Source organism: Tachypleus tridentatus, chromosome 1 (assembly GCF_004210375.1).
Source record: "Tachypleus tridentatus isolate NWPU-2018 chromosome 1, ASM421037v1, whole genome shotgun sequence".
NCBI classification, from domain to species: Eukaryota; Metazoa; Arthropoda; class Merostomata; order Xiphosura; family Limulidae; genus Tachypleus; species Tachypleus tridentatus.
In genome coordinates this window covers 17450522-17553515 of record NC_134825.1, presented here as the reverse complement: position 1 = coordinate 17553515, position 102994 = coordinate 17450522, and the positions used below count along the sequence as shown (strand labels likewise).

The 102994-nt window shown below is 33.3% G+C and overlaps 1 protein-coding gene across 6 annotated transcripts; it reads left to right on the top strand.

Annotated features, from left to right (window-relative positions):
- The first annotated feature begins 30045 nt into the window (after positions 1–30045).
- Positions 30046–102363, top strand: LOC143244016 (uncharacterized). Of its 6 annotated transcripts, none has more exons than XM_076487972.1 (21): positions 30046–30156; positions 32066–33388; positions 58732–58901; positions 59265–59485; positions 59832–59989; positions 60103–60191; positions 61654–61882; positions 64010–64592; positions 65517–65635; positions 66129–66205; positions 69486–69711; positions 70910–71110; positions 71986–72162; positions 73814–73918; positions 77340–77542; positions 82658–82895; positions 85496–88019; positions 88302–88750; positions 89797–90732; positions 93833–93912; positions 99681–102363. In XM_076487972.1, exons 2-21 carry the CDS (start codon positions 32102–32104, stop codon positions 100219–100221), a joined length of 8613 nt encoding a protein of 2870 aa, XP_076344087.1. In that variant the 5' UTR covers positions 30046–30156; positions 32066–32101; the 3' UTR covers positions 100222–102363. The 6 variants fall into 6 exon arrangements, with proteins under 6 accessions (XP_076344087.1, XP_076344077.1, XP_076344092.1 ...); XM_076487962.1 differs by having other exon boundaries at positions 30060–30225; XM_076487977.1 differs by lacking the exon at positions 89797–90732 and having other exon boundaries at positions 30060–30225.
- The last annotated feature ends 631 nt before the right edge of the window (positions 102364–102994 follow it).

The window sequence follows — 102994 nt, the reverse complement described above, 5'->3', positions numbered from 1 at the left end:
AACTAAACAATGCATATTGCAGAATACCAGTGACTATCTATATGGTGTGAGACAAGTTACCATAGTCTTGAAAATTACAACATCCTTACATTATTTCTGTGTATATAAAACTTGCTGGATCCATCCTATGGCTAACTGTCTGTTGAAAGTGTTCTAAATGAAGCTTGCATGCATGTATTGCTGTAGCAACCTTTAGATGAAAAACATCACTTTCAGTTATGATAATTGTATGTGAGTAACCCAAGAATAAACATTTGTTTACTACCATCTGTATCTCACTATCGAACACTTTATTACACATTGAGTAAATTCTGTAAAGTACTAAAGCAGGTTACTGTAGTTGACACATGTATATTGCTCGAGTAACTCTTCTGTGCCCTTAACTTTCTTTTTTTCTGCTTTGGAATATCTTCTGCTGAACTTCTTGTAACCTTGGTCTAGAAATGGTTGATTCTGTCAGACCTCCTCTCAACTTCCTTAGTCTTTTGTTTAGTAGTAGTAATCACTTTCTGTGGAGTCTCAACTTTCTCTTCTTTACCATGACTAGTTATTCTTGAAGTGACTTTCTCTTGTTCATTCAGTTTGAAGACTTTTGCTGCTTTTTTTTATCAGATGATATGTCATATCTGTTACTTGACTGATATCCTGTAGATGGCACTAAAGGATGTTTATAGTCATCTTGACCAGCTGGTTCAAAATGCTTGTTATTTGTGCAACTTGACAGTAAAGTAACAGATACAAGGCATACCATCTGATAAAAAAAGCAGCAAACTGTACATGTGATTGCATTTGATCTTACAGATAGTGTATAGAATTTACAGTCAATACATCACTTAGTGAAACCACATGTGCTCTGTCATATTTTCATCCCACAGATAGTCTTGCATAAAATCATTGGTTGATTAAAAACATTTTATTAACTTTGCTATGTAACAATGTTTTTATGTAGTTCTTTAAATTTACAGAGTGATATTCATGGGGTGGTACTACAAAGATGAGATGATACAAGTCATGTATTTCATAGAGTACATCTACAATTTTGTCTAACACTAATTTGTTTGTAAATTTTCATCATTCTTTAGTAATGTTCAGTTTGGATTCCATACTCATATGGAGATTTTCGTTTTATCTCTGTAGAGGTAGAATGCTAGTTTTTTTTTAGCCTTCTGTGCATTTAAAACAGCATGTGAATAATATTCAAATACTAAATATAAATCTTCCTTTAATATTCTAAGAAAATACATTTGTAATTGGACTATATAAAATTATTATTTCCTCTTGCATGCACAACAAATGTCTGACCATCATTGGAAGTTCTCTACTGGACAAACGGTAGGTGACCAACAGATAGCCATGGAAGAGGAGAAGGCCTGGCATGGCCAAGTGCATTAAGGCATTCGACTCGTAATCTGAAAGTTTGAATCCCTGTTGCACAAACATGTTCACCTTTTCAGCCATGGGAGAATTATAATGTGATGGTCAATCTCACTATTTGTTGGTATAAGAATAGCCCATGAGTTGGCAGTTGGTGGTGATGGCTAGCTGCCTTCCCTCTAGTCTTGCGCTGCTAAATTAGGAACGGCTAGTGCAGATATCCCTTGTGTAGCTTTAAGCAAAATTCAAAAAAGAAACAAAATGAAAGAGAAGCTAAACCATATAAAAGATGCACCATCTCTGATACACCATCTCTGATGCACCATCTCTGATACACCATCTCTGATACACCATCTCTGATACACCATCTCTGATACACCATCTCTGATACACCATCTCTGATGCACCATCTCTGATGCACCATCTCTGATACACCATCTCTGATACACCATCTCTGATACACCATCTCTGATACACCATCTCTGATACACCATCTCTGATACACCATCTCTGATACACCATCTCTGATGCACCATCTCTGATACACCATCTCTGATACACCATCTCTGATGCACCATCTCTGACAACCAAGTTTAATCATTCCTGGAAATAGTGGGATACAGTAGGAAATTCATCCCAAGCTATGCTGCTGAGTGTTCTGACCAAGAAAGGCCAATTCATCATGGTTAGGTGGAATAATTGTAGCAGATTGTATTACGTAAGTGGAAGAGCATGTTAAAAAGCTTGCCAATCCTTGGAATGCAAGATGTCAACAAACCATTCATTGATCAAGCCAAGGCATCAGACTTTTGAATTGGAACAGTACTTCTGTAAACACTTGAAGATAGATTGTTTACTATAAGGTACATCAGTAAAAAAGCTGTTGAGTAGAGAACTACTACTTTCTACTACTGTAAGTGAGTGCCTGACCATCATATTTGTAATCTGGAAATTCTCGAACTACTGATTCAGCATTGAGACTAGTGTTAGTGGAAGTACTTCACAGGTGGAAGATGACATGAAACATTAAGAAGAAAGATAGGGGAAATGTCATCAAAGGTGATGAGGTCCAGGTCTCAAATGTTGCTACCATACGGCATATTGTTAGGGAAAGCTGCTTGGTCGTCATGACAGACGACCATGATGGATGATTAAGTAACAAAGTATAAAATGTGTTTCTGGGTATCCGTGACTCATAAAATGCATGTCTCATCATCTCAATCATTAGTTAAATCGTCCTGAAAAGGACATTATATTTCCTTATCTTTACTTCTGCAAGATATTCAGTACTATATTATTACATTCCCTGTCCTAAAAGAATTAGCTCAGTCTGACGCATACAATACATAACTATACAGGGTGGCCCGTAAGTCCTTACCCATTCATATGTTATATTCAATTACGCATGTATTATAAATTTGTTTCTTTTTTTAGAGAAATATGGCCGATGTAAGCCCATGTTGAGGAAAATATCTCACAGAACATGGCGTCGCATAACATTATGCAGCGAGAATGAGGGACAGCACACAGATACACTGGATATATAAGATATATGGATGGGTAGGGACTTACGGGCCACCCTATAGGTTTAAATCACCCTAAAAAGGCAATACCATACAATAACTAAAACTTTGACTTTATATAATTTACATCGTCAATAAACCGTTTTTGTACAACGACATTTTTACTAATTAATCAACAAAACAGTTACACGTTTTAAAAATCATACTTTCACGCACATTTAATCACTATTATTACCATAGGATTTTAACAAATATACCTTGACAGTACCTATACAAGTCACCAACGTCTAAATTTAATTGTTAAAATTCATTAGTCGTAATACAATAATCAATGATTAACTTATTGTTTCCGTCCATCTTTTGAATGACTACTGATCACTTCGAAAAACAGGCAAACGTTGTGAAATTATGGAATAGAACTTTTTCAGTGTTCTACAGGACACTTACTGCTTCACAGATTATTCATATTATAATCAATAATATCCCAAAACTAATAAACAAAGTTGCTTGCATAACATTTAAATGATTCTTTTATTATTAAACATAGATCATTACGTATTGCACCGGAAAACTATTGATATGTTTCAGTCCACGTAAAATAAATGAAAGTTCTATTCTGTTTAAGCATGTGACCTTTACAATATAGTTAGGGAACATTTTTATTTTTAAAAAACGTTAATTATAACACACTGTCCCTATCTAGGGATTTACAATATATTTAATATTTATGGAAAACTTTTATTGAAATAAAAGTCAATTATAATACGTAGTTGCTACTTATGTATTTAAAATATATTTGATGTTTACAAGGAACTTTTATTAAAATAATTTTTGATGGCATACACACATGTAAATCCCTCTGGTGACATACATTGGGACTATATCCTCTTTATCTTTATCGGCATCATCTAATGAAATTTCTGTCTTTATGTGTCATGTCAACTAACGTGTGTGAAGTGCTTTTCTTACTACTGATGATATCAAAGGTGCAGACTGTATAAATAAACTTTGGGCATGAACTGAAAACAGTATTTGTATATAGTATAAAAATATTGTAAATATTTATTATTAAATATTCATGGCTGTTCTCATTTAGGTGAATGTGAGTGTCAGGATTTAGAAAGTTTGTATAGTGCGAGATTTAAATTTAGTTGTGTTTAGTAGTGACACTTTATCACAGGTTTGTTTACGAATCATACGTTGTATATTTTAACAGTTATGAATTGGTGATCGTTGTACTACTGAATCATGTTGCTAGAGTCTTCAGAGTTTTGTTAGTTATTTTAAATGGGTATTATTGCATCATAACAGCTAGTAGTGTGTGGAACATTCTAGACTTTTGGTTTCAAAAATGTAGTTTGATAGATGTATCTTAACTGCAAAAATATATGTGTAAAAATGGCTGGTTTGGCCTGAGAAAATTTTTATGTAGAGGAGCGAACAACGTTTCGACCTTCTTCGATCTTCGTCAGATTAACAAAGAGAGAAATTACATGCATATTTTTCTCTACAAGTGGGTTTCCTCGTCTTCACAGACTGCATAATTGTTTTTGCGATAAAGAACATATAGTGGCGATTTTTAAAGCGAAGTTATCATAGATTGTATCGTAATAACAGAGTATAGAGAAATAATTTGTCTTGTAAGTTGTGTTCTGTAGTATTTGGACTTTATGGACTTTGACATAAAAGAGACAATTATTTAACACTGAATACAGTTGTAATAACTGACAGTTATAATGGTGATTTTAAAGTGAAATTATCACAGAATGTATATTAATAGAGTACAAAAGAATAATTCGTCTTGTCAAATTGTATTCTAAGGTAACTGAACTAAAATGTGTGGACTTTAATGAAAAAGAGACAATTGATTAAAGCTCTGAATACATTTGCGAACACTAAAGGTGTAACATTCACTTGTGTATAATTTGACTTGTTTCAATATATTATTTTGAAACAAGTGGACTATGTGCTATTATTGTTGAGATTTATCGCTAAAGTATAACACACATACTGTAAAGAATGTGGTCCATACATGAAAACTGAAAATACGTATACGTGAATTCATAACTGACAGTAAAAGCTGTTATGTTATTTAACGCACGTACACAGTCCTATAATTATTTAGTATTCTGTTATGTTGGTGACTTTTTGTGCTTATCAATAAAATATAAATCAAATGAGAAACATTGTAACTCTTATTATGTATAACGAATAACATTGACCTTATTATTGCTTGATGTCATATAGCCTTGTTGTTAATGTGTCAGACAAAATTTGTAGGTCCGTGGTTCATATCCTTGTGCTGTAAAATCTCAGTTTACACCTTTGTGCCATGGGTGTATTATATAATTGTCTTAGTTTTTGCATACTGAGTAGGATTCTTTACCGTAGGTATCTGTGACTTTATGACGATAAATTCGAACAATAATATGACATCACATAATCCACTTGTTTTAGAATAATATATTCAAAATAAGTTACATGCATATACAAAAAATATTTACACTATAAAACATCAAAGTTGTATCTAAAACTTTAAACAATTTTCTTTTCTTATCAATAGTCTACACAGGCTAGTTCATGTACTTTAGAACTCAAGTGGCAAAAAATTGTTTTCTATTCTTTTACTTACCGTACAGTCTGCAAGAGCATCTTTTACATTACCTTATGAGTTACCACCGTTGTTTTCAAAACTTTAAATAACTGTCTTCTTCACATCAAAATCCACACACAGGCGGGTTCATTTACTTTAGAATGCCTTTTCACACGACAATTTATTCTCTTTTATCTGTGTTATTACAATACCACGCTGACACTAACTTTAAATATTGTCCGTTACAGCTAAACTAACAATCACGCAGTCTAGCTTCACCTCACTAAATTAGCCTTTTTTGACTTAACTTGAGCTCACTTGGTTTATTTACATACTGCCCAACTGAAGCCTAGAGCTTTCTATGACCTACTAGGTGCTATGATATAACAATATTTACTTAAAACAGCAAGAAAGTATGGAAGGCTAGAGTAATATGACGTCAAGTTACAACAGTTGAACAATGTACGACTCTTGCCGAGTTACGTAGCGAAATTTGTCATAACTATTGCTTTCTAAAATCATTACTTTTAACACTTGTTATGAAACTAAATAATCATTAAATATTCAATCACTAAATGAATTAAATATATAATATAATACTAAACAATCTTGTATATCCAACAATAATGAATCAGTTAGGGTATTCCAAGAAATATTGAAGAACGTTGTTGAATATTTGTCTTCCTTCCAGTCTACCAGCTCAAAATTAGAAATAAGTAAAGAAGACAACCCTTGTATGGCTTTGCACAAATATCCGAAACAAACTTCAGTATTTTACTTTTAAGATACAACTCTCATTAAGTTGTTGCTACAACGTAAGTATAGGCTCTGAACAAGTTTTTTAAGGCAACCATTATTTTGTTATAATACATTTAAACTCTTATCTAGACATTTCCTACAAAACTATTTAAACAAACCTCTTTTTTTGTGTATGATTTTCAAAGAAAAGTCTTATTCTGGTAGTTGTTAACATATTCCAGTACAAGAAAGTACTCGAAACAACTGTTTCATTATACTACGTAACACAAATTGTGTTCCTGGATAGTGTGTGTTGTTTCTTAATTGCTTATGTTGTAAAAGTACAGAAAATGGCCATTATTCCCTTCAAACTTTTCTTTTGTGACCTTGATAATGAAATTTAGAAATTAATCTATTTTCTATATAAAAACTGTCAAATTTGCACATTTTCATTTACATAAGGTCTGAATAAAACAACGTATGAATCAATATTTACATGTATTTATACTTAAGCTATAAAAAATATTTAGAAGTGAGTAGTTTTTCGAGATTTGCGACTGTAATGTAAATCACTTTCACGTATGAGCCCCCAAATATATCTCCTGTCATGTTTTCGTGAAACGCTCCCAGGTCAAAAAAATAAAGTTTGAAGAGAAATATAGGTCTTTTCCATTTCTTTTAGGCATAAGCAATTGGGAAATAACACTTTCTGCCCAGGAACAAGAAAAAGTAAAAATTATGTTACATAGTGTTATTTATAAAGAGTGTTTTGGAGCAGGTCAATCTTTTCCCCAAAATAAAATATGCCACTATTATCCTACTTAGTGCATACAAAGAATAAAATAAATCTTAAACAATATATCATGTCACTGTTTACTTGTATCATTACTGCTAATGTATTTATACGTTCAAATTTCAGTCTTGCTGCAAGACCCTACTAACATCAGAGCCACCAGTAGTATTGTTTGTTTAGAAGTTTCGCACAAAACTGCAAGAATAGTGGGATTGACCATAACGTATAACGTCCCCACGGCTAAAAGAGCAAGCATGGTTGGTTTAACGGGTATTCTAACCTGCGACTCTAATATTACGAATCGAGCGCCATACAACCTGGTAATGCTGGGCCCACCAGTGCTAGATGTCGTTATAGATCCTTGAAGTGAAGAGCTGGAAGTTTATTTATATACTGAAAACAGATGAAACGAAGGTCCAAAAATAACTTGTCTTTATTTACAAGCAAATAAGAAAGTTGAAAATCTGCACATACAAAACAAACAGAAATGAAGTGATATAACACTAAACATGATGAATTTTATAAAATGCATACACTTGACTTGTATGCTAGGTGAAACTTGCAAAATGAGATCAAATTAGTATCTTTATTGATACAGGAATTCTAGAATAATACAAAAGATTTCTAATTGCAGACACCGGAATCTGGAAATGTTCTTGTCTTAGGCCTAACATTAACTAAGCCTTTATTAAATACGGCTCATGCGAGTTTTGCTTTAATTTAGTTTGGCCTAAGCTTTACTATACTTAACATCATGCTATAATGGAACGGCTTATATGATACTAGAAAAACTTATTTACTACGTAATGTGCAACCTCAAACTTCGGGAAATTTTTATTCTCTGTGCATGTAGATTTGCAATAGCGTCACAATTTTTCCATTTCACATTCCATTTGCCGTCAAGGAGAACTTTATTATTCTCCATTCTGAAATAGCAGATGTGACGTCATGAATACGTCACACGTCATATTATGATGGAACTCTTGCTTATATGTATGATACTGAAAAAAACTTTTTTTATTACGCGATGCTCTCGTTTCGCCTCCGTTTTCCATTACGGAGAGCTTTATTTGTTTCCATTCTTAGAGAGCAGATATGCCGTTATGAATACGTCATATACGAGTAATCGGCAAGTAATAAATAAATAAACTCAAAGTGTTGAATTATCAGCTGACGTTAGACTTTTTAAAACTTTGATAAACACGTATTATGTCTATTAAAGTATATTTTCGTTCGCCTTTTGTTTACGTCATTTGATATAAAGTGCGATAAAGTGAGCCGCATTTTCAGGGCAGACAAAATTTGAATATTATTATAGCAGAGGAAAAATAACTGTTTTGTTCTGTTGAAAGTAGATGCAATTTACTTGAATAAAGTATGATATATTATATTGTGTTTGAACGAATAACGTGTTTCGCCACCTGTTCCAACAACTATTACCACTTCATTAGCTGGGCTCCCGCTAGTACAGCGGTAAGTCTACGAATTTACAACGCTAAAATCAGGGGTTCGATTCCCTTCGGTGAGCTCAACAGATAGCCTGATGTGGCTTTGCTTTAAGAAAAACACACACATTAATCTGGAACTGCTTGGTAACTGCTAGTCTGTAATAATCTTTATGTAGAATGCCATTTAGAGTGATGTTCCCTAGATTATGTTTTTCTTTCCTACTCTGAAATGAAGTTGTGACTAGCACTGTACTCTGGTGGCACTGACTGGATATTCTGATACATATGCTTCGCTCTTTGCTTGTTGTTTCTGAAGTCAATCCATATGTCTTGTTTTAATCCTAATATTCAGTTCAAGTATATCTTTCATATTGATGAGTTTAGGAGCTCGGCATAGCCAGGTAGTTAGGGCGCTCGATTTGCAACTTGAGGGTCGCGGGAGCGAATACCTGTTGTCACACCAGACATACTCGTCCTTTCAACCGTAGGAACATTATTATGTTTCATCAATCCCACTGTTTGTTTGTAAAAGAATAGCCCAAGAGTTGGCGGCTGATTGTGATGACTAGCTGTATTCTCTCTAGTCTTACACTGCTAAAGAAAAAAACGAGTTTAAATTAGCTGTTATGCTCTGTTGGCCACTATCAAACAATCTCTTGGGCTTATATTTTGTATCTCAAACTTTTCACATCGCTAATACGTGTATTTCCATTTCCTTTTTCGGCTCTTTTACTTGAAAACTAGATATATTCAAATAAACATTGTAGAGGTATGGAAAATTGAAATAAAGACTTAAATGTGTGTTATAAGTATTCGTCTTTTCTATGTCTGCTGCTTTGTCAATCTACTTGAATCAATTAGGCCCGACATGGAGTTCATTCACACAAACTGGCATCTTACAAAATCTCTTTCACGTAAATTGCGTTCTGCTATAACCTGTTCGAAGAGTTAAATTGGTCACAAAATCCTTGTTGTTTTGTTTGTTTGTTTGTTTTGGAATTTCGCACAAAGCTACTCGAGGGCTATCTGTGCTAGCCGTCCCTAATTTAGTAGTGTAAGACTAGAGGGAAGGCAGCTAGTCATCACCACCCACCGCCAACTCTTGGGCTACTCTTTTACCAACGAATAGTGGGATTGACCGTCACATTATACGCCCCCACGGCTGGGAGGGCGAGCATGTTTAGCGCGACGCGGGCTCGAACCCGCGACCCTCGGATTACAAGTCACACGCCTTACGCACTTGGCCATGCCAGGCCTCCTTGTTGTTAATCTCTTCTATGACAGAATTCTGCTTGCAGGAGAAATATTGGCGTGTTGAACTGTAAACTAGAAACAGTTAAGTTCTTCAAACCAAGGCCAGCAGCATCTTCTTTTGTTACCAGAAATTAGTCCAAAGGTTTGCTGACCCATGACAATGTTGGTGATTTCCACAGAAGTAAGGATTGTTTTTTGTTTTTTTTTAATTTCGCGCAAAACTACACGAGGGCTATCTACGCTAGCCGTTTCTAATTTAGCAGTGTAAGACTAGAGGGAAGGCAACTAGTCATCATCACCCACCGCCAACTCTTAGGCTACTCTCTTATCAACGAATAGTGGGATTGACCGTTACATTGTAACGCTCTCACGGCTGAAATGGCGAGCATGTTTGGTGTGATGGGGATTCGAACCCGCAACCCTCGGATTGCGAGTCCTGTGCCTGAACCACCTGGCTCGGGTAAGGAAACAATCAGTATTTGTCATCTAGTTTGTGATAGCAAGCAGAAGGACATGTTATTTTGGTGGAGAGTGAAAAAAAACAAAAAAACGTTTGTACAGAAATACGTTCTTAATGTTTTTAATTCAAGGACCAAACACATGATCATATGTGTCATTAGTTACAAAATTACAGGTCTACTCAGGGATATAAGAAAAGAACTGAAATTTGTTTGTGACATTTTGGCTTTACACCATCCGTTTAGGATTACGACGCCATAATTTTTACAAATGTTTGCCTGTATTCTTCAAAATGTCGTGCATTTTCTTTATGTTTGTGTGACGTGCGGTTAAAGTTGTAATAAAATTTCACAACTCTGTCGTTATGAAGACTAAATTGTTGGTAATTAATTTAAGTTTTATCACTGAAAAAGCTGTACTTTTGTAAATAGAATAGTTCTGCATCTCTCCTGTTTCTATCCTCAAATATAAAATAAAACCATATATGGATAAACGTGTTCGATTGAAGTTCCAGGTAAGCATTTTGTTCTGATATTTTTGAAAATATGAAGTCAGTTGTCATCATGTTTGTGAAATAATTAAATAATCTGGTGGTACTATAACCTGGAAAACAAGAACCAGAATTGTAATTCATCTTATAATATTGTATGACAGTATTACATGGTGTCACATCGTAGTATCACATGACCCAAGATCTCACACGACAGTACCACCTATTGTCATATCTCCCACGACAGTACCATTTCATACCACATCTTACACGATGGTGCCAAATGTTGCCACACCTTCCATAACCGTATCATTTTATACCAAATCTTACACGGTAGTTCCATATATTGCCACATCTCTTACAATAATATCATTTGATACCAGATCTTGACAGAGTAGAAAAGGTTATTAATTTTGTATGTTTGTGAAGTGAAAGCTAAGTGCAATCAACAAGAGATATCACTTGTTGAAAGAGAACAAAGTTAAACCTGCAGTTTTAAAACTTCAACGGCTACCATAAATAACCCTGCTGTCAGCGTTTCTCTTGGTTATCTAAAGTTGTTCAAAGCGTGTCTCTTCGTTAAATGTATAGTGTTGTCTTTTGCTCTCCACAGTGAACCTATCTTTACCTCTTGCTGCTTCCTATGTTTATATAAGTCTCAAGAGTACATGGTGCTGCGTACCCGCTGGTGGTGTTAAAAGAAAGGTGTAATTATGAAAAGTATCATATTACTTAGGAGCTTCGCCGTCTGCCTAATTTCTGTACATAAACTGATCCAGTGTATGTACGTTATAAACGTATTTATAAATATAGTTTGGTTATGGTGAGTAAATGACAAAAACATACACCTCACCATTATACGAAGCTCAATGTTGTTCTTTTCGATTTATCTTTAACTGGAGTGACTGAGAAAGGTTGATTTTGATTTTTAACTGGTATAAGTTGATGAATCAAAGGTTGACTATAACTTGAAATTCCTGCATATATGAATATTTAGTAATTCATTATTACCTTAGTTTATTATTATAGACCAGTAGACTTTGCAGTAGACGAATGACCGGTTTAAACAAGCTAAGTGCTTAAGAATACTTTTGACTGGCTATTTATATCTGATGGACAGTGAAATTAAACAGTCAGCTTCCTAGCACTGCTGACACAAATGATAAAAAACACAGAGATAACAATGTTTTTGGAGCCATAAAGATTGGATAAATGAATTAGAAGCAGCAAATAATTAAATAGGTTGCAGGAAAACCAACTGCATCCATAAATCTGGTTAAATACAACTATAGAGGTTCTTGAAGCTACAATTGCAAGGTGAGGGGTGACTGAGTTTTGATGAGAGAACAAGGTCCAATGGTTAGCCTGTAAAGCTGTGTATCAGTGGGATAGAAGTTCAAACCTGTGATATATGGCTGAACATCTTCTGTACTTTAAACATTGGGGTGGATACTGACTGTGCTCCATCTGGTCAACAGTTCTAAGTTATGGAAGGCTATACTTGAAACATGGTGTTTTTCAACTGACTGTATAGCTTGTGTGTCTCATAAGTAGTCATTCAGGTTTTAAAACATAAAATAACTTTATTGGTATTTTATGATGAAATGTTGTAAGTTTATTAGTGTAGTTTGGTTTGTTCAAAATGTGATTCATAAATAAAGAAAAATTCTCAATACTCAATTACGAATCTTCAAATGATCTGTTGCACTTATAGTAATGCCTCAACTTAGGGAAACTTCGATTTTTAAAAGGCTACATTTTAACACGTGGAATATCGGAACTCAATTCATTGTGATCAAACAGTAACACGTGACATATGCGTTGTTTTTGAAGTATTTCCCTAACACGTGGTCATACCTCAGAAGTTTCTGGTAGTAAGTGTATCTGTTGTACGTTTACAAAACACGTGTTAAATTAGGATATATATATCTTTAATTTACTTATGATTTTTTTTTTAGTTTCTTGCTTAATATTCCTGCAAATGTATGTAACTGGCTAGGAGGTTCAACAACAGACTGCTAAGTTTTTGAAATGTCAGTTTATGAAACTGCCTCAGGCAGAAGTAAATATTTAAATTGGAGTTTGAAATTTTCAGTCTCAACTGCACCTTAAGTGCACAATGGTTAAAAGATCAGGTCAAAAACCCCAAGGATTCAAATATAGCCGTTACTTGTTTCAAATTATTGATTGGAAGTAAGATAGCCAGCACAAGTTACTGCTTGGTTTAGCTATTCGAATCGAGTAATGGGGTTGACTGTCACTTTTATAACGTGATTACAGCATAAAATGTGTTCAGTAACAACACATGTTCAAGCGAACTTTGGATCTTGTTCGATGCGTAACCTAAAATACCAACCACTAGATCAGTAAGGAAAGACACAGATTTTCTACAGATACACAAACCTTCAGTAGTATTTAAACAGTTATTCGAAGAGAACAAATCAAAAACTGATGTTGTAATGAGGATGAATTGGCACTGGAGAACCTCATGTGGCACAGAAAATAAACAACATGAGGAAATGTTAGTCCTAACTGCTTGACCAGTGGTCAAATTTAACATCATTGTGAGTGGAAACCAAGACCACAAAAAATGCTAAATCTTCAGTAATATTAGAATAGTATTGTGATTTTGGAAAAACCTTATCACTCGAGCTATAACTATTGACAAAAATGACGCTCAGCCACGTGTTGTTGTTTTTAGGTTTAAAAAAAAAAACAAAATGGATTTCTACTTCCGGTAATTTATGAGGGAATTTATTTTAAAAAAATATTATTTGATTTATATTTAGAACTATGATAAAGACGATATTTGGTTTTCTTTCGCAGTTGGTGAATCACAGTTATTAATATATGCGCATGGAGAACTCTTAGAATATAAAAATAAGCGTAGCTTTATAATTTCTATTTTACGCGGTGGCAAACTTTATTAGTGCAAGAACTTATGCGAAGAAAGTTACGTTGAAGTCCCGTTGTGTCAAGAAATAATATTTCCTAATAATTCTTGGAAATGGGAAATGTTACAAACATCAAATACACAATGTTGTTTCTTTTAGCTGTGGTAGGTATAAGATAAATGTAAGAAGATAAGAACACCTAATCCCATGTATTAGTTTTAGCAAAGGAAAATATGAATATAATTATTGAGACATTTCTTCTGGAGCAGAAACTATAGCTGCAGTAATTATTATAACAGACGTTATACGTAATAACTTGTAACAGTTTCATGTCCTCACTATTAAAAAACTTGAAAACAAACATTTCGCGAGCAGCTAGTCATCACCACCCACCGCCAACTCTTGGGCTACTCTTTTACCAACGAATAGTGGGATTGACCGTCACATTATATCGCCACCACAGCTGAAAGGGAGAGCATAATTGCATGATGTAGCTGTCTAGATTACCTAGAAGCGTCCCCAGTGGCACAGTGGTATGCTGACTTACAACGCTAAAACCGGGTTTCGTGTGACGGGGATTCGAACCCGCGGACCTCAGATTACGAGTCAAGCGCCTTAACCACCTGACCATAGTGGGCCCTCTATAATGGTATGGGAGAGCCAACGTGGGACAAATTCCTTTATTCAGTTATAGGGACTACAAAATCCTGTAAATAGGCGAGATTTAAAACTTTATAAGATTGTCTAAAGAGACTTGTCATAGCCCGGTGTTTAAAAGCTCTCTTTTCAGAATATGTAGATCGAATCCCTTTTCAGTAATGGGTGTTTTAACGTGACGATCATTCATAATATTCGTTGGTAAAGATTAACCCAACAGTTGTCGGTGAATTGTGTTGACTGGCTGCCTTCTCTTTGTCTCTCGCTGCTAAATTAGTGACGGATATCGCAAATATCTCTCGTGTAGCTTTGAGCAAAATTCAACAAAAATAAAGCATAGTCTAAATGACGCCTCCCATGAAGGAACCAGAATTGGACGTATCCTGAGATGGGTCTTTAGCGTATCCTTATTTTGTTGTAGACTTTTAATGTTCTTGCTTAAAGGTTATTCAAAGATAGCATAGAGACAACGTTTCAAATGTTTCTTATTTTGAGTAAAGCTTATTTACAACTCTAGAAACCGGGCTTCGATACGCGTGGAGGGCACAGTACAGATAGTCCATTGTTCAGCTTTGTGCTTAATTACAAACAAACAAAAGTAAAACTTATTTAAGAATAACTATTCCATGTTATTTGCCCGTTTTTACGTAGAAAATAGGTTAATTTTGTTCCTGGATAGTATGTGTTATTTCTTAATTGCTTATGTTGTAAAAGTACAGAAAATGGACACTATTCCCTTCAAACTTTTCTTTTGTGACCTGGATTACGAAATTTAGAAATTAACATATTTTCTATGTTAAAACTGGCAAATTTGCACATTTCCATTTACATAAGGTCTGAATAAAACAACATATGAATCGAGATTTACATGTATTTATATTAAAGTTATACAAAAATGTTTAGAAGTGAGTAGTTTTTCGAGATTTGTGACTGTAATGTAAATCACTTTCACGTATCAGCCCCCAAATGTAGTCTCGCATCATGTTTTCGTTATACGCTCCCAGGTCACAAAAGTAAAGTTTGAAGAGAAAAGTAGGCTTTTTCCATTAACTTTAGGCATTAGCAGTAGGGAAATAATACTTTCTGCCCAGGAACAAGAAAAAGTAAAAATTTTGTTACATAGTGTAATTTTTCATCATACATCTTTTTGATGGGGTTGTAAGTCCGTTTTACTTCACCATATAGTAATCTAAACGTGAAAAAGAAATATTTAACGTATATATATATATATATGCAAGTTATAAAAATTAGTTTTCTTGTTAAATGTTTTTTTTTCTGAGGTGATATCAGAAATATACTAGAAGAATATTTATATAAAATCGTCATGCTGTTTTCAACACAATAATAGGATTTTACGAATCCATTAAAAAATGAAATACACTGTATGGAACTGAATTCATCTCTACTTTTATCAGTTTGTTTCAGTTTAATATATTTTTTAATGTTGCCTAAGGGTATAGAACATTTCGCAAAATAACATTATTTTTCTCGAGGACAAAAAAAAGGCGCGAAATGCTGATAGTTGTTATCTTTTGTAGAGTGAAGGCCTAACTTGGACATTGCCTCGATGTGAAGGTCACAAGTTGTAATAACAGTGCAGGTAATGTGGGTCGTTCACTGAATGCCTGTAAATGCCTCTCTTTTCATGTTATAATTCATCTGCATGAAAATGTCCTCTTTTTCATATTCTTATACGCGAAATGCCTTCTTCTTTTTTCATATTCTTCTGCAGAAAACTGTTAAATACACAAATATAGAAAACGTTGTTGTTATTCATTTGTTTGACGCCTTATCCAAAACGAATTGCCAGAATTATTCAGCATACTTTAAATAATGACGAGTAGTTGTATGAAAATCGTGATTTTTGTTTACGTGTACGATATTTTCTGTTGTTATAGGACATATACAGTTGCAGAGATCTTTCTGTTGTCGTCCATTTTCAGTTGCAAAGTTCACTCTGCTTGCTACCGCCATATTACAAAGAAATACTTTATTGTAAACTGCCTTGGATATTGCAGACTCCACGTGTTTCATGATGCATGCTTATAATATTTGCTTAGGTTCTGTTAAGAAATAAAGTAGACACGCACGAAAGAGATGAGACCCCTGCCACGTCGCCTGAGCGACTGTGCAGGATATATAAAGTTCAAATATTTAAGCTCTGGAGTAGTTGCCATAAAATTGATGGAAGCAAAGATTATCTGTTTGAAAGTCCATACTATTGAGTATTTGGCTACAGCTTCAACTGGAAGGTCAAAAGTTGTTATGACCACCGACAGTCTGCATGATTGACACAGAAAGATGTCACAGTGTTTGGTCTTCTATATTGAATATTTACTATAACTAATTTCAAGCATGAGCGAGCCGTATCAACCACGACAGTTTGTATGTAACTATAAAAAATCATTTCACACTTTATTAATACAGTTTCCATACATTATACAAAATCTCTTAACTTATGTGTAGTAAAGTCATGTGGTTAAATTACGTCTTTTCATTCTGTTCTAAAGTTGCACATGCAGTTTTTTGAGTGTCTGTCCATACATATTTCTTTTTGTAATTAAATATATAGTTACTTGAAGAGATATTTGAACTCCGTCTACTACGAATATCGAGACCGATTTTTAGTGTTATAAGCTTTTCTGATTTGTCGCTGAGGCACCACGTGCTCATCATTTATTAGTGATGTATATATATTCATGTGGGGTTAGTTAAAGTTTGGGTCATCTTAGGATGTTGATGTTTGTTTGTTTTTTTACAATTTATTACCGTTCATTCACTTTCAAAACTATATGACTATTAATAAACTTTGTAACACTTGATGAAATTCACTGTATAAGGAAAACACATGGGAGTTTCTAAATTAACATCTTTAATACATGCACGTTCGTTAGTACGTTTAGTGTGTGCATCTCTCTTGAACTCTTCGAGTCATAACATACTGAAAATTCTCAATCACACACACGTTGCTTGTGAGAATGAAATCGATAAATCGCGCAACGTTGCTCTTTAAATTATTCAACGTTTCGAATTTGTTGTGCTGTCTCACCAAAGAGGAACAAAAGCTGTATTAATGGTAACTTTATTTTGTAGCTCATTCCATATCTGATGTGTGTTTTTTACAACAAATGGAGGTCAGATACTTGTACAAACTGGTATGAGTTATGTGAATTAGTAGGCGTTGTATGTAGCATTTAAGTTCTGATATACGATTCTTTAATGTTTTATCTGGTTTTTTGGCTATAAATCTTAACTATTGGTTTTGAACTGTGCAGGCGTTTTAAGAAGATTCTCTTTATCCACTAGCCAGAACCAGAATAGTCAATCTGTGAATTAGTGACTAGAACCAGGCTGATAAACATTTTGCTTATTTGTATGTTTCTTTAAAACTTATCTGCTATGTAGCGTTGGACCAGAATACCACATAAATAATGTGTATATATATTTATTGCATTTGGTTTGTTTCTAATTTAAGGTTGTATCTAATTATTGAGAGTAGCTGCTTTTACACAGATGACTGCAGATGGTGAAAGGAAGTAGGAATTGAGACGTTGCAAGTTCAAGCACTCAACTCCTAAACCTTAACAGATTTTTTTTTCAGTTGCTGACTAGTTCGTCATCTGCGTCTAGATCTTGTCTGATAGAAGGAGTTTCCCCAACGCGTCTGGGTGATGTGGCCACGGGCATTTTCACTTTTAATGATGACAGAAAGAACTGGTAATTGGAATAATCAATTTTAATTTTCGCGTCGTTTTATAATGTTTTTATTTATATAATTTCATCACTACTTTTTAATATATAATTTCTTACCTATCTAGTAGCACAACGTAATGTCTGCGGACTTACAACGCTAGAAACGGTTTTACGATACCCGTCATGGGCAAAATGTAGATAGACCTTTGTGTTTAATTACATATATACAAACATTAAGTACCGTTATCTATTGATTTTCTGTATTATTGACAATAGTACATTTGAAAAAAATAACGATATAGATAAGACGCTTCGGTAATTACGATGAATTCAACCCATTTACAGCTAGTAATTAGTTATAATAAATGTCATCACATTAAACGTGGTTTTACTTGGTAGGATGTGTATTGTTTCACGTAGAACTTTGCATCTCTGTGTTTAGACCATTTATTCCAAGTATGGATATTCGCTTGGTATTTTAAAACTTATGTAATAATTTATTGAAAACTATTCCATGCTCAGCAGGGCCAGGTGGGTTAATCCAAGGGTCGCGGGTTCGAATCCCCGTTGCACCAAAGATGCTCGCCCTTTCAGCCGTCGGGGGCGTTATAATATGACGGTCAATCCCACTATTCGTCGGTAAAAGAGTAGCCTAAGAGTTGGCGGTTGGTTGTGATGACAAACTACCTTTCCTCTAGTCTTACACTCCTAAATCAGGGACGGCTAGCGCATATAGCCCTGGAGTAGCTTTGCGCGAAATTAAAAAAAAAACAAACAACCAACAAACTATTTTATGGGTCGCTTGTCATTCCTAAAGCTGAAAATATCATCATTCAGGCTCTTTTTTATTTCTAATTTGGCTTAAAATTAACATATATTAATTATAATATTATCAGTCCCTTACATTACTGGAGCTGTCAGTCTCTAATTACAAGTACACGTGTAAATCTATAAAAGCGTGATATCGTTCATACGCTATTTTTGCACACTCCCCTTTTACCTCAGCTAAACTGTGTATTATTAGGGTGAATCACGTGTAAAGCAAGTACCTTTAAGTGTTGTTTTTTATTACCAAAAAAGGTTAGGAAAAGAGAACCTAACGATACTTTCCTAGAAGTTGACAGTGATTTAGATAGAGAGGTTAGACTGGTTCACAGAGCCTGTTTCAATTAATTTTAATCCACGACTATTTTTCGTTTACAGAGTATCCTAAGGGGCGGGTGTATGTGTAGAGGGAGAGGGCAGGTTTAATCCCCTAGAGAAAAGCTAAAAGAACGTGGTTTGACCTTGTGCAAAAAAAACAACAAATGTTTCATGGCAATACAGCTAAGATCCACGTGTTTCTGGTACACGAATTAGGGCAAATATACAAACACATTGTGGTCGTAGATTAAGGGGAAAATTAACCATTTCCGAATTCACTTTTGGTAAAATTTAAGAGATAATGTATGTAAGTCTTAATGTTAAAAATGAAGTAGGAAAACACACACAAAAAAATGAAAAGAAAAATTTTGTGGATTTTCTGTGGGATTCTCGCCCCCCGCTAGTACAGCGGTATGTCTCCGGATTTACAACGCTAAAATCAGGGGTTCGATTCCCCTCGGTGGGCTGAGCAGATAGCCCTTTGTGGCTTTGCTATATGAAAAACACACTGTGGGATTCTCACTTTTTTCATTGTTGGTTTTTTTAACTTTGCGTTGGTGTTTACTTTCTTGATATATAGTTGTCGTGTCACGAGAAACATGTTGCGACACACAGATACATAAACATTTGTTTTGCTGGAGTCACCTGGTTTGTTTGGTCCTCTGCGTTTGAGAATATATGACAACTTCAGTAAATTGTGATGTTTCACTTAAAAGCTATAATTGTGCAAACCAATATTAAGCCCTTTTAAGAAATCATAGTCTGGGTTTCATAATCCGAGTTAAATTGGTAAATATTTAAGGAAAAGGAATTTAAAGATAAAAAAGGAAAGGAAATATTATAAAAAAACAGCTGAAGATTTGTTGCAGGTTTCCTAGAAATATCTTGGAAAACTGAACAAAAGAAAAGAAGGACAAAAACAGAAGAAAGCGACGTAAATGAAAGGTGGAATAAAAAAAAAGAAACAGAAGAATACCATAGTTTATTGACAAACACGACACAAGCAGATTAATATGTTCAAGATGAAATCAGTATAATGCGTATAAAATGATCCACAGAATATCGCAAAGTTCGCCATTGTACAGTATTGTTAGACTAACCACAACTGGATAATTCTATGAATATCATTACTCTCGTTGTTATGATATCTAGTTATTCTTTCACGTTAGCGTATACTCATAACGTTGTTAACCTTGACAAGGACCGTACCAACACTTCAACTTACCCTGACCATCTAAAACGAATAGATTTACGATCCGATATTTCGGAAATCGAACGTCGAAGCAATTACATGTGTAGACCTAGTATTCATTCAGTTTGTTATACAGCATAAATAATCATAAATAATCAAGCTACAGAGTGGGTTATCTGTGCTCTGCTTACCAGGGGTATTAAAACCCGGTTTCTGGTGGTATAAGTCCGCACACATAAACAGTAATATATATATATATATAAGTACAAATGTCTCTTTTTTGTGGGTCTGTTCCTACATAAGACCAGAGTGACCATTGTAGCAATTTTTGGCAAACAGGATGACTAACTGGCATGGAAATTCACGAACATCTTTTCAGGGAGGAGCAAAAGTTTTCTGGCAGATGGCAAAGTAATGTGAAATTGCAAATTGCATAAAAATTCATATGTATTTTATATATATATATATATGCTGGATGAATAAAAAATAATTTTGTATTATCATTTGGCGTTATAATGTTACGGTCAATCCCAGCATTCGTTGGTGAAAGAGTAGCCCAAGAGTTGGCGGTGGGTGGTGATGACTAGCTGCCTTCCCTCTAGTCTTACACTGCTAAATTAGGGACGGCTAGCACAGGTAGCCCTCGAGTAGCTTTGCGCGAAATTCAAAAACAAACTCATTTTTCAGGGGGGTAAGTGCCCCTCCTTCCCTGCAGACGCCCATGTAAATTTGCTCAAATTGAAAAGACTAGTTTTATTTTGTTTGTTTTTTCTGGTAATGTGTGATCAAGAAAGTTATTTATGTTCCTTTTCTGAGTGAGGACTTCTAAATCATTCTATCCAGGGTCAACTATGTGTTAAAACGATTTAAAAACATCATGTAGTCTTCATTTGCTCTCTTTTCCTTCCCTCTCTCTTTCTTCTACTTTTTATTAATTTAAAAGGCTGTTTCTTTCTCTCAAACATGTACGCACATTCCTCAACTTTATAGGCTTGCTTCAGCCATGTATATTTCGCTTTGCTTGCGTGTACTCACAAAAAACAACTATGCGATGACTTTACAAAAATGTTTCCTATCGGCAAATTTTCAGTTACGTTCTGTTGCAGCAATTAGAGAATAAATCAATTCTTCATTAAGTAGAACGACAATAAAGTCGGAATACATTGTAAATGACATTTGACCAGATAGTAGAAACTAGTACACTTAAGATGGAGAATTTTGTATTGGACTCTTGAAATATCATTCAAAACGCATGCAAAAAACAGAATCAGTGTACCAGGTTTTATTTTGATTCAAGGTGGACTCAGCAGATAGCCCAATGTGGCTTTGTTATAAGAAAACACTTCTTTTGATTAAAATAATTTTAGGAAATTATTCTATTTATTTTGCTTATTGTTATTTTTATCAATTTTGATCAAATTATTTAGTTAGTTAAATAAATCATTTAGATTTATTTGGTTAAAAAATCACGATTAATAGTGTTGATTTAGTCAAAACAACTGAGGATATTAAATCTTTTCCAGGGTGACCCTGCCTGAAGCCTCAAAATGCCACCAAAACGAAGTTAATCCTATCTGAAAATACAACAAATCCCAAAGCTATAATTGAAAGTAAAGACAGGGGAATAGAAGAAGAGAGAGGGCTTCAAAAACTCTCTTTTTTGCTTCTGACAAGACAAAAAATATTGTGTACAAAGAAGCTTTACAGAAGGTCAATAAATTAGCACGTAAATAAAGAACTAAATCAATTTTAATCCAGACAACGCCGGATACACTGTCAGTAATTTCACATCAAGGACAAAGGCCGATAACATTCTGAGGTATACGCGTAATCATTCCAGAGGTCTATATTATTGTTACCCGTATTTAAAACTTTCTAATATTTTGAAAAATTGTGTCAAAATTCTCACAACTGTTTGTTTAAATTTCGCGTAAAGCTACTCAAGGGCTATCTGCGCTAGCCGTCCCTAATTTATCAGTGTAAGATTAGAGGGAAGGCAGCTACTCATCACCACCCACCGCCAACTCTTGAGCTACTCTTTTACCAACGAATAATGGGGATTGACCGTAATTTTATAACGCTCCTACGGCTGAAAGGGCGAGCATGTTTGGTGTGATCGCGATTCGAACCCGCGACCCTCGGATTACGAGTTGAGCGCCTTAACCCACCTGGCCATGGGTATATTATGAAGTAACTGTCAACACCCACTGTTCAGTCAGACAGTAGTGGTCAAAGAGTTAACGATGGGTGCCGTTGGACAGCAGTTTTCTCTTTTGTATCCCAGTTGTAAATTACAAAACAAACAAACTTTGTAGCGCCCTGGTGGGTCAGGGGTAACGAGCGTAGCACAGGTAGCCCACTGCGTAGTTTTGTGTCTTATAACAAAGACAAACAAAAAAATTATATTTATACTTTTATTTGCTTTACGAAAACTTTGATTTCTGGTGCTAAATCGAAGATCCTTCTATTTAAATTAAAACTGTAGAATACTGTGTGGATAATATAAAAAGTCATAATGTTAGATGTACGTTTGAAATGGATTTCTTCCAGCTGATAACGTTTGAATGTAATTATTCTTTTATTACAAACTACTGGAGTGCATGTACAATTCATAATGCATTTTCCATTGAAATAATAATGGGTTTTATTTTACTTAGCGATTTCAGAAAAACTATATTCAACGCTTTTAAATCATCGTTTAAGAATTTCCATGATATATATTCTCTGTTTCAGCACGCGAGATACACTGTATTAACTTATAAATTAAATCGATCTTTCTTGGAATAAAATACAGTGCAAACATATCAAAAATTGAATAAATAATAACATAAAAAATTAGGCATCAGAATATATGAATTTAAAAAAGGCCTTAATTCGTACTGGACGACTGGAAAGATAATTAAATATAATCATTTCATAAATCAAAGTTCACTGGCTATAATAACGTATTTTTGGTATAGTAAATGAAAACTGCCCTTGACGTACATGGAGTATTCTGAAATAGGGAAAAATTCCACTTTTTTCATGGACTTTTTACTTCGAAAATAAAGATACGAATGTTTACTCAATTAAATAAGTAAATTATTGTTTTATACAAAGCAGGGCATGCATTTAGTATCAAATGGAATCATCAGAGATTTAATAATGAACGAAAGGGTAGACAAACTAACAACCGTTCTTTTTAAAACTATTATTTCGCTAGTGATTACACCCAGCTAGTATTTATAAACGAGACGTGCAAAGGTCATCAACTTGCACTATAGTTTTACAGGATGTTCGGAAAGTCACTGTGCAGTTTTGTAATCATATGTCTATTCAGTCTATTTGAAGCCAGCAACTGATAGCGGTGTTTAGAAACAAAATAAGAAGGATCCAGGCCTGTATTGATGCCAACGAGGGTCACTTTCAACATTGTTTATAATTATCATTCATATTTACCTCCTGTGTTCTATGTTGAAACATGTCTGTTAATAAATATACAAGTGCACAGTGACTTTCCGAACACCCTGTAGAATACTACACGTGTTGCTAATGAAAACTGTTATATCGTGCCAAGCTCACCTGGATTGGAGTCATAGTTATAATAAACCAATGAATTTAATTGGTACGTCACGTTTAAACATGTTTTAGGAAGAAACGTAAAGTGCACTACCATCGAATGTTAAATTTGCTCTTTCGAAAGTTTTTCGACATAAATATATTTTGTTTTTACTGCTTTTGTAATTTCAAAACAATAAAAAATAAACAGTAGTTCAGCGATATAATAATATCAGTAGGTACTAGCCGATTGAAATACAATAATACCAGTATGTAGTAGACGACTGGAATATGATCATACCAGTAGAAAACAGACGTATGAAAATGTTCATGGACATTTGATATGTTTATTTTTATTCCATCTTCTATTTTCCAATTGTTTAAAACTTTAGCATGTAGAGGAAGCTTTTATATCTTATAAATAAAAACGTAAAGTATATTTAAAATAAATGTAATTAAAGAAAACTACAAGGTGGAGGGAAAAAGAATAAGAAATTTATGTGAAATCTGTTTTTACTGAAGCCGTTGTCTACAAAAAGTTATTTATCAAAAGTTCACGAGTTACAAAGAAACAAAATAATGTTGCATAGCTGGAATGATAAAAAAGGCTCACCAAATCAATAGCTGGTCATGCTCTGTATTCCGGGCTTGTGTAGTTATGGGGTAAACCTCTGTAATTTCAAACATGATCAGAAAATATGAGTAGGAATACATTTTTCAAACAGATATAAGAATGTCTAACGATTTTATTTATCGTATATGTAATAATAAACTACCAAAGTTCTCCGTCTTTTATAATCCCCCAGTGAGACAGCAGTAAGGCTATGAACTTACAGTAGCTCGCTTGTCTGATGTGGCTTTGCTGTAAAAACACATTCATGAATACCTTTTTTGTTTTGTTTTTTTTAGAACAGTCTTGACCAAAATATCTGTATATTTTGTAACAAACCAGAATACAAATATACTTAACTGTCAAAGTGGGAAATGCATGTTACATTAAGTATTTACATATCTAATTTGTATAATGAGGCGGGTTCTATGGACATCATGAGCGACTTATTAGAACATTAAATAATTTTATCAGACGCATATGTAAAGATATGTTATTCAAAATTTTATATATCACAACAAAACTTCACTAAGACATATATAATAGCCAAATTAAATATCAACTTATTATAAATAGTGTTTGTAGCCTTATATCAGCTCATATTAAACATTCAGTACTTGGTTGGTCCTTCTCGCATTCTAATAAGCCCCGCAAGCCAACGTAGCATGCTGCCAATAACGTTAACGATGTACTCTTGTAACGTTTTCCTTGTGAAGATAATACTCATGTACAATACGCGCACTCTGGGCAGTAGGATTACCATCTTGGAACACAACGTTATAATCAAACCTTGGTCTAGCACATGGCAGAAATATTCATGCCTATAGGAGGCGCCATTAACATTTCCCTGGAGGATACGAAGAGCAATGTCTCTACCATGATGAATAGCTTCCCAAACCGTACTGCACCACCATTCTTGTGTTCCTTATTGTAAGGGTACCTAACTGTTCTGGCTATGTCCTTTTGCTTCATACCATTTCTGGACAGTCAAGCACTTTAACGCCCTACAACTTTTTACACGTGACGAGACATGACTCTACATTAAGTACAAAGACATCATCTAAACACAAAGTTGGTATGTTTAGAAAAATATATACAGGAGGTGGACAAAAAGTGGGCTCCCTTGAAAATGTTGTTAATTTATTATATCTTTTATTAGAAAAAATATGTAAATTATATGTTTTTAGAACACACTGTGATCTCAAATCCTAATTTTAACACTGGCTTTCTTAAATATCTAAACTCTTCATGACTTTAGTTATATTTTCTTCAGAAAAAGTCTTGTCCACTCGCTGTAGTTTCTTAGATCTTATTACAATTAGCCTACAAAATAATCAAACAAATTTTTCTGCAATAATCGAAGGTAAAAATGAAACCCAATGTAACACAAACCAGTACCACTAGTTAACATTTAGTCAGCATTTCCTTGGATTTCAATACTGCTTCACAACAACGAAGTATTATTTCAATAAGTTTGTGCAGATATTCTTTGACTGCCAGCCTTCTTTGAGTACTTCAAATAGTTCAGCTTCTCAGTGATGACTTCAGTGATAGAAGCTCAGCTTCTGTGTTTGTTTGGCTTGTGATCCTTCGTTAATCAGTTTAACTTAGCCTATACATTTTCAATCGAATTGATATCAGATAATTGACGTACCCATTCCATAACATCAATTCTCTTATTTCTAAGATATCTTTTAACGACATCACAATTGCTATCTGTACTCTGTCCATTTTGGGTATCGAAACCCGTTTCTAACAGTGTGAGTCCACATATATATGTCGTTGTGCCATTGGGAAGAAGGAAGTGTTTACCACTATTCTGTTCATAGAGTTCTTTCTTCGAAAGATTTGTGCATATCTTCTTATAATTAGAAACAAGGGTAAAAAAGAAAATAACTGACTGACAGAACCAACCGTTGAAGCAAAATCTTTATTAAAGACACTTGCTGTCGGTTATTTGTTATGTGCAAATATAATTATACAATATTCAATCATTACCGGATACTGATAGTCTGTTATAAGATTTACCAGGTTTTATGTCTTGCCACCAAGTGCAGATTATATAAAGATGTTTATGAATGGGACTTATTTTCAAACATTCTACAGTATTTCTGTCAGGAGCACCATTTCAGATTTCAAGAGGGTTTGTTTGTTTGTTTTTGAATTTCGCACAAAGCTACTCGAGGGCTATCTGTGCTAGCCGTTCCTAATTTAGCAGTGTAAGACTAGAGGGAAGGCAGCTAGTCATCACCACCCACCGCCAACTCTTGGGCTACTCTTTTACCAACGAATAGTGGGATCGACCGTAACATTATAACGCCCCCACGGCTGAAAGGGCGAGCATGTTTGGCGCGAAAGGGATGCGAACCCGCGACTCTCAGCTTACCGCACGCCTTAACACGCTTGGCCATGCCGGGCCGTTCAAGAGGGAAGAGAGAATAATTTGAATTTGAAGTCTGGGGGAGGCTATGTTCTTGGACGATCTGAAGTTTTTAACGCGTAAAATACGATAAATGATATATTTTGAGAGCATTTCCTGTAGCATTTAACAGCTACTTAATAACCAAATTACAATTTATACATATATGTTTATTTTTTAAATTAAAAACATTTTCAAATGTGCTTTTAACTCCTTAAAACGATACCGAAATTGTAGTTTCAATGTAGTTATTTCTTTTCTCAGAAAAATAAATTTTCTTATATAGATTTATAGATCTTAGTAAGGAAGGTGAAACGCAAAATAACATGGTACTGTTGAATTATAGTGATTAGCTGAATGAGATATGTATTTATATTATACAGTCATTTCAGTTGATTTTGAGCAAAATGCACGTATAAACTCGGCAATACATTTCAGTGGAGTTATAATTCTGGACTGTATAAATAATACTTCAGTCTTTTGACTAAAAGTAGCCTGAGACTGGTAGACTACCGAAAGCAAACAAGATCTACTCAGTCAATGTTTCATTACCTGTGTTTCTTCAAGATCTCACTAACACGTGTGACACGTCACTATACAGAAAGCTCTGAAAATATTTCTACCAAATATTAGACGCTTGTCTAAGAGTTGTCAACGATGAAATAACGAGTTTCATTTAATATACATGTAGAAATAAATGCATGGAAATTATTTTGAAATTGTAGTGTTTGTAACTTGGAATTTTGTACAGACATAAATATGTACTCCCAAATATAAACCATGGCTATCCAAACAAAGAGTCTGTCCTTTAAATTTACATTAAACAAAAAGCTATTGTGAAACATATTTCGCAATGGTCAAGCTAAGATAACAAATTAGGCCAACCTTGGAACAAGTGACATTTATCCTCATCGCACTTGCCCCAGGGGCTTTAGCCAGGGGTCAAAGAAGCAGATTGGGGAGAATATGTGGATCACATGTTGAGAAAAAATACCTGTACATTGCTACTACATCTAGCAGTTTTGTGTGTAGTAGGTATTTCTCTCGCACAGAAAACAAATGAGAAACATAACATACAGTTAGAAAATCATAAAAACTCGTCAAAATAAAATTATTACATCACGTTTGTACTTTTAGAAACAAATTCATTGAACAGGAATCAACAAACATATGATACAAGAATAACAAAAATATCGTTTTTATTCTGCCGTACTGTAATCTACTCTAGATCTCTGTTTACCTCACATTCATCCCTGTGGCACCAAACAAGCTCGCCCTTTCAGCCGTGGGGGCGTTACAAAGTTACAGTTAGTCCCACTATTTGTTGATAAAAGAATATCCCAAGAGTTGGCAGTGGCTGGTGACGAGTAGCTGCCTCCCGTCTAGTCTTACACTGCTAAATTAGATGAAACTAGCGCAGATAGCTCTCATATATAGCTTTGCGTGAAATTCAAAACAAAACCAAAACCAAACAATTATGCCACACTCGTACTTCTGTTTGCCTATTTTCAGTAATTGTAAATCACAAAGTTAACAAAAGGTCTTTAACTGTTTTCTTGCTCATTTTTTTCTTTGTACTTCAAGGATTATTCAGAAATTTCATCACTGAAGAAATAAAGTTTCGCGCTGTAGTTGTATTTTTGTGCGTATGGGATTTCCTAAATATCATATTTTATATGCAGCAATACAAAAAATTATATAAATATTTTTTATTTCCTTATTCTCAAGTAACGTGTATATTCAAAGAATGCACTGAAATCCTAAATACACACTAAGCCATATTTGGGTTTTAGAGGCTCGTTTGTTAATGTTTGTTTGTTTTTTTATTTCACGCAAAGCTAAACGTGGGCTATCTGCGCTAGTCGTCCCTAATTTAGCAGTGTAAGACTAGAGAAAAGGCAGTTAGTCATCACCACCCACCATCAACTCTTGGGTTACTCTTTTATCAACGAACAGTGGGATTGACCGTAACATTATAAAGCTCCAACGGCTTAAAGGGTGAGCATGTTTGGAGCGACAAGGATTCGAACCCGCGACCCTCGAATTACGAGTTGAGTGCCTTAACCACCTGGCCATACCACGCCGCCTTTTTTTTTAATAATTGCCACATGGACTAAGACCTTTCGCATTGTTTTGTTTTTATTTTTCAAGGACTATGTTATCCTGCATTTATTTGTTTGGTAAATAGTATTTATGAGTGAGTGCACTCTCGAAGACTTTTCATTGTAAGGAGTACAGTGGAATTGTTTCTGTCTCTAACTCCACGCCTGGCATGGCCAGGTGGGTTAAGGCATTCAACTCCTAATCTGAGGTTCGTGGGTTCGAATCCCGGTCGCACCAAACATGCTCGCCTCTCCAACCATGGACACATTATTATGTGACAGTTAATCCCACTATTCGTTGGTAAACGAGTATTTCAAGAGTTGGTGGTGGGAGATGATGACAAGCTGCTTTTCCTCTAGTTTTAAAACTGCCAAATTTGAGACGGTTAGTGCAGATAACCCTCGTGTAGCTCTCTCCTTTTTTATTTTTTATTTTATTCTAAATATTTAAGTTTAGAGAGTGTTTATATTTCCAAGTGTAATTTATTTTGTGGTTGTTTCTTTGTCGTATCTGTTTGATTAATTGCTTGTTATTCTTTTCAATTGACTTATTATGTAATGTGACTCTTTTTTTTTTTCCTAGAAGTTTTGAAGGGGGCAGGACCTATGTTTTGCCCATTGTTAAATTATTGTACCATCTAATGCGTATAAAATAAATTGGGACAAAAACAATTATTTCAACTTTTATCGGTAATTTTAATGTAATGGTAAATATTTAGTATGAAGTATAAATGTAACGTTACTAAATTACCATTTGTAAATTCAGAATATAAAAATGTATAAAATTAATGATTTTATTAGTTTTTAAAATATTTAGAAAAAAGCATCCTAATATGTATAGCTTCATATATTCGTAGCATCACTAGAGAGGTCGCGACCGTCACAATTTTGCACATTGCACCTTTGAAAAAAGTAGTTCACTATATTTTGAACAATGTATTTATATTTTGACCTTTTGCATTGCACTTTATATCTGTTAAAAGTATTATATTATTATATTATTTATTTAGTTAACATATATAATAAATACAGTTTTAGAAGTTTGTTGTATACTGTATCAATGCGCGCAGTCTGCAAATACAGTACTTCACAGCAGCGCCACTAATGGGTGATATACTGTGCTTTTCGTCGAGGTGATGTGAGAACGTTTTTGTGGGTTATAAGTAAGTGATAGTTAGAGCTTGAAGTTTAAACGATTTGTTCTTTGACGTCGGTGATTTGGGAACTCGGAAAAAAGGTGGGACGTGTTTGTAAAGGAACAAAGTAGTCTGGAGTTTGGAAATAATGGATTCATTTGTGAGGATATGTATGTTACATATAACACTTCTAAAAGATTTGTTGTGTTTTAGCTTAACCATAATATGATTATTATTATTGTGATTAAAACGGTTTTATACATCAGTTATGATAATATCTCGTGTTATTATATACTTGAAGATAATAAGTTGACGTTTTAAACATATTATTGACTTTTAGGTCACTTTTATTGGTTGTGCCTTTTAATCTTAGGCTTAGATTCGGTTAAAGAAAATGCAAGTCCAAACATGTTTAACGTTAATTAAGCCTATTATCACTACTAGTATTAGTAAAATATTTGTGACTTAACCACGAGTAATGAAAATCGACTGTAATAGTCTAAATTATAATTTTAATATTTCAATACATAAATCATTTGCTTTGTTAAAAATCCATGCAATTGTTTTAGTGCGTTTTTCCATGGTTGTTTTTGTTGGTGAATCAGTGATGTCGAGAAAACCCACTTGTACAGAAAAATATATATGTAAAAACGGCTCGTTTGGGTTGAGAAATTTTTTTACGTATTTTCTCAACACAAACGAGCCGTTTTCACATATATTTTTCATTGGTAAATGATATTTATATGGTATTAACGCTGCTGTTAGTGTTACTATTAGTACTTAATAATAATAGTAGTAGTAGTTCAAGGTATAATAATAAAACTAAGTAACCGATTACGTGTTATTTTGCTGGCTTTAAATTATGTTTGCCTCGGTTCCAGTTACGTTATCTATACTACTACTATTTTCTATGTTGGTTACTATCAGACTGCTTATACCACTTCCCAGTAAGTTAAAACTTAAGCCTTTAGTTGTGGTGAATTTTAATTTTTTTATTTGTATTAGTATTTTAGATACAGTATAAAATATGATAATAAAGTAATTTTAAATTTAAGTTTCGTAAGTGTTAAGCTTTTCAGTTTTTATAATAATAATTATGGAAATTCAAAAATGGTAGTCGAAGTTAGTTATCTTGAAACACCACATTTGTAATGTGTATAACCAGTATGATTAAACTACTTGATGCTTAGTTTTTAAACTTGGTGACATTTTATTTTTTCAGTTACATACTCTTTACTTGTATATTACAAGTCAAAAATTAATGTACAGTTGAGTCCTTATGTATTTGCAAAAATACTTTTACATAAAGTTAGGGCTTTCTACTTCACCATAATTGAACTTAATGTGCATTTCAGGTGGTTTTAAAATTCTTTTGTAAATTATAATACTGGAATAAACTCATTTTGTAATAGTTACTCATTAGACCTTATTTAGGTATTACTTTTTAAAACTTTTCAATATTTGTTTCTTTCATAACATCTAATCGTTTGTTATCTTAAACATATTTGCTTGTAGTGCATTTAGTAGTTGATGATAAAAATAAAATCAGTGTTATTAAACCAAATAAGTATGATTAGTTATCTAACTGTAGTGTTAACCTAGATTCCTGCACGAACTTGAAAATTGCCAATCAAAATTATCTGTATACAGAGTATATTGTTCACCAAACAGTCAGTGCAAGGATATTTTTGTTCTTTAAGATTTTAGTGTTTGTCATACATACATGCATATATTGAGCACTCTTAGTTTGCCCCTGAAGAAGAAAAGTCAACCTTTTGAAAACACATGGGTTATAGGGTTTTTGTTTCATGTATTGAGTTACAATGTTTCAGATAAATAACCAAATAGATCTTCCTGGTAAATACCATGTATTATGTTATATTTCAGTCTTGCTGATTATTTTTGTTCGTGACTCAGTGTTTGCATTTGTTTAATAGGTAAAGCTATTAGCTCATGCTAATACCATGTTGTATTTTCCTGTTCATCTAATTATTACACTTTTTTTTTCAGCCAAACGAGCAGAATATTGTCCTTACATCAACTGACATGATAAACAATAAACCACGAAATATTTCGTTGAATGGGAATACCCTTAAAACACTAAAGACCAAACAAGTAGTTGCTGCTGTAGATTTAAAGAAGTCTCTGCCTTCCCAACATTGTTCAACTTTTAGTGGATTATCGAATATTCCAACAGGCGTTAAAAAGTCGACTGCTATCCAAGATATCAAGTCTTCCCAACAGCATTTAAGGCATTGTTCAATTCCACGACCTGCTTCTCAAAATGGAAATATACTTAAAGCTGACAAAAGTAGTAGCAGTGTAAAATATATTCCTTTACAGAAGCATCCCAACACATCAGAACAAGTGAATATAACAGAAAGAAAAAGTAAAAGTAGAATATCTAATTCTTGTTTAATATCTGTAAGGAGAGGGCAGTTAAAAACAGACCAAACTGTTGTATCCACTTCCAAGCAAAAACCTTCTAAACTATTACTAAATAGAACTGTCAGTGAATTGCCTTCAGTGGATGAAACTAGAGAATTAAGTTTTTTGAGAACTCCATCTTTTAAGCCTAGTCAGAAAGTTAGAATGGCAGGTACACATTATCAGACAGTAAAATCAAAGTCTGTTGAAACTAAGACCCTTCCAGAAACTTCTAGTGCCAGTGACTTAAAGCAAGATGGAACTAATAAGAAAGAAGACTTGTTTAATGAGAATAAACCTTTAAGTAAAACTATTAGTCAAACCCTTATTTCACGATTTTCATTTACTAAAACAGTAAATAGAAAGCTTAGCGTAGACGAGTTTTTGCCCCAAAATAAAACAGTTTTGTCAACAGAGTCACTTCCTGAAATTCAAGCTGTTTCCTATGGGAGTACTGTCTGTGATAATTTGGAAAATGTAAATAGGAATATTACAGTCAATGGCGTGAAACAAAATGCTGTGTTATATTCAGATTTTGATAAAACAGACCTTAAAGAAAGGACAGATCAAACATATGCTGTAAATAAAGCAGAAGATTACACCAAGTGTGACTTAGACAGTTCTCTTGCTATAACTGCCACTCTGTCCTCGGTTACAGATTCAGTAACTGATCTTGGAGGTGATGCAGAACCTGTTAAAAAGAAAGTCGACACTGACACAAATAAAACGGATGACAGTACGTCTGAATTTCGTTCAGAAGAAGACGAAGCAGTGAAGGCAAGGGATACGTCCTCTGATGGACGTTTTCTTAAATTTGAAGAGGAAATTGGACGTGGATCGTTCAAAACAGTATACAAAGGATTAGATACAGCCACAGGAGTTGCTGTTGCCTGGTGTGAACTTCAAGTTAGTGGGCTGTATTTGTTTGTAACAATGTATTTTGGTAATTGTAGAGAAACATTTATACCTGTTGTCAGACTTGGTTAAATTCCACATGTGGTGATTTGTTTAGCAAAGTGCAAGTGATGTAGTTTAGTTTTAAACTTTCATTTCAACTGATTTGTGTCTGTTGTCTGGTATTTTTATATATTTCATTAGTTTAAAGAAATTGGCATTGTAATTTTTTTTATTTTGGTACCTTGAAACATTGTTGTACATACAACGATGTGACAACTATCAGTTGATATAACCACCAAGAAGACAACACTTGCATTTTCTAAATTAATACCATATATAAGAATATTTAACAGTTATTTACCTTTATATCAGTTATAATCTAATATACCACTAATCTTAACTTCATAAATAGTGTAAGTTACCATTTTCCAATGTTACTGATCCTTCCTGACATATTTGAAGACAACTTTTTGAAACTGAAATCGCATCCAAGTCTAAGCATCATTTTCTAGCAGAAGTTTATATTCTCTACTTTTATCATTTTAGTTATCTTGTGTATTTATAGTTTTCAGAAAGTTAGTTAACCAGAACTGCATATAAACGAGTCAGTGCCTATTAAATCATTTTAAGTTGTACATCTGTTATTGTCTTGATGAAGTATTCAAGTGTTACATTAGGAAAGTGACTTGCAGGCATTTTAAATGAATGAATTGCAATAGGATTAGTAAACTTTGTAGTATCTACAATGAACTTGCATATTCAGTGCTATTTTAGGAAATCTATTTACTTAGTGTGTGAATACACCTTGTGTGACATGGTCTTTGTCGAACTTCACCTTAAATATATGCATGCTGTTAACTTTCTAGAGATTGTATTAAATGTTGTAACAATGGATGTTTGTTCTCCACCACACTAAGTTAATGACATTCAGTAGCTTGTAGATGCTATTATGGTATTTCTAGTCTATTACATAGTGTCTTAGTGCTCTGTTTAACATTTTGCTTATTTTATTCATGTATATGTAGATATTTTCCAGTGTTAAACACTAATTTTTAATAAATCAATTTTTTAGGTTTTTTCATATATTGATATTTCATTTTAGCTGTAACCCTCTGACAAGTATCTTTCATTTATTTCACAGCTTGGTTTATATAGTTGATTTTATTCTAAACAGAAGTGTGATCTAGACTTAAGTTTTAATGCATTTATTTTTTGTACTTGCCAGTTTTAAAACCAACAAACAGCAGAATGTTTGACTTTCACAATTAAAAACAATTTCTGTGACTGATTTACAGTTTTCTAAAATGGACAGGAGACCATTGAAACATTCTATTCTAGAGACTTGTAAATTAATTAATAAATTGAAGACATTAGCACTGATAGCATAATTTGACATAACTTGTGTTAAAGTCGATGTATGTCATGCCCACGAAGCTCTAAAGGTGTAATAGTGAGAAATTTAAGATAAAGCAAATGTCTACCAAAACTAAACTTGCTTCTCCAGATGTTTTTCCAAACTGTTTCCGACAGTAAATTAAAAATGTTAATCAGACTTCAAATAGGCTTTAGTTAGGCCTTAACTACTATTCAAGGGTTAGACAAATTCTGTTTTGATCAGATAAAACCCATTGAATGTTTAGGCAACTTTTCAACTTATAGCCTTTTCTCCCTGTTTATTCTTAGGTGTGTGACTTGGAAGGATAATACTTAATTATTTAGCATTCTTAGTAAAATATTCACATTGTACAATTATTTATTTAAATACCATTTTTTCGTCTACATTACTACATTAATATAATGAAATGTGAAAATGTTAAAGTAACGTTAACATTTTGACAGGGATAAGGGAAGTGAGTATCAAGAAGTGAATATTTTAAACCATTTGCCAAAACTTGTTTCATTTTATATAATGACATTAAATATAGATGTTCCAAATATTTACATTAGTTTCAAATGTTACAAAAGTACGTATATTAACTACATGATAGGCGATAACTTGGCTGGTGTTAAAAATGACAAATCTTTACTAAACAAATAAATTGGGTTCGTTTCTTTAGAATATTAATCAACCAATGTACAATTTTTTTTTTTGAGATTTGAACTTAGTGTTTTTTTCAGTTTATATACATATGTGAAAAAGGTGGCCCATCTACCATGTGACAATAATACATTTATTCGATAGTGAACTAAGCCAAGATGTAACAAAACACTAACAGTACACGTGTACTCTAAATATTTCGCTTAATGTGTAATATCTTGTACTACGATATAAATTTTAAGTTATAATAGTGGATGAAGCACATCATTCTGTAGCTGGAGATGTACATGTTTAATACATTAGTGATCGATTTACGTTAGTTTGTCGGAAGTGTAGTGGCGTGCAAAAAGAAACAGCATCTGGTGACGTCAGGTTAGGGTTTTGTAACATTACAGCTGTTTAAGTGGGTGTCCGTGTGCGTTATCAGTTGTTCGGCTATAAAGATTCGATATACTCCTGTCTGTAATTTAAAAGTAATGTTTTCTTATGAGCATGTTTAAAAGTCTTTAAATACTTGGAACCCATCATAAGAGTGAATGAAAGCCGTAGTGTTAAGTCTACGTACATTTATTGTATAATTTTGTTTAAAAACTGACTTAAGATATTTAGTGTTTTTTGAGAAGTAAAATTCGCACCTATCTTTTCAACTTCGTACCGAGCGTGGTTGTTGGTTGGGCTATCAAATTGTGAAACTGAAGGCTTTGGGTTCATGACCCATTGTCGTAAAATCGCGCTCCGCACTTTGGGGTCGACGGTGGGGTGTAAGGCAGGAACAGATAAGCTAGACGTGGTACACCTGATGATATTCATTATGACATGCTGCACCATCTATCGCCTGCTTCTCTTGATGTCCTTCTGATTGTTTTCAACCGGATCTGGCAGGAGAATGTTTTTCCTGATGCCTGGCGCCAGGCTATTATTTTACCTTTCTCTAAGCCAGGGAAAGATCCCAAGATTCCTTAACTACCGTCCAATTGCTTTGACGAGCTGTCTCTGTAAGACATTAGAAAGGATGGTTAATGCTCGTCTTGTTTGGTTCCTTGAATCAAACAACCTCCTCTCGCCCACCCAGTGTGGGTTCCGTCGACAGCACTCCACCACAGACCACCTAATTCGTCTTGAAACATCTATCAGAGAAGCCTTTCTCAACCGCCAACATCTTGTATCAATATTCTTTGACATAGAGAAGGCTTACGACACAACATAGAGGTATGGCGTTTTGCGAGACCTCCATACATATGGGGTACGTGGCCATTTGCCCATGTTTATTAAAAAACTTTTAATGGACAGGAGATTCCAAGTTCGTGTGGATTCGACACTTTCCCTTTCTTTTGTACAGGAACTTGGAGTCCCTCAAGGCTGTGTATTGAGTGTTACTCTTCAGTATAAAGATAAATGCTATCACTGAACAACTCCCTCTCACTGTTGCGAATGGGCTGTATGTCGACGACTTTCACATCTCATGTCAGTCGTCAAACATGAGATATATTGAGCGGCAACTACAAACCGCCCTCAATCGTGTACGGAAGTGGACTCTGGCGAACGGCTTTAATTTCTCTCTCTCTCCAAAACTGTATGCATGCACTTTTGCCGTCGACGGAGTATTCACCCTGATCCTGAACTTCATATCGGTGAAATTTTGCTGCCAGTGGTCCCGGAGACCAAGTTCTTGGGGCTTATCTTTGATCGTAAACTGACCTTTATACCACACTTAAAGCAGCTTCGAGTCAAATGCGCAAGAGCACTGAACATCCTCCGTGTTCTCTCTTCTACCAGTTGGGGGCAGATCGCTGTTCAATGTTAAAGGTATATCGTGCTCTTATTAGATCGAAACTCGATTATGGATCAATGGTCTATGTCTCTGCCAGACCCTCGGCCTTAAAGATGCTGGACCTCATTCATCACCAAGGACTTCGACTCTGCACTGGGGCTTTCCGTACCTCTCCAGTTCAAAGTATATACATTGAATCTCATCAACCTTCTCTACACCTTCGCCGTTTGCAACTATCTTTACAATATACTTCGAAACTTCATTCCTTACCAAAGTATCCCACCTGAAAATGTGTTTTCCTTCCTCGGTGGGCAGTACTTTTTCAGAACAGACGATCTATCATTGCTCCGTTTGGCCTTCGCATCCGGGCGCAATTAGATGAATTGGGTCTGTCCTTGGATAACGTTGCAGATTCCACAGGTCGGCCCATCCCACCATGGCTTATTACAGCCCCCAAATGTGACCTTTCTTTCAGTCACCTAAAAAAGGCAGATACTCCAGATTGGAAGTACCGTCTTTTATTCAATGAATATCTTTCAAACAATCATTCAGTTCCCATTTATACAGATGGTTCCAAATCAGGTAATTCAGTGGGGTTTGCTATGGGTCAGTAGTTGCGCGCAGAATCCCGTCTACAGCTTCTGTGTTCACTGCTGAACTGTATGCCATATCTCTTGCCCTGGATCATATTGCAGCTGAGCAGTACTCCAACTGCACTATTTATACTGATTTGCTTAATTCTATACTTGCCTTGGAATCGCTACACGTTAGCTCACATCCTATTCTCGCTGATATTCGAAACCGACTGGCCCATTTCTCATTAGCAGCTACTTCAATTCAATACCAGGCCATGTTGGTATTCGCGGGAACGAGCTTGCAGACATGGCAGCTAAATATGTCTGCTTCAGCACCATCACTTTTTTGCCTATTCCGTACATGGACTATGGTGTTGTCTTCAAGGCTCAGCTCCGTGCCAGCTGGCAGTCCACTTGGAGTGAGCAACGTGACAACAAACTTTTTCAAATCAAACCCAAAATTGGACTTTGGCCATCTAGCTTCCGTAAAGTTCGGAAGGAGGAAGTTGTTCTCACTAGGCTACGCATTGGTCACAATTTTTTAACTCATCATTTTCTTTTATCTGGAACTGATGCACCAATGTATAGTTTGTGTAACACTCAAATCACTATCAGCCACGTTTTACTTTCTTGCCATCGTTACAATTCTCAACGACGGCAATATTTTAAACATATTTTTCCCAGGGTCAGTCTGTAACATTGGACAGAGTTATTGGTGATGGTGACTCTGTCCACCTTGATAATGTTTTTAATTTTTTAATGGCCATTAATCTTTTTAATCTCATTTAAGTGTTGCATATTTATTCATTACACCTTTTTCATTGTGGTTCCTTTTTTACAGTTTTAATCTCTCTCCTTCAATTTGACATTGGACAATGGCCAGAACATTAAATAACTCGACACGAGGACTGGAAAGGTCAACTTCAGGTGACAAACGCTACTGTTTGAACTACTCGTTAGTCGTCCTGGCGAGTTGTTATTATACTTTTGCTGCATATCATTTCACACTTTTACTACTTTACATTTTAGTACTGGCCATATTGATTCATAACCCGGAACCAGGACTGGAAAGACCAACTTCAGGTGACTGACGGTGGTTTTTATACTTACCTGTTAGTCTTCCTGGCGGGTTATGATCATTACCATTTTGCTACAGATAGTCCTTTACAACTTTGTTGACTGGATGTCAACATTGGTTTTTACGCCATTTTCTGTTTTAATTGCTGTTTTGTTTTTACCTTCAATTACTTTTACAAATTTTACTCCATTTACTTGACTTTTATCTTTTTACTGGACATTTGGCTACTCATTGTTACAATTTTGCTACGTATCTTTTAAAACTTCTTTTACATTTTGATACTGGTTGCTATGACACATAACCCGGAACCAGGACTGGAAAGACCAACTTTAGGTGATTGATGGTGGTTCTTGAACTTACCTGTTAGTCTTCCTGGCGGGTTATGATCATTACCTTTTTGCTAGAGTAAATACCTTACAACTTCTTATACTCTGCCTTCTATCTTAACATTGTAGACTAGGTGTCAACATTGGTTTTATACTTTTTTGTTTTACCTTCATTTCCATTTATGTCTATTACTACATTTATTTATTTATTTATTTTATTTTTTTTACATTTTTATCGAATGTCTGGCGCAGATAGCCTCGCTGCTTTGTGCCATAAAACACTAAATCAATCAATTCTTATTTGCTTGGGAGGATAAAAGAAAACGTGGATTCACAATACTGTAGGAAAATGGTGGTAGCTATGATTTCTTTAGTTCTCTACTGTGGTTAGTGAGTGTACGAGCAATACTTCACATTAGAGAGCGGCAGTTGCAAAATTTGCCCTGATTTTGATCCTGGCTGTTTGAGCAGCGTAGTCACGCGCTGGTGTTCCATACCAAAGAAAAACAATTATTAGGAAGTGACGGTCAAACTACTTTTCGAATTGGATACAGCCCAGTAGTTTATAAGTTATTAAAGAGCTGTTTCCTTAAACGCAGAAAATCCTTTAGTTTTTCGCGAATGTTCTAAACGGTCTTCATTCTGAGTCTCGGATATCTTGTTAAATTGAGAACTAGCGGATGAAGTTGCTCTAGGGCACAGACTTTAAGTCGACTCTGAAGCCGGTGATTACAGGTTGCATACACCTGTTGCTGTAACTACTGGATGCTGTACAAAATTATTTTGAAAGTATGATACCGATGGTAAAAAAAAAATAACAGTAAAGTTATACAGTATAATATCTGACGTGTGAAATATGGAAGTTTTATTGAAGGTAAAAAGGGCAAAACCAGTAAGCATACCATATCAAAATTTATACAAGATGTGTGCTAATAAACGTAACTGTAACATGTCTTTGTACTACAGTGACACCAGTTGTTAAGTTTGGTTTACATGAAATAATTGGGAAGTAGATATTTTATTACTGCTTGATCACGGTGGACGTAGGTTATTTCTTACGAAAACAGTGATTATATGCATGCGATAAAATTGTAATACTTTTTCAAACCCAAACAATCTATTTTAATGTGCTCTGAGACACGTCATATGTAATTCGTTCATAGTTTATCGTACAAGAAAAATACACAATTATTCTTTGTGGAATTCGCATATTTACTGCAACATGTATGATATTGTAAATATTTGTTGTCGTATGATTTGTGTAATCGGGTTGGAGTTTAAAGGCTGTTAAAAAAACCAGCGAATTAAGAGCATTGGTAGTAAAGGTTTTTAACTTTTATTTTATGTTTTTGAGAACGTACTTGTTGGTAGATATGTATAGGTGTAAATGTGTTCAGTAAGTGGAAGACGCGCATTTTTGGCAAATGATAAAACTATGATCGTGGCCCAACTATAACCTACACACGTAGTAATGTTTCATACATTATGCAAGTTTCACTGAAATGTGAAATACATTTAAGGATGTAATATTGGTACAATAAATTGGCTTGTATATAGATGCAAGTTATTTTATTACTGTTAAGCAGATAAGAAATACAGTAAACTTTTTTGATGGTATACTTGTGTTAATTTAACCAGCATAAACGTTTACATACGCAATACATTTGTGTAGATTACGTCAGTTTCACCGGAATGTGAAACACCCGAGGATATATTACAAGCGCAATTTGTTTCGAGTACCACATATTTGCGACTTGCGCAATCATTGTTGAAGAGAGCCCAGTAAGTTTCATGTGATGATATATTCAATTGCTAAAGCGTAGTCAATGTCTTGAATTTTTCAATGTAAGACGACCATCTGTAATGTAGGCTTGTTTTGATACAAATTTAAAGTTGTATGGTATATTTTGATGTCGATTGGATTTCATGGTAAGGGATTGGTAAAGCATTTTTTCTTTTTTAACGTAGCCGTAAAAGTATATTTGTTACGTAGTTTTATTTATGCACTTGAAAGAACGAATCATTGTTTTCAAGTCCTAATTGTGCATAACGTTCAAAATACTTTTCTCGTGTAATGAAATGTTACGTCTTTTTGTTGTTTCTCTCACACAAGTTTTCTCAAGTATTGCCAACCAAACACCAGAATAAAAAACCTTAAGTCTGAAATTTCTTTACATATCTTAAGACAAGCTTAGTTTAAAAAGACAAATGTAAAATCAAGCTTTGAGGTCAACTTGAAACATATTGATTAAAAATATATGTAAACTGTTGATTTAAATGTTCAAAAGTTTACTGTTTAATTAATATTTGTCTTGCTACACTTTTTTACAACTATGCTTGTTTATTAATCCTGCTTGTTGTTGCATGTTAGGTGAGAAGAAAACACTTGATACTCAGATGTAGTTTGGAATAATTAGCATCAAGCACATGTTGAATTTGAAGATAATTACGTGTGGTTCACTCCAATAACTTAATCTTTCCCTTAATTTGCCCACACTTTTTCAGCTAAGTTTTTCAACACACATGTTTTGTACAATTTTATGTAGTAGTTAGTGATACTATAAAATATGCAAGCTATATTCCAGAAACAGTTAATTGAAATTAGTACTCAAAAATCGTGTGAAAAACTAAAATTCAAAACTTTCCACTTTTAATTGTTGGACTAATAAGGTAAATGTTTCCTATTTACATGTTCCGACAGTTGGAACAGTTCTTATGTATTGTATTTTATTTTTGTATGAAGCTGTATTTCATACCGAAATATTGTCTGTTAATGGCCATTGTTATGAATAAGAGATTTACGCTTCTATATATATAAAAAAAAAGGTGCAAAACATTTAATGTTAGGCATATGAGATGAAAGAATAGTGGTTAGTTTTTTCAAACATCTCTCTCCTTTTATTCGAAGTTACTTTAAGTCTTTTATTACGATGCAACGACTTTTAACAAATGAAACGACTTCATATTACATGAAAGCTTGCACTCAAAATGCTAGACATAACCAAGATTTTGTTATGGGAATGGTCAAATAAAACTTACTTTAGCGCAATCGAATTAACCATTTATATTTTCTCCATACGAAGCGCAAAAAATGTTCAAAATTTTAGCGTAATTTTTATTTTTGTTCGTATCTCCAAGAATACTTCAGTTACTACAACCAAATTTGCTGTTTAGATATGGGAGGGGAACTTGTATGTCAACCATGAACCAAATTTGAAAGAAATCACTTAAAGGGGAGTTTATTTCATTGGTGCGAAGAAGGAAAATATTTTTAGTCTGACAAAATCCGTGAAGCGGAGGGTGCTACTAACTGGCTTCCTTCCCTCAGTGTTTTAAAATTAGGATTAGCTTAAATTTTTGGGGTCTTTGACATGCTGTTTATTTCGCGTGTAATCCGTCTCTTGAGATATACATGTCTAAAGATTAAATTTCTCGGTTTAAATTGGGTGTTATGTTTTTTAAATAAATTGTTACATACTATGCTGTTCCGTCATTGTAAGGTAACATTAAGTAACTATTTTTACTGCTTGTATATTATAATCTTTAAGGAAAACAAGACTTGGACGATTATATCCTGAACAGGTTTGCAGACATTGGACAATATGAATATATTTTAAGTCAGTTTTTAACTAATGTATTTTGTTTTGAGTCACTGGGTATATTGCATTTAAGAAGTGTGCTAACTAAACCACAACTTTTTAAACACGTTCGTGAAGTTAGGTCAAAATATTCCTGTTTTCAGTTGGATGTTGTGGCATTTCCTGGGTTCGTACAATAATCTATAAAGGTAAACAAACACTTCTGACTTCAAGTCTGCAGTGTTCCTAATTCTAAACTGGTATTGTTTTTATTTTGTAACTATAGGAGAACACTTGAGTAAACCTAACATTTGGATCACGGAATGTTTTCATGTTCAATTTGTCTTCAAGATAAACTATTGTATATTCAAGCAATTTAAAGACTGTTGTGAATAAACACCTATTTAGGATGCTCACAAGCGGCAACTGATGAACTGTCACATGCTCATGGCGTTTATCGCATAACCTTCACAATATTAATTCTTCTTAATTAGCCGGTTCTCATTACTGTGGTTGTGATTCTTGTAATTGGGTTGCACGTAATTTATTCGATGAAATTGAACATCGAGTGTACTTTTTTGTGCAACTTTGTTGGCCATAACCCTAACTTTTAAATCGGGTCCAGTGCACGTTTTATGTAGCAGTTAAGTTGGTATCATGTATTATACATTTCATGAATAAATAAGATGCGTTAACTTCAGGTTTATTTATAGTAAACGAGTGGACGTTTTCTGAGGATATGAAAAACTTCTCGGACTTTTGTGGTGCTATAGCCTCGAATATAATGGCCGACCCGACCAGTTTCCTTTACAATATTCCGTAAAAATATAGGTAAAGGAACCTAACCGCATACAGTTTTATTTTGAAATTGCTTGGCATGACGTCATAACACTCGCGTGTACTTGTTTTTAAATAGAAAACTGTGTAGACGAAACATGAATGTTTTAGTTTTCAGGAATTCTTTAATTTGTTTCACCATTCATGTTCGTTTAAATCACAGATGTTGCTGACTGTTGGGTCACGAGATACCAATTTAATTTGAACACTATATTTAGTTTAGTATACATACGACTTAAGTACATTTGTCTATACTTGTAAAGTAACGCCGTTTTGAGCTAACTTTTCACACGTATAGAACGTATACGTATCAGAATGACTGAAATCATTCGTACATAAAAAGTACTACTTTCCTACTATGAAGTATGTAGGTGTGATGAACCAGGTTTTATCTTCAGAAAGGAGACGAATGATTGACACAATGTCAATTTGTATAATTTCTTATGAATTACACTTACGCGTTTTAGCCTGAAAATGCGTTGTTCAAATAAAGAAAAATACTGAATTTTCTAGATATTGCTGTTTACAAAAATGTTTATTATACATGATATCGGTATGTTCGTCAACAGATATAAGGCACTTACAATGAACAACTTTACTAGCTTTAACGACAGTACAGTTTATTGTGCATAAATGTTCATTGTGTATAATTGTGAATATTAATTTTATTCAATATCCTAAAGTGGCGCTCACCTTGAAGGATCATTATTCATCATTAACCTTATTAATAAGAATAATACATTTTAAAGGGTATAACCTGGAAACCTATTACAAAATTGAATTAGTGCTCTGGTTACATCGTAACTTTCAAGACTTAATATTCGGTCGATAGCAAAAGTGACTTGGCGTTGTTCGGATTGTTAGGTTGATATTTTACTGGTTGGGTTTTGTACAGAACTTGGTTAGAGTAAATAAGCTGTAAACAAGTTATTCCACAGTACGGACATGTTCAGTAAATGAGCATGCATATTGTGGTCTGGCTTACCTTGTTTGTGCATTCATCTGTTAATGGTCATTAGTTTCTGACGATGTATGTGTATTTTGAATCTGTTAGATAAGGGGTACAACCAAAAATATTTTCTAAGATTTAATTTTTTCCTGAAATCTCTATAAATCAGCAGTTTTATTGTATACTAAAATTCTTTAAATGTTGTCACTTTCCAAACGTAATTTAAATCTTTTCTAGTATCCTGAGGGTGTGTTCCTGGGTTCTTTTTCCTAAGTTTCCCTCCGTGTTGCTTTTAGGTAGCTAAGAAATATTTGGCCCTATACTCTTATGAATTTTGTTTATTTTGTGATAAGCAAAGTAAGTCAGCTTTCCCCTCCCCAATTTTTAACCGATGTTTTGCCCATTTTGTTTGCCAGTTTGTCAGAGCCTGCATGTTCATTCAGTCAGTGAGAATTAAAAATATATAACTTTCGTACGGATATTCATTAAACAGTTATGTGGCTTAAGTATTATAGGACCAAAATACCCAATTTTGAGTCGCATTTAAAAATACCTAGGTGCACATCTTCAGAATCAATTTTATGCCTCCAAAGCTTCAGACTTAGGTTCGTTTCTCTACAAGCTATGTTGACCACACGTAGACAGAAGGGTCTTGCAGACAAACTTCACTATTAAACTTGTGACAATTACTGTGAAGTCCTCGTTTGACGTTAACATTAGTGAAGTGGGAATAAGGTATACTTTCATACAATATTGTACACAAGTTTCTACATTAAATATTTCTTCAGTGTTAACTCGTATATTTAAAACTTCGATTATTTCATATTTATAAAAAAAAACAACTACTTCACCTTAGGTTTTAATAGATTGATTTTGAACTTAATCTAAATCTCCAGCACTATTCATCTTCTTGACGAACTTACCATTGATACAGGCAATAAGTTAACAACCAATGTAGACAATTTGCAAATGGAATTGAAATAAACTTTTATAGAAGAAAACGTTAACTTGCTACAATATAGATATGTGGGTAACTAGTACTAGTGATAAGTTTTTTTAAGTTTTATCAGTTTGAGGGCTTCAGAAATGGCTTAATGCGTTTACCGACGCCAAGTTTTTATATGTAATCTAAGACTTGAATCGTTTTACATTGAAGCACTGATGTATCACTTATCTTTTTAATCGTAAATCTTTATGTACTGAAAGCACTTCTCGTGAACAATAATTTTAACGTAGATGTTACGATTGGACACCCGGCCATTGGTATTATTTGTATTGTAAACAAAATGTACATTCTTTTTGTAGTTGTGCTTGTGCGCTCTTGAAATACACTAGATTATAACCAGTTTTTGTACAAATACGTACGATGTATTTGAATTTATTTTAACGCTCCAGAGGAGATCAAATTTAAAGACAAAGCTAGCTTTGGCTGTCTCAAAGGTAAAATGGGAAACTTGTATGTCTACTACCATGGTGCCTCAGGCTATAACTCGTTTAAGTTGAGAGTACATGCTTCTGTTTTTCCTTGTAATCTCATTTGTGGAGGTGAAAAACAAGTATGAAAGAGACGAAATCCGAGCTCTTTATACGGAAATGTGGAACCAGTTTCGTGTGCTGCAACCTGCTTGACAACACAGTTGTTACTGGATTCGTGCGCATAAATGGCTAGGCTTAGCATCTTCCAAACTGTTTTTGTATCGTTGTTTCGAAGAATAAATTAATTGGTTTAATAATATCCTTTTTATGAAATAACCAGATTGATTTCTCATTAGGGCTTATATGAAGGATCTTCAGTTCTGTATTTGTTTTATTTCATGGTGTTTTGTTACACGCGGTTATATTTTGTGCATATTTTTCACATAGTAACTTTCAATGAAATACACTTTACACAGTTTTGTTTATTTTTTCTGTATGCAACGATTACGGATATCAGTTATTTACGACTGAACAAGTCTTTAATGTACTTACTAGTAAAGTAGAGAAGCTTTATTAGAGTATGATAGAGAACGGTAATAGATGTCGGGTCGCGTGCATTTGAACGTACTGTGCCAAATGAAAATATAAAATGTTCTTGAGTAATAGGCCTAACTGCAGTAAACTTGTGTGATCATTTATTAAAACGCCAGAATTATACTGATAGCATTAAGTGAACGTTCATTTTGTGATTTATTTGTTTTAAACACTTCGTTTGATCATAAAATGCTGTAAATACCCTTCTCTTATTTAAAACATCTTCAGTCAAAACATGAAGTTGGGTCTTGCACAGAATTTGGTTAGAGTAATAAAGCTGTAAACAAGTTGATTCCATCGTACACTGGGCATGTTCAGTAAATGAACATTCATATTGTAGTTTGGTTTACCTTGTTTGTGCATTCATCTGTTAGTAGCTATGTTAGTTTCTGATGTCTAGTAAATTATAAAACATTTTGAGTAGTACAACAAAATGTGCGGTTAGAAAAGGATAAAGCATGCGAATTAAAAGAATAAAACCAAAACTGGCGGTCAAACTTGTAGCTATCCTAATACAGAAACCCTATTATTGGGAACAGACCTACACTTTATAGAATCAATCAGATTCTTTAACGTACGTGATGGTAATCTTTCTAAAGCAGTGTTAATAACTTTATAGTTACGCCATGAAATCTAGATTACCAGTTTCTTGTCAGTGCCAACGTGCATTCGGTATAGCCGTATAAAACATTGCTAATTGCTAAAGTTAATATCACGTGATTCTAAAAGCTCTTTAATTAGGATAATTTCATAAAATTTAGCAAATCTTTGTCCAAAGTTGACAATGAATAACCGCCCACCTGGATAATTCTTTTGAGAACTTGAGCTAGAAACTGCTAATCGAGTTTGCTTGGCCTTACCAAAACTTGTATCTGTACGTCTTTGCACTCTATACTTTGAGTGCTCTAAATCAGCCATCTTTAATCCAAGTGAGAAAAAAATAAATGATCCACTTTTATAAGGCGAAGCCGTAGTAAAGAGTTTACTGATAGCTTACGTGATTTTTTTTGTGTAGGTATGCTTAATTTTCGTAAAACTAACTTTGCACTTGTGAATAGTATTTATAAAAAAATTAAACTCCGAATTATAGGTTATTTGTCAGTGTACCGTAATTGAAAAGAAATCCATAGTTTTTATATCACGTGAGGGAAGGAAAACATACTTTTTATTAAAATTGGAAAACTTGTATCGTGAAAACTTGTATCGTGCGATTCATAATGGGCTGCATTGAAATATTCGAAGAAACAGCCCAGTAGAGCCTATCTACTGAATGTGATAGTTAGTGTAAAATCGCTAAACTATCACTTCTGTTAATACAGTATGTCCTGCAGGTTGTTTTACCCGCTGGACACAACAACGTGTCTTGATTTAAAAAGAAAACAAAAACCAAATTGCAGTTTGGCTTGCCTTTCTTCACACACACTTTCGTTTAAAGTTGTATTAGTTTCTGACTGCCATAATTGAAACTAGACGCCCTTGATTTGGAAAAGCCGGTAATGGCAGGATTCTGGTATGTTAAACGCATCCTGTATCATCCAACTTCTTGGTCACAGGATTGTGGTTTGAATTGTATGTACACATGAATAATAAGACTGATTTTATTGTGTATAGTTAATACAAAACTAATAACCTTAGTTTTTCAAGCAGTTGTAAATATGGAAAGAATAAAAAAAAAAAAACCCACTAAGTCTTGAAAACGCTACTAGTTTTAAGTAATATTTCCGGTATGCGAGTATTATTACTTTGCGGTTAGTAGTCTGTTCAACGAACTTTGTTCCAGTACATGTAGTCTCAATATCTACTTCAACGGTAGTGTCGCCTCGTGCAGTAAACGTGTTATTCTTGTAAATCCAAGCTAAATAGTGACGTGCTCAGCTGTTCACCCCTGCTATGAATCACCAGTGGAAGTGCAAAGACCGGGACAGACGGGGCTTTACGGGGTTAGTTGGCTAGACTGAAATTTAGTTAACCGTCTTACCATATACGTACCCGTATGGCATCTGACTTTCTGCTTACGCATATTTAACGGTTTCTTAGAAATATTTTCAAAGTGCTTTACGTTAATTAACCACGTACAAAGAAAGCGAGTTTAGACATTACACATCTTAATTTAACAAAACGTCTTGTCGGTTGAAGTCAACACTTGGGAGGGGGGGATCTCTCATGATTTCAGATTGCGTGTAAAGTTCGTGCTTTATGAAATTGAGTGAAGGCAGTTTTCATGTTATTGTTCATCTGAAAATCAAACGAGACGTTCGAGCCTTTCAGGCCCTTGATTGAACAATATGAAGAGCATGTCTAAGCTTAGTTATTTAAAACTGCGTGAAAGTCGTCATAATTTGCGCTTGTGAATAAAAATCCCACATTGTCTTCAATCAGTGATGTCGAGAAAACCCACTTGTTGAGAAATATATACGTAAAAACGGCTCGTTTGGGTTAATAAAATAAGAGCCGTTTTTACATATGTTTTCAAATTCCTATTACGCCAATACACGCAGATACTGTGACGTACTGGCGTACGTACATAAATATTAGTTGAGTTTGAGTTTCATGTGCATTGTGGTTTTAATAAAAATGAAAGAGGATACGATGGTAAATCTGATTTTTATTCAACGTGTACTGTATGTATGGTATCGCGACATGTGCCAGAAAGGTAACATACTGACAGTGAACTTTAATACAGTCGTATATTTCATTTTTCATAACCCTAAAGATTTTTATATCGTAAACATTGTTTATAGATGCCGAGTGTATGAAAAGGTTATATATATATATATATATATATATATATATATATATATATATATATATATATTTCTATGTTGGGTTAATTCTAATATGTTAATTTTGAAGAAACATTTTCATTAAATATTTCGTTGAAGAAATGTATATCGAACTGACTGCAGGAGTTTTTAACACCTGCACCATTAAGTCGTGTTATGTATTTTCAATTTATATAAACTTAATTTGTAGTTTTAACATTTCAGCATCTGTACGTTTCGGTAATTGAAACGCGTCATCAGGTTATTTCCCCTCGGTATCCAAGGTAAGGATAGAAAACTTACTTGAACTGCCAGATTCAAATTGCAGCTTTTCGAACTGACGTCATACGCTTTGTGTAACCGTAACTTTTAACTACAAAGCAGCCTTCTGGAATACTTGGAAATATTCTATTTGTATTTGTAGAGTTGGTGATATCACGTACAAAAATGGAGTATTTATTAAAGTATTAGTATCGTGAAATATCTTAACTGTATAGTGGGTGTATGAATAAAAATATTTCAAGACTTAATAGCCCAATTTGTAACTTATCTAAAACGTTATTTCACGTCACTGGACGTTTTACGAATGTAAACTACATACATATATACGAGTCTTATTACATTTGTTGGTGGAATTTTAATGTAAATCACGTTTTTTAGTTTCTAAAAGTATAAACATTTATATTGCTTCAGAGCTGTAGAAACTGCTTTACTTCTCTTTGCTTATAACACTATGTAACAAAAGTTTTACTTGTTCCTGGGCAGAAAGTGTTATTTCCCAATTGCTTATGCCTAAAGTAAATAAAACTAACCTATTTTTCTCTTCAAACATTGCTTTTGTGACTTGGGATCGTATGACGAAAACATTATGGGAGACTATCAGCCCACAAATACGTGATTTATATTAGTCGCAAATCTAAAAAAACTACGCACTTCTAAATATTTGTTCATTTTTGTATAACTGTATAAATATATGTAAATCAAGATTTATATATTGTTTTATTCAGACTTTATGTAAATGTGCAAATTTGCCCGTTTTCAATAGAAAATAGTTTAATTTCTAAATTTCATTATTCAGGTCACAAAATCGAAGTTTTTTTAAAGGAATAATGGGCCACTTTCTGTACTTTTACAATATGAGCAACTAAGAAACAACACGTACTATCCAGGAACAATATTTGTGTTTCATAGTGTAATACAACAGTCATCTTGAAAGCTTTATTTTTTTATTAGGGAGCATGTATTAACATTATCTTATGCCGTCAACTACTACAGTGCTGTCCATACGAAATGTTGTACAAGGAAATCATTAACAAACCTAAGATACCCCGCGGACCTAAAATATTGTATATTCAACATCCTTCTAGACGCTTTTGAAGAGGCAAGACAAGTTTGCGTGAGACTTTCCTTGAAATGGAATACGGTTAAATGGATTCTCTCGCGTGAGTCGAGACTTGTTTACATATGAAGTTCAAATTACGTCTGGCTTGTTAAGTAGGAGAGCATGAAATAGTGTTGGATCTCGAGGTTATCAGGAGGTTACCGTATTTTCCGCCTAATAAGCCGAATTTCTGGCCCTAAATTTTGGACCTGATTTTTGGGGGTCAGCTTATTGGCCGATCACTCCTTTCGGAAATTTCTTCTTCTTAGGAAATGTTTTTATTTTGAAAATTACCACAGGCGGTAATTTTGTCCCATCAGCAAAGCACGTTAAGACTACAGTGAAACGTTGTTTCTGGAATTTCATTGGTTACCTAATTACAGTGAGTGGAGCCAATAACGAATGGCATATTGATTGCATCTCTGTCTCAATACGACACGTTCTGCTTTACTACAGAACGCCAATGATCACACACAACATGCATGCTGACGCTGAAACGAGACTAAGAAATCATTTTGAAGAAACTTGTCACTTCTTAAAAATGGCTTCGGCTTCTTGGGCGGTAATAAGCAAAAATCCTCATTTTCAGAGCTGAAAATTGGCCTCGGCTTATTAACCGGAAAATACGGTAAGTGGAATTGTGGATGAGATGTTTGTTATTCTAGTCCTTTTGAGTGATAAAACCACGCGGCTAATTCATAGATCCATAATACGTAGATGTGTGCATTAGGTTGAATTAAAAGATGCCCATTTTTAAAGGAAACTCGAGTTGACAGTGCAACTTGTCCATTAAAGGTTTAGATAAACAACTGGAGATGCAATCTAGAAGTTTCTGAATTATCAAACAGAATACTATATATTAAGTATCAACTCGACGATAATAGAGAACTAATAAGATTGGCTACACAACTAGCTATACAGCCAGAAGACAGATATAATGGGTACAGTAGGATTTGTGATGTTTAAGAGGTCTTTGTCGGAAATGGGATAATAATAATAATGGACAAATACAGTGACTACACATAGTACCTTTATATTCTTTATATTCCAAAACATTAATTATCCCCCCCCCAACCAACATAATGATATTAGGTGTTAAAAAGACACTAAAGATTGTGTTGGACCACCATCTAAGAATTTGTCAATGCTCTTATCCTCTGACATGGTAACTGGGAAATAGTTACATCATGGTTGTGATGAACTAGTTCTTCAAGAAGCTAGAAGTATATACTATTCCTAACCAGAAAGTTGAAACTCGAGCAAAAAATTCGTCAATGGATTTCAAAATTTGGGTCTTTGGAACTTCATTAAGATCAAGGACGAAGCTTTGAATCAGCATAGTTTGAGGAAGTGTGTCATACCTCTGGAACTAAAAACATTATCAGAACAACAGGTCTTTAACTTTCTACCGTGACGTCGAAAGATGAACGAAGATGCACTTTTGAATTGGTTAGCTGTTCTTGTGACCGGACATCAAACAAAATGGGCAAACAAGATCTTCCACTGCTACTTAAATTATTGAACAGCAGTACGTGAAGGCTCCAAGGAACCACCGTCATTGATGTTTGGAAAATAACTTAAAGGTGTCATTGGACTTTTTTGTACTCGTATCCAAGTGGTATCCACTTATCAGAGCCTTGCTCAGTGTGCAGATATTAAAGAACACTGACGTATTGCATGACTGCCAGAAAAATACTTTAACCAGTTAGTGATTGAATAAAAAAGTTACTACGATTCTAATACATAACACCGGATTTCTTAGATGTGACATGGTGAGTGTGCAGTTCCTGCCGCACGTGAGGACGAAACCCATCATTAAGCAAATGTTAGGAAGAACAATGTGTTCTACTGAAAAGAATCAATAACGTAGTACACATAATGCAAAACAATGTGTATAAACGATTGACATCAACGATTGTCTTTGAAAGACAAGTGAAAAGTCAACCTGCTTAGGAACCCAGGGTTCTTGTGGAGACTACTTCCAGAGGATCGTTAACGATAGATGTGCCAGTGACTTCCATTGACCACCTCCATCGGGAGATCTCTTTTCAGTGACAGTATAATGGGAAGATACCCTATTTGTATACCATAATCGTTGGAAAAGAACTTTTTAATAAATAAATTCAGTTTAACATTGAAAAACCCTAATGCATAAGTAATTCTAAGAGTTCGCAATCAAAAAATGAGTAGTGTTAAAAGCTGTTTTTTTTACTTGAATTTAAATATTTGCAAAACAAAGGATCGAAATCACTAAGTAATGGCCTAAAATGTCTGTCTTGTAAATAATGAAACGAGAAAAATGTAAGTTATTCAGTGAGTGAATACAGTAATGAGTGAAATATTCAATATATTAATTTACAAATTACTGAATCAGTTAAGCGCAAGTCCGTAAGTTATCAGATATTTGGTTCTAGGATTCAGTAAGGTAGCGTATTTGTTGTGTGTGTTTTTCTTATAGCAAAGCCACAAAGGGCTATCTGCTCAGCCCACCGAGGTGAATCGAACCCCTGATTTTACCGTTGTAAATCCGGAGACATACCGCTGTACCAGCGGTGGGCAGCGTATTTGTTAACGAGAAAATTCTGTAAGTACGTTTGTGTACTAGCCGTACAATTGTTTCGGAGTTTCTCTTAAAAGGTTGTTTGTGAAGACAGGCATACCAGTAAACATAGCCTTTAGGAAAAGGTTTTGAAGAAATAGCTTGGTCTGGATTTGGGATTATTCTTAGCAGTAATTCGGATAACGATAAATACCGTTATGAATGAAAAGAAAAAAAAATTAGTTTTCGATTTCTTTTGAAGTAGTGCATTTTCCGTTTTTTTAATTTGTTATAATTATGGAGGGTACCACGTGTTACGCAACAGTCAAATGTAGCAAGTGACAGTTTTTCAAATAGTCGTTTCTTACAATATAATAGGCCACATTCTCGGTCTGTTAACCTGATGATTCACGACTCGTGCTCTGCATTTAGAGACCGCGCGTGCTGTATAATAAAGATTAAGTATTTCTTTCTAGTCGGGCAGACAAAATGAGTTCAAGAGTTGGCTGTGGTCGTTAACTGATTCTCTTCCCTTTAGTCTGTTAGTTCAAAATTATGTGCAGATGGCTGTTTATGTAGCTCTGCGCGAAAATTATGAAACGAGCATTTTACGAAGTTTTCGTAGCTCAGACATTTACTACTACGTAGCGTATATTTTAGAAAAGAATAAACCTCAAGCAGATCAGTAGATTCGTGTATTTGTACACGGAATATGCTGTTTTTGCTCGCGCAGTTTTTTTCTTAAACCTGTTTCAATTATGTTCAAATTTAAAGTTTTGTTATAGATAATTTATACTAAGACGTGAAATCTCAGTTCGTGTAGAATGGTAAGAAGATCGTGTTATACGTACGAAGCTACTCGCGTAATATTTTTGGGCTGACATTGACCTATTTATTGCTTAAGGAAATGGCAAAGTATGTTGGATGAGCGTTTGTTCGAGTTATAAAGGGTTCCAAGGCCTTCTTAATTCGGCTAGAATTAAAAATCGTATAAAACTGTTCACAGTATAGTACAATTAAGAAAACCATACCTGAAATCAGTGAAAATGTATGAACTAGCTACCACGTGTAGTATCCAAGCTTTATAATTTATATACAGTACTTAATGTGGTGATTCCTGAGCATAATTGTGCACACACGTGTAAAACTCGAGGAAGACGTAAACATAGTCTAGGAATTCAATTCTATGTCCATCCTGCTGCTGTAAATTTCTGCTTCAGACTAAAAAGAACTTAACAGCTCGGCGGTTTTACTCTTATTATACCTAATTGTAACTTTATATAGTTCTGCCCTTTTATTTACCTGGAAGTGTTAATAGGATTAATACATCCTTGTATTTTGTGATAATTTTCTGACGCAATTTTTTTTGTTTTAATTAGGGTTTAAAGGTTATTATACTTTGTTTACACGTGTGGTATGAAAGCTTATCTTGTTAACAGGAACTGTTAAGAACGAAATGATCTTGCTTCTTCTCGATGATATCACTTCATATGACGCAGCTCTGTACAAAACAAGACCAAAAACCAGCATATGCAACCCAACATTAATCCGTTTGTTTTGCTTTGATAAGAACCACTTTGCAATAAAGTGGTAAGATTTGATAGTTTATCATTTATAGATTTCTCCGAGTCATTTTTATGATTTGATAAAACCTGTTGCTGATAAATATTCTGTTCATCGAGACGGTACCACTTAAGGTGTGCGTTCTGAGGTGTAAAGTGGTCTGTTTATTCGAGGCATTTTATCCTCAAAGTAAATATACGTGGCATAAACACATCCTCTTGTGAAATCGTCATCCGGAGTTAGTACTGTTTCAGTAGATTGTGTTAAGAATTTTGAATATTCAAATTATAGTCATGTGACAGCCGCAACAAGTCCTATTGGAATAGGAATGTACCAGAATTGACTTGAAAACGTTTTTGGAACTGTATGTAACAATACCTTCGGGCGCTAAGACGCACAGGTCATAATGTGCTCAGTTTGCAGGGTTAAAATGTCGAAGACCGAGATATCTTTTGTGTTTAATGACATTGGAAAAGAAAGGAACATAGTTGAAACTGGGGGCACCAGAGCTATCCATAGAGACCTGCAGCAAGCCATACCTTTAGCAGTGGTTAGTAAAGTTCATGTAACGTGTGAGAATCCACGAACCGTAAGTTCTCTTTGTGCCAAAGTCAACAGGAGGGAACATAATCGTAAACGACCTGCGTGTGGAAAAGCGACACACAGGTGTTCACTTGTTGGTTCTATGACTTATTACTTCAGTGGAGAACGAAACAAGGATCCATGCCATCCTATACCGGTCAATTCCTTGAACGAGGTATCGATTTCTGTTCAGTCATACTGTTGAAACTGGCACTGAAAGATAGTCCTCGTACATTAGAAGGATTACAGTAAATGGGGAAGTTTTTTTTTTTTTTTTTTTGGATATGACAATTTTACAACATTGTCCGTTGTAATATGGATTTTGCTCTAGGGATATTGTCAAGATGCATGATTGTATGATAGAGCATGATCACAAATGGCGACATTGTAACCATATGGGACTGAGTTACCTTGGATATAACATTTTCAACCCATGTATTGTGTTTGTAGTAGTGTTTTCTTGTGGTTCCTAAAGACTGCCCTTTTACACCCAGTGGGAAAGTTGAAACCCACTGATTTTTCACGTAGCCATCATTTCTCATTTTAAACTTGTGTATTGTTAGTCAACCTACACTACCATCGCTTGGTTGGTTGGTGTTTTATGGCGCAAAGCAACTGGGCTACCTGCGCTATAGACACTACCCTAAATCGTAACACATTTACGATTTAGTCACCTTGTGAGGAAGATAATTTGTTAATTTGAGTTTAGCTTCTCTTTTCCAAATTGTCTTCTCGTCCTATTTTATTTATATAGAAAAAAGAAATGATACCATAATCGTATCAAACCTCTCGAATAATCCTGTGTTTAACTCCAATAAGATAATCTACACTTCCCTTGTAATTCAAAACAAACATTAGATATTGGTTTAGGTGCCTAACTCTAATCGATGTCAACCAAAGGAGGAAATGGAAACCAAAAATATTTTTAATATAAGTTCATAATGGGTGAATGGCTTGATTAATATCGCTGGTTATGCGCTTTACTTAGTTTACATCATAAGTTAATACAATCGATATTTATTGCACCTAAACCACTAACTAGCATCTGGCCTAATGAGCTATAGTTTTGTGGGAAAGCCTTGTTTGCACTAGATATATTCTTTCCTTTATTGTGTTTTCACTCACGTTTTGGGTTATTAGCACCGTTGTCAAAAATAGTTTGGTACAGTTCGTAGTTTGCTATGTGACAAACATTTTGAGTTTTAGCTTGCTTAATACTTCAAAGGTCAAAACAATGCGCTAAACTTGATGCAATCTGGTTTTGCGATCTGAGCATGCTCAGTTTAGTTACGTCAACTATAGAGGGCGGTAATGTACGCGTGGCGGTGTTGCATGATAATGTGTAACTGGCTTTTTTTAGCAGCGGATCAATATAATTCCAGACAATCTGTACACTGATAAATAACTTCGCCTTAATCGACAGTCTTGCCTAATTATTTGCTACATTATTACCTTTTTGGAAAATGTCATTTTCGAATTAAAGTTTAAATATTTGTAAACTGTTAATGAACAGTTTTTTTGTTCATGTAATTTTGATGCTGGAAACGTTTTAAAGAAGGCTAAAGAATTGTTCTCCCCGTAATAAAAACTCTTATCTGTTGCGATAAGTTTTGTAGGTACTGCCATCTAAATATTTAACAGATGGCACCACTCGGACCGAAGTACCAGTTATAAGGCAATATTTAAAAAAACATTTATCTTTGAATTGGCAACTGCTAATGTATTGCAATAAGCATCTTTTTGATATTTAAAAAAAACAGCTTAAAGGGCATTTTCATTTCATGAAACAAGTGGCTAATACAAAACAATGATACAAAAAGGGAAATAGTTTTCATAGTTGTCTTTTCGAAGTATAAATATTACATTCAAAGTAATTTTGTTCGATTTATTTGGCAAATGTGGTATAAGTTATGTTACTCTCTTTATCACACCCACCCATGCCACCTTAAAGATATTTCATGAAAGCATAATTTCACCAGGAAACCATCCCATATGATCTTATGATCAAAGCAAAATATTCTCCTTTCTGCTTCCAAAAATATTTTTTACATGTAAATTTTATATAGCTCACCCCTCCCAATTAGAACTCACCTTTAACATAAGTATGGATGTAGGTATTGTCAGAAGTACAACATACAAACAAAAGTAAACAATGTTCATTGGAAGTTGGTTTCCATTCTACTTTATTTGAACCAGTTTACTGTTACTTTGAACCTAGCATATTATGTGGTCAAATTTGGCACAGAATTCACTACTATTAATATTTTAGTTGGCTGGCACACCTTAAGTTTCAAGAGCAGTTACAAAACTTGGATGACAAGTGTTATTGCCAATAGATCATGTACTGTGTTGCAGAGGTCTGTAGGATGATAACTTAAATGTTGTATAAATTCAGTTTACTTGGCTTACTTTTAAAATTTTCGAAAGAGTTTCTAAGTTAACTGAAACTTTTTGTAGAATTTGTGAGTTACTGTCATCCACTTATTCAAGTTGTTCATATGGGTTGGATGTTTAATAGCATCTTTACTTTATAATTTGGTAATGGATTATTAATGTTTTAAGGTCACAATTATTCTTTTCAGGAAAAAATGTGGATGTTTTGGAAGTAAAAGAAGTTGAATGTGCATTTACCTTTAAACATGTTAACTTGTTCTTACTTATTTCTGATCTATACAAGTATAACTTGATAACCCAACATTACCAGGTTTTATTGGAGTAAGCTGTATTCATTATCAGTTTTTGATAACAAAATAGCTCGTGGAACATGAATATTTAGGACAGCTTCTGTCAGGAATAGTTCATTGTATCAGTATTAATTTTCTGAAGTTTTTAGATTTATAATTCTCATGAACAAAACAGAGAATGGCTTAAGTCTTTATTTTTAGTTTCAAAATCTTGTCTGCTTTTAGCATGAGTTTTAAATGATTAGTTTTAAGTTTCCTACGTTTTTCTCATTATGAGCTTCATAAAGTCTACATAGACTTTTCTCTGTAGTGGTAACAACACTTTAGTATAACTTTCATTTACAGTATCAAAAATATCTTTACCCGCTTCTGTTTCTATTTTTAAAACTGTTTAAAGACAAGAATGAAAGTGTGTTTACAATCAAACTACTGTTATAGGCTGTAATCTAACATAATACTAATGTTTTTTATTACTAATGTGAGAAGTTACTATGAGTTATGAATTTTGAGAAGAGTTAATAGATGTTGTTTCATTAGATAGCTTTCTGGTGAGTTTGTTTTTTTTCTACTCTAAGAAATCCCAAAACTTTGAAATAGTAGAAACATTTCTGGGGTTATTTATTACTTTTGAAGAAATTAGATCCAGTTTAAGTTAACTGGTTTTTGTTTGTTTCTGTAGGAGCGCCTGAACAAAAGTGAGCGACAGAGGTTTCGAGAGGAAGCTGAGATGTTAAAAGGACTACAACATCCCAATATTGTTCGTTTCTATGATTACTGGGAAGTTAACCTCCCTAAGAAAAAATACCTAGTGTTGATTACTGAACTAATGACCTCAGGAACATTGAAAACGCAAGTTTTTCTCAATTGAATTATTATTTCAGAAACTGCACATTTGAATCTTGTTCAATGAAATACTTTTATTGTAAGAAAATAAACATTCAAAAGGAAGTAAGATGAATTTGTGTCACTTTATTCTGTTAATTATATGCCAAGAACCCTAATTGTTTACTTGTGGAACAGTTTAAACTCTTGAGTACATCATGGAAATTTAAGTCATTCCAAGCATGCATAAAAAATTAACATATTTGATTAGTATGTAGTTTCATTACAGATTCTTGACTATGCATTAAACTTGAGAGAGAAATGTGTTTAAAAAAGAATACTATGTGTAGTTTATTAACCATAGTTTTATGAATAATTTTGTACCTTTAGGTACTTGCGTCGATTTAAGAAAATCAACTTGAAAGTCTTGAAGTCATGGTGTAAACAGATCTTAAAAGGACTGAGTTTCCTTCATTCACGTTCTCCTCCTATTATTCATCGTGATCTCAAATGTGATAACATTTTTATTACTGGAACTACTGGATCAGTGAAAATTGGAGACCTGGGATTAGCTACATTGAAAAACAGATCATTTGCAAAGAGTGTCATAGGTAGGTTGCATAATAACATCACACAAACTCTTAATGTCTACCCAAAATATCAGAGTTTTAGTTTAGTAATAGTGAAAATTTTGAGAAATGTGTATTTTTCCTCTGCTTCACAATTTTGAAATGGTTAAAAGTTTTTTTGTTTGGTTGTTTACATTAAGAAGGAAGGAAAGTGAATTTGAAAGTATTATTTTAAATTCCAAATATTCATTGGCGACACACTGATGGATCTCATTCAAAGTTGTGTGGAAGAAAGATCTATTTGTTTTATAAATAGTAATTTTAAATTATATTTCAGTAAGAATCAGTGTTTTAAACAATTGACAGAATGTTATAATGACCACAACAGGCACTCCAGAATTTATGGCACCTGAAATGTACGAAGAACACTATGATGAATCTGTAGACGTATATGCCTTTGGAATGTGTATGTTGGAGATGGCCACCTCTGAGTATCCATATTCTGAGTGCAGTGGGCCTGCCCAGATTTATAAGAGGGTTACCAGTGTAAGTCGTGGTTCCTTTCATTACATAGCCTTGTTAAGACCTGTGGTGAGCTGATGACATGCCAAAGTATAGGATATGTAGAGTGAATTTAAATACTTTTTTTTTTCCTTTAGGGCATTCCACCTCAAAGTTTTGGAAAGATCGAAAACCTAGAATTGAAAGAAATCATTGGTTGCTGCACTCGTCTTTTAAAAGAAGAAAGGTAAGAAACATGCTTTTAAATTATTTTAACCTAAACCGTAAAATTGAAAAAACTAAAACATTTTCTGTTCGTGATTTAAGAACTTGGCTTTCTAAGAATAGCCAGTGTTAGTCTGATTAACGTACGTGAACAAATGATTGAATATCCTGCTGTTATTAACCTTGTTTAATGTTAATTGGAATGGAGTACTAGAAATTTGTATTAATATAAACTTTCAGAACTTATCTTTACCTCAGTATTTTGCTATTATATCATAAAGAGCTATTTATAACCTACAAGCTTGCTAATCCAGTTAAAATCTATATATTTGTTAGAACAGGTTAAACTATTGACATAAACATAAGAGTGCATAGTGGCGTGTAAGCTACTGTATTGGCTTGATTTTTGGGTGATCTTGGATATAATGGGGACCCCCTGTAGTTGACTGATTATAAGGCAACTATCAATTTTACAGCTTAGTTATTGATTAAAAAAAACAAATTTGTTGCTTTATAATTGGACCAATATAGTAATTGGTGGTTTCTTTAAAAAATGATTTAGGTATAGCTTCTGCATGAAAGAAAAACTGGCTTTTAGATGATTTGGGAACACATCATATGGCTTCTTTAAGTATTGATTTTGTTCATGAAACTTTTGTTAAATTACATTTGCTTGAAAGTTGTTGTTTTTTTTCTATGACAAGATATAAACTTAGAGAGTGATAGTGACACCAAAATATTGTGGTGGTTCAAGGAGACTAATATTAAGTATTTTATTTGAGAAATCCATATAAATAGAAACTTAAAGTATAATTGATTGATGTTGACCAATAATTTTGTTACCTTCTCTGACCTGACAGTATTTTGAGAGGTCAAGTCTTAGTTCATCAAAAAATCTGTCAATTTACACAGTGAATTTTTAAGATGTGTAGTCAGAAATGGGCAGTATTGTAATTGGCAAAACGAAGTTTGAAAGAGTTAGTATAAGGAGATTGTAGTGCATGCAGTAAACCTGTTAAAGAATTATTGTATCTTTTGTGCACGCACACACCATTCTTTCCTGTGGATCTGTTAATGTTTATTTCCACTTCATAACATTTTGGACAATGGAAAGTTCAATAGATTATTAACAGAGTAGAAGGTAATTTCCAAAAATAGGTAGTGTTCTGATAAATATGTGACGAAATCGGGTTCAAAATCAGAAGTTAGATAATTTTTGAACTTAATATTGTAGTATATAAACATGTTTAGAACAGGTGAACATCTTTGTGTAGATAATCTATAATCTATTTTGTTTCCATATCTTTGACTAGGATTTTTATAGAATAATGAATCCATTAACCTTGTTCAGGATGAATTATTATGGTATTTATCATAAATCATAATTCGTACTTGCTGTTAAATCCCTTATGACCTACCTGCAGATAACCAACTTCATATGTCAGTATTTTAGTATGTCAGAGCAATAAAATACTTATTTACAGGCCTACTGTAAAGGAGATGCTTCAGTTGGACTTCTTTCAGGAGGATCTAGGGGTGAAGGTTGAACTTGTGAACCGTGAGAAAAATATTGCAAGCAATGAACCAAAAGTTGAACTACTGTTAAGAGTTCTGGACCCCAAGAAGAGGAAAGACAAGCATAAAGAAAATGAGGCTATTCAGTTTGAGTTCAATATTGAAAGTGACGATCCTGATGAAGTTGCCCAGGCAATGGTAAAGTTGTATATAATACTTTAGGGACAGTTTGTAAATGCTAACATAAACTTATTAATTCATGTACTAATGACTGGTTGACTTCTAGTTATTTTCAGCCTTAAGTACTTAGCATCCTCTCAGGTTTGCTAGCATCTGGACAAGTATCCCAATTTATCCATCAGACTGTGACACAAACTGTAAATGTTTGTACAAGCCTAGCTCATATGAGTAATCCAGCACAACATGTGTTGACTTAATGTGTTTAGCTGGACTCTGTTCTAATGTCAATTCTAAAAGCATACTTGAAAAGTTTAATGTTGCTATATTACATGAGTTTAGAATTTGAAAATAAATTGTTAACTTAACTAATACTCAAGTGTAGCTGATTTTAACATAACTCTAACACAGGCTTGGTCCCTGGGACCAACCTTGTAATGATTTTGTGCTTGTCAGTTTTTGCACTAACTTTTAAATTAGAAGCATATATTCACAAAACTTGAGTTCAGTAAATACTGCAAGGCTTTTCTGTGCAAAATCTTAAGTTTCAAGCTTTTCTAAGCACGTCTTCTCATGCCTTTTCTATTTTCTGCTTGTTGTTTATCCAATGTGCAAAATACTTTTCATTTTGATATTAAAAGTACTTTTATGCATCAGAAAATTTTCAAATTTCACATGCAAAAGCTTTAACTTCCAAGTAATTATCAAATGTTTTTGTTAAGTAAAAAATTGTTTTCATTATTGAATCTCTACGTGTTTTGGTAAATTTGACCAATCCCTTAACCACCATAAAAAAAAAAAAAAAAAAAAAAAATATAAATTGTTTTTTTGTTCTAGAGTGAGTATCATAATTCAAACAAATGTAATTATATTATACATTTATGTATATTTATTTTTGTTTTATATTGATCTTTTTAGCCATACCTTGCTAACATCATAAGTTATAAACATAAATAGTAAATAAGTGTGGTACAGAAATATATCTTCTGGTTACAACCTTTGTACTGGTTTGTTGTTTGCCATAGATTACTAACTCTTTTGAACTTTTGGATGTGAAGGATGTGAAACAGAATAATTTAGTCTTATAGACATGTGAAATAACCAAAAAATTATAAATTAATATATATCAGTATAACAGAATTCCATTACAGTTTAACAAGCTTAAGTACTGTATTTTGGTGTTTAAAAAAAACAAACTGAGCGGACTAAAGACTTGCCAACTTCAAGTCTTGTCTTGAAAGGAGTTTACATAATACTTTTTAACTGGCTGAGAAAGCTGCTAAAGGAACATTTTAAGTTTTTGATTGGTTATTTAGGGACATTTTAAGTTTTTGATTGGTTATTTATATATAATAGAAATAATTGTGTAATGAAGCCTTTCCAAAAATGGTAAGAGGTGGGGCAGGACTACTGTTTGATTTGGTACATAAATGATTAGGAAATAGAAAAGATGAGAGGTTTTTATATTTTAGCTTGCCAACCAGTAATGTGAGTTTCTAATTCATACAAAAAACTATAGACTGTGTTTGAACATCACAAACATCTAATTTAAACCAGTGCTGCATTCAATATATCCAGTGACATGCACAAAAAATGTTTTTGTAATATTTACTTTTAAATTAAGAAATTAAATGTATAATATTAACATATGAATTGTAATCTACAATTTGATACCAAACTTGACATAAATTCATGCAATAGTGATTCAATAAAATTTTGAATGCAAGGTCAACAAATACAATGACGACTTTTGACTCTCAGTCAGTGTTGAGAAGGTCGGAATTATATTGTGTTGTAATTTCAGTTTCTGTATTTCTTATTCATTTAAATAAGTTAGATTCAGTCTTTTCTAATGATAAACAAATGCATAGACAAAATCATTTGACTCAGCAGTTTGCATCATAAATCTGGATAAGTTATGTTTTGCTTATGCTTCTTATCTGGTAGCATCCAAAGGTTCTGTAAAAAATGATAGAAAATTTACATTAGTGGCTGAATATAACAAAACTTTGAAGCCAGATTTGCTAGATTTGGTTTCATTTTCATTTAATGTATATTTCAATATTACTTGCAGTTCATGGGAAAGTCTATAGTTGTATCTTTTCTGTTTTCATGTTTAGTGATGTTAAAGAAAATTGTGTGTTTCAGCAAATGACTGGAATTATTATGGAGGAAGATATGAGAATTGTGGCTATGGCCATTCGCAACCAGATAACATCTTTGAAAAGGGAACGACAGCATCAACAGTCACAGACACAAGCTGAACAGATCCAACAAGCTTCACAGAAATCTCAACAGGGAGCTGTGCAACAACCACACCAAGGATATTTTCAACAACCTCATCTGCAACAAGGACTTCCACAACAACAATCAAAAATACAGCAAGGTTTTGCTCAACAGATGCAGTTCCAACAAGGCCATCCTCGACAACTGCAAGTGACACAGGATCTTCCTCAGCAATCACTTGCACAATCAGGAATTCAACAAGGGCACTCCCAGCAACCACAGGTGCAATCTCAAGAATCAGAAACACATTACAAGCAATTTCCAAATCTCCAACACCAAGGTCAACTACATCAAATTCAACAGCAGTTGACACAAATCCAAGAACAATTAAAGTCACAAGAGGTCCTAGAAACTCAAACTTTGAAACGACAACAAACTCAGGTTGAGACAGAAGACCGTCTTTCTACCAGCGTAACTAGTTCTACCTCAGAGCTAAGAAAACATGGTATTATTTTGTTCTACATCACATAATTTAGTAATGAAGGTAAAAAGTCCAGGATAGTCCAGTACTAGTAAGCTGACTAGTTTTTTGAAAAAGTATATTGACATTACTGTGTAATATTTATTGGGATGTTACTTTGACTAAATTATATTGCAAAGTTTGTAAAATTTATCAATTATGTATAGGCTACTTCATATTTGTTCAACAGTAAATCCAGATATTTTTCACTTCAGAGAGATTTTTTTAAATTCTTGTATTTTAATATCTGTGCTTCAGATTCATTAGCAAGTTGTTGTTTAACTATATAAAAAAAAAAGTGAATGATATATGTATGTACACGTCAGTTTTATTAAGCAATGTAAGTTGCCATCTTCTACACCTAGCTATGCTGTGTTGTAGATGTAGTGAGAAATCAAGGACACGTTCTTTTTTTGTTATACTACATAAAGTATTGGGTTGTTTTGAACTTTGTTAAAAATAGAATTATTAACAGTATTGCAGCAATGTGGAAACATTGATAGGTATGTTTTTATTAATTCATATACATATTGAGTATCTTACTAAATTATCTGCTTACAGTGAATAGTTTTTTTTTTTTTTTGAAGATGCCAAATGTAATATCAGATAAAATACTTGGACATACACACAGTAATATCCATTTGTCAATCACAAGTAAAGTATTTAAAAAAGAGGTAAACTTGTTTTATATTTATTAAAATATTTTAGGGTAGTTAAAAGTTTAACTTACTGTTTAAGTGCTTATTGTAAGTTATTATGTAACAAGCTTCTCAGTAGATTTGTGATATTGTTTATTCCACTATACAGAGTACAAACTGTAAGTTGTAAAGTAAAATATAAGAAAAAAACGGTATATTTTTGTTAAAATATTTGTGGACATAAAACTAAAGAAATGGTATTTTCTACAAGTTGAAGGTCCTGATAACGTTGGTCAAGAAGCACCACCAGATGGCTTGGGCACAAAACAGGAAGCTAGTCAAGTGTCATTTAGTACACATCAACCATCTGCTATGGACCAGGGAAAACAGGTAAAGTTTTTTATGATAGTAAGGAATGCAGTTATCTGTATAAGAGGGCAGTTTGAGTTTTTTCAGTGCTTATATTTAAATGCAAAGTTAAGTTTTTCATGCATTTGCTTAAATAATACAGCATGATTAACAAAAAACACTTATTGGAAAGTATACTAAACACGTTTTGTACCATGGGAAGTGTACATGGTAATTTTTTTAATCTGTTCTTTTTCGTACATTTTCAGTTTCTTCTAAATATGCAGGTAAGAAAAGTAAGAACAATGCATATTTATGATTAGTCTACTGTCCTTACACCAAATCACAATCTGTTTCTACACTTACTTAATTATAAGAAAGTATGGAATTGCATATTGGAAGTAGAATAAAGATACTTTCCATAAAGTAAAGTACATTCAATAAAGAAAACTTAATGAACTTTAATTCTGTAATATGAAATTTCAATAAATTTGTATCTAAAATACAAGCTTTAAAACTTGATTACTATTTCTAGGAGGGTGCTCCAGACCAAGACACTATTCAGACGCAGACTGCGGATGTTCCATGTGATCCTACTAGGATAATTGAAAGGTAAATCATGTTTTAATGGAAGGTAATTATTTAACTAATTGAAATTAAGTGGTATTACCACTGTGAATGAAATGAGCATCTGTGTGATTGTTATTAACAGGTTTAAAAGTATTAGTAGTTCTGAAAAGTGAACTGTTACTTCTTACTTACCTCTGTAAAATATTGGCACAGTAACTAGCATGGTAGTGATATCACTAAACTGTGAGTAACCACAAAGAGCAGTGTTTTAGATAACATTTGCTGGATGAATTTGAAGGCTGAACAGTTTTTTTCTCTTTGTTTTAAAGGAAATTGATATACTGAATCTATTCTTGTATTACTGGGTAAGTTGTAGGAATATTTATATGCATATAAAGTAATTAATACAAACAAAAAATGTGCCAGTTTGCTTCTTTTATTAGCTTTAGAAGGACAGTCTTTGAATATTGTTATGATTGTTTTTAGGTTGAGCGTAATGAAGGTTAGTACTTTATCAATCTTCTGTGTCCATGTGTATGGGAGTTGCAGTTCTTTCAATATTCTTGAATCACATTTAAATTGCAAGTTTAAAAAAAAAACTCCAGACAATTTTAATCTCTAATTACAAATGTTTAATTCTGCACTCCATATAATTTCTTTTCTGCAACGAATAATCACTACCAGAATTCTGTATTTTAAATCTTTTATAAAGTGCAGCAGTAACATTTTTGTGATAAAGTAATTTAACAAATTATTTCAAAAGGTGAAATTTGGCACAGGATTATTTTAGTAAATTAAATAATAAACACAATTAATAATGTTAACATTTTGTTTTACATAATTTTACTTAAATGTACTTTTAATAAATGGTTTCATAACTGCGTGCACATTCCTAACAAGTTAATTTAATAATTTGCTAAGTAATGCCACATTAATAAGGTGTTTGAATTAGGGATAGGGTGTAGTTAATGGGCTTCTAGTGCAAAAGCATCTAACAGTCATTTTCTATGCTTAATTTCAACAGCAAATTTTAGCAGTCTTTCTAAAAAGAGGTGGGACACAAACCTGAAAACTTCATCAGGAAATTAATTCTGAATCTCAGGTTCTGTGCATACTGTGCAGCAAATTTTGTCTGTGGTCCCACAACAACAGTCTTATTGCTATCTTCTGTTGAATCAGTTAAACAAATTTGGCTTGTTTGTAAGTTACTAGTTGTTCTTTGTGTGTCAGGCCTCATTGTGTTTTTGGTTTTTGGTAATTAAGCTGTTTTGAACATTTAGTGGAACCATGCCAATCTCTTTGGCAGTTAGAGAGCACTTAGTTTTCCAACTGCATTTTGCAAATCTTGTGCAGACCTGCAGAAAACTACAAAAATGTATTCATTAATTATTGCACTACTGTTAAAGTGGCAGAGGCTTAATTATCTTTCCATGACAGTAAAGTACCTTTTCAGTATCTCGAAGGCTGTAAATGGCTAAATTTTGGTTGGTAATTATTCTAGTATGCTTGCTAACTGGAGTACTGTTTAAAGAAAACTTTGTAATCTTGTGTTGATGAGCACGTATTTTGACCTACTGACCTGTGTTGGCTGGCCTTGCTATAGTTTGGGTACAAGTAGATTAGTGTGGAAATTTTACTAATAACATTCACCAAAATAATGGTGTCACCATGCTACTCAAGCATGTTTTATCCAATTAATTTCTTCAATGAAATGTGGTTATCAGTGATATCTGTCAGGTTAATGAATTCCTTTTTATTAAGCAAATGTTTAAGTATAAACTTTCAAAGAAAACGGTGAAATGTGGCTAATAACTCCAGAAATCTCAAACACTTACATCCTCATGATGAAGAATATATAACATTTATTTAACTAGGAGTGTTTGATAATTTGATATAATGTTAGGTTTAATACTTAATTACTGTATTTAAGATAAATAAGAGCATTTCATGGAACAAAAATCAAAATGAGCATGTTATGGGTAAAGACTCTTTAATATACATTTTCAAAATTAAGAGCACTGCTTCTGATCATTTTTGTTTTTTGCCAAAATGAAGTTTATTTTTAGTTGTACATAAACTCTATCACTACTGCAACAGCAATAAACTATTTGTATAGATTCATTCTTCTAAACTTGTATTATTTCCAATACGTAAAAATTACATTACTTTCTGCGAGCAAAGATACTTATACCATAATTAATCAATTTTTCTTATTAGTTAACACATAAACTTTTGTATATTCTACTAATATTATATGGCCCGGCATGGCCTAGTGCATTAAGGCGTGCGCTTCGTAATTTGAGGGTCGCGGGTTCGCGCATGAGTCGCACCAAACCTGCTTGCCCTCCCAGCCGTGGGGGCATTATAATGTGACGGTCAATCCCATTATTTGTTGGTAAAAGAGTAGCCCAAGAGTTGGCAGTGGGTGGTGATGACTAGCTGCCTTCCCTCTAGTCTTACACTGCTAAATTAGGGATGGCTAGCACAGATAGCTCTCGAGGAGCTTTGTGCGAAATTCCAAAACAAGCAAACTAATATTATTGCAAGCATTGTATTAGTGTAAGTTATAATAATGTAACCCTTAATGATTTATAAGCCTAAATAAATTTTTGTTCTTGGAACTGCATTTGAATTAACAATATTTGTTAAAAATAGTTTTAAATTCATTAACTTTAAAGTAAACAAAATTGTTCTGTATGTGATGGTCTGCAACTTGGCATTCACCAGAGGGTATACTCCAAGTTTTATTTTTGGTTTGGATGAAATTAGTGAAATTATATACACAAAAACTCTATTGATATTGAAGAAATGGTTGATACAAATACTAAAAGATTTGTTTTCAAACAAAACTGGTTTATAGAAAATTTTAGTATCTTTGACATGTAATAATACTTAGGCAACTTCATGGAGGGTTTCTGTATTTTAGTTAGTGTTGGAAGCTAATTATTCTGTTCATTAAGAAGAAAATAATTGATTCACAAGTTTTTATCAAATTACTGCAGTGGAAATTTTAATATAGTTTGCACATCTCTTGAAGAAAAGGATAGTTTAGCCTTAATTTTTATACAATATTTTTTTATCATACTTCTGAATATTTAAATAAATGAATTACTACTTTTCTAAAAATTAAATGAGTCTTAAAAGATGCATGTATATATTATATTGTACAATGGAATGTTGACTATTGTAAAATTTAAGTTACTGTCAAAGTACTTTTTAAAATATTTAAGTCTTACTAAATTACTTTTTGTTATAATTCATCTGTAGTGTTAACTATGGTGAACCTTGACTTCTCTCCATTTTTATTTCCTACCCTTTCCAGTAATGTGGATCCTGCTATTGAACAAGTTGACGTTTCGTTAGATGCTAAACATCCTGCAAAGAAAAAACCTGGTAAACGCAGAAAAACTCAAGAAAGAGGTCCAAGACTTACCGTGTTAAGTGTTGACTGTAGTGTTGTTGAATGTCTTTTGGAATCTGTAAAGAAAACAGTGACATTCAAATTTGACATTGGAGATGTTGTTCCAGAAGAAATATCAAACAACTTGGTAAGTTCTTAGTATTTGTTTAGCTGTTGCTATAGGTACAATTCATTTGATCTAAAAATTAATCCCAAGCTGACCTTTAGTTTCGATGCTGTAAATTCTAGTATTTTTTGTGTATCTTCACAGAAGTTTGGAAGCTTTCAATAAGCATTGCCATCTGTAAAAAAATCAGTTTTTAATGAAGTATTTTCAATAAGTTTGCACTTGGAGCAGTCGAAACTGAAATTTGAAAAGTGATTATGGTAAGATGAAATATGCTTTCCTTCATCTGAGAAATCTGATTTCATCTCTAAAAGCTCCAAGATAAATTTAAGCATTATTTTAGTAAAACTGTTCTCTAACCTTGTAATCACCAAATATTAATCTAAATATTTTCATTTCTTTTTTCTGGAATATGAAATTACAGTTTATCGTAAATCGCTTTAACCTCATAACAGTATGAACCATTTTATACTTAAATATTATCATATCACTCTGAATTGTATCTAATTAATAACAAAATTGACTATTTCTACCATAGAATTTTTGAATAATTTAAATTGGTATTTAACTCACATTACCCTTTTGAATTATATAATGTGCACACTATTTGCTAGCTGAATGTGAAAAGTTAGTTTTACCCAATCTCTCTATCTAATGTAAATAAGTTACTAATTTTTTACATTTTGTTACTTCTATTCTAATAGATACACATGAAAAAGAAATATATTTACACTGGTATCTTTTTTATTTTTATTTTTTGCTATTGACTATAGAACCATAATCATACTTTTTATAATAATAACAACACAAAAAGCAGACAGTGTCTTAACTCTTTGTTTTACTGGTTCTAATTATGCAACAAGACCTGTTAAAATTCAGCCAGTCTTATTTATGGAAACTTTGAATTGTAAACAAAGTAGAAAATTCTGTATACACAAAACATTCTAATATAACATGTCATTTGACAGATTAAAACTATTGGCTATAAATAGTATGGTATTAAATGTTGGAGAGAATTATTTGCACTTTCTGAAAGACTGAGAGGTTGGCAAGTCAAGAGTCTGATTTTCTAGTTTATGGCTCTGTAACTGAATAAACTGTTTTCAGACCTCAAGTCAGATATTAAAATGTTAATATTTTCATCTTCAAGATGTACAAAATAGCTGTAGCACTTGTTTCCTTTGAATATTTTAGTGAAGAATTTTTTCTGTTGGAATAGGTGATGACTCAGTTACTTCCTGAGTACCATGCAGATATTTTCATTGACCAGATTCAGGACATAGTGTCTCAGCTGAAAGAGTATCCTGATAAAGTTCCTGTTGTTCACGTATGTGATGTTATTACTCCAACATCCACCTCGAGTCCTGCAACAGCTAGGCGTCAAGTTCTTAGGGATCAGTTAGATTTGGACCATTCCAAGGTATTTAATAAAGAACAGTTGATTTGATGTTGTAATTGTCTTTTAACTAAATATGTTTCTAAGATGAGTATTACATTATTTATTTTGAAGAATTTGTACCAATTTTATTATTGATTCATCATGAAATGACATGCTGAACGTATATTGAATTTAATAAACATATTTTCTTGTAGTAAATGAAACTGTCCAAGCTGATAAAAGAACTTGTATGAAGACTTGAATTCAGACAGATTTTAGAATATTTCATTGCTCTGCTTAAAACTTATTTTAAAAACTTAGTGTCTTTTTACAGATTTCTTGTGTACTTATAATCTCAAATTTTAGCTATGTTAATTTAAATTAAGTCATTTAACATGGTGGATTTTCTGATACTTAATTCAGTGCTCTAGCTGTCTTGGTTGTTCCTCTGTATTTAGGAAATCTTTCACAATTTACAAACTAGAATATATATTGGGAAAGTAATTGAAGGAATTGGTTTTGCATAAATACTAACTCTTTGGGAAATAACTGATTTTAAAATCTTATTAACATAAAAATTATGATTACTAGTGTTTGTGTGTACCAGCAGCATTAATTTTGTAAGGTTGTTGGTAAGATATTGGATCTCCTTTGAACTTATTGTAGTTCTTGTTTAAGATTAAAGTAGTTTGTATAATCATACACATACTGAAGTAAATTTGAAGTCTATTACAGTTAGGTTTTTATAGAATTCTTCCTAGTTTAAGTTTCATGGTATATATCTTTGTGATATTCTTGCAAATTCTGCATTTGTGTACATGCTTTTGTCTATTACGTACATATATATGAATATGTATTTTATTTCAAGATATTTTGGCATGTTCAGTATGATTGATAAATTGTATTTGCTCTGGTAGAAACTCAGTTTTGATAGTCAAGAAGGTAGCATTCCTTCAACTCCTAAAGTTGATGCAGAAAGTGAAATTTGTTCTTCAATTTATGGATCACCAACACACAAGCCTATACTACAGTCTGATACAGTACCTTCTATTCCAATAGCTGTAGACAGCACACACTTACCTGTTCAACCTCAGGTATGTATAATGTAAAAAATATTAAAACTTAGTCAATGTATCACAAACTTATCAGTGCTAGAATTTTAAGAAGTTTAGTATTAGTTAGTAACCTGAGGATACAGGAGAAATGATTTTTTTTCACTTATTTTCATCAAAGTATGTTATGTCTGTTTGATAAGTTACATCTGTTTCATTAGAATTACTAATAAGATCATGTAATAAATGAATATTGTTAAGATAGTGTACACATGAAGAAAGTTTGGGAGTAAGTATTTAGAACTACTTTCAATGCCTTGTGTGTATGAATATTGTATTAGTTTTAATTATGCAAGTTCTATTTCTTATCTTATTTAGTATTTTGAATGAATGAATTTAGCCCTTTCACAATGGACTGGAGGGTAATATACACGATTACATTATTTTGTATGCACATTTGCACATGTTAGTTCTTTATAATATAAACTTTTGATGCAGTATGTGTATCTTTACAAAATGTGGTAGACTTAATAAAGGTTACAGGTTTTTTTGTACACATAAAATCAGATATTTTAATGAAATATATTTTTAATAAAGATTTTTGTGAAAGTAGTCTCATTACTAGTCAGGGTGCAAAGTGATCACAGAAGTTGTGCTTTGTCCCAGAAATCTCAAGTATTGTGTAATCAAAAATTTGTTTTCAATAACATTTGATACTCTATGTGGGATCTGTCACTTAAACTTCATGACCATCATTTAAAAATGATGTGCTAGATTTACCAAATAGATTAAACTACTTTTATTATAATAAGTAGCTTAACTCTCATTATGCTATGTTTACGTTCTTTGTTATATTGACCTTCCAGTCATGCCTACCAAATATCACATAACTCTGGTTGCATATTCAGTATTATAGAACTGACCTTTAGTTTTCCCTGTCTTGACTGTTTTGGTAGTGCTGGACAAAGGTTACTAAGCCTTTTAAAATTTCATGCATGGAGGATATCAAACAATCTTTTTTAAGTTTTATATATATATTCTACTTTAATTTATTAAGATTTATATTAAAAAAAAAATGAAACTTCAAAAGGCTAAAGAAATACTCTACCTCCTTAAAAACTTGGTCCAAAAGAATGTGGTAGCTTTTCCAAAGATTAAAATGGCTGAGAAAACCACTCCAGAGATATTCTAAGCTGTTAATTGGTTATTCACATGTCATGTACTGTAGTATGAATAAACTAGTTTAAAATAAATTATGGGACCTACCACCTTTGATTCACTATGGCATCTTTTGAGGGGAGGGGAAGACAAGGTTCTTATTTTATATTATAGCTTGTTAATAATAGTAATTTGACTTCCTAATTTGTATGAAATTAGATTTAGTATGTTTACATCAAACATCTAATTGTAAACAATGCTGTATTCATTATACCATGTGACTTGTTAAAATCTGTATTTAAATGTTTTTTTAAATATAAAAGTATATATTAAGTTAACCTGTATAATATTGAAGTTTAATTTCAAACTTGTTGACACATATTCACAAAAACAAGTTGACAAATGTGATATGACCTTTGAGCCCTAGTCTGTTGTGAAAGTTAATATAGTGATGTTATCAGAAAATAGTTCTTCTTTGTAGGTACTGGAACAGCAGTTAACTTCATGTTTCTTAGTAAGCATTTATTTCTTATAGGATGTTCAATCTATATCAAGATTTAAAGTTAGTCCTGTTGATGAATCCTATCTGTTACACGGTTCTGCTAACCTTCCTTTATCAGTTGGTGGTCAAGAGGCTCAGGTGATGGGATAAGAAGTATTTCTTTTATCTAGTATTTAGTTTAATATTTACCAACTACAGCTCACACATTTATCCAGAAACTTTGTTCATTTAATCAAAGTTGCATCAAATCAAAATAAGCTGTTTGAAAACAAGATCATGGTATGACAGAGTTGGTGCCTGGACAAGTGTCTTTTGTATAGCTTGAAGTCAGTTGTGACTTGCATGGAATTTTTGTAAGATGAATAATTAAAGACATTGAAAATGGTTAAAAAGATCTGAGATCAGAGTAAACTTGACTTTAGGATGTTTTCCCATTACATTGACTAGCTTAGCAGTGTAAACAAGTTTTTTTTTGACTAGCTTAGCAGTGTAAACAAGTTTTTTTTTTGACTAGCTTAGCAGTGTAAACAAGTTTTTTTTTGACTAGCTTAGCAGTGTAAACAAGTTTTTTTGACTAGCTTCGCAGTGTAAACAAGTTTTTTTTTGACTAGCTTAGCAGTGTAAACAAGTTTTGACTAGCTTAGCAGTGTAAACAAGTTTTTTGACTAGCTTAGCAGTGTAAACAAGTTTTGACTAACTTAGCAGTGTAAACAAGTTTTGACTAGCTTAGCAGTGTAAACAAGTTTTTTTTGACTATTTAGCAGTGTAAACAAGTTTTTTTTGACTAGCTTAGCAGTGTAAACAAGTTTTTTTGACTAGCTTAGCAGTGTAAACAAGTTTTTTGACTAAGCTTAGCAGTGTAAACAAGTTTTGACTAGCTTAGCAGTGTAAACAAGTTTTTTTTGACTAGTTTAGCAGTGTAAACAAGTTTTGACTAGTTTAGCAGTGTAAACAAGTTTTTTTTTGACTAGCTTCGCAGTGTAAACAAGTTTTTTTTTGACTAGCTTCGCAGTGTAAACAAGTTTTTTTTTTTTGACTAGCTTAGCAGTGTAAACAAGTTTTTTTTTTTGACTAGCTTAGCAGTGTAAACAAGTTTTTTTTGACTAAGTTTAGCAGTGTAAACAAGTTTTTTTTGACTAAGCTTAGCAGTGTAAACAAGTTTTTTTTGACTAAGCTTAGCAGTGTAAACAAGTTTTTTTTGACTAAGCCAGCAGTGTAAACAAGTTTTTTTTGACTTCAAGCAGTGTAAACAAGTTTTTGACTAAACCAGCAGTGTAAACAAGTTTTTTTTTTGACCTAGCAGTGTAGCAGTGTAAACAAGTTTTTTTTTGACTAAGCTTCGCAGTGTAAACAAGTTTTTTTTTTACTAGCTTCGCAGTGTAAACAAGTTTTTTTTTTGACTAGCTTAGCAGTGTAAACAAGTTTTTTTTTTGACTAGCTTCGCAGTGTAAACAAGTTTTTTTTTGACTAGCTTCGCAGTGTAAACAAGTTTTTTTTTGACTAGCTTCGCAGTGTAAACAAGTTTTTTTTTTTTTTGACTAACCCAGCAGTGTAAACCAGTGTTTTTTTTTTTAACCAGCAGTGTAAACCAGTTTTTTTTGACTAAGCCGCAGTGTAAACCAGTGTTTTTTTTTTTGACTAACCATGAGTGTAAACCAGTGTTTTTTTTTTTGACTAAAGCTTCAGTGTGTAAACCAGTTTTTTTTGACTAGCTTAGCAGTGTAAACAAGTTTTTTGACTAACCAGTGTAAACAAGTTTTTTTTGACTAATTTCGCAGTGTAAACAAGTTTTTTTAACTAGCTCAGAGTGTAAACAAGTTTTTTTTACTAACCTTGAGTGTAAACAAGTTTTTTTTACTAGCTCCAGTGTAAACAAGTTTTTTTACTAGCTTGCAGAGTGTAAACAAGTTTTTTTTTTACTAACCATGAGTGTAAACAAGTTTTTTTTACTAACCAAGAGTGTAAACAAGTTTTTTTTACTAACCAGTGTAAACAAGTTTTTTTTTACTAGCCAGAGTGTAAACAAGTTTTTTTGACTTTTGAGTGTAAACAAGTTTTTTTTTAGCAGCAGTGTAAACAAGTTTTTTTGACTAACCAGCAGTGTAAACAAGTTTTTTTTTTGACTAGTTTCAGAGTGTAAACAAGTTTTTTTGACTAGCTTAGCAGTGTAAACAAGTTTTTTTTGACTAGCTCAAGCAGTGTAAACAAGTTTTTTTTTGACTATTTAGCAGTGTAAACAAGTTTTTTTTTGACTAATTTAGCAGTGTAAACAAGTGTTTTTTTTGACTATTTAGCAGTGTAAACAAGTTTTTTTTGACTAGTTTAGCAGTGTAAACAAGTTTTTTGACTAGCTTAGCAGTGTAAACAAGTTTTTTTTGACTAAGTTTAGCAGTGTAAACAAGTTTTTTTTGACTAGCTTAGCAGTGTAAACAAGTTTTGACTAGCCAGCAGTGTAAACAAGTTTTTTTGACTAGCTCAGAGTGTAAACAAGTTTTTTTTTTGACTAGCTCAGAGTGTAAACAAGTTTTTTTTTGACTAAGCTTGGCAGCAGTGTAAACAAGTTTTTTTTTAAGCAGTGTAAACCAGTGTTTTTTTTGACTAGCCAAGAGTGTAAACCAGTGTTTTTTTTGACTAGCTTAGCAGTGTAAACCAGTGTTTTTTTTTGACTAGCTTAGCAGTGTAAACCAGTGTTTTTTTTTGACTAGCTTAGCAGTGTAAACCAGTGTTTTTTTTTTTTGACTAGCTTAGCAGTGTAAACCAGTGTTTTTTTTTGACTAGCTTAGCAGTGTAAACCAGTGCAGTGTTGTTTTTTTTTTTGACTAGCAGTGTAAACAAGTGTTTTTTTTTTGACTAGCTTAGCAGTGTAAACCAGTGTTTTTTTTTTTTTGACTAGCTTAGCAGTGTAAACCAGTGTTTTTTTTTTGACTAGCTTAGCAGTGTAAACCAGTGTTTTTTTTTTTGACTAGCTTAGCAGTGTAAACCAGTGTTTTTTTTTTTTGACTAGCTTAGCAGTGTAAACCAGTGTTTTTTTTTTTTTTTTTGACTAGCTTAGCAGTGTAAACAAGTTTTTATAGATGAATTACTTTGTAAAAGGCAATGAATTTTGACCAAGATTGATACAAATAGACTTGATTTTAAAACCAAGGTTTCTCTATAAGTTAGTGAGGACAAGAGGTACTGTTAATTCTGTCAGAATTTGAGGGACATTTTAGTGCTTTTCTATCATCTGCTAGATATTGTGATTACTAAAACAGATGCCAGTTTGTCTACAATTCCAGATCTTAGTGTTAAAACGATGATAAAAAAAACTTAACAAATAGGGTGGGTGCTATAATAGTGTTACTTACATTACAGCATGTCAGAATGAAATTATTTCTAAAATTGTTTTATTAACATTATAGTGATTCCACATAATTTAACTAAATCTGTATGTCAATTTGCAATTGTATAATGAAAGGTAAGAATAGTTACCAAAACTGTAGATTAACACCCAGTTTATTAGCTGGGCAAAAATCTTTTGATATGAACAAAAACTTTATTTCCTGTAATAAACTTGTAGGTAGATCACCCAATAAAGGAAATTAGCCAGACAGGAAACATAGCAGACAGTGGTGACAACCAACTGGGATCTGATACTAAAACTTTACAACTCCATGCTGTTTCCGAAAGTAAAAGATCCAATGAAGACAATACCTTAGGAACAATATCTTCAGCTTGTGCTGGTGTAGAAACAAGTAGCCAGATAGGACAGGCAGATCAGGGGTTAGTTAAATTTTAGACTTGTCAGTAGGTTTTATATATATATTGCATGCTGTGAGATTAAAAGAGCAGTTCTTGAAGTTTTAGCAAACAATAATTTATTTACTGTGGTTTGACACTCTGAAAAATGATTTTGCTTATTGAAAAATCTGATTGTAGAAATGTACCTCCCATAAACTTGGTTTTTAGCTTCATATTTTGTCAAGATAAATTTTGCAGTTTCTGTATCATTTTAAGAATTTTCATTTTCTTTTGAAAGGAAGAAAAGCAGTTTGATAAACAAAACAAAAACTACTGATTTATTGATTGCTATCCAGGATTTGGAATATTAAATCTGTGTTGAATTATAATCTGTGTTCCACATGACAAGCTGTAACTGATGTGTAGTTTGCATTTTCTGTGATTTTCAACAGCAACTTTAATTCTTTATTATTATTAAAAAAGCAAAAACAAATATCATCATGGAGGGGGGATTATTGTATTCCCAAATCTTGTTAAGTCACTTTAACACTGGTATACCTGTGGCTAAGTACATTACCTTTAAAAAAAACCAAAAAAAAACCAACAAAATGTGATATTCTAGAAAGTAAATAAAAATAGCTAATCTCTAAGAGTAGCATTAACTTCATGCTATTGATTTTATTGTTACAAATTATGTAATTGAATATTGTTATGGTTTAATTAATTTGCAAAGTGTACAGTAGTCAGTAGTGTTTATTGCTTTTTTCAGCATTTTTTGGTCATTATTTTGTTAGCCTTGTTAAAAAGTGCTCAGGTTAAGTATTTTAAAGACAATAGTGTTTCTATAACTATATTTATATTAATGTTATAATATATAATGTTTTTAGGGGCAACAAGGAACCTATTTTTGTATCTCAGCTCTCCCATCGTCTAAACTAAAAACTAAAACCAGCCCTTATCATTCAAATGTCAAGCTTTCTTTTAAACTTACTCATTTAGTGCCTCCACAACATCTAAAGGCATCCCATTTCATAGGCTAATCACCCAATTTAAGAAAGTCTTAGCTCAAAATGGCTTCTACCTTACGTATATCTATTTGTCCCCTAATTCTACAATTCTTGCTGTTGGGTATGAAAAATGTTGATGTATTAACATAATTAATTCCTTTTATAACCCCTGGGGGTGTATTCCTGTAGGTTGTGTAATTTCAGTTTACTTCCGTGAGATCTGAACATCCATCCATGTGTTTGCCATGCATTAAGACCAATGAAGGGGATGAGAGAATCCTGGTGGTTGAGGGGTCCAACCCTAACACATGACTTTGGCCATGAATTCTTGTGGGGTGGCTTTGGAGTAGTCCCCAGGGTCATTTGGGCTGGGGTCAACCAAGTACTACTGTTGGACATTTTCAATAGGTGTTGTGGACATTGTTGGTGTTGGGGTATAGTGCTCATGAAACTGGCATTCCTGCAGTATTCATGAATGACATTGCAGTGTATCCCCTTCTGGGTCTCCATGGTGAGTGGGGACAGAAGGCACTAAAATGCTATTTTATTATGGATACCCCATTCATAAACAGAAACAAAATAAACAAAGTAAACATATTATTGGAAGACAACCACATGTGGTAACTCTGAGAAACAGGTGTTGAGTTCAACTTTTATGGTAACTGCATAACATTCTGCATTTGATGTCTGGGAGATCCTCAGAGCAGTCATCTCCATTTTTCTTTCAAAGGGATTAGAGGGGCTTTCTGGCTCCCCTATGTCATTCAGGAAGGTGTGCTTGGGAGACACCTTCACCACAGCACACCAAACTCCTCCTGAATTTAGAGCATTGGGTATATACCCATAGTTTACTCCCCCATGCTACCCTGAATTTCTCAAAAGTTGCTGTTGAGAGGGACTTGAACACTTCCTGATATCTTTGCTGGCTTTTTCAGTTAAATCATTTCTGCAGTGTATCAAATATAATATTCACTCAAAGATGGAATTATGCCTACTGGTATTTTGATTTTGGATCTTTGCATCACCTAGCTCACCTGCCACAGTCAAGGCAGGTTATCTGAATTGTAAGATACGGCCATACATCCCTGGTCCTCTAAGATATTTCCAGTGTCAGCAATTTGGCCACTTGAAGACGTCATGGTTCTTTAACATGTCATCATTGTGGTGGGAAAGATCACGATGCCTATGAGTGCAAACTGGAACCACATTAACTGTAGTAGTTCACATCTCTAACTGTAGTTCTTGTCCTAAGTGGGTGGAGGAAAAACGGGTGCAGTATTTGAAGACTGAACAATATCTCCTACCCAAAGGTCCAGAAGCTAGTCTCCCACTCCATCTTGACACATGCTGACTTGCTCTGTTTTACTGCCACAGTGGGAGTGTAGACAGATCTCTCTGTATTTTCAACAGTCATTTGCAAAACTTCTGAAACATTTTGCCATCTGTGTTTAGAGTTGATGAGCCTGTTTACTTCTGTCCCTACTTCTCACTCTGGCTACCCAGGTCCACTTCTTTTGGCTTGAGTGTTTCCTTTATCAGCAAATGTAAGTAATTTACCATTCCTTCATCTGTCATTAAGGTAAATCTAAAAGAGCAAAGCTTCTAAGACTGAGTTCTGGGTTATGTTCACCACTTGCAACATTAATATAGTTTGAGTGAAATCCATTTATGACAACCCCAGGCTTTTCTTCCTTCAAACCACTCTTCTATTCAATAAGTTAACTTATCCCCTGCATTTATAGAAAAAATTTTTCTTTACAAGCCTTATAAGTTAGCATTTTGTCAAATCCTTTCTGAAAATAAATGTACACCTGATCTGTATCCTTACTCTCATCCACATGTGCAGTAACATTTCCCAAGTATGTCAAAAGATTTGTAAGGCAAGATTTTCCCTTTGTGAAACTGTTGACTATTTGATAAAATTCAAAACTTTGTTAAATGACTTTACAAACCATCTTTTATCAGACTTTCCAAAAAGTTTCCCACAACATTTTTGGCCTATAATTATTGGAACAACTATTATTTACCTCCAAGATAGATAGGCTAACTTCTAATCTGTTGGTACCTGTCCAATATTCAATGACTTACGAAAACAGAATTGTGGGAAGTGATTTATTCAGTCCTCGATCTTTTATAATCCTTGGAGAAATATTATCTGGTCAAAAAGTCTTATTCTTTAAACTTCCCAGTGTTATTTTAACAAGTTCAGAATTTATGCAGTTGCCTTATTCAACTTTTTCATCTATCATTTGTTCAAAGTGATGAATACTACAGAAGTATACACATGTAAAAACTGAGATCAAAAGCAGAATTTAATAACCTAGCCATTTCATAATCATGAGATACAAGCCTTTTGCCATTCTTCAAGGGTCCTATCTGCATCTTAACATTTTATTTACCCTTAACGTATTTAAAAAAAAATCCTTACTGTCAATTTGATTCAGCTGTTTCATTTTTTCTCGTACATCCTTTTGGATGTTTTAATTTCTTATTTGACTACCTTTACTGATCTATATATATATTTTGAATTTTTATCATGCCAGTCAATTTAAATTTCTTAAATATGTGATGCTTTTAATTTTATCTCTTACATGTTCTTTGAAACAATGCAATATTTCACTTGTAACAACCATTTTCTTTTTCGAATAATTTTTCTTGACTATTGACAAATATTTCTTGACATTTTCCACATTGGCTCAGTGTCTCCATATAACTGAGCTGCCCAATTCCCAACAGATAAATCATGAATGTTTTTTAAAAAATTTGGAATCAAAATAGTACACAGCAAAACATCAAACCTAATAGAGCAGTGATTACTTTTAACTAGGTTTTCAACAATTTCTGTATTGGAAATTACAATAAATATAAAACATTATTCCTAGCAGTTTCCTTGAAGAAATACATCTTGAACAGGTTTCAGAAACCTTTCTCATGGTGTGATTCTAGCATTTCCCAATCAATATCTGAAGTTAAAACTACCCATAGTTATTTAATTAACAGTTGAAGTCTTAATCTGTAATAAACTTTCTTATCAAAGCAGGTTATCTATGTGAATAAAACGTGAAAAAAGCCAGTCACTAATGTAAAAAATGTAATATACAAATCACTTTAAATATACCCTCATGAAACAAAACCATATTACTAAAGTGCATTGATTTGAGTTTAGTATCCTCGTTGTTATACAAGTTTTTAGCTGCAATATTGTAGTAATTGCATAAGCATTATTGTCAATAAGAGTTGAGCAAATGGATATTCCAGAATTTTGTGTTAACAAAGTGTTGATTAGTATAGCATATTACTGATTTATCCAATGTATGTGTAAAATTATTTCATTTGTACTATTATAATACCCAATGTACTCCAGGCTCCACATGCTTAGTTTTTAATGAGAGCAGGGTTAATAGTTTGCACCTGATGATTAAATGTATCATTATTCAGTTTGATTAATGAATTACTTTCACACAAAACTTGGATGTTTGGAGTAATTGAAAATAGCAAAAAGCATAAAATTAGATTAGTTTATTATTTTCGTGAATCATGATACAAAGACTGATCAGAACAACCTTCAGTTGATGAAAACACATGAAATTAGTGGTAATAATTCAATTACTTGAACAGTTGAAATAATAATGGAAATCCTGATTTTGATAAGTTGACTGTATGCGAAGAATGATTTTATTTTGACACTAATTAATATAGTATTTATAACTCAGACTTCATATGCATGAATACACAACAGATATAACTTGTGTATGTTTCTTTTGTGATCTCTGTCAAACCTGAGTTGTTAATGTTGTGGCAGCTTTTCTGATATGACTAATAATGATAATCTTAGTTGCTGTAAAGATAATTATCGGAATAATATTAAGTTTATTTCATTTAAATTTTATTCTTTTTCAAAGCAGGATTAAACTTTTATTTTATTAAAGATCTTGTTTGATTTTGGATAAAAAAGTTTTTTTTTTAAAGTTGCATAATGTCTGTTAAGTAAAGTTTAAGCTATTAATGAAACTGGATCCTGAGATATAAAAGTAATTTTGAGATTGATTGCAAATACTTGTTTTATATGAATGTATACAAGTTTTTATAATCTAAACTTTTGTTGGCAGCATGCAAGGTTTTGTTAAATCACAAGTTTTATATCTATTAGAAGTACCATGAGTAGCAGTAGTGCTATTCCTTACCAATCGCAGAACCTGCCTCATGTGCCAGATTTAAGTAGTCTACAGCAGAAACTGGCTGAGTTAACTTCTGCAGCATATAGTAGTTCTGGGATACCTAGTTCCTCTGATACTACCCTTCCGTCAATGGTGGTTAATGACTCAGCAGATGGGCAGATTGTCTTACCTCAACATCAGCAACAAGGAACTAAAACAGGCCTTGAACCTGTAAGTGTACTTTTGGAATTAATTTAAAGATGGCACTGTCTTTAATAAATGTTACCACTTCGTGAAAAATATGAAATTGTTAAGGAAAATATCGGTTAAGATACGAGTAGGGTAGGTTATTGCAAGATTTTATTTCTAGCAATATGATATATGTAACTTTGTCATGTTGCATAAAATTTTTGCTTACCAAGGTCATTTTGTCTGTTTGACTACCTAGGTATTTTAAGTTATGGTTTAAACATTATGTACCATTATTGGATTGTCCCATGTGAGGGGGGGGGGAATATACAATGATTAGATGTTGGTAAATTTGAATGCATATTGACTTGGCACCAAGTCAAAAATGTGATTTCAACCATTTGATTTTTTTACTCTCCAAAGTACTCTTGTAAGTCTTAGACTATTAATGGTTGAAGCGTCAGATGACACGTTCTTTTGTGGATTTAAAAATATTTGATGTTTTTCTTATGGAAAAAGTGGTTGCCACTTAAAAATAAAAACTAGTTGGGTAAAATTAAAGCATCTTAAATGTGAAGTTTGAAATTCCATGTTATAAGAAACCTGAATGAGTATAAAGATAGTATTGGTAAGACAAACTTGGAAATTAATGAGGGTATATGGAAAGTTGGTTAATCATATAATTCAATTGAATTTCTTTTATATACATTAATAAGGATAAGCAAAATGTTAAAGGATGTATATCTGAGATGACTACATGACTAAATTCTACCTTTTCTTCAATTTTTACTAAAGATTTCAGTAGTATTCCTCTTTCTGAACAGTTGCCAGAAAAAATCAAACAAGAGTATTATTAATTTTGAACTTGTTAAATAACAATAATAAAACAGGGTATAAAGAAGTCTCCTGGGCCAGATATTTCTGCAAGTGCTTTGAAATAAGTTAAAGATTGTATGTCCAATCCACTTGTTAGTCCTTGTATAGGAGAGAAATGCTAGAAGATAGGAAGTTAGCTAATGTTACTCTTTGGAGGTGATTTTATACACATTAAAAAAAAAAAAACTAAATTATAGGCCTCACCATCCCATCAATGATGGGAAAAGGTTTGAAAGTTTGATAATGGGTGCTCTGTAAAGCTATTCAATAAAGTTTAACATTCTTTTGAATAGCTGAATAGTAAGCATGGTTTACACCTGGGAGAAATTTTGCTTTACTAATTAATCTTTGACATTTTTTTGAAACTTACTGCTTATGTAAATGTGTAGATTTGGTGCATCTGAAATTTTAGAAAGCATTTGTAAAATTGCTAAGTAAAACTTCTTTAAAAATAAAGATGTGGGGTGGAGATAAATGTTCTTATTGAATAGAGAAGTTGCTGGCTGAGATCCACTTATAGCAACTTGCTTCTATCCAAGTGATGTACCTGGGACTCACTGTTAGAATTTTATGTACATCAGAGCTTAAGGGAATATTCAGTAAATTACTTTAAAACAATTTACTGATATTACTAATGTCTTTGGTTGTTGCTTGTTGTAAAGAGTATGCTGTTGCTTTACAAAGGAATTTAGATCATTTAGTGTTGAGCAAATAAGATGGATTTTAATTATAATAGGCCCAAGGTTATTTTAATGAGTATAGTTTTCATGGAAATAACCTTAACAGTGTTATGAAAGAAAAGGAAACTTGTAATAGTTGATCAGTCTCTTAAACCATCTAAGTAGTGTGCTGTTACTAGTGGCAGAGCAAATGAAGTTGTAGGTCGTATCTGTAGAAATACTGAATACAAATCTAAAGAGTTGTAATTTAGTTGTGTAGGCCACTGGTTAAACCATATTTGGAGTATTGTATTTAGTCTTTGGAATCCTTTAACTTACAAAGGACATTTGAATTGTTGAACAGGGTTTAGAGGGCAACTGATACGATACTTGGGATTGATAGGCTGTATACAAGTACAGGTTGAGGTCACAAATTTTCTTATGAGAAAATAATTTAGAGAGGATCTGATTGAGGTGTATAAAATTAAGGGATTTGACAGGACAATGTTTGTCCTGTTTAAAGGTGAAAATTGCAGGATTAGGGAACACACATTTTTGCTAAGGTAGGAATAAGCTTCAGTTAATTGCTTTTCTAACCAGATGGTTGCCTTATATAACTTACTTTCTACTATAATCTAAGCTTACCACAATTAATGTGTGCTTCTGAAATGCACAACTCATTTCCTTTTCTCTTCATGCCATTGGTGACTAGTAGTTTCAGGCTGCGATATGGAAGCCAGCTGAAACTAGCTATGTATAGTAACACTTCATTTTGCAGTATACAGAACTTCCACAGTGCAACCTTAGGTTATAGAAATTTATTTTCAAGTTTTTGTTTTGACATTGAAGCAGAAAGGAACAAGAAACATTATTAAACTTTGTTTTATTGAGCAATATAAATTAGACCTGTAGATTTGTATTAGAAGAAATCTGAATCTGGTTAAACTGCACAAAATAAAGCAAAGGCTTCCAGCTTATACTTAACGTGTGTGTGTGTGTGTGTGTGTGTGATATTCTGTTTCTAATAACATAATGAAAGAAATATTTTTATTTATGAAAGATAATTATGAAACATTTTCACATTATCTTATGGAAATTTTTTTTAAGGTCACATTTGTTGAATACACCCAAACTGCTTCTGAAGGATTATTTGGAGAAGATTCAGCTGCCTCCACATGTCACAGCCTGAAACCACTTGGCAAACCAAGAGAAGAAAACATGTCAAGCACTTCAGAAACATTAAAACAGTCTGGGGTTCCTGTGTCTGAAGTAGAGTTTGAAGAATGCAGCTCTAGAGAAATACAACAGACTGTACAGCTTAGTGAGGCTCAAACACAGACTCCTGTTTATGAAAGTTTTATGACTGATGGTCAAAGTGTCCCTTATTCTGCTACCAGTTGGTTCCCACAAGCAACAGTTATCCCTCACTCTCTTGTTACCACCAGCCAGGATCTACAAACATCAGTTGTCCCTCACACTATTGTAACTAGTGCTCAGTTGCCACCAAATTTTGTTCCCCAGTGTGTTGGTAACACCTTTCAACTTTCACAACCAGCAGCTGTCCCCCAATCTGTTAATAGCAGTCGTCGACTTTCACAACCAGCAGCTGTCCCCCAATCGACTGACAGCACTCGTCGATTTTCGCAACCAGCAGTTATCTCTCAATCTGCTGTAATCAGTCAGAATTTACAATTGGAAACTGTGTGTTACCCGAATGTTTCTACCAGCCAAGTTATGCAGTCTGTACTTGTCCCTCACTGTAGTACTACAAGTCAAATACCACAACTCAATCATTTTAAACAAGATGCTCTTACCACAAGCTATGTTACCAATCATACAACTCAATCTTCAGTTACTCTTCAGTCTGTTATCAGTCAGTGTAAGAGTAAGCTACCTCAGTCTCTAGCTGTACCTAAAGCTGTTACTACAGCTGATAATTTTCAAAATCAGCAGCTAAAACAACCAGTTGTTTCTCAACCTATTTCGACAACCAACCAAAATGGAAGCTATCTGAGACAACCAACAGTTTTACAGGCTGCTTCTAGTCCTAGTGGACCTGGAAGTCCGCTTTCTCAGCAAGAAGCTGCCACTCAGTCAGGTACTTTCTTGGTTGAATCTCCAAAACAACTTGCAGAACCAGTTTCTACTAAGCTATCAACTATTGCTCAACCAAAAATAGTTCCTGATTATACTAGTATAACAAGTCAAGTAACACACCTAGAGACTGTATCAAGTTTAGCTCCTTGTCACTTACCAGATAAACAAATGACATTTCCCATATCTGATATTGAAATGAATCAAATGGATTATTCAGCTACACATACATCTGATCATTTGTCATTAACCTCTGGTACCTCAACACAGCCAGCTGTTACTTTATTCAAATCTACAAAACATCAACAGATAACTATTCCTCAAACTCTTTCAGAGTTACAGGATTTACCTTTACCTGATTTACTATCCACTTCAGGCATTTCCCAGACCACTACTACTAATAAAGTACCTGAAGCAGAATCTTTTTGTGTTGGTCAGACAATCTCCAAATGTTTTGTTTCAGGTGTTGTAACTCTTACTCAATCAGTTGGAGTTCCAGTGATGGCACCTTCTTTCTCAACTGTATATCAAATACCTCCTGATTCACATGATTCTTTATCTACTTCAGATTCTTTGCTAGAAATTGAAAAATTGGAACACTCCACAATTGGGAAAAGTGTTGCTTCACACATTGCACCGAGTAAAGAGAGAGTGCAGCCCTTAACTTCTCATCAAACTGTGCTATGTTCAGACTCCACGTGTGCAACTACAATACTGTCGCAAGTGACTTCATGTGCTGTTGAAACAGTGAGTGCATTATCAGTAGGGACAGTATCCATCAGTTCTAAACTTCCATTAATGTCTTCCAATGCAGATAGTGCAATGCCTCGTAAACAAAATGTTGCAACAAACTTGGAGGACCTTAAGGTGGAGTTACAGAAACTGCACAGTGTAACCAGTGCTTCTGCTGGTTTAACAGCCAATATTGAACAAGGTTTACAAGCTATTTTTGCACAGACTGTTCCAGCACAAACCATCACCACTCCAGCTCATCCTCAGCCCCAGGTATTACCTGGACCCCAGCAAACTTCTATCCCTGCTACATTAATGTCCCAGCCACAGCCTCGCCTTCCTTTGTCTGCTTTTCATGGTCATCACTTTACACAAGTCCAATCCCAAGTTCAATCTCCTACTGTAATTGTTTCTTCAACCGGTACCAGTATTTCTCATGTTCGGGAAATTCCACAGCGGCAGTTCTTATCTCAACCTGTTACTCCCTTTGTAAGCAGTGTATCATTACCATCTGTGCAACTTAATTCATCTTCAACTGTTTCAAGCCAGATCCCATTGCATTCAGCTTTTTCAAATGTGCTAAAAACAGATTCTTCATCCATATTGCCTCCAAAATCAGAGCCACCAGTGACAAGTGTAATTCCTCAACAGTCTAGAATTTCTAATGTGTCCATTATTCCAGAATCTAGCAGTACAGCTGTTGATGTTGGTGTTTTGGCTTTTTCTAACTCATCATCTGTGTCTAATACCAATGAATTTTCAACACTAGTGCAACCTACCAGCCTGCCTTTAAATCTTTTACCAGGTAATGTAGCATTATTACAAGTGATAAGTATTTACTATCAACCCATTTGTAAATCAAATTAGCTATTATTAAAAGATTTGGTCAGTTAGATATCCTTTTTACCACCTGATTAAAAAGTATGCAGTAGATGACCAAGTAAAAGAAAATTGTTTTTATCTGAAGTAACAGTTTGATATTGAAGGTGAAGTTTATTGTATTCAGTATTTTATGGAATGGATTACAGTTCATAAGTAAGCCCAATTCATATTTTGTGTAAATGTTTTTTAACATTGGTCTTTGTAGAGAACCCAGCTTCACAACAAAGTGATGACCAACAACTTACGAAGACAACGAAGCAGCAGACCACCAAACTTTCACGATTCCTGGTGACACCAGTGATGGAAAATCTTTCTGATAAAGATGGTGCTGTTTGTGATAACCAGTTTTCTAAACCAGAAATGATAAAGTTTTCAAATGGTGAAGAATCGGCAGGTAATACTACAGAGAGAGATAAAATACAGGTCCTGGAGTCTAAATTCCAAGGTGATAGCAGCATTATTAGTAACTCTGAACCAGAAACTTGTTATGGTCGTTTCAAAGTAAAGCCAGTAATGTATGATGAATCCTTATCTCTTTCTTTCAATACACCAGTTCAGAGTATTGATGAAAGACCCCATGTTGAAGGGATAAGTTTTAAAACCCTGTCAGTAGGGGTACCCATTCAAGATGGAAGTAGCCAGACTAGCTCAGAGGTGAGTTTTTATCTCTAAAGATATTTTACTTTATCACAATGAACATTCGTTTTTAATCTGAATTAAAATCTCATCAACCAGTTTTGAAACTAGTTTAAAAGGGTTCTTTAATCAACATAATTCTTGAGTCTCTATATTTGGGTCTAAAAGTATTCCAAACTGTATTTTTAAAATAGCTCAAATAACATTATAGCAATATAATTGTATTTGTATGTTTTAATGATGGTGTGTCCAGCTTAATGAAAACAATACCCTGGATAAAGTTTTCAGCCTGCAAGCAAACCACTTTATTGAAAGTAACAATTAGATGAACATTTTTCTCAATTTATTTGCAAAATTTAAAGTGTATATGTGGTAAACTTTTAATAATTATCTTTGAACTATCTTATGTAACAAAACATTAATTGGTGTCCATTGGTTTTACTTCATTAATACTTATTGGATGTTTACCAGTACTTGTTGGTTTCAATCAACAAAATATTAGTGTGGTACCACAAGCAAAAGTTATTTGTTGAGGTATATTACCGTGTTTTTCCGATAATAAGACCTACCCATAAAATAAGACCTAGTGTGATTTTTGGGGATAGTTTTAATATAAACCCTACCCTTAAAATAAGCCGTAGTTAAGAGTGGCAGGAAGAGGAAAGAAATAAAAAAAAAAAAAATTAATTTATTAATTAGTTTAATAGTTAGTTAATTAGTTTGTTTAAGTATTAATCAGTTAGTTTAATAGTTTAATATGTTTATTTTAAATGGTTAGTTTAATAGTTTTACTTTGTAACTTCATTTTTTTTAATATATCAAAATAAGACATCCCCGAAAATAAGCCCTAGTGTCATATTTTGGAGTGAAAATTAATATAAGCCCTGTCTTATTTTCGGAGAAACACGGTATGATGCATTGTTAATATTCTGTATTACAGTATAACATTTTTAAAGTTTACAGTAATTAAGTGCACGATTGTATGTTTGTTTTCAGTTTGTGAGATGTGCATGAAGTTTTTCTGTTTTGATTTTTGATTTTCCTTTCATTAACATTACCATCAGGACCTTGAGAGCAGAGGATATGAAAAACGTCCAGACACAAAATTCCCTTCAATTCATGCTCATTTCTCAGCTGTACATCGTTCCCAGAGTGACCCAGCCCATTCCAGAGATTTTTCCCATCTTGCAGTTCCCCCTAAGTTAACAGAAAAAGCATTAGAAAATTTTAATTTGAAACAAATTGATGTTTTAGAAGGTTCTTCAGAAACTTTGTCCACTGATCCTTATAGAAGATCTACTGCATCAAGTACTGAACAATTAGCTTGTCACTGTTCTGGTTTTGATAACAGCACTGCATGCCCCTTAGGTGGCTATGCCACATTTCCTTCTACTGAACTAGTACACAACTTTAAACACTGTCCCACTGGAGATAATGTCCCTAGAACATTAGAAATGGCTCTTGCCAAGATAATGGGAATCACCAGAAATGACCATCCACAACTTTACAATTTGTCTTCTAATCTATACAGTGAAGGTCTTGAACCTTCATCTCAAAGATTGAAAACCTCTACTCAGCTAATGTCTGCCCCTCTTGCTCATGAGGGGCACCATTTTCAAAATGAATTGGTGCCAATTGCTCCAGTTTCATTAATCTTAAGAGATGCTCAAACCCAAACTGAAAATGTCTCTTGTAGAAGTATTGGTGTAAATGCATCACAAAGGCAGAGAGTCTTAGAATCTACTAATTTGTATAGAACTAAAACTGAAACATCCTTAAATTGTTTGGAATATAGTAGAGTCCCAAATATTAAAAGTTTAGAGCCTGTCAATTATATTCAGTCGTCTTCTTATAACCTTGATAAAAAATTAGAACACAACCTTTGCAGCACGTCAGATCTATCCAAGTCATCAGGAAACCACAACATTAATGGCATGTTTTCTCAAATATGCAAGAAAAACTTGCACCTTGGATGCTGTATGCCATTTGGACAGTTTTTGGTAAGCCTGCAAGGATTTCAAAGAGGGAAAAAAAATTCTTCAGCCTCTTCTCTTCTGTCTTGGCAAATTCTCAATTCTTCAACCTCATTTGCAAATGTATGCTTTATAACTTGCTTGCCATCTTTACATTTCTTTTAGTGCTTATGCAATTGTAATATAAGCAGCAAAATATCTTAGCATCTGATTACTGCTTTTTACCTTTTAAGTGTTTGGGACATAATTATTAAATGTTGTCACTATTTTCATTCAAACATCTGTGTCAAGTTATTTCTGAGTACAATGCTTACAGCTTTTAAATGTATTCCCAAGTTTTCTACTGTTATCTTCAATTGTTTAAAGTATATGTAAAGATCATTACTTTATCACTACTTGTTTATAACAAGTCAATATTTGTAGCTTTTAACTTTTTACACTAATGTGTAGTACTGTGCAAAAGTGTTAGTGGAAAGTTAAAAATTATATTTCAGGTTACTTTCAAAGAACAATGGAAGGTAAATCTTTTGGTGAAACCTAAATTTTATTAATTTTTGTATTTATTACAACAAACATGGTGGAAGTGATTGTTCAGTTAATATTTTGCATGTTCACTCTTTGCTTGAACATACAAAATATTAACAACTGTAGACAGTCTTTTTAGGAACCGTTGCAACACACTTAGCGTCTTTTGGAATTTCACTCCAGATATGTCTGATACTCCCACAAAGTTTCTGTAGAAGTAACTTTTTGATTTAACAGGGTTTTAATCTAGAAAGTTCCAGATCTGCTTAACTGGGTTGAGAATGGAGATTTATGGGGTCATTGCATCATGTAAATAACTCTAACAGCTTCTGTTTTAGTTAAGTAATTTCTGCATAGGTTGGATGAGTTTTTTGGAGTCATAGAATTCTTTATGAACAACAACCAAAACCTTGTATATACTGATGGATCAGTATCTGATGGTACTTGTACTGCTCCATTATTCTATCTATTTTGCAAATTTCTCCTTTTGTCTCAGTAGAAAAACCCACAAATCATCACTCTGCCTCCCCCATGCTCTATGATAGAAGCTATGCATTGAGGTAAGTTTCTTTATTCTGTTGGACATCCAACCCTTGCTTTGAACCAGATATTTCAAACTTGGACTTGTCTGACCATGACACCCTTTTTCAATTATCAGTAGTCCAGTTTATTGTACTTTTCAGCAAATTTTCAGTCTCTGAGAATATTTGAATATCAAAGTATATCTTGATACTGTGGAACTGGACACTTTTCTGTCATTTTGTACATTGTTGTTTATTTTATATGTGAGATCTATGGCAGTTTTGCTTTTGTCCTGAAGGCTGCATAAACTAACATAAGATCAGTATTATTGGGTTTAGGTGTTCTATCTCTTCCTTCCCTATTTTCAAATTTACCTGTTGTGGTCCAATAATTTAGGGTGTACTTAAGTATTTTGGCAGTATTTCAAGTCTTCAATAATTTGTTGGGGAGCCCATCAAGTATCACAAAGCTTTTAATGTACACTCTGAACTGCTGACAATTCTGTTTTTTTGGGCCATGTCATGACAACAAAACTTATATATATATAATGTTAAACACTGTTTTTATCAAGGTTTATTTGTGCAGTGCTATTAAATTGATTTCTTTAGTTTCATATGTTAGCACATTGTTAGCATCTTTCTATATAGTAAAGACACTGTATGGGTTACCATGACAGATTTATCAGACCCTAAATTTGATCAGTATGTTCATTCAAACAGAACCATTATGACATACCCTTGGTACAAGTATATGGAAATTCTAATGAATATTCCCATCCTGGTTCATTCAGTTGTCAACTGGTATTAATGAAGCATTACAAGTGTTATTTACATCCCATAATAGCATGAAGAATTAGCTGTATCAAATGGAAAGAATCAAATGTTTTCTTGTCCTAACACTTTTGCATATTACTGTATGTATCAGTCAGTTCTTGTCTTGCAGCTTTTTGGCTTGTCCAATCTTTTAATAAATACTGACCAGTATTTGTAACTGTTTGCTGCTTTCTTCAATATTTGCAGGTTTTCAATTAGTTTTACCTTAAATTTAAATCAGTACTTTGTTTCTAAGTTCAAATTGTATTCAACATGTTTCAATTGATACTGTTTTCAGTACTTCCAGTTTTAAGTGATTCTCTTCAGTTGATTTCATATTTTGTTTCCAAACTAGTTATTTTCAGCATCCATCAGTCACTCTTTTTGGGTTTTTTTGTGATTCACTTTCCATTATGAATCATTTCTTTTGGTTAATCTTATCTTCAGTCCTTGCAGACTGTTTGTAAAGTGTTTTAATTTAAATCATTACCTACTGCTGTTTAACCCGATCCTGTGTGCAGTGTTTTCAACGTGAACTAATTCTCTAATGTACATTTCCATTTTTAATATCATTTGACTTATTTCCTGTTTGTTCTTTATTTATGTCAGCTGTTTCAATGGATTCTTCTATTTTCTTTGTGCTTGTAACTTTGGAGCTACTGTGCATTTCTTGTTTAATAATATGCTAATTATTGTTTAAATATTTCATTAGTATTATATTTACATTTTATAATACTGTAAACAAGTTTTTAAATAAAAATTCAATATAGTTTCAAAGTATTTTACATTAATTTAAATAATAGTTCTGACTAGTTAATGCAAGAATACAGCTTCATATTTGTTTCCAGTTTTTTGTTTACTATTCATTTCTTATAAAATAGTAAAACTTGACTATGGACAGTTTACTAGGAATAGTCTTTCTGTAACTTTTCAACAGGTATAGCACAATCAAAATTACCTTTATGGTTCAGCTATGCCAGTGTTCTGATCTGTCTTGTCTTCTATTTTGTTTTTCATTACAAACTCATTGTATAGTGTGGACAATTAATATTGCAAAATAAATTTGTAGGTATGTTTAAAATCTTGAAGTTTCTTACAAAAATATATTACTTTCATTACAATATCTATACATTTTTAGGTTTTTTAAAAGTTGATTTATCTCAAAAATAACTGCTTATTGAGAATAAGAAACTTCAAATAGAATGCACCAAAATTAAAAAATAACAGTAGTGAACTTTTTTATACCTTAACATTTCTATTTTGTTTAGCATACATTGGATGATGACGAAAAACAGGATTCTGATTTTGAAGATGACCTCAGTAGTGAATATGCAAGGATTCTAGAAAGGTACGTGTTAAATATTTAGATAATCAAGTTAATTACACATTATATTTTATGTATATATATTGAGCATGATTTATGTGGAGCATATCTTAAAAGATACCCAAGTCATTGCACAAATTTATATTGTGAATAGTGGACACCTTCCATTTTCTTATATGAGTGTAAGAAAGTCTTGCCTTCCGAGTGATGTTTGCCTGTTTATTCAAGAAAGTGAAACAGATTGGCATAGTTTTTTCATACAAAGCCACAAAGTACTGTATCCTGAGAAATTGTGGTAAAAAATTCCCCCAAATTGAATACCATAGAGAAAAGTGAATTTCCTCTCACTTGCTCATTCACTGACTGAGAAAGTACACAATTCAGTATTACATTTCATTATTCAGTAGATGGAAACCATAACTATAGAAGTAATGAAATTCATTACACTGTAACTAGTCAGACATTAGCTTTTGTTAGTGGAATCTTTCATTATTATTTATGTAAACCTCATTGGGTATATTCATACTAGCAATGGTTTTAGCCAGTTTAGTGATTCATGTTGGTCACATCACTACTTTTTTGTCTATTTACTTAACTACCAAGAGTACAGGTATAAATAATTACATTTAAGAATGAAGTTAACAAAAAAGGTGTCATAGAAAAATTGTAGTGTTATGAATGTATGGAAAATTTCAGTCTCAATAAATTGTGCACAAACTGAGTCACTACTGTAAACAGTTTACATAAACTTGGATATTGTTATGACAAGCTACATAACTGAATGACAAATCTGAAGTTCACTGAAGTTTCAGAATAGTTTCAGATGGATACCTTGTGTCTCTTGGATGTAATTATATTTGAACTGTAACATAAACACCAGAGAATATTATTATACAAAGAAAGATAAAACGCTATATCCTTATTACATTTTCTACATGGATGGATATATCCTGCTTTCAAGGAAAAAGTGCAGAATTCATTTAAAAAAAACAACAAAAAAAACTTGATGCTATTATTCCACAGAACTTATTCAAATTCAGGATTGAAATGTATTTTATAGCAAACTTTTAAATATTTAAATGTTAAGTTTATTCATTACATAACATACTTTTGATTTTTGTGAACTTATTAGAGCCATTTGATTTGTGAATTTATTGTTTTTCTGAATCTAATAAAATAAACTTACCCTAGGAAGAAAATATAAATATTTTTGAACAAAATAGTGTTAACTTCACATAGTATTTTCAATATAAGTGTGGATTTTATTTCAGCTACTTGTTTCTCAATCTCGTTGGCCATGAAGTGATGTAACTCTGTACGTCTTAGCTTTGAGAAGCCATATACTAATGCTCTGACCTTCTAATAAGTTTTCTGTTAAAAACAAATCAAATGTATGTGTACAAAGTAAAATGTAACTATTAGTTAATACAGTTGAATTTAACTTTCAATAATTGTTTCCTCTTCCAAGTACATAGAAGTGTGCTCAGCTACTTTAGACCACTTTCATAAGACAAATTACTCTCCTTTATTTCTCTTATTACAATAAAAGCTGTGAATCTCACTTTAGGTATTATCCATTTATTCTTAAACTGACAATTGCACAATCTACCTTCACTTTTTGCACTTCAACTTTGTATCTCCACATTTATAAGACAGAAAAATCTAGAAATGTATATCCTTCTGGTAGAAATAATATTACACATAAGAAAAACTTAAAGCTTAAGGAAGATGTCAACCATATTACAAAGTCCTAGTACAACAGTTTAACTGCATACAAAATGTACATACTGAAACTTTCCATAACTAACTTTTAAAATAAAATGTTTATACTTGTGAAAACTAATAATAAATCACTAAATTACCTTAATTTACTTAAACTGAACAGACTTTGTGTAACACTGCATATAAAATCTTTACAAAATTTGAAATTTCAGAAAATTTCATCAAGCAGTATCCAATCATTTTAAGAGATAAACAATTTTTCAGAAGTGCTACCCACCTCTTTACCCCACAAATTCCTATTAGCCTGTATGCACTGCCATTTAATTTTGTGTGCCAAGCTTGCACGTTTATTGTGCCAGCCTATAATTTAATTACCATTAGAGTACTACCCTCCACCAATAGGATAAAAATGCATCTCCCATGTGCTTTAGTAATTATGAGCATAATTTTCTCTAATCCAGGTACCATTTTTTGTTTGTTGGTTTTGTTCACTCTTATTTTCTGATGAATTTAACCACCACTTTCCATTGGTTATTCTGAAGTGGAACTAATACCTCTACCTTCTTGCTGTGTAACTATTTTTACTCAAATGACTTTCTCCAATTGTTTTAGATGGGTCTTGGGTTTCTTTGCTTCACAAACTGTTGTCTTTATTTTACCCCTCCTAAGATATTTGTGCTCATGCTGATACCTTTATCTCCCAACTTTGGGTTAAATTTGCATCAACCTCAACTTCTCTCCTTTGTTATTCTATGCTTTGGCCTGTGGCCATAATGCAGATCCTTTTCTTGAACTTGCATCTCTAGAATGTCTCCTCACTTGAGGTACCCCCTTTTCCCACTTTGGCTCTTTACATATCTTCTGTTTACTCTCCATCTTACCATCCTGTAGCTCCTTTCTTCTTGTTTCAGAGGCTTTTTATAGTGAGTGACAGTTTAGATCCCAACACTTGTCTACTTTGCCATAATTTTGTTCTCTTCTACTGTTGTCCTTGTTGGCATGGGTTTTTTGTTTTTGGGCTGTTTGGTTCAGATTCCTTCCTATGAGGTGTACATCTCCATCCTTATTATCAACAAGACCTCATTCTTTCTTTTATTCTTTGTGATGAAGAATTAAGGTTTTTTCAATTCTTTGGAACACTATGCTCACCAACACTTTAATTTGGTTTCCTGCCTTAGAAAATTGTGGCTTCCCCAAAAGGTTCCTTATCTACAGGAGTTACATGGTGTTTCTCCTCTGTTCCTACTTACTGCTCCTTCACAACACTTTTTTTTTTTTTTTTTATGTGCTACCTCTCAGATTTGGTCTTGTGAAATTGGAGCTCTACTATTTGTGATCTCCCTTTACAAATCTTTGGGTTATTCCTGTTTTTGTTATCCTCAAGAAGATTGAGGATTGGGACTGTCATAATTTTGACACGTCAACCCCTTTCTCAGCATTCTTTAATTCAAGATGGATGGTTTTCTTACTGAGATGATCTTTCATGGGTTGTAAAGAACCGACATTGTTTTCAGTGCATTTTTTTTTTAACTTTCTGATTTGCTTGGCTTGTCTACAACATTCAGTTTATTTTTGAGCCATTCCCTTTGAGTTAATCAAGACCCTTTGTTTTCAGTTTTGTGTGCATTTGTTTTCATTGTCGATTCTTGATTTCTGTTATTATATGGATAACTAGCTCCTGCTGCCTTCATGCAAGAGATTCTGTGGTGGCAACTTCTCTCTTTTTGGAAGATCTCATTTGGATTAATTAGTAAGATGCTTTAAACCTGTTTTGATGCTTACTCAATATCTAATTCATCTAGATATCTCTTGCATGTAGTACAAGCTTAACTGTCATTTCTGCATCTCCATGACTAGATTGTTGTTTCCAAGACACTTTGGTCTATTGTACTTGCACAGCAGGTTATCTTGCTCTTGGAAACTGACAAACCTCAAATCCCATATTGCTTTTGGACTTGCTAATATGTAACTCTCAGTAGATCCTCAGAGTGGACAATCCCTTGTCATCCCTTTATTTCTTCCACTCCTTTGTTGTGTTTCAAGTGTCTGAGTGATTACACAATTGTATCTTGCTTCAACTGTCAGGATGACACTTGTTCTTGGGACCTTTGCTTTTTTGTAATTTATCTTTTGAACCTGCAACTATCATTTGTTAATTTTACATTCTGGGAATTTTGAACTTGGTGAAAATTTCTCATCTTATATGGTTGGTATCCTTCCCATGAAAGTTATCTTCAGCCTTTTGTTTCATTGGATTTGTTATCCTACTTTGAGTATCCTTTAATCAATGCCTTTAAGTCTTCTCAATCCAGTCTTTTCTCTTGGGTTTCAAATCTGACTTTGCAGCTCTGGTTGTCAATACTCAGTCAGGATTGGTAAAACCTTTTTATGCCCATTCACCTCTTTGCCTTTTTCCCTGTGTTCTCTTATTTACACAACACCACTGGGTTCTTCTTATTGCTTCTCTTTTACTTGCTCTGTCAGTTTTGTTTTTTTCTTGTGCCTTTTGACACCTAGGAGCATTTTCCACTGCTGTAGAGTTTCCTTTTACTTTGGATACAGATACCTATCATTCATCGGGAGTTGTTCAGTCTTTTGCTTCACATGTGTTATTTTTCTGGTCCCTTGGAAAACTGCCAGGCTTTTTATCCAGAGTAGTATATTTTCTGTCTCCTTGTTGCCAACCTTCTACAACTGGATTATTTTCAGTCTCTGGTCTCTTTTCCATTCCTTTCTATTTGGTAATCTTAATTTGCTTTATCTAATTTGCCTTTTGACAGAGCTTTACTTGTCAATTGTAGAGACCACCACTTTGTCTTAGCTGGCCCTTCTCTTTCATTCTTTGTTATGACAGACCTCTTTCAGACTTGACAGTTTGTCTCCCTTACCTAGCTCAATGAGGAACCTCTGCACTTTTCTCAAGGTTCTCACTGCTTTTCTGTTTGGATTTTTACCTCTGTTCCATGTATCATCTGCCCTAAAGTTGTATTTTTTGCTACTTGCTTATGGAAAATATTGTTCAAATATATATGCACTGGATGTCTCATGCTGCTTTATTACAGAAATCAAACTACATTATTTTTAGACTACTACTTCTTTCAAAGCCTTGCACTGCTTGGGATGATGGTTAATTTTCCCCCATCATTCTCCCTTCCATTTATTCTTTACAAAATTGTTCCTCTCCAGTTATCTTTTCTCTGATTTGTGCTGTTTGTGCTCATGCTGTCTCATTTCATGAAAACTGGGTGGTGTTCCGTTAGGCTACTCTCCCTTTGTGAGTGTAATACTCCTAGAGTTTTCTTTTTAGGATGCTATTTTTAGAAAGGAGCTCAAGCTCTGACATCTTTACCAGCTCCTCCATCTGTGTAGGATCCTAGCTTTGTGGTGTAGAGATGAGTAGAATTTTTGAAATTTTTTTTCTTTCCCACATTGTGGAGGATTATAATGTGGCATAATACATGGGTATGAGTGAGAGCTTTGGTCAAGGCATGTGGCTTGCAAGGAAATTATGTAGTAGTGCACCCCAGGTAAAATAACTTTCTGGTGCAGACGGGTGTCTATCAAAAGTAAATTTCAAGTAAAGAGAAATTTAAACTTTACATTATAACTCTAGATACATTTCATCTGATACTATATTTTTGTATATTCCTTCACAGGATGTTGAAATTAAAGATTTGGATATTAGTAGGTTTGCTAAAGGTGTTGTATACACATTAACACTTCAAAACTAAACTAAGTTGAAATATGGTTTTTGTTAAAGCTTTACAGTTATAAAGAAGTGATAGTTTCATCTGAAGATACACCTATCCTGATCTGATGGTACATTTATAGCTCTAACCTAAAGGAAAAGTAACCCTCTAATATTACTTGTGTTGATTAGTCAATGTTAATCCTGTATTAAAGGTATGTAAAAGTACAGTTATTTCATAGTTGTATATTTATAAAACTTTGTTATCAATATGTACATTTTAAGGTACTTTACAAAGTTCTGACATATTTGTCATGAATACAATTTCTGATGCTTGAAATGGTTTTAATTTTGTTCTTACGTTTTGAAACTTTGCTTTTAGACAAAAACAAGAGAGAGAAGAATTGAAGAAACGACATCAACTTGAGTTGGCTGTTTTTAAACGTAATAAAAACAAAGTTCCAAGTGCAGGTGGTTCCCAACATAATGATTGTACTGCTTTAACATCTTGTCTGGAACCAAACCAGCAGAATGGTATACATTATGCTGTTCCATCTACCACTAAAGGCAGTCAGGTAAAACCACACTTTTACAACACTTGTGGATTTTCACCAAAGCCCAAAGAGCTTTGTTGGAGTTCGTCATCAGGATCCTTCCATTCTGCTGGTAGCTCACCAGTAGAACCATACCAACCACATCTCCAGTTTTCCAACAGTAAAAGTGCTCCAGTACCAGTAAAGAAAACCAAGAGTGACTTTAGTTTGTTTGGTTCTGACAGCACACCTTCCTGCTTCAGGCACTCTTTACAAAAAAGTCCATCCTTAGAGTTCTTGCAGTATTCGCATTCTGTGAATGAACCAGATGAAAACCTAAGTTATTCATCATCCATTACCTCATCTGGAAATTTAGGAAGTCTTTCTTGAAACCCTTAATACGTTTGGATTAGTTAATTATATTATAGTTGCAGTAGTATAGAACCAAAGATGACCAAGGGAAATTGAAAGTAGTAGAAACACACTTACACTTATAACACATCTCTGCTGTTTAAATTCATCTTAGCTCATAATTCTACACTAATACATAATTTACATCCTTTGTAGGTAATTACAGTTTATTCTAACCAGTACTTGGAATTGCTGCTACTAAATATAGTTTGTCCTTAGTTTTAATACATGCTTCAATCATCTTGTGTATTAAGACTGTCAGCACTCCTCACTGCTAAAAGTATTGCAAGACTGGTGATATGAGAGAAAATATCTGTGCCTTTTGTTACATTGAAATTAATTTCAAGTGTCATTTTAAATATAGCTTAAACTTGCTGTGGTACTGTATTGCTTGGCTATCATAATAATACATTTAAAGTTTAGTGTTTATTTTGATATGGTTGCAAGTTTTGCAGTATTTTGAAAGTTAAAAGATGATAGAGAAAAGTGCTGTTATATTCTACAAGTGTTACAACGATATTTGGTCAGATGAGAAGGCTAGTTGAAGAGTGAATGAAAATAACTAATTTTTATTCATGAAGGACTAATTGCTGACAGTAATTCCAATAAAATTGACATAACCTCTGGGTCTTTGTAATCTATTTTATTACTATTTTAAAGGGCAGCTTGCTTGTTTTAAAAGAAATAACTGAAGAACTTAGCACAGTTACTTGATTGCTAGCATATTTTAAGGTTTGTGACACTTAAAATAGTGCTACTGAAAAGAAACTATTAAAGCTATTTTTCAGATGTTCATTAAACTTGTAAACAGAAATACTGTTAATAAAGAAGTGTTAATTTTGTTTTTGCAGTAATTACTAATGTCTTGTGTATGAATTTGTTCTTATGTACTATTACTAAGTTTTTATTAAATAATTTTTTGATATTAACTGAACCATATTTACTTTTTTAAATAAGTAGGATGATATTCGGTCAAAGTGCTGAATGTTACATGTATTTTGAAACTTCAATATGTAGATGAAGGTTGTTTCTCTAGGGTTTGAAGCTTTCTTGGTTTATACTAAACTTAATAGCTGGAAAACCAATGGTTTTTTGAATTCAAAGGTCATTTTGCAACAAATGTCATATGGAGGTGATGGTTTACAAGGTAAATTCTTGTTAGTGCATGAGGGAAAGAGTATAACATACCTATATATACATACACACACACTTGATGTAAAGTTCATCAAAGTAATGTGATAATTTTTTATTACTTCTTCGAGAAAAATTCCTTGTTAAGATGGATTTTGGTGTACTAATGGAATTATTTTTAGCACGTATGTGGACGTAGTTCAATGTTGAAATTTTCTTAAAGCAAATGTGAAGAATAAATTTTGTAAAGGGAAATAAAGGATTAGCAGCCTTACATTTCTGTGTTGTCACTGTGAAGCTCACACTTAATGTATCTGTGGTGACGTAAATGTCTAGTACTAGTTATGTAGAAAAATTTGAAAATAAAATTTGGACAAATGGTTAGAACTATCTTTCTTAAATGTTTAGTTTTTTTAGTTGAAAGGTGTATAAACTTTTTTTTGTAATTGTAAATATAAGGAATTATTCCTAGGTAATGTTTGGTGTAATACCTACAGATCTGCTAAGTTTAAAGCCTTTAATGTATAGAGATGAAAACAGGAATATTTGGACACTTAATTTCAGTAAGATTTAGTATTTCGTGTAACTACTTGGTAATTTTTACAGTATTCTGCTGCCAGTAAGTTATCAATAAAAAAAATTCGTGGAATTCCAAGTAATCAATGTTGTAATTTTGTAAAGCTTTTTCAACAATGGTTTATCCATCGCAAAGTGTGAGTTAACTGTGTAGAATCATCAGAACTACTGTATGTTCCAGGAGTGAGTGCTTGTACATACATGTTTGCATTTGTGAAGATCTGTTAATTTAGTCATTGCCACATTTTATCTGTGTACAGGACAGTGTCATAAGTTATTGTTTGGTAAGAAAGATTAAAAACAAAAAAAACTGCAAATGAGTCCAATAATCGGTTGTTTAGTAAATAGTAGAGAACTGTAGTGTAACTACATCACCAAAGTCGGGTTTGCTCAATAAATGTTGGCTTATCCTTATGGCGGTTTGTGTGTTTATTATAAGATCAAAGTATAAACGAGACGCATATTGCTGTATGTAATGTTTCTTTGTATAACTGGTCAATACTTTGTTTAATTTTAGTAACTAACCTTCACAACACATTCAAGAAATATTCACATTAGAATAAAGACGAAATTTGGTATGAAACAAAATCTACTTTAAAGTAATTTACTCCCTGTTTTCCTCCTTAAAAGCAGTTTCACAAAATTGTATAACTAAGTTTGAAATTCGTCACAGCAATAGAAAATTGAATAACCACTCTTGAGATTTTTAAAATCAATAAAGTATGTTTTTGTGACAAAAGAATAGCCCTAGTGAAACTTGGATTAGTTAACTCCAGTAGATGTAGGCTTGTTATAAACCTCTCTAGACTTTTTTTTTTAGTTAATGGCTTTGAGCACGTTTAGAAAAACAATTCGAACTACCAGATTATTTTTAAATACACCGAGTATCCGCTGTAATACTTCCTATCTGAAATTTGAAGGGGAAATACCTTATCTACATGGTAGTACAAATTCGTTTTAGTTAAATTCTATATTTTCGTTAATTATTTAAAAATGGTTTCGCATCATTTTTGACGAGCTTTTATACTAGTATGGATATAAAAGT

Bases quoted from the DNA above. Each gene is read 5' to 3' on its own strand.
- LOC143244016 (XM_076487972.1), top strand. From the start codon at position 32,102: ATGATAAACAATAAACCACGAAATATTTCGTTGAATGGGAATACCCTT. The intron at 64,593-65,516 runs GTATTATTTTGT...ATTTTCTACAAG, and splicing joins CTCAGAGCTAAGAAAACATG to TTGAAGGTCCTGATAACGTT. The intron at 90,733-93,832 runs GTAAGCCTGCAA...TATTTTGTTTAG, and splicing joins TGCCATTTGGACAGTTTTTG to CATACATTGGATGATGACGA.